This window comes from Sebastes umbrosus, chromosome 12, assembly GCF_015220745.1.
Source record: "Sebastes umbrosus isolate fSebUmb1 chromosome 12, fSebUmb1.pri, whole genome shotgun sequence".
NCBI lineage: Eukaryota > Metazoa > Chordata > Actinopteri > Perciformes > Sebastidae > Sebastes > Sebastes umbrosus.
Window position 1 is genome coordinate 30691363 of NC_051280.1, and position 135882 is coordinate 30827244.

Below are 135882 nucleotides of genomic sequence, written 5' to 3' on the forward strand. Positions count from 1 at the left end.
GGAAAAAAAAACAGTAGGTGTGGCTGTATCACAGAAACTAAAAGACAATCAAGGCTGTTTAATAAACATAATGTTAGCATTTTTCCTAATTTTTAAAAGAATCCTGACTTTTGACTATTTATACTAGTGTTATTTTTCATGTGATCTAAACATTTTAAAGTTGAATTATTGGATACTTTCCCAAAGTATGTCTGTACCACGTTTCAAGACCAATCAGAACAAATGTTGGGGTGATTTATCCTCATCCTACTAAAAATGATCTTTGGGCACGAATGGGTTAATACAGAAAATAACAACTAATTTGTCACCTTACAGATACAGAAAGCAAAATTAATTCACTGATTCATCTACTCAAAAGTCTTAAAGAACATGAAAACACAGTTTAATGACTTACACAACTTCATATTATACATATTATATTTTAAAAGAAGATTCCCCTTTAAAATGTCTTTCCTCAGCACTAAATGTGCAAAATGGTCAAACAATATATTTTGGGGTTTCTGCTGTCCATGCCAGTCCATTTCTGGCATCCCTGATGGGCTTTAGTTTTTTCATGGCCAAATGAGTCTAATATTTTCCAGCTTCCTGATCATCTGTGTCATTCACTCATCCAAATCCCAGACAGACTCTGTCTGTTCTGGACCCACTGAGGTTCAGATATCACCCATCAAACACTTTCCCAGCTTCGGATCCCAGCTTTAAGTGATGGTGGGTTATGTTTAATTTACCTGTCATGGAGTTGGGGCTGCTACTGTACATGTTGAGCTCATCTGAGCCTCTCTGGAAGACAAGAAAAAAAAGAAATTAAACTTTCATTTACATCCTAACTTCTGACAAATTCCAAAAATATTACTATTAAATGCAAGTGTGTTTAGGTAAAGATTGTAAAAATGAAGTCTGCTTGCCTTCACACCAACCGCAACATCACTGTCAATGGAGGGAATGCAGGGAGATGAAAAAAAAGAAGAAAAGCAAATAATGTTACTTCATATTCTCAAGGAAAAGCAACCTTTCAATTCAAAAGGAAAAAGGAGACCGGTGCTGTTATACTGGATGAAAATGTGGCATGCATATCGCTTTAAACCTGCAGTAGTAGAAAGTTTTTGGCATCATTGGGCAAAAATTCCATAATAACCTTTCAGCATATTGTAATTCAGGTGTTCTGAGAGAGAACTAGACTTCTGCACCTCCTCATGGCAAGAGCATACAGCCATTTAACAGTTTCAATAATTCAACAATTATTTGTCTGAAGTACTCCATTGTGCTTTAGTTCTGTAATAATCTTGCACATGTTGAATTTTGCACATCTACATTTGCACATTTACTACTTCAATTATTTTTTATTAAAGAACAAAACACTCTTTTCTAATGTATATAGTATCTTGCACACTTTACTAATGTACATAGTATGTTATTGCACACTTGCTAATGTGCTAGTGCATTGCTTGGATAACCTGCTGCTGTAACACAATAATTATTATCTATAACTAGCTATCTATCTAAATAACATCACAATTTCATCTTAGATAGTTGAAGCTATTCAGTTGCTTTTCAATTTACCTGACAAATAAATGCCTTTAGGCGTTTTTATTACTTAGTATTATATATTATTTTATATATTATTTATTATATATTATTATTATATATATATATATATATAATATATATAGTCTTATATATTATTTATTATTATATATTATATAATTTATTATATTTTATTATTATTATAATTGTATATTATATTTAGTATTATATATTATTAATTATTATATATATTATTATTGTTATATATATTATATTATATATATTATATTATTTACTATATATTATTATTATTATTATATATTATATATATAGTATTACATATTATTAGTAGTAGTTATATGTTTACGTCACCTTCTCTAATTATTGCAATAGCTAACGGAAGTCGCGTGCAGCATACATTAGCTCGAGACAAAGGACCCAAGTGACAGGTGCGATAACTGTCGCCATTTATCAAAACACCATTCAACGCTCATATTTCACCTCTTCTACCGTGAGCTACATTAATCTAAAGTTAGCTGTGACATCGCCGAAGTTGGAAGACCCAGATGATACATAAAACATGCTCTTTAATCCTATTCTACGTTAAATGTACGTTTCCCTACAAGCAAGACAACATTAAACACCCACATTTCTCTATGGGGGTTTGGTGTTTTGCTGTCTAGCTAGCTGACGTCATGTTGTTCATATTGATACAGTATCAAGGCCTATATAAGGGAGGTTGGGTCACGCGTCATCAAAACGGCATATCTTTGGGGGTATACGCATACGCAGTAAAATCTGGTCTGCACGACCGCCGCTTCAATCACACTGCGCATGCGCTATACCCCCCTACAACCAGACCCATGTCCCATCCTCCTTTTACAGGCCGTGGATACAGTATGAAGGTTCGCAGCTGAAGCTAACAGTTAGCATATGTGAAGCTAAGTACGGTTCGTTGTGTCCGTGTCGCGCGCACAGCTCTGGGTAAGTTTAACCACAAACATTAGCTGTAATATAAAAACACATTCACCCGTCCATTGCAGCTCTTTGTCCTCTTCTGTCTGTTGATATTTCTGCACTAATCGATGCCCTGACAGTGTGAGTAAGATGGTCTTCCTCTGGTCTTCCTCTCTGGTCCTCTAGTGGAGCTGGCAGTCAGAAACCAACAGTCAACGGTAACGGTCGGTGCGTCACCGCCATCTTGTGTTTAGGCGGGAAGCTGTGACTGACTTATTAATAATTAACTAATGCAGCGTGCGCCATGATTCATTTAATGCGTTTAAAGCTCAATTAAAGATAATAATAACAATAATAATAATAGTAATAATGATAATGATAATGATAATGATAATAATAATAATTATTATTATAATCGCTGATGTCCTATATATATATATATGTATATATATATATATATATATATATATATATAAATACTCATAAAAAATAATAATATATTTATATATTATTATTTTTTATGAGTATTTATATAAATGCTCATAAAAAATAATAATATATATATATTAAAAAAAATGATATATATAAATACATTTTTTACTTTTTATTTTCCCCCTTTTTTTCTAAATTTAGTCCTCGGAGGAGGAAAAGGAAAAGAATGAAAACAAAGTAAATAAAAAAAAGGAGAACAAAATTAAAAATAATATAAATATATATATACTGTGTGTATATATATATACATATATATATATATACTTTTTTAGAATTTTTTTTATTTTAAAAGAAATTAAAAAAAATATAATATAAATATACATACTATATATATATATATATATATATATATATATATACTTTTTTATACTTGTTTCTTTTATTAATTGTATATATACTGTATATATATCTATATATATATATATATACTTTTTTTATTTTTAAAAGAAATTTCAAAAAATTAAAAATAATATATATATATATATTATTTTTTTCCTTTTTCCTTTTTTTCTAAATGTAGTCCTTAGCCAATGAAGGGAAAGAAAAGTGATAATACTAATAATAATCATAATCTTAGTCAAACCATATTACTTATAAAAAACAAAAAGCAAGGGCAAATAAGCTGGCCACCTTAACGACATATAAACAAATAAACAACAACAAAAAACGTTTAAGTGTAGACACAAACACATATATGTAAACAGACAAATATCAACAATGACAGAAAACAACGAGCTGAATATAGAACAGAGACATAGAAAATAAGGCCCCTTTTTTATTGAATTCCGTGATTTGATTAAAATTCTAATATATATATATTTATTATTGTACATACAGTATGTTATTCTTATTTTGTTATTCAAACAGCACGTGTCATGTAGAGAAGGTAATGCATGGTAAGAACCATTGCTGATAAATTGGTATTTTCCAATGGAGTCTCAGTCTTGCTTTGAAGAGGCCCAGCAGACATCATGTTTAGTAACAAACGGGGCCCACAAGATGGCAGATCAGCTCCAGCTGCTGGAGAAAAGCATTTTAGCCAGAGAACCAGTGACAGACCTGAATGTGAAGCAGATGCAGGAAGTGTTGCGCCTGTAACAAGCAAACAGCATCAGCATGTAAACATGGGAAAGATGAGAGGCTTCTTTGTAAAGTATAATAAAACATAAAGCAGAAGAATTTAAATGATGTTCTATCTCTAATTAAGATCTCTTCAGTTTAGGCTTTAGAAGCTATTTCACATTTTACTTCATATAATAAAATGGTTGTCAGATGACAAACTTTACTGTGTTCTCCTTATATTGAGGATGGACACTGTAATAATTTGTTAAGACATTTATCAGTATTATCAGGATTAGTTTATTATCATCATATTTGTCTTCAGTGGTACGACGGTGTATTAGGGCCATTGTAGGTAAAAAAAAATAATAATAATTACAGAGCCATGGGATGGGGGTAATATTTTATATATAAAGACTCAGAATTTCAGAGACAATTTATGAGAAAAAAACTTGAATATTCTCTGAGATTAAAGTGGCAAATTTACAAGAAAAAACTCACAAATTTGTGAGATTATAAACTCGTAAATTTACGAGAAAATAAATTTATATTTATTTAAAGAAATATATATATATTATTCTCTGAATATTAACCGGCTTCGTACTATTTTTTTTTTTACCTACAATGGCCCTAATACGCCGTCGTACAGTGGAGAGTTGTTTTGGCTCATGATTGTTTTAGAGGCTTTTCCATCCTTTTCTCAAAAATAGATTTCTGGAAAAAATATGAATTATGGTAAATATTGAAACTATGCATTACCATTGTAATACCAAACCTATTTTCCTTGAAGCTAAGAAAAGCTGAGCCCTGCCAACGTCATCACCCTAAAATAAATTACAAATCCTTTAACTAAATCTTCAGTTTGAATAAAGTGATTCAGTCTATTAAATGAGTTAGTCTTTTTTTTATTATTATTATTCACATTGAAAGCAGTCTACAGGCTGAGAGAGGAAACCCAGAAAGTCACGGAAGGTTTAATTCTTTAGGTTACAACCTGTTCACACATTGGCAATAAAAAAATTATTAAAAATGTGTAAAAATTTACATACAGTCACTTTAAATAATTTACTATAATAGCGATAGAGCCAAAATAGATTTTTTTTGTTATTGTGGTTAAATAAAAGTAAAGTTTTCTGCTAGACCACCCCGGACTTGCATGCTTCCCTTTGTGTGCGTCAAGCGGGAGAGCAAATTTGTTTTTGATCGCAGTGAAAACGTTGTTTTTGAAAGGCTAAACACCAACAAATATGGATTAGATTAGAAAAAAAATATTTTAAAATAGTTTTATATCCAGACTTTTGTATAAATTATCCAGTAAATTAATCATTTATAAAGTTATTATTCTGGATAAACAATCAAATATCAGCTCAGAATTTCAGTAGGGTCATTACATGTTCATCTACTTGTGTATGAACTTTGTCCTGATCAGCCACTACACAGATCCTTAGGACAGTTTTGACAATACTTCATGCACATTTTGTTTGTAAGATCTCACATCATCACTAAGCATTTAGTTTGAAACATGATTGAGCAACAATTTGAAGCTACTGAGTGTGCAGGCTCTTATTTCAGAGTCAGCAGATCAGTGTGAGCATCACAGTACAGTATGTGGGCTGTTACAGTGAGCGGTATTACAGCCAGTGAGGTTGTTTCACCATGCAGCGCTGGACTGTAACTCAGCTGCTCTGTCCAACAGACGCCTGGAAAACTGGACCAACACACACTGGTAATTTGGTGCAGAGGAGGTGGAGGAGGAGCGAAAACGTGACCGCCAACAAAAAAGGGAGGGTTATGTAAAAGAGGTGGAAAAAGGGTTTAAATAAGGTAAAGTGAAAATGTGTGAAAATGAAAAGAAAAGAAAAGAAAGGAAAGAGAGACTGGGGATGTGGTCTGAGTTTTCCATGCTCTCATAAGCACTGGAATTAGGAATCAATTAAAGGGGACTTCCCACAGTCTGTGTATGTGTGTGTGGATATGTGCAGATCCTGTAATACTTACATTTATCAGCTGCGATCCTGAGAGATTGTGGTTGACCACATTAACCACAATCCCTCCTTAGCAAGAGAAGGAAAATAAATGAAAGACTGCTCGTGTCTGGAGGTCCAGTTCCACAGTGCTACAGCAGTGCTGTATGAAATGTCACATCATCTTTGACATGATCTTAAGAGGCTACAGAACTTGAATGTCCACTTCTGATGAGTAACAAATTGCAAAAGCCATATGCACGAATAACTAGAGACCGTCTTGCAATGGGATCGCACCGTGGGTGGGGGGGAGAGGGCCTCTTCCCCGGTTCCGGCAGACAGACAGAAATATTACATCTAGTTCCCAACATAGACTGCACGGACTGTATGTATGAAGTGGACGTAGTCACCGTGACGTCACCCATTGGTTTGTGGACTGCCATTTGAAGGCTCGAGTTGTGACGCTGTGCTACGTTGCGTTACGCTGCGTTACTTTACGCTGCGTTACGTTACGCTGCGTTGTGTTACGCTGCGTTGCGTTACGCTGCGTTGCGTTACGCTGCGTTGTGCGTTACCTTGAGTTACGTTACCTTGCGGTACGTTACCTTGTTACGTTATCTGAACGCAAACCATGATCGTTTTTCTGACCTTAACCAAGTAGTTTTGTTGCCTAAACCTAATCGTTTCACAACGTTGACGACATGGAATTGTGACTTTCTGCAAGCGTGATACGATGATGATATGAAACGTATTTATGAAACTTGTTTTGGTTCAGACACACGATATTCAACGTATCCCGTGGTTTGCAGAAATGTACAATACCAACATTTTTTCTGGCGACTGGGTTGTCCCACTATAGTAGGTGTCTCCAGGACCACATTATGCCATGATGACAAACACTCACAAGGTGAAAACAACACGCTGTCACGGCTGGTAATTACAGAATGTTATAAACTGTATTTGCCTCTGCATAATGTTTTGAAGCATCAGCATACATCTGCTATTGAACAGTTACAACCTTTATTAATAACCTTCAATGCCATCCTAGTGTGGAGATAATGCACTTAATAGACAGTCTATGTATTGCTGTATCTCTACAATGAAGCTAATCAAAGACCCAAGGCTGGCAACCCACACTTTGAAATACAACATGAACTCCGCCTTGGCAGATGGTTCTTTCTACACTTTGTTCAAATATCCATAAAAGCATCATCCTCCTTCCTCCTCAGATGGTTTTGTTTAACTTTATGGCCTGTAAGAGCATCCAAACGTGCAGGATTTAAACCGTCCTGCATGTTTTTTAAATGAATCTAATGAAATGATTGTGTTTGTGGTTACTGATCTGGTGAACTTGGACGTGTTGGTGGAGTCCCAGGACAGCCAGTGCTCTCACTTTAATGCTCCTGAAGGTCTGTAGTGGTGTGTCTGCTAATAAAGTTGACATTGAGTGATTGCAGTAATAAAAGTATTAAGTGCAGGGATGCAGATGCCAGATGTTGCTTGAGACAGTAACTGTTAAGATGACTTCTTTTTTTTTATATCACAATGCCTGAATTTTTCCTTTAATGGCCATACTGAGTGTTTGTCTTATAAATGTAGTGACAAGGGGTCAGATCTGTCTGTTGTTTGAATCTTTCTTCTTTCTTTGTGTTTCCTATTCTAGCCTTCAGACCTCACAATGAAACTGAAATAGATTTTCAGTTTGCAGATTGTTGAAACTATTAGTTCACATGTGTCGATGTGATTAGTTGCATTACCGTTTTAAGCATTTCAGATATCTTTTCTTGTCTGTTAAGTTTATGGGAGTCAGCAATAGTATTTACAGCCCTTTATGTTTGAATGGACAAAACTTAAATACTGTATACGTTATGTACTGTCATCAAAATAAACCTATTAAAGCTTTGGTAGGCGAGATTGGAGCAAATATGATAAAAAAGTAATTTCTTAAAACAGTCGCTATATCCTGACAGTAGTGCATGAAACAGGTAATTTGAAAATAAATCATGTGCCTCTGTGTCCTCTGGTGCTCCTAATGGCATCTGCAAGATTTCACAGACCGGAGGAAAACTACCAATCAGAGCCGAGCTGGAGTCTGCCGTCCAGCTGCCGTCTATGAGAGCCGGCTGTCAATCACTCGCGAACTCCGATCAAACAGTCAAACTAGGCAACGCTGATCAAATATGAATCAATATTATGTTACGTTAATGCCTATTTCTCTCCTCAAATGTTTTCAGAAACATCTTATAGTGTACAGTTTAGCTGTAAAATGATTTGTTAAAGCTGAACAGCCAATCGGAGTGATTTCTCTCACCGACAAGCTCCACCGCAGATTCAACATGCTGAATCGTGCAAAAAGCCGCCGTCAGGGGCAGACTAGTGCCGACGGTGCGGGACACACCGCAAAAACTAGGGCGACAGACGCTCACCGATGCCCTGAAAATCTGTGTCACAGTCACTTCTGCATAGTGTGCTTTTAAAATAGACTTGACAATGTTAACAATCATTGTCAGGTAATAAACTTCTGCATACCGAGCTAGTTATCGTTTTCCTGCACACACAGTGAGTTCAGGATGGAGAAAATGAGATCAGATTAATACAGCAGATGTGTCCGGCTGCAGTCGAGACTAGTTAGTAGCATCATAAACACGCAAGAGCTTTCATGTGGATGTCTGACACTCTAGCTTTGCTTATTGCCTTGACTCTAAGCTGCTTCCTGTAACGAGATCCAAGGAAGAGTTACAGGAACGACAGCAGGAGAGAGAGAGAGAGAGAGAAAAGGAGTGACACGATGGAGGATGTGAGTCACATTCAAAACCCCCCCGACCCTGTGACTCTGCGGTTTCTGTGTCTGGTTACTCAGGGTACAACTTCTTTAAAAGCACTCAGGACTAAGATCTTGCAGTCTCTGATTGGACCTTCCAGGAAAGGTGATTTTCATTAGTTGCGGTCATTAGTCAAAAGAATGTAAAACGTTTTTGGCAGTAAACTGTGGGAGTCTGTCGAAAGTGCAATATTTGCAGATTCATGCTTTCCAGAATGAGCTATTTCTGTCTTTCTGGCTGCAGACTGACATGGCAAACTAAAGGATTCTTGCGTGATTCAACATCTGTTAGTCTCCAACGATATCATATTTTTCGTCCAAATCTTCAGTTTTATATCTCTATAATCTACCTGAGCTGTTGGTCATTTTATCTTACATCCATCATTTTGTATGCACCACAACCATCTTTAGTCTGTCTGTCTGAGTAACAAAGCAGATGTTGAACTCTGATGTCTGGGAGTCACATTAACTGTATCTCCTGTCTCCTTCTCCTCCTCCTCCTCCTCTTCTCATCTCTGCTTCTCCATTTCCTCCGCCCTCTTTTATTATTTTCCACCACTTCCCTCCTCTCTTCACCTCTGCTTGCTCTCTTTTCGTCACTCACCTCTCCTCTGCTTTCTAATATTCCATCCACCATTTTCTTTTCTTTTCTCGCTTTCCACAAACTCCTTCGGTGGATTTTCTGTCACCTCTCATTTCGGCTACAATCTCCTAAACACAAATTATCTCTCTGGAGTGTCGATCTTCATGATAACCCCTCTCCTTTATCCTCTCTGTCTGTCTCTCTCTCTCTCTCTCTCTCTCTCTCCCCCTTTCTTTTTCTTTCTTTGTACAGATTTTTAGCTCAGTGGTAGTCAGGAATGTGTATGCAGATACCGCTGCTATCTTTAAACCAGACATTATGCCGTGTGTGATGTGTGTGTGTTGTAAGCAGACATTGTGCTCTGTGCACTTGGACAGATAGCTGGAGTGTGTGTGTGTACTTGTATGTCTATCATTATGAGGACCAATTTGTGTTTTTAACCTTCAGAGTGAGGACATTTTGGAAAGTCAGGACATTTTGGCCAGTCCTCACTTCTTCAAAGGCCTGTTTGAGGGTTCAGACTTGGTATTAAGGTCCAGGTTAGAATCAGGTTTATGTTAGGGTTACTTTAAGGGTTGGGGTTAGGCATTTAGTTGTGATGGTTAAGGTTCGGGTAAGGGGCTAGGGCAGACCTCGTGATGGTTCTGCCTGGCCCGGGAGGTCTCAGACAAACCACACAATTTTACTTACGAAGCTAAAAAAACAGTCAAGAAAATAGCTTTTATTTTTAAACGCTCGTGTATCGTGAGTGAGCTTCTTCCTGTCACGCTTGATAGTGACGCAAATTGACACATGAGCAATGTTTGAAGTAGCGTCACCTGCTGAGGCGGCACGTCTATGACAATAAGTCATGGACTGCTACGTAGTTTTTCGCGGAGGTTGACAATAAAGCTTAGTGTGCTTAGTTTACAACGAACATGTGGCTGTATTCAAAGACTACAACTTGAGCCATCACTTTGAGACAAAACATGCGGTAAAAATACAGAAACCTATCTGTAGATCAGAAGGTGAGGACAGCCGAGGGATTGCTAGCTAAGCTACGAAAGCAGCAAGGACCTTTTTTCACAAAGTTGCATGCAACGAAAGAAGGAAATTTAGGAGTTAATGTTAAGTTAAATGTTAAAGTGTTGTGAGAGATAACTAGACTTCTGCACCTCCTCATGGCTGTTTTTAGGCTTTAAAAAATCTACGGGAGACTTTGACCAATCACAGGTCATTTCATTGAGAGAGCGTTCCTATTGGCTGTGCTCCGGTGATGTGAACGGAACTTGGCGTTCTGTCACCAAATTTCACAATGGCGGTGGTGTCACAAACTTTCTCATTTCACAGCTAAACCGTGCACTACAAGATGATTCTGAAAACATTTGAGGCGAGAAATAGGCATTAGCATAACAGAATATTGATTCATATTTGATCAGCGCTGCCTAGTTTGACCGTTTGATCGGAGTTCGCAAGTGATTGACAGCCGGCTCTCATAGACGGCAGCTGGACAGCAGAACTCAGATCAGCTCTGACTGCTTGTTTTCCTCCGGTCTGTGAAATGTTGCAGATGCCGTCAAGAGCACCGGAGGACACAGGGGAACATGATTTTTTTCAGATACCTGTTTCATGTACTACTGTCACAATATAGCGACCGTTTCATAAAAATAACTTTTTTTAATCATATTTGCTCCAATCTCGCCTACTCCAGCTTTAAGTTAAATGTTAAATGTTTTGTTAATGGAATCATTACTACCCAAAACAGTCAGTCCGGTAGGGTTCAAAGTAATTTTCTTTATAATATGCTGTTTGGAGTGATTTTCAGTATAATAAATGCTGAAAAAAATAAGTGCACAGTATGTTTTCTATAACTTAATCTTGTGATAAAACAGAGGTTATGCATTACAGAATTATTTTGGCCCTCGGCAACAATCTGAGTTTCTCATGTGGCCCCCCCCAGGAAAGATAATTGCCCGCCCCTGGGCTCGGGAATGCATTATGTCAATGAGGATTCTCACAAAAAGGAAGTACAGGGACGTGTGTGTGTGTGTGTGTGTGTGCGTGCGTGTGTGCGTGCGTGCGTGCGTGCGTGCGTGTGTGTGTGTGTGTGTGTGTGTGTGTGTGTGTGTGTGTGTGTGGTCGCCATGCTCTGAGACATTCAGACCAAGTGGTTTAAAGACAGTTACACACACAAACACACACATTCAGCTTGGTGAGTCTTTTGAGTATACATGTGAATGGGCGCCTTTCTACTGCATCCTGCTAGGTGGTCACTTACCACATACACACACACACACACACACACACATGCACCACCCACAGACACCACCACATAAACATGCCGGTTATATAACTTTTGATGTCATCTCCAGAGGATCCAATCAGCTTCACTGGGACATTCCTGCTGCTGTAAGTCATTCACTAATAGTCAATATGTTGTTGATGTTAACGTTCACACATTTTGGAATTGTTTTGTTTGAAACCTTTTCTTTTCTATGGTCTTATTTATGTCTTACTTTATGTGCAGCTGCTTCAAAAACACAGTGCAGGATTGTACCATTAATTTAAGGAGCCAGGAGTATTTTTTGCAATTAATATTTCCCTTGAAAGTTAGTGTGCGTGTCGGGTTGAGTTCTCTGGAGAGTCCATTAGCAACCACATGTCAGAGGCTGCGAGGCTGGAGCAGAGGGCCCATTAACCAGTCCATGAAGCAGAGCTATTAACTCTCCTCGTGCTCGCATGCTTTAAAAATATGTTATTGTTATAAATGTGTTGATTATTTTTAGTGCATTTTCATTCTGGACTGATGTGATGTGAAGAGGAACTGGGCTGTGCTGAACAAACCCAGACTGGAATGAAAACGAAGTCTTATCAAACGCCAGTCAATGATCTTATTTATATGTGAGACTCTCTTACATGTAGAAGGTCTGGTCTGTGTCCTGAGGTTCACCAGCATCTGGCTGGGGCTTATTTTCCACCCTGGGATCCTTCCAGTGGCTCCGTTGCTTCCAGGAAAACTAAATCAACCCCAGACATAATGTCCATAGCAGGCTGGACATGCACAGCACGGACTGGGGAGAAAAGAAAAAGAAAAAGGAGAAAGCTTGTTCACCTTCATCTTTTTTTTTTTTTTTTTTTTTTTGCAATATTTTATTATAAATTACCAAAAGGCAAACTTGTAGTAAATCAGCTGAAATCAACCTTGTCTTGGGATTTTCTTCAACAAGCAAAGTTTGAGCTTTAATTGAATGGACTTCAATGGTAGATGAAGTATTTACTGTACCAGGGTTACAGCTTCCACTCCTGTTCCCACCTGTACTAAAACCTTGTGATAAGAACATCACTGGACAAATGTGAACGTAAATATGCAACTCACTAAGCAGACATTCAATAACAAAAAAACATACAATATAGACTTTGACCATACACAAAAATAGGCTGCTGCTTCATTACATACTGAAATCAAAGGCAACGTTAGATGCAACACTTACAGAAGTATCTGCATCTTGAGTCATCAGTTTCTAGACCGTTTGATCGGAGTTCACGAGTGACTGACAGCTGCTCAGGGACAACAGTGCTCAGCCGGTCAAATTCACGGCCATGACATAACATGTTGTGGTCAGCAAAAAAAAAAATCAAACATGCTTGAGACTTTCTGTCGGGATGTCCTGAGGCGTCCCAGACGTGGCGTCGGTTGTCGTGTGCTATGACACACTATACAAGATAAAATGATCGATTTTTGCACACAACGCTCATTTATCCCGATCCGAGTCGACACATTGTGAAAATCGTCTAAATATTCAGCTATGACATAAACATCTTTTCGACAACACTAAGCTACGCTTTCTGTTCTCCAACACAACAAACTCTGACAACACTTCTCTCTCCGACTTTCACTCACGTTTCAACTGTCGTCTTCCGGCAACAAGTCACATGACACAATAACAAACAGAGCGGATCAAGCGAAAGGTAAAGAACAGGTTTTATTTCTCTGTAGGGTCCTTTTCCATAATGTTGTCAGACACTTGTAATAACAATCTGAGCCTGTCAGTGGCAAAAACAAACACCGTTAGTGGACGTACATTGACGGAGAGGAGTTGCCTGATATGATTATATCGCAGCTCATTTAGTGGCAGCATTGTTATCGCTCAATACTGGACCAGTTTTAAAGATTATTACTCCCATTAGTCACTTAAACACAACATGGGGAAATAGGGTCCAGGTTGAAAAAAACTACCTAAATTTATCCTTCAAAGCCGAAGCTGAGACAAATAACCCTGATGACATCATAACCTCTCACTCTCCCGATCCAGCTGAATAGTGCTCTCTCCTAAACTCTGCAAAGTTCCCCTTTCATAAGAGTTAAAATCACATATTTTGTACAGATGACTAGGTTAATTTCTCTTTACGATTGCCAAGCACTGACCTCATGGAAGGTCATAACAGAAACCAGAGGCTGGTCAGTGTTTACAGGCAGAAAGTTTCGAAGAGCATTTTTTTTTTTATGTGAAATTAAAGTGTATATATAATGGAGAACGCTCCTCCTAAGTCCCACAGTCTCACGACAGTTCGTGAAATAGTCACGAAATTGAAACTATTTGATTCGTGTACATAGACTTTTTTTTCGTGACGAATGTCCAGCAACACGTGACGCACGTGTCAATTTCCGCTCCAGTCTTTTCAAAGTCAAACTACTTAGTTAGGTTTAGGGAAAGATCGACTTGGTTAGGCTTACGGCTTGTCCACACCAGGAACGTCAGGAGCGAGTGGCGGCTGCATTACCTGTTGTTTTTTATTTTGGCATTCATGTTAACAGGTTAACAGCGTCTCATGCGCGTCTCAGCTGCGTGCCAGCTGCGTCTCTTCTAGAGAGTCAAGGTCTCGCCTATTTTTAACGTGAGCTGCGCGCGGTTCACAACAACAACAGACAGTGAAAGTGATCTATTGACTGTATATTGACATCATATCAGCAACATTACTACAGTTTCAATGTCTAGACATCTGTCGAATATGTCACGGACATGAAAAAAGTGAAGATTTATTTTTAACTCAACATTTCCTTCTTTCATTTCAAAATAAAAGCCCTCAAGCGTTTTTTTTTTTCTGTGGGCAGAATTCCTTCATTTGTTAACATGAGGCTTTTATTCTGAAATATGTGCAGGACAGTGTTGTAGAACATGCAGTGACTTGCAGGGCTCTTTGAATGAATAAAGTACGGGGTTTTAAATGTGGATTATTACTATTATTTACAAATGAGCACACGTTTCTTAACTTTTTTCTGTCTAAAATAAATATAAATGACATTTATAATGAAATGAAATGGCCATTATGAAAGGCAAACTCTATGTAGAAAGAAAGGCTGGCAGCAGCAGCAACAGAAACGAAGCTGGTGTGAACAACCGACGTATGAATCACGCATCAGTTCAGCGAGGCAAAACACCCGATATTGTGTAACTTAAATACGGAAGTTACGTGACGAAAACTAGCTACTTAGTTAGGTTTAGGAAAAGATCGTGTTTTGGGTTAAAATAACTCCGGAAGTGCTGTTACTTAAGTACAGAAGTTCCCATCCACCCTGACCTCCTTCCTACGCGGCGTTCGTCGCTCTTGTTTATGTCTATGTACACAAATCAATATATTAAATTTCGTGATTATTTCACAAACTGTTGTGCGACTGCGATGCTCCTCCACAGTGATCACCATTTATAAAAAATAAACTTGATGTGATAAAGTGTGTGTTTGTCTACAAACTCAAATTCTGGAAGCACATGTTCTAGAAGAATGGCATTAACGGGGTAATTATTGAATATTTTTAGAACCGCTTGTCTGAAATGTGGGAGTGGACAGCTGTGCAGGTATACATTTTTAAAAAAGGGTAAAGTTTCCTTTTGGAGAAATAGAGAAATATGTGAATACATTTATTTACATTTATTCATATGACCCCTGGGGTCTTTTGTCTTTTTCCAAACGTGAATATATTTCAAGTTAAGTGCTGCTCCTGCTGCTTGATACTGACTGTGTGTGTGACAAAGCAGCAGCTGAGGTCAATATAAAAACACATCCAGTTAGACTGATCCACAGTCATCTGTTCAGTTATTATCTTATTTCTTCAGTCCTCAGCTTTGTTTGCTGGATATGCTACGTTACTAAGTCCATTCATTGTGCTAATAAGCGAAGATGACGTCATACGTCATCTGATGTCCGTTGTCCCACGCGTACAGCTTCTTGTCTAGCGGGCTGTAAGCCAGCTGGGAGGTGTGCGCGTGCATGTTCGTGAACGCCAGGCTCGGCACGGTGTGCGTGAGCGTGTGTGTGTCGTAGGCGTATGTCACGTTAGCGTAGCGGTGCTCCATGCTGTTCACTCCGTAAAGCACGCCGCAAACCAGGAAGCTGTTGCCGTAGCGACCCCGCCGGAGACCCGTGCGGAAGCTCTGCATCGGCTGCAGGTCTCGGGGGTTGAGGTGGATGAGCAGGATCACTTCCTGGTGGAAGCCCTCTGTGTCCAGAGCCGGGTAGAGCAGCCACAGGCCGGACTCATCAACAGCAAACTCCACCTGGAAAATACAACACGCTGTAACTTACAGAGTACAAATATCTAAAACACATTCATATTTAAAAGTTTTATTACCTTTAAAGCTATAATCAGTATTTTTAGATTAACAATGTGAGTACTTGTATGTGAAAGGTGCCGCTCTTATAGTGATGAACCAGCAAATAAAGTAATTATCACCCAACTCTGCAGTGCTACAGAGCCTTTCAGCCTCTTTCAGCACATTGTTTTTGGTTTCGTGGCAACCAACTTAACTGTTTTGGTTTAAAATGAATGAATAAATAAATAAATAAATGACTCAATAAATAAATAAATAAATGACTCAATAAATAAATAAATAAATAAATGTCATTAAATGCAGCAAAATAATATTAAAGATAAAAAAAGCCATTAATTAATTGATAAAATGTGATTTATGTTTTAATTTGCTTCTTTATTATTATATTGCTATATATTGTTTTTACTTTATCTGCTTTTATTGTCTGTGAAGCACTTTGTAACATCTGTTTTGAGAAGTGCTATATAAATAAATGTATTATTATTATCATCATTATTTATTTACTGTTCTGTTGAATCCCTTTTATTTATTTATGTATTTATTTGTATTCAATTATTTGTATTTTATTAATTTTTTTATCAATTAATTATTGGCTACATTTATTTTTAACACTATTTTTGCTGCATTTAATGACATATTTATTCATTTATTTTTCCAGTAATTTATTTTTTATTTTGGCACGTTCTGTCCTCCATACTGCTCAGCACCAAATGGCAGAAAGACAAAGTTAATGGTGAACATAACGGAGTATTTATCAACTAAAGAACCCTGATTTTATTCTTAGGAGATGGAGGAGGAGACCAAAACAGAGCTAAAGGAGAGTGAATATTTGGCGTACGTTCATCATCATCATTCATAGCGCTACTTTGAGAGGACAGGATGCATCTCTTTGCAAATGAAATAAAGTATTGACTGAGTTAATCTTTGCATTTAAACTATTAATTAAAAATTGACGCAGTGTTTTTGAGAATCGATCTGGTATCACAAAACAAAATATCACGATTTCTTACACCCCTAGTTGAAATTGAAATGAACAGGGAACCAAACTACAGCAAGTTGTTTCAACTCCTCGCTATTTGCCCTTTTGAACTCCGGTGATTTGTAGTGTTTTTGTTCCCCGCACTGACCTTTTATGACCCTCTTAAGTGTCCCGAGTGTACACTCCACTAGTAAATCACCATATAGAGTTTCTCCTGTACCGTTAAATCAACAGTTACGTAAAGTTTACCACGGGTCTTACTTCACTTTGTGTCCTGTGAGCTTGCTCCTCCAGTATGGCATCATGTAGCGTGGTCCAGGCAGCCACGTATCTGCGTCTCAGGTCGTATCTGATGACGTCTCTGCTGAAGGCGCGGTTGTAGTAGAGAGCTCCGTTAAACACGACGTGGCCCGTTCCAGTGAAACTGTACGGCAGCTTGTACGAATTACTCACCTGACCTGAGCAGGAAGAGCACACGGAAAAAACATACAGTCACGAGCCACAACATAACCATGACTGCATATCACCTCAAATGAAGAGCAGCGCACAGCCGCTTCTCAAGCCTAAGGGGCCTATTTTAACGATTAAGTGCTATTTTAGCATATAATTATTAAATAACATTTATAATAAAGTCATTTTCTATCAATTTTTAGGTAAATATTAATTAAAAAAATTAGGTTACTTGCTAATTATCACATAGTTACCATGAAATTTGCGGACCTGTAAAATGAATTGTTATACCCACGACTCATATACCTGATTTGAAGGCGTCCATGTCTCGGAACTCCAGGAGGTTGTTGCCATAGTGACCATTAGTGAGGTAGATGACGTTGCCATGACCGCGACCGTCTCTCATCCAGGCTCCGTCGCTGAAGCCGTACGAGTTCTGCTGAACCGGCTCAGAGATGCTGGCTACCGTGTCCTTACACACTGCTGCAAGAACACACACAAACGGAAGGTGACACCGTGAATCAAGACTCTATAGAGTATTTGTTACAATATGTGCACAGATAAACTATTAGACACTATACACTGTATCTCTACCAGGCTTTTTTGTGGTCCTCGGTTGGTCAGCGGGGCTCTCCGTCCAGCTGAGTCGACTTTTGGATGCTGGCTGAGGATCTGCCATTGGAGACGCATCAACGGTGGGTGAGGTGGTGTGCTGGTCGACGTGCCGCGTAGGCTGAATAGTCGCTGTAGTTTGTCGGGAAGTAGTTGTCAGTTCGGCTGTCGTTGGTTTGGGAGTTGTTGGCGGTATGCTAGTGGTTAATTCAGCCGTTGGTATGACGGTGGTGGGAACCGGTTTGGTTGTGGTTGTGGTTTGTTGGGTGGTAGTCGGAGGAGTAGTTGGTTGCTGGGTGGCTGCAGGCCGGCTTGGTCTCCTTGAGAGGTCCTGAAAGAAGTCTAGCTGTGTGCTAACAGTGGTTGAAGGTCCTGGACTCTTGGTGGGGAAAGTCCTGGTAGGTGGGAGCGGCTCAGAGATCAGTAAGTCCACTGAAGCATTTGAAGTTGCTGTAAAAGAAGTAAAATGAGAGATATGTTGAATTACGGTTCTATCAGCCTGCTAGAGCTGAACAAAGCTTTTTTTATTCAAATGATGAGGTGGTCACATCCTCTGTTTCAGGTGCAGATATTGCTGCGTGGTAATCAAAGCTTTGCAGTGAAGTGTATTTTTCAGAAGATCGTATCGTTGAGTGAGATCGCAAGGACATGCAGAGTTGCCAAGTCCGCTTATTTTAAGCGACTTTGGGCTTGTTTTCCTGAAAAAAGTTGCTTACAAATATTAGTGGTTGCAGGTCTTTGTGGGCTTGTTTCTAGAGTGTAGTTGCTTATTTAGGCTTCTGTCTCTCTCCGACGATTTGAAGGCAGTTTGCCGTATTTGTAAGTGTGATATACGAGGACATCACGCCGATCTGGGTCAACATGTTAGCACTGAAAAACATGAAAGAAACGCAGCACCGTTCTTTTTAATGAGGCCTACCGACATTGGAAGTTGCCATCAAGTCATAACAGTTTTTCCACATAAAGTGACATAGAAGCGTTAGCGTAACAAGGCTGTGTGATGTTAGACTTCATAAATGACGTCCTAACGTCTTTTCCTAACCACTTTTCCTCGACCTCGATGGAAAACGTCACGAGGTCAAGGAAAGATGAGAAGGAGAATTCAGAAGGACTTAGGAAAAGACAACCGTGGTGTTAAGAGAATCCGACTGCACTTTCACAATAGGCTCCGTAATTATGATATGACAGCGGCGGATGTAAGTGACCTGGTGAAACTACAATGTTCTGAAGACGGACTACAAAAGGCACTGCTCCCCTCATGCGTTCTTAAATAGCTCTTTCAGTGACAGACTGTTTCACCCGCGGTGTGAAAGAGAGATACTGCAGGTTATTCTGCTGCTGGAACACTTTATCAACAGATAATAAAGGATTAAATGACCTAACGTGGACAACTGGTGAAAAATATCACTTCATTACCAAGGTTGGAATTGAAATAAACAAAGGATCATATGATAAATATTGAGTTAATTGCTCGAGTTATGGAGAAGGGGTAGGACCATGTACTTCTTCCAACTGTTTTTTACTGAGGTATTTGTTACATAAAATGAAACTAAATGGTTGTCACTGTCCACTCATATTAAAAATGAATCCCAATTAGTGTATGAGCGTCTGATAATAATATGCAAGATAAGCATATCGTTTGTTTTCATAAACGGCAGAATGGTGCTTTAAATGCTGCGGCCGCAAGGAATTGTGGGATGTTATTCTCTCTTTTCCTTTGGTAAAGGATGGTCCAGTGTATCCTCTGTTAGAGGAGATACTAAAGGAAGCATTGAAGCTCCTTTCTTCAGCATTTGGAGAATTCGAACAGCTCTCATCACGGCTGTTACTTGATACTTCCGGGTCATTTCACTCCGTTAGGAACCTTCCTAAGAGAAAAAGGATTATTCGACCACAGACTTACTGTTCTTTCCTTTACGTTTCTCCTCATCTTTGTAGCTCCCCTCCTCTGCCTTGTAAAAGGTCACGCCCCTGATGACCTTGCTGTTCTTGTCTTTGATTGGCTGCTTCGGCTCTATCTTGTCTTTGATTGGCTGCTTCGGCTCTATCTTGTCTTTGAGTGGCTGCTTCGGCTCTATCTTGTCTTTGATTGGCTGCTTTGGCTCTATCTTGTCTTTGATTGGCTGCTTTGGCTCTATCTTGTCTTTGATTGGCTTTTGAGTTCCCGTCTTATTCCCGGCCGGCTGTTGTTGCTCCAGACCATCTTGCTGTTGGTTCTTCTTCAGCTGACCTTCTTGATTCTTCTGCAACAGAAAATTTCTGTCTCATTTATAAAGAATATGAGATTTTCAGTAGAGAGATAATAATTTTTTTTTTGAAAATGCAGATGTCTGTCTTTGTTTCTGATACGTTAGACAGATTTTCAGACAGTTAATACCTGCTTGTTGCCGTAGGCAGCTGCTCCACTTTTCTGTCCTGCACGCTCCAAATCACTCACTTTCTTCTTTTTCTGCTGGGCCTTCTTCTCTTTCTCCTTTTCTTTTGCTCTTTCCTTCGCACGTTCTTTTTCTCTCGCTCTCTCAGTAAAATTACGAGCCACAGCCTGGAGTGTACACACATGATGACAGCACATAAACAGTCCATCCAAAACAGGATTCACAGTGGCATACTCAATGGCAAATGGAAAATGTGCTCTTGATAAGACACAAGTACGAGACGCACGGCAGACATGAGAGGATACCAATCACTTTCTGTTTTAATATACATGCTGCAAACATCTGTTTCTACATGCCGCAAACAGCTGTTTCTACATGCCGCAAACAGCTGTTTCTACATGCAGCAAACATCTGTTTCTATATGTTGCAAACAGCTGTTTCTAGCACCGCAAACATCTGTTTCTACATGCCGCAAACAGCTGTTTCTAACACCGCAAACATATGTTTCTACATGCTGAAAACAGCTGTTTCTACATGCTGCAAACAGCTGATTCTAACACTGCAAACATCTGTTTCTACATGTCGCAAACAGCTGCTTCTAACACTGCAAACAGCTGTTTCTACATGCCGCAAACAGCTGTTTAACACCGCAAACATCTGTGTCTACATGCTGCAAACAGCTGCTTCTAACACTGCAAACAGCTGTTTCTACATGCTGCAAACAGCTGTTTCTTCACTGCAAACAGCTGTTAAACACCGCAAACATATGATTCTACATGCCGCAAACAGCTGTTTCTAACACTGCAAAGATCTGTTTCTACATGCTGCAAACAGCTGTTTCTAGTACTGCAAACATCTGTTTCTACATGCTGCAAACAGCTGTTTCTTCACTGCAAACAGCAGTTTCTGCATGCCGCAAACAGCTGTTTCTACATGCTGCAAACATCTGTTTCTACATGCTGCAAACAGCTGTTTCTTCACTGCAAACAGCTGTTTCTTCACTGCAAACAGCTCTTTCTACATGCTGCAAACAGCTGTTTTTACATGCTGCAAACAGCTGTTTCTACATACCATGTTTCTAGATACAGTGTATAATGGATCCTGAGTGAGTCCTGAGCAAGTGTCTGTGTGTGCTCACCTTCTCCATGTTGTCCACCCTGGTCAGCAGCTTGGTGGTGACAGAGTGGAGCTTTAACAGGTCCATCCCGTACAGAGAGCCCTCCAACAAGTCAATGATAGTCGCCAACTAACAGGCAAAACCACCGACATAAATGACACAGAGAGATGAGAGAAAAAAAACTCTGATTAGGTCTCTGGGAATCATCAAGTTCAAACTCTACACTACTTCAAGACATAATTTGTCCTCAATAGCCAATAGGAAAACATTGTGTGTGTTTCTACCTTAATGTCATCTTTGCCGGCCTCTTGTAGTTTTTTAAACCTGTACTCTCCCTCACAGGGGTTGACAGCCGAAGGCGGAGCCATGCACACACACTTCTTGCAGTCTGTTCCCTTGGTAACCGTCTCCACGGTGTAAGAATGCTGGGACTGCGATGCCGGGTCGCTGTCATGGATACGGCTGCAGTCAGAGCGTTTGATTGGTCGAACAATACAGCGACACACACAGTCGGACCCCGACGACACCGTCTTTACTTTGTCGTAATCGCCCAGCAACTGAAAGAGAAATAATACACTAACTTTAACTTTTTAACTCGACTTAATATGAATGTTTATTTCATCATTTGTATTAGTCTCTACTATATATATTAAGCAGAAATGCTTGAATGAAAACTAAAAGAAACAGAGTTGCAGCGTTGGTGATGATTTGCAGCTGCAGCAGTGGCGAGCTGCCTGAGAAGAAGATAGCTATACAGGCGTTTACTAACAGACACTTTTTGGTTTGGAGCACTTACAGTTTGAAGGATATTACATAACCAACCACCAGAAGGATGCAACCCTGTTGCCGTGGTGCAGACACACACACACACACACAGAGAGGCCTGGGTCCGATTTACACGTCATTTAAGCTGAACTGACGAACTGTGGGGTTTGGATTGCGTTCAAAGGAAAAGTAAAATACGGGCCTAGTTTTGCAAGTAAAAACTGCTGCGTGTGACATGATCACTAGATCTCGTTTTCATATTGGAAATGAGAGATTGATGGTTTACAGTTAAAAAGCACAAGTGCTTTGAATTCTCATGTGGTTTTCACTCGATGAAGTGGAAAATGGAGTCAGTGAGATGTGATCTGACACACAAGACGGTCGGCAAATGAGATCAAATGGAGTCTCGTGGAGAGAGGAAAATTAAACCGGTCTTGTGTTGAAGTTCTGGTAATTTAATACTGCACACCATTATCAGGATAATCATTGTTTAGCACACACATTTTTTTCAATTGTGTACACGACTTCCCATGTTGTAAATACGAGCTCACGAGTTTCATGTTGGCTATGCAGCAAAAGCAGTGCGTTTTTTTCTGAAAATGTCTTTCAATTGCCTTTTTTTGTTGTTTGCTAATTTCTCGCCGCAGATCAAGCGTACCGGTAAACCGTCAGCAATGGAGGTGAAAGCAAACAAATCTGTCCACGACCTATTAAAGGGACTCTATGTAAGAATCAGAAATTGCTTGTTAACAGCGACACCTGTGGCCATTAAGTCAATGAAAGTCAGTGTCGGGCTCGCGCTTGTGCTCGCTCTACATAGACATGAACGAGCATCGGTCAAAACAGTGAGGCGACACACGTCAGCTAAAACCACAATATCACTCTATATTTCAGCTGCTTGGCAGTAATGTTAGCTGACCAGACAAAGGTCTCTCCATGAATCAATGCTGATCCTAGTGTTGGCTTTTCCTGCTTCAGCCACCCGACCGCGGCCGGAGGGACCCTGCCCTATGACATTGCAAGTTTGAGACTTCCTCCTCTGGTTTCTGGCTATGAGAGAGAGAGCAACTCATGTTCACTAATGATGCTAATTGAGCTTTCCTAGACTATGGAAATAACATACTGGAATTATTAATTTAGGTGATGTTCCCCTTTAACAATTTTTTTTAAACTGGTCGGTAAATTGGATAACGCCGAATTGAAAATACTATACCATGACTTTTTTCATGAAATTTTTCAATTTGGTATATTTTAACTTTTTTCACATTTTTCGACATTATATATGACGACTTTTTTTCCAATTTTTTTTTCGAAATACTATACTATGATTTTTTTCATGAAATTTTTCAACATACTATACCATGACTTTTGTTTTTTTTTCATAAAATTGTTCACAATTTTTTGACATTTTATACTATGACTTTTTTTCGTGAAATTTTTCAAAATGGTATATTTTAACTTTTTTTCATGACATTTTTCGACATTATATATGACAAATTTTTTTTTCCCAAAAAAAATTCGAAATACTATACTATGATTTTTTTCATGAAATTATTTTTCCATAAAACTTTTCAACTTACTATACTATGAATTTTTTTCATTAAATTTTTCAATATAGTATATTTAAACTTTTTTAATGAAATTTTTCGACATTATATATGACGACTTTTTTTTCAAAAACAAATTTCGAAATGCTATACTAGCATTTTTTCCATGAAATTTTTCGACATACAATACCATGACTTTTTTCCATAAATTTTTTTTGACATACTATACTATAACTTTTGTTTTTTTACATACAATTTTTTTACATTTTATACTATGACTTTTTTTCATTACATTTTTCAATATGGTATATTTTAACATTTTTTTCATGATATTTTTCGACATTACATACGACGACCTTTTTTCAAAAAAAAATCGACTTTTTTCCATACATTTTTTTTGACATTCTATACCATAACTTTTTTTCAACTTACTATACTATGACTTTTTTTCATGAAATTCTTCGACATACTATACTATAACTTTTGTTTTTTTTCATAAAATTTTTCAAAATTTTTCACAATTTTATACTATGACTTTTTATCATCACATTTTTCGACATACTATACTGTCTTTTTTTCAACATACTATATATTACTATTTTCGACATTATATACGACGACTTTAAAAAAAACAAAAAAAAACAATTTATTTATTTACATTTTTTTTGACATACTATACTTTAACTTTTTTTCAACATACTATACCATGACTTTTTTCCATAAAATGTTTTGACATACTATACTATAACTTTTGTTTTTTTTCAAAACATTTTTCACAATTTTTCGACATTTTATACCATGACTTTTTTTCATGACTTTTTTCGATAAAACTTTTCAACTTACTATACAATGACTTTTTTTCATGAAATAAAATTTCTAAAAAAATATGTGAAATCTTTCTTATACTAGTTTTGCACGTTTGTTGTGCACAATTTTGTCATGAAACTGCGAATTTGTTTTTATGCAGTTTGTGGCTGACCCTGACCTGGCTGATGACATTCTCTTGGTTGTCCAGCTCCTCTTCCAGAGGCTCGGCGGTGGGTTGCTGCTGAACTCTGTCCTCTGCTCCTCCAGCCGGGGACAGCTGCTGAACTCTGTCCTCTGCTCTTCCAGCCGGGGACTTCTGCTGCACTCTGTCCTCTGCTCCTCCAGCCGGGGACAGCTGCTGCACTCTGTCCTCTGCTCCTCCAGCCGGGGACTTCTGCTGCACTCTGTCCTCTGCTCCTCCAGCCGGGGACAGCTGCTGCACTCTGTCCTCCGGCTGCTGCAGACTGTCCTCTGCTCCTCCAGCAGGACTCGGGGACTGCTGCTGCAGACTGTCCTCCGCTTTGTCCTCCGCTGTCGCCAGAGCATCCTGGTCCGGTTGACTCAGCTCTGTCGTCTCCAGAGCATCGAGACCGCTCACAGCACAGCAGAGAATGAGCAATGAGAATCTGCGCCACATTTCTGCACAGAAAACAGCAGACAACGTCTCCAACAGTCCACCGGTGATCCAACGCGTAAAAACGACGCTCCGGTGGGTCTTTAAACGCGTCTTAACGCTCCAAGTTCAGCCTGAAAACTCAGTTCTTCTTTTGGATGACATTAAAAGGATGAATGGAAAAAAGAAATGGGTGGCACCGACAGACAGAGAGAGAGAGAGAGAGAGAGAGACCTCTACACAGGACCAGGTCCAAACCAGGACTGAATGAGAGAGAGAGAGAGAGAGAGAGAGAGAGAGAGAGAGAGAGAGAGAGACCTCTACACAGGACCAGGTCCAAACCAGGACTGAATGAGAGAGAGAGAGAGAGAGATTTTTTTTTTTTTTTTTTTTTACATTTATCCTTTGATATTGCAATATATTGTTATTAATTGTTTTTTATTTGTTTGTTTGTTTTATTGACACAACAAACAGTTTTCTTACATTTACATGCATGTTCTTTTTAAATATCTCTATATTGTAATTTGCTTAGTGAATTGTATATATGTGTATATATATGTTTCTGTTTTTATTTTGTTCTTTTTTTATTTTTATTTATTATTGAATTGACTCTTTGGCAATATTGTTCACCTGACAGTCATGATCAATAAAGCAAATTGAATTGAATTGAATTGAGAGGGAGAGCGAGAGAGAGAGTGAAAAAGAGAGAGAGAGAGAGAGAGAGAGAAAAAGAGAGAGAGAGGAGAGGGAAAAAGAGAGAGAGAAAAAGAAAGAGAAAGAGATAAAAGACAGAAAAAAAGAGAGAGGGAGAGAGAGAGAGAGAAAGAAGGAAAAAGAGAGAGAGAAAGAGAGAGAGAGAGAGAGAAAAAAAAGAGAGAGAGAGAGAGAGAGAAAAATAGAGAGAGAGAGAGAGAGAAAACGAGAGAGAGAGAAAGAGAGCGAGAGAGAAAGAGAGAGAGAGAGAGAAAAAGAGAGAGAGAGAGTTGCAGATTTGAGGCAAAAACATGCATGTGTATAAATATTTTTCTCCTATTTTGAAAATGATGTTTGAATATTTCTGCATACTGGGGTCCCTAAACAGTCTTGGAATTACATAAATTGGGTATCACTGTAAAACTGAGACTCTTGTGGATCCAATGAGCCCAACTGTATTCATGTGTGATGATGTTAGTCCCCATAGGAGACATTTCATTGGAGTGAAAGCATTTAAAAAAAAAAAAATTTGACCTCACTATATAAAATGACCTGTGGTGACCTCTAGGATAATCACAGCCTCATGAAACTTTTCAGCCACAAACTAGAGACCTAGAGCATTCAGAGGATGGATGGATCAAACTAGAGACCTAGAGCAATCAGAGGATGGATGGCTTTCCTAGGTAGATTGACAATAAGGGGGTTTCTGAGCAGTTTACACAACAGAAGTGCTCGCCATCCAATCGCCAAAAGAAATGCAATTCTTGCAGAAATCTCCAAATGTCAAAAGTTTTTGATCCCAAATCACAGCATGGCTTTTTCTATGGTGTTCCTCAAGGTCTTGGTGTCCTAATGTCGTATATTGGAGGGATTATTATTCTTTTTTTTATCAATTCTTAAAGGTACTATATGTAACTTTCCAAAAATCCTTGTTATTAATTGCACAAGTGGCCGTTAAGTGATCTGCAGTCGACATCCTGTTGCTTGCTGAGCTGCATCTCAAATTAATCACCAGGTTCCCAGCTTCCAGATGATGTACACCACTTCTATGTGACATCTACTGTTGACCTGCTACCTAACACTAAAGACACCCGGTACCCCCCCTAAAAAAAGACAAAAACGGGTCTAATGTGGGTCATCAATAACTTTTCTATGATGTTAGATGAACACTGTTGCACTGAGCTGAAGCAATATTCACCCTGTTAACCAGCAGATGGCTCTACAAGGGAGGCTGTGACACTTGCTAGTTGATGAGATGACTACTGTGACAGATTTCACCTCATGTTTTAACAGCACCGCCCAGCTCACCACACTGACTCACAGAGAAACAGAGGAAATGAGCTGAGCAGAAAAAAAACCTCTTGACACATCAGAGAGCAGCTCATTTAGATGACAAGCGTTACTTTACAGGTCTCCTGCGTATATACTGTACACATTCAGACCAGCTGAATTAAGCTTTTCACTTGAGAAGAAGGGAAATAGAAACATTATGGGGGCTTCTTCCTCTGGCTTGTTGGATGAGGCTAAAATCAGCAACATCAAAGGTAAAAACTAAGATCGCTTATGTTTTTTTTTTTGTTTTCTACATTTCTAGTCGTAGTTGTAGTAGTAGTAGTAGTCTGCAGCTTTGGACACTTCTTGTTTAGTATTCTTCATAATATGGCCCAGGTATGTTATACTGTATGTCAGTTTTTCAATATGGTATATTTTAACTTTGTTTCATGACATTTTTCGACATTATATACGACGACTTTTTTTCAAAAACAAATTTCGAAATACTATACTATGATTTTTTTCATGAAATTTTTCGACATACTATACCATGACTTTTTCCATAAAATGTTTTTGACATACTATACTATAACTTTTATTTTTTTTTCATAAAAGTTTTCAAAATGTTTCGACATTTTATACTATGTCTTTTTATCATCACATTTTTCGACATACTATACTATGTCTTTTTTTCAACATACTATACTATACTATTTTTCGACATTATATAAGACTTTTTTTCAATTTTTTTTTATTTATATATTTAACTTTTTTTTTGACATACTATACTTTAACTTTTTTTCAACTTACTATACCATGACTTTTTCCATAAAATGTTTTTGACATACTATACTATAACTTTTGTTTTTTTTATAAGATTTTTCATTCAATTTTTTTTACATTTTATACTATGACTTTTTTCACGAAATTTTTCAATATGGTATATTTTAACTTTTTTTCATGACATTTTTCGACATTTTATACTATGACTTTTTATCATCAAATTTTTCGACATACTATACTATGACTTTTTTTCAACATACTATATACTATATACTATATACCTTGTTTAGTATTCTTCATAATATGGCCCAGGTATGTTACACTATATGTCAGCCCTATTTAGAAATATAAGGTTTCCATAGAGAGTAATAGATAAGAGGAAGAAATGTAAAGTAAAAGAGAAATAACAGAAGCAGTATGGGCGTGGGTACGAGTGATGGAGGCACTTGTAATCATAGCTGAAGCAACTCAGTAGTAGCAGTGGTAGTATTAATAGTAGTAGTAGTAGTAGTAGTGATACTTGTACTAGCAGTAGTAGTAGTGATACTTGAGGTAGTGGTGCAGTTTAGGTTGGTTTACCCTCCACTGTGTGTCTGCTTTGTCAAGCTCCAACCACACAGCTTGTGTCCTCAAATGATACATCATTAATCAACGATTAATTGATTAGCTGTCAACTATTAAATTAATCGCCAACTATTTTGATAATCAATTAATCAGTTTGAGTAATTTTTTAAGAAAAAAAGTCAAAATTCTCTAATTCCAGCTTCTTAAATGTGAATATTTTCTGGTTTCTTTACTCCTCTATGACAGTAAACTGAATATCTTTGGACAAAACAAGACATTTGAGGACGTCTTCTTGAGCTTTGGGAAACACTGATCGACATTTTTCACCATTTTATTGACCAAACAACTAATCAATTAATGGAGAAAATAATCAGCAATGAAGATAATCATTAGTTGCAGCCCTATTATATACTGTATACCAGTGGTTCCTGACCAGGGCTCCGGGGCGCCAAAGATCACAGCGGGTTCGCCAGGACTGGTCTGCTCTGAGGTTGTCCAAATCATAATAACACACTTACTGGATAATTTATACAAAAGTCTAGATATAAAACTATTTAAAGGGACTGTTTGTAAGAATCAGAAATGCTTGTTAACAGCGACACCTGTGGCCGTTAAGTCAATGAAAGTCAGCGTCCTGTTGCTCGCACTCGCGCTTGTGCTCGCTCTACATAGACACGAACAAACGACAAAGAGACTCAAAATGACTACAAAGACACAAATCAACTACAAAGAGACTCACAATGGCTATAAAAAGGGACGAAACAACTACAAAGAGACACAAATCAAATACAAAGAGACATGACGATGTATGTTGGTCTTCATTAGCTTTCAGCAAAGACGTAGACAGGAAACACGGGGGGGGGGGGGGGGGTGTTGCATGCAACAAAGGTCCCTGGAATCAAAGTGAGGGCATTGTGCATTAACCAACAGCACAGTTAGCATAACCTGAGAGTGCTACAAATAAAAATGTGTTTATTTCAAAGTCACAAATTATAAATTCAACTTAAAATTATCTTTGACTTTAAAACAAAAATAAATTAAAAGATGATGAGCCATGTGAGCTGCTTTGCTCTTTCCTATGTGTGCATTCCTATACGTGTTATCAGCCCGGTCACATCCTGCCACTAATCTCCTACAAAGTAATTACAGCCATTTCCAACTATTACATTATTACGGGTTGTCTGATCTCTCTCTGTGTGTGTTTGTGTGTGTTTGGTCAGTGTTTAAGATAAAAGTCAGGCTACTACAGAGCGACCCAAACAACGTGTGATAGAGGCCACACACTGTAAACAAATGGTAAACAATGAATTATGACCGATCCGTCCTCAAACACATCCAGAGCCTCCAGTTAAAGGAGTATATTAATCCACCTCTTGTTACACATCGACAGATATTTGACCTTTTACAAAGACCTCTGTACACAGCTTTAAAGGTGTTCTTAAAGAGGATATATTATGCTTATTTTTAGGTGCATACGTGCACCTTTGCATGCTTCCATTTAAAAAAAAAACGTTTTACTTCTCCCGTAGCGGCTGTGCTGCAGCACCCCTGTCTGAAACGCTCTGTTTGCGATCAGTCTGCTGCTAGGGGTCGCCGAGCATTCTGGGGCACGCCGTGATTTTTGGAGGGTAGCGTATAATATATATATATATATATATATATATGCCCATATAAAGAGAAGCTGACAGAGACAAAAGGGGAGATATGTTACAAAATTGAAGTTAGTTCATGATATCGATCCTTATGAATTAGGAGGATCTTGACAGTTTGCCACCGATTACGGTCACTGATGTGTTTTAGTGTTAGTGAACACCTGTTAGTAGTTCAAAATATGTCAATCTTTGGAGGCTGATGTCCAATTTACAAACAAATAGGTATCTGACATTAAGATCTACAAGTCAAATGCCAACTACGCGATCATCCGGACAAAGATAAGGTAGCTAATGTTATGTCAACTCAATACTAAGAAAACATCGCCTAATACTGCATATTTAATCTACCGGTATCTTGCTAAATGAAACCCATAACGTTAGCCTACCTTTGTGTCTAACTGTATAATACTACAATTCGGCTTTTGAATCTTATTCATTGTGCAGTGTTCTGTGTTATCTTTGCAGTAAATAGTCAGCGGATGGCACTCTTATCCTTTATACTCCGAAAATGACCATGTTGTCGGTGTCGTCACATTCCCTATTGAGGGGGAAAACGCTCTGACTTTATTGTATTTCTTTGAACGAATCACAATCATCTCAGAAAACAAAAGTGTGACGCGCGAACGAACAGAAGAACGGACGGACGGACGGACACACGGAGCGCTATATACCCCCGACCATGTTGTCGCGGGGGGTATAATAAACTAATTATTCACTTTTGAGATGGAAGAAATCTTTTTTTTTGTTGTTTTTAAAGGGGCCAGGTAAATAACGGTTAATACCTCATAACATAATTTCTTTTTTTTTAAATGTGCATTTGTTTGTGTGTATCCAGGACTGGTCGACAGCACGTTCCAGAGCTACAGTGTGTTTTACCGTCAGCAGTATTCTGCAGCCTACATCGGACATTTACACCAGGAGGTGGAGCCTAAGAAAGAGGGGCGGGGCCTATTGCTCACACGCGGGGTAAGAGCTGCACCCGTCAATCCGTCCATCAAACAACACTCAACAATCATCAATCAACTCACTCTGTGCAGTTTCTTTTAAGACGTTAAAGTTAAAGGTCCCATATCATGCTCATCTTCAGGTTCATACTTGTATTTTGGGTTTCTACTAGAACATGTTTACATGCTTTAATGTCCAAACAACACAATATCTTCCTCATACTGTCTGTCTGAATATACCTGTATTCACCCTCCGTCTGAAACGCTCCGTTTTAGCGCATTTCAACGGAATTGCGTTGCTAGGCAACAGCTTGGGTCCATGTTTACTTCCTGTCAGCTGATGATGTTATTTACATACACTGCAAACAGGAAGTTAACTGGGACACATTTAAAATGTTTACGTTTTAAAACTGTGAAATAATCTAAACATTGTAGATTTGTGACATCACAAATGTACAGAAATCCTGACGGCTTGTTTCAAACACACAATTTCTGAATACAGCTGTGTGTATTTATCTGTGGATTGAGCGTTTTGATACTTTCACAGTATTTATATATCACTTAAACCTTCTTTATAATGTAAATGACATGAAAATCTCACTTTTTTCCAATATGGGACCTTTAAATCTGTGTGTGTGTGTGTAGCCTCAGTATGCTCCGCAGGAAGCGTTGTACCAAGGGAGCGTAAAGTTCTCCTGCTGGGACGAGCAGGGAAAGAAATGCAAAGAGAAGTACACCGTCCTGAGAAGAGACTACAAAGTGGAGATACATGAAAACGCCGAGGTGAGTCTTTCGCAAACAAAATACGACATTCAGGATATAAATGATACGTAATGTATGCTACAGTGCTGGACATTGTCTGTCTGTGTTGTCCCACCTATAGACTTTCAGCCGTGGAGCTGCAGCCAAGTTGGTCCTCCAGCCAGCAGGGGGCAGTGTGTTCACCACAGAGGAGGAGTCCAGAGCTCACCTGGAGCAAACCTGCGCTGGAATACTCAACGGTAGTATTAACTTATTCATATATGTCAATATACCTGCAATATTTACTGTCTTAAAGCTGCAGTAGGCAGAATATTTTTGGCATCATTGGGTAAAAATTCCATAATAACCTTTCAGCATATTGTAATTCAAGTGTTCTGAGCGAAAACTAGACTTCTGCTCCTCCTCATGGCTCTGTTTTCAGGCTTTAGAAAATCTAGCCTGTGACGGGAGACTTTGGCCAATCACAGGCTGGTGATTCATTCAACGGAGGCAGCTGTCAATCACTCGCGAACTCCGATCAAACCAAGACAGCAAACTTTATTACTCCTTTAAACTTGACAAAAGGCAGCGCAGACCAGATCCTCACCTTACCTTTCACAATAAAAGCCCTAGACATATAATATTTACAGACGAGTATTTCACCTTGTCGTGTCGTTTATTCGGCACGTCCCCCGGTGTGTTAAGTCACTGGTTAATGAACCTCAGCTGCTTTTATTTTGTTGACCATGGTTCATGGTTCAGAGAAAATACAGTCAAGCTCACATCTGTAACACTGTTGTGTGTGTTTGTGTGTTTGTTTAGGCGTGAAGGAGGATACTTCTTCGGTGGTATCGTCTCCAGATGTGCTTGCCGTGTATCTGCACCAGCCTTATATGGGCCACACCTGCTTCCTGTTCCAACAGGAAGAGGAACGAGATCAATTCCTGTCTGCCCTCAAGACCTGCATTAGACACGGCAACCTTGGTAAAAACGCACATCTCACATCTCACATCTCACATCACTTCCTCTGATATGTGAAAACTAGAATTCATTAACAATGAAATGTACCCTCGCTTAATGAAATACACTCGGGGGTTTTACTGTTACAGTCTGTCTTGGTCTGGTATGGCCAGTAGCTTATGGTGGCTAACGTTAGATTACATCATCAAACTTGACTAACTCACTTAACTGAGTCAGTAGCCTGACTTGACTATGACTCTTCTCCTCTTGCACTACTATTATAACATGTTGTAGCGTGTGACCGACAAACGTTTTTAATGAATTTATCACAAAAGTAAAACACACGTGCGCCTCATAAGGAGACACGTTTCAAAATGAAGGTAAATTCAATGTGCCGTTATATTTTTTTATATGGATGGATTACTGAACGGGCCTACCGGGCCCTCTGTAACAACCAGGAAGAGACTCAAAACGACCATAAAGATACCAAAACCAAAGAGATGCAAAACCAAAGAGACGCAAAGAGACTCACAAAGACAATGAAAAGACACAAAGCAACTACAAAGAGACTCAAAATTACTACAAAGAGACACAAAGCAACTACAAAGATACACAAATCAACTATAAAGAGACTCACAACAGCTATGAAAAGGGACAAAACAACCACAAAGAGACTCAAAATGACTGCAAAGAGACACAAAGCAGTTACAAAGAGACACAAAATGACTGCAAAGAGACACAAAGCAGTTACAAAGAGACACAAAATGACTACAAATCGACACACAATGACCCCAAAGAGACACAACGTGACTACAAGACTACAAAGCTACTACATTCGGAAAGAAATCAAACAAGCCTATTTCACAAAATATTAAAGTAACCGCTTGAATTAAAACATTTAAATTTCATTGAAGAACAGTTAATTAGAGAAAATAAGAAAAAGCTAAGAAAACAAATAAGAATAATATAATAAGAAAAGAATATTTTTATTTTATTTTATTTAATCTTTATTTAACCAGGTAGTACTCACTGAGATTAAGAATCTCTTTTGCAAGAGAGACCTGGCCAAGACAGCAGCATTTAAACATACATTAAAGTTTCAGACGCCACAACATAAAACAAATGCAAAATAAATACACGGTATAATATCATACAAAACACATTAAAATCAAGTGTTTGAAGCCAAATATTCAGAAACACAGACAGCTCCCGAATGACTGCTTCTAGGTCTTTCAGTAATGTTTTAAATTCATCAAAAGTAATCAGATTTTCCAGTTTAGCTTGCAGTGTATTCCAGGAGAAGGGAGCGGAATAGCTCTTTTCATTATTATGCTACTGGTGACGTTATTTGAAATTGACTGATAATCCTTTTTAAAATGGTCCCAAACTGTATTTTTTAACTGCCACAATGGTATTTGAGTCCTAACCACCACCCCACTACTGAGGTGATGTGACGCTTCTGATGAGTCAAACAGACACGTCTTTAATGTCAGATGACTTTCTAAAATATTTAAAACCTGCTGTAGCAGAGCGCCGTTGCTCGTTGGCTCTTTTTCAATCCGTCACTCGTGTGGTGGCAGTTGCCCTGGCGACAGAATAAAAATATTAATGCAGTTGACTTCCTGTGTGGTTAGCTAGGATGGTTGCGCAAACATGGCGTGTGGTATCTGCACAGCCCCCGAGATATTCTCAGCAGTAACAGGAAACAACACACAGCTGGTCAGCGGTGACTATTTTACACTTACAGGAGCTACAATACAAAAAAAACAGTGTTGGTTTTATTAATCCCAAAGTAATATGTCACTCTTTTTTTTTTTTTTAAATAAAATTCTCACTTTACTCTTATTACTTTCTTGGAACTTTAATTCTTTTAAATTAAATGCATAAGTTAAATTCAGAATATTGCTCTCGTGTCAAAAAATAACTTTGCACGAAACCAGTGCTGACCAGAACTTTCTTTTTTTTATTTTACCAGATAAAATTAAAAGTAAATGAGAGTGTTTCAGCATATTTGAGTTAATGGGCCACAACCTTACTGTTCTGATTCAGTCTCAGCGCTCTCATCAGCTTAGATTACAGCGGTAGCAGGCACCTGTCTTCACGTTACACCTTCCTGCCCTGCACCAAACACCAAACTGACAAAGTATAGCGTCCATGCTGGTGAACAAAGTTGAGCATTTTGGATTCACTTTTGGGGAGCTGTCATGTCGTCCATGTTTATATACAGTCTATGGTGGAGACCAAAACAGAGCGAGAGTGAATATTTGACTAAAACTTACGCTTTGGCAACACAGGGAACGTCAGGAGCGCGTGGCGGCTGCGGAACCTGTTGTTTTTTATTTCGACGTTCATGTTAACAAGTTAGAGCAGCCACAGAGCCTGCATGAGCAGCGCAACTCGGCTGCGTGTCAGCTCCGTCTCTTCTTGAGATTCAAGGTATCACCTATTTTTACCGCGAGTTGCACGCGGTTCATAGCAACAACAGACAGTGAAAATGATCGTTTGACTGTATATTGACGTCATATCAGCAACATTACTACAGTTTCAATGTGTAGACATCTGTGGAATATGTCACGGACATGGAAAAAAAAAAAGTAAAGATTTATTGTTAAATCAACACTTCCTGCTTTCATTTCAAAATAAAAGCCAGAAGCGTTTTTTTTCTTTCTGTGGACAGAATTCCTTCAATTGTTAACACAAGGCTTTTATTCTGAAATATGTGCCGGACAGTGTTGTATAACATGCAGTTACTTGCACAGCTCCATGAATGAATAAAGTACTTGCTTTTAATTGTGGATTATCACTATTATTTACAAATTACCACACGGTTCTTAACTTTTTTCTGTCTAACATAAATATAAATGACATTTATAATGAAATGAAATGCCCATTATGAAAGACAAACTCATTGTAGAAAGAAAGGGCCGGTAGCTGTAGCAGCAGAAACGCCGCCGGTGTGGACGCCACACGCGTGAAACATGCAGCCGTTCAGCGAGGCAGCCGCCACGCACTGCTGACGTTTCCCTGTGTGGACAGAGCGTTAGCAAGGTTGCCAGACACCTGACTGTAAATGAATGCTAATGTTGCTTCATGTTTACTGGATGTCTAAATAAGCAATTGTTTTGCTAGCATATGAGCAACTTTATGTGTACACTTTAACCACATCCTAACACACGTCAGCGACCTCAGCGGGGGAAATGATTTCATGCCTCAGTTTTTAGCTGCATTAGTTTGATTCATACTGATGGTGACAAAGGGAAGTGCAATCATTAGTAGAGCTTTCTGTTCCTCAAATATGCTCCATCGATTCAGTGAAAAATAAGAATGCCCTAAACCCTTATGGGGAACAAGACCACAAAAAAGATATAATAAAAGGATACGGCAAAGAAAAAACAGAACATGAAAATGTTGAAAATTAGAGATGTGAAACCAAACACCGGTAAACACAGCAACACCAGAACTAACTGCAAAGGCTGAACAGTAGAAATCATAGCAGTGACAGCATCTATGCCTAACATGAAGAGTGCGTGACTTTTACATATAAATGAACATATGTTACATTCAAGCCCTTGCCAAATGAGTTCACACAAGAGGATGAACATGATTTCAACTTCCATAATATAACTAAGTCCTCCCCGCAGACCCCTGGTGTGATTCATCCTACGAGAGCCAGGCGTACGTCCGAGCCCTCCGACTCTACCGACAGGACAAAGGATGCTATGAATCCTGGGAAATGCTGCTGGGCACTGAGGAACAAGTCAGCAAACACACACACACACACACACACACACACACACTTCAGCTTTCTGCCTGTCCGTGGTTGTCTGTACACTTGCTTATTATTAATTTGTTTTGTTTGCGTCTGTAGGTGCTGGCCTCCCAGGTGATGGAGGACGTGTTGTCATGGTTACAGAGTCAGCTTCAGTCCAGAGTGAAGGGCAAGAAGACTGAAAGGATACGACTGTGGTTGGCAGTGAGTTAAACTAATACACCAACACAACACAGGTTGAGAGGGATGCTGCTCAACTTAGACGGTGTGTCTCCTACTGGGAAATGTATTTCCTCCGCTGCATTAGAGTCGCAGCTTTAAGTTAAGGTATAATGCACAGCGAGCCGGTCATTGTTGTGACAGAATCCCCCAACAGGGCGATGCTGCACAAGTGGCCATAAAAGGAAATGAATGATTTCAGTGCAATGCAGCTGTAACTTTTTAAGTATTTAGACATGCCTTTCCTCCAAATTGTGATTATAATCTTATAATTCTGTGACTTTTTAGAAAGTTGCATCACTTGCCAGAATTTAGATATCAATCTCTTTTCTATGCACCCTTAAAGCCCCCCCTCCTGCCAGTTTTACTTCCTGTTTTTTGGTCAACGTTCTTTCTTAAACAGAGAATGGAGTTGTGGTTAATAGTCAAACGAAATTCATTGCCACGGCAACCAGATTGCATTTTTTTTTCTACCCAGTTTAGATGAATTTACTGTTTATCAGCCCACTAATGAGACACGAATTAGCGCAACACGCCGACTCTCTCTCTCACTCGCTCTCTTCTTCACTGTCTCCTCCTGGCGAGGCGGCCGTCTGGCTGCTGCTGCACCGAGGGAGCCGCACCGCCGCACGCCGGCCACAGCTCACCGGAGGACGGATGGACATGTTGCCGCCGTTTGAAATGCAGTGTCAGGATGTTTTTGGAGCTGCAGCGTCCACCAGCACCGGCCGCTCTCGCCTCAGCTCCCAGCACCCCGGTGTAGTAACCTCCAAAACCTTTCCGTTAATTATAATCTCCAGAAGGAGACGGTAAAGAAGAGAGCGAATGAGAGAGACAGTCAGTGTGTTGTTTCGTGTAATCTACTGCATTGATTTCACACGTTCACCGCACACACACATGCCCTTGTGAAAATAAACACACTAAAGTAAGGTGGAGGAAACTAAGAAATAAAATGAAAACCCTCAGTTAGCTAATGAAACAAGTTGCACGAGTGCACCTGCAGCTTGGATGATGACCTTTGACCTGCAGCTTCTACTATAGTCATACGTCATATTCACATTTTCCCTACAACCTTTATTTTTTTCAAACAGTGTGGCTAATCAACTTAGTCAGGAAATGACTCAAATAAATATGAAATATCAAAATATACTGGAGGGTACTCAAGTGTTTTATGGTATGTTATTATTTTTAATATGATGTGTTTATGTATGTTTAGACAGTGCAGGCAACCTACACCTTGGTGCTGGAACAACTCACTGCAAGTCTGGAGGCTCTGAGGGAGGAGTGTCGTCAGACGGCGTCAGCCAATCAGGCGCTGATCAGATCCAACCTGGACCAGATTATGTCTTCTCACCGCTTCCTGGAGGAGAAAGTCAGAGGTACTGCACGTTGATGATTGACCCCTACAGTCTGAACACACCGAGGAAATTAATGCATTTGAAACGACCGTTTAAGAAGGGCAAACACGGTGCCGTTAAACCATTATCTGAGTTTCCTGTCTGATAAGAGTCCTCCAGTCACTCTTAAACAGTTTGTGTCCCGTACATGTGTGTGTTCCAGGGTGTATATGTGAAGAAGCAGAGAAAGCGTGCAGCGAGTCTGTAGCACCGTACACGTCCTCCATCCTCGAAGCGTTGACAGAAAACATCGGTGCAGGGATTCAGGGGATGCAGCTCACACTGCACACACAGATGGACTCGGCCTTCACACACACACAGCGAGAAACAGAGGAGACAAAGAAGGTGAGGATGTGTGCACGTTGGAGTCTACGATTAACGTCTTTACAGGGGGATTTCTTTTGGTAACACTTCATGTTACAGGTCCGCAAATATCATGGTAATTAGGTGATGATTAGCAAGTGATGCATTTGAAATTTCCCCTTTATTTACCTCAAAATGTATTAAAAATGACCCCAACATTATTTAATAATTGGATGGTTAACAACTCATAGCCTTACCAGACACAGTTTATTACCTGCTTTGGGAAATAATGGAATATTATTATTAAATAATGTGGGGTAGTTTTTGAGGTAAATATAGGGGTAATTTATTTTTTTTTAAATTGGAAGAACATTGCAAGGCATATAAATTTCAGAGCAAATAAATAGTCTTCTATTTTTCATCCATTTTTCCCTCCCACCCTCAACAATAAAGGAAATAACCAATATCACACTAATGGAAACAGTTACAACAAGACTTAAAGCAGCAATGACATCAAAATTAGAAACACACTACGCATAAATAAAATAAATAAAATAAATAAAATAAATAAAATAAATTAAAAAGAAATGTCTGAAAAATGTCTGAAAAACAGTTTGAAAAAAAAGTTTGAAAAATGTTGGAAAACAAAAGTCTAAACAATGTCTGAAAAAGGTAAAAGAAAAAAAAAGACTGGAAAAAATGTCTGAAAAAAAAGTTTCAAAATGTTGGAAATCAAAAGTCTAAACAATGTCTGAAAAAGGTATAAAAAAAAAAAAAAGTCAGAAAAATGTCTGAAAAAAAAGTTTGAAAAAAAAGTTTGAAAAATGTTGGAAAACAAAAGTCTAAACAATGTCTGAAAAAGGTATAAAACAAAAAAAAAGTCTGAAGAAATGTCTGAAAAAAAAGTTTGAAAACAAAAGTTTGAAAAATGTTGGAAAACAAAAGTCTAAACAATGTCTGAAAAAGGTAAAAAAAAAAAAAAAAGTCTGAAAAAATGTCCGTAAAAAAAAGTCAGAAAAATGTCTGAATAAAAAGTTTGAAAAAAAAGTTTGAAAAATGTTGGAAAATAAAAGTCTAAACAATGTCTGAAATAGGTAAAAAAAAAAAAAAAAGTCTGAAAAAATGTCCGTAAAAAAAAAGTCAGAAAAAAAAAATTTGAAAAATGTTGGAAAACAAAAGTCTAAACAATGTCTGAAATAGGAAAAAAAAAAAAAAAAAGTCTGAAAAAATGTCCGTAAAAAAAAAGTCAGAAAAATGTCTGAAAAAAATGTTTGAAAAAAAAAGTTTGAAAAATGTTGGAAAACAAAAGTCTAAACAATGTCTGAAAAAGGTAAAAAAAAAAAAGTCTGAAAAATGTCTGGAAAAAAAAGTTTGAAAAAAAAAAGTTTGAAAAATGTTGGAAAACAAAAGTCTAAACAATGTCTGAAAAAGGTAAAAAAAAAAAAAAAAAAGTCTGAAAAAATGTCCGTAAAAAAAAAGTCAGAAAAATGTCTGAAAAAAAAGTTTGAAAAAAAAAGTTTGAAAAATGTTGGAAAACAAAAGTCTAAACAATGTCTGAAAAAGGTAAAAAAAAAAAAAAAAAAAGTCAGAAAAATGTCTGAAAAAAAAGTTTGAAAACAAAAGTTTGAAAAATGTTGGAAAACAAAAGTCTAAACAATGTCTGAAAAAGGTATAAAACAAAAAAAAAGTCTGAAGAAATGTCTGAAAAAAAAGTTTGAAAAAAAAAGTTTGAAAAATGTTGGAAAACAAAAGTCTAAACAATGTCTGAAAAAGATAAGAAAAAAAAAAAGTCTGAAAAAATGTCCGTAAAAAAAAGTCAGAAAAATGTCTGAATAAAAAGTTTGAAAAAAAAGTTTGAAAAATGTTGGAAAATAAAAGTCTAAACAATGTCTGAAAAAGGTAAAATAAAAAAAAAAAAAAAGTCTGAAAAATGACTGGAAAAAAAAGTTTGAAAAAAAAAGTTTGAAAAATGTTGGAAAACAAAAGTCTAAACAATGTCTGAAAAAGGTAAAAAAAAAAAAAAAAAAGTCTGAACAATGTCTGAAAAAAAAGTTTGAAAAAAAAAGTTTGAAAAATGTTGGAAAACAAAAGTCTAAACAATGTCTGAAAAAGGTAAAAAAAAAAAGTCTGAAAAATGTCTGGAAAAAAAAGTTTGAAAAAAAAAGTTTGAAAAATGTTGGAAAACAAAAGTCTAAACAATGTCTGAAAAAGGTAAAAAAAAAAAAAAAAGTCTGAAAAAATGTCCGTAAAAAAAAAGTCAGAAAAATGTCTGAAAAAAAAGTTTGAAAAAAAAAGTTTGAAAAATGTTGGAAAACAAAAGTCTAAACAATGTCTGAAATAGGTAAAAAAAAAAAAAAAAGTCTGAAAAAATGTCCGTAAAAAAAAAGTCAGAAAAAAAAAATTTGAAAAATGTTGGAAAACAAAAGTCTAAACAATATCTGAAATAGGTAAAAAAAAAAAAAAAAAAGTCTGAAAAATGACTGGAAAAAAAAGTTTGAAAAAAAAAGTTTGAAAAATGTTGGAAAACAAAAGTCTAAACAAAGTCTGAAAAAGGTAAAAAAAAAAAGTCTGAAAAATGTCTGGAAAAAAAAGTTTGAAAAAAAAAGTTTGAAAAATGTTGGAAAACAAAAGTCTAAACAATGTCTGAAAAAGGTAAAAAAAAAAAAAAAAAGTCTGAAAAATTTCTGGAAAAAAAGTTTGAAAAAAAAAGTTTGAAAAATGTTGGAAAATAAAAGTCTAAACAATGTCTGAAAAAGGTAAAATAAAAAAAAAAGACTGGAAAAAATGTCTGAAAAAAAAGTTTGAAAAAAAAAGTTTGAAAAATGTTGGAAAACAAAAGTCTAAACAATGTCTGAAAAAGGTAAAAAAAAAAAAAAAAGTCTGTAAAATGTCTGGAAAAAAAAGTTTGAAAAATGTTGGAAAACAAAAGTCTAAACAATGTCTGAAAAAGGTAAAAAAAAAAAAAAAAAAAGTCTGAAAAATGTCTGGAAAAAAAAGTTTGAAAAAAAAAGTTTGAAAAATGTTGGAAAACAAAAGTCTAAACAATGTCTGAAAAAGGTAAAAAAAAAAAAAAAAAACTGAAAAATGTCTGGAAAAAAAGTTTGAAAAAAAAAGTTTGAAAAATGTTGGAAAACAAAAGTCTAAACAATGTCTGAAATAGGTAAAAAAAAAAAAAAAAAAGTCTGAAAAAATGTCCGTAAAAAAAAAGTCTGAAAAATGTCTGAAAAAAAAGTTTGAAAAAAAAGTTTGAAAAATGTTGGAAAACAAAAGTCTAAACAATGTCTGAAAAAGGTAAAAAAAAAAAAATGTCTGAAAAAATGTCCGTAAAAAAAGTCAGAAAAAAGTTTGAAAAAAAAATTTGAAAAATGTTGGAAAACAAAAGTCTAAACAGTGTCTGAAAAAGGTAAAAAAAAAAAAAAAAAAATTCTGAAAAATGTCTGAAAAAAAAGTTTGTAAAATACATAAAATATACACACAAAATAAACTAAATAAAATAAATAAAACAACAACGCCAATCCAACAAAAAAATAAAATAAGGAGGCTCAGTCGTCACAATCAGGCAAGGAGGTCAGAGATTCAATATGGTTTTGGAGAGGTATTCAAAATCTTTTCAAAAGAATTGAGGGAACCCTTAAAGGAAAAATCTAAGCTTTTCCAAACCAACGAACATTAACGTATCTTTCACCAACCTATTGGGAGTCGGAGGTAGAACATGCTTCCATTTAAACAGAATAAGTGGCCTTGCCAACAAGGTGGTAAAGGCGAGAACATGTTGCATGACGTAGAAATATTGGGCTGAAGGGTCACTCCGAACAGAGCCAAGAGAGGGCCGGGATAATAGCAGTGTTATATGCTACGTTAAGTGTGTTGTAGGATGTAATATACAGGTAATTTCAAAGACATTTCAAATCGATTACTTGCTAATCATCACCTACTTACCATGAAATTTGCGGACCTGTAAAGTGTTCCCAATTTAGCTTAAATTTCCTGAAGTGTTGAGTCTAAGTTTAGTTTACATTTTTATTATTAATATATTTTGGTTTAAGCTCACGATTGTGGTTTTGTGTGTGTTCTGCAGGCCTTGTCCCCTCTGCGCTCCATCAGTCTGGATCCGAGCTACAGGCAGGTGGAGAACCTGACGGAGAAACTGGAAGCCTTAAAGCAGCGGTTTGGACTGAGCAGCACTCAGAGACTGGTTCACTCTGCACAGCTGGAGATGGAGAAGGTATGGAGCAGCGTTCAGCTGGGTTTGGAACAACAACTTTCAAAGCCAAACAGAAAAAGTTGAAAGCCTTCAGTTGGTGTGACAGAGAAACACAGTGTTTGTCATTTGTTGTCTTCCAGCTGTTGGACAGTGCTGTGTACACCTTAGAGCTATTCCTCCAGTCATCAGCCAGACTGCAGCCGTCTCAAATCCCCGTCAAGATGGAGAGAGCTAAAGAACGAGTCCTGAAGGTAAAGAAACGATCACAGAGAACATCAATCGTGTCCCGCTTGGCACACGGGAGAGGCTTCAGTTGGGTGCATCACCTCACTGCTAGATACCGCCAGATCCTACACACTGCACCTTTAAACAAATACATGATATTAGCACGCAGTAAGTGAAAAGCATGTGTGTGTGTGTGTGTGTGTGTGTGTGTGTGAGCAGCAGCTGGACTATGACAGCAGAGTGGTCCAGAGGAGACTCTACCAGGAAGCTCTACTGGAGATCACTCTGCCGGCTCTCACCAGCAAGATGGACAACAAGTTGAAAAGTGTAGGTCTAATACACGACTGTCTCTTACACATTACAGTACAGAGTACACATTCATACTCACTCTCATTGCAGTGCTTTGATTCTACAGAAGTATTTACATACATGTGTTTTCTGTCCAGGAGCTGCAGCAGTTCGAGCAGTACATCTTCTCAGACTACAGCAGTTTTATCCTGGTTCAGAACGTCTATGATGATGTGCTGAGAAACATCCTCCGTAAGGAGATAGAGACAGGTAAACACACACACAGTACACATTTACCGTATTATCTTCATTATAGTGTATTTTACGTATTCTTTGTTTCTGCATTGATTCAGTTTCTCCAGGGAGATCATTTCATTACAGGTCAAGCAGTTTAAAATAAATGCTCTTGCTACAAGAGACGGACACATTTTTAAGAACTCCAACGATGGTCTAAAAACACTGTTTCCCCAAATTCATGAAATATAATTCCAGCAGAGAAATTACCTTTATTTAAGTTAATATTTGTTTTGCCTCACTCACATTTAAGAACTGTGACACAATCAGGCTGAGGGGGTTTTCACATGTAGTCCTTTTTAAACGAACCAAACTCAGTCCTCCGAACTCAGACCAAAAAGTGGACCAACAGAAAAGGGACTCGGTTCTTTTTGCGTTCACATTGTCAGTTCATTTGAGAGAGGACTCGGCTCTGTTTCTGGTCCACTTCAGCTCTGATGAGGCCTCAGTCCTGCTTCTGTTCACACTATAGTCCTACCTTCATCACTCTGCTGGTCAATGCTTTCCCCTTCAATGACATCTTTAGTGTTGGCACAGGCGCTTCGACACAGACTACTGTCCAGTTCGTCGTAAAACGGGACCACTGTGTGTCTTGTGTCAGAGGATTCTCTGCTTTTCCTCACTTATCAGTATCTATTTTAAATATTGCTGTGACAACATCTCAAGTTTATTGCCAAAAACTGCATTTTACAAGATGACACTTCTACACAATTTTTTTCTCTTCCTGTTGATTTCAACACGGATTTGTTGTTCACAACGTAACTTTAATGCCGATCTCCCCATTGCATATTTGTACTGAATATTGGCCGATAACGATGGGTTGCTGATCAAACAGACCATCCTTAAGGGCTAAAATACGATGGCAAAGGGCAGAGCGAACCTGGAGCACGTCGTGTTCACAATGCACAGGTTAAGCAAACCAGGACCCGGACTTAAAGACCACCTCCCCAGGAGGTCTGAGTTTGGTTTGTTTCAGAGGGGTCGGAGTTATTTTGGAGTGTTCACATATACGCACAAAAAATGCTGACTAATGGCTCTAAGTTCGGTCCAAGTGTGAAAACACCCTTAAAAACCTTGACACACGTGATTTGTGTGTAATTGTAGAAGCCACAGTTTCCCTGAAAGTGTGTGACCTTTGAGTCTTTAATGGTAGCTGCAGCCCTGTAGGTCCATTCATTTGAAGTTCCATCTGCTGAATAATAAATGTTGAATGGGAACAAACCTGTCTTCACCTCTCCTCAGTGGTCCAGGATGCAGCCAGTAAGAAGAGCAACAGTCTCTTATTGGACACGTCAGATCTGGCCATCAGTCAGTACAGTCTGCTGGGGCCGACGCCACCTCGCTCTGCACCGGACAGCCCAGCCGCCGCCGCTCGGGACGCCTCCTCAGCAGCACCTGCTGACGGTGAAGAACCTGCTCCTGTGGTGGTGGTGGAGGAGGAGGGAGGTCAGACGGTCACAGCCGAGGTTAGCCCTCAGAGTGAGCCAGATCTTATCGCTGATGCCAAGTCTGACCCCGGTATCACTGGAAGCTGTGACCAGAGCGCAGTGCTTCTGTCTCCTGTGATCATTGTGACACAACAGTTTGATGAATCTGCGACCGAGGAGGCTTCCTGCTTCGAGGAGACCCGAGAAGACGCCAAGATCGAACCTGACGCGCCTTCGACGACGGAGTCAGCTACAGCTGAGCCTTCCGACTCAGCCACGCCGGACTCTGATGCAGCTGGTACACTTGAAGTTGGTACACCGGATGCAGACCCAGATTCCTCTCATCCCATCCCAGACTCTCCTGACCTTTCAACGTCCACTCTATCCTCGCCGCTGTCCACAGATGTCGTAGCTGAAAGCGATCAATCTGCGACGCCTGACCTCTTAACCTCCGATGAAGTACCAGAAGACACAACCTCCGTCCAGCATCCCTGCCCCTCGTCGTCACACCCGCCTGGCACAGATAGTCCGGTGAAGATCAGCCTCGGGTCGCTAAGCGAGGCGATTGGTTGCAACTCCGCAGCACCTTCTGTAACGCAGACGACGCCGCAGCACGCCACCGACAAAGCGGTCTACTTGACGGGAGAAATAAAGGACAACTGGGAGGTGGAGAAGGTAAAAGAGGAGAAACCGATAGAGGCAGCAGAGGAGAAAGAGGAGCATGAGAGAGTCAAAGACGTGAAAGAAGAGGAGATAGAGGAGGAGAGAGGTGAAGCCCAATCGGGAGGTGTCGACGACGGCTGCCGATCCTCTGAGTCACCGGCAGAGAGCGCCGCTGAGCAGAGAGAGAGCGAAGACGAGGCAGATGGCGAAGAAAAAGGCGGGGAGCTTGAAAGAAAGGAAGATGAGGAAGCAGAGGAGAAGGAAGATCGTGCAGAAAAAGAAGGAAAGAAAGAAGAAGAGGAGGTCCTCCAAAGCCCTGAGCCAATGGAGTCGCAGCCAGAGAGCGCCGCTGAGCTGCCATTGGACAGCGTGGCTGCCATCAGAGACCTTGTGTTTGAAGTCACTGAAGTGGAGATGGTAGTTGGCCCGGGTCCCGACAGCAGCCATACACCCTGACAGACACGTTACCATGGCAGCCAGATCTCCTTTACCAATAGAGAGCCGAAGTCCCGGACCAGTGGTCCACCGGAAGGGGCGGGACTTCGCCTCTCTATACCTACTTCACAGTTTCTTATTAATAAACGGTATAGAGAATAGAGGAGAAGGAAGAGGGGAAGGTTAACTCATTATATTATTACTGCATCACATTTATACGACTACATTTCGAAATAGACAAAATGTTGTTTTTACATACTTAATTATTTTCTTGATTAAAAGCTACTTCTTTTGACTTCTGCTGTTTACATTTGCTGTTTTTTTCCCCGCTAACTAACACTGACTGAAATGGATAAAATGACCCAATAAAGATGTAAAATGACGTTTGCATCTTGACCTATATGTCATATAATCATTGTCTTTAATTGTGTCATTTTTATGGGGGGGGGCTGTCTATGATACTTCTCAGAGACTACTACTACTTACCTCGTCTGCTTCCTGGAAAAAAAAAAATGTGTTTGTATGACTCAATTTTCTTACAACGACTCATATGTTGTTTTTAAATTTCTTAATGTCAGACATTGAATGCCTGCGTCAGTCTTGATAAAGGTTAGTCGACTGAACAGTGTTGCCAGATTGAGCTGGTTTCCACCCAAATGGGCGACTTTTGATTAAGTTGGGCTTGTAGATGAAATTTGGGCTGCTTTTGTCAGCATTTAATAACAATAATAAATTGGTCTTATATAGCGCCCTTCAAGAAACCCAAGGACGCTTTACAAAGAGGGAACACAAAATCATACTGATAAATAACACAGAGGAAAAAACTGTAGCCAGGTAATTAAAACGAGTGATGTGTAGGAAGAGTTAGAGTCATAGGCCTCGATGAACAGGTGGAGCTTGAGGTGTTTTTTTTAAAGTGTCCAGGGATGAAGCATGTCTGATTTCAAGAGGGAGAGAGTTCCAGAGGACGGGGCCGCGGCGCTGAAGGCTCTGTCGCCGAAGGCTCTGTCGCCGAAAGTTTGCAGACTGGCGTGGGGGGTTGGAGGGCAGACCGGTGTCGGAGGATCGTAGTTTCCGGGATGGTGTAGTCTAGTGCGGGTGAGAACCCTGGCAGCTGAGTTCTGGACATACTGGAGCCGGTCCAGGGCTTTGCTGGGTACCCCGGACAGGACTCCTTTACAGTAGTCCAGACGGAAGGGTCTCTGCCACGGAGTCGGAGAGTGATGGCCGGAGTCCAGAAATATTTTTGAGGTGGTAGAAGGAGGATTTTGTGACGGATTTGATGTGTAACTGAAATGAAAGGGTGGAGTCCAGGATGACGCCTAGGGTTGGCGGGGGTTTTGAAAATATTGTGAAAACAATAACACCAAAAAAAGCTGTCATCAAACAGATAGAGAGAATGAAAATATTTCATCGCCGTTGGGGATAACGGTGGACCTTACTGTGACATGGGAATTTGTGTATTTGGTGCACTCTGTGGGCTGCCATAACCTATTTATGTAACATTTTATCTTTGGTTATTTGATGCAGATATGAAGCTTTGAATGCTCATGATGTGTTTTCTATTATGTATGTCATGGTTTTACCGTCTCACACGGGTTTCTGGCAAATTTGGGCTGGTTTTTATTGAATTTGGTTGGTTTTAAGTTGTGATTGGGCTGGAAACTGGCAATCCGGGACAAAAGCTGATATGTTGTATTTCATAAATATACCACAATATCGTCAACAAACCAAACCAAACCAAACCAAAAGGGAATCTATCTAAACGCATCCGACAGGCCTAGAAGGTACATACAATGAAACACACAACAGCGTTTGTACTAGAAAACTGTCCATGACGTGAACACACAGGAGGAGTTTATGGATTTATTTTTTATTAAAGAACCTGAGGATGACAGATAGTGAGAGAGATGGAGAGTATCTATAGTCCAGTACGTGATTATGTTTACAGTGTCTTGTTAAAGTAGCAATAATATCAATTATTATAAAAAAAACACAATAATATACATATATTAACAATAACTTACGATAAAAAACAGAACCATGCGTCAAAATGTAACTATATGTGCAAATATGCCTATAAGTAACACAGCATGTTGCTAATCGTCAGTGTCCTGCAAACACAATACAGTATGTGTGACCCCCCTTTTCATATGTAGTGTAGTCAATGGCACAATATACTTAAAGTGGATCTGCTGTATAGCGCTCTGATTCACATTTCTACATTCAGACATGCTCTGTAGTCTAGCAGGAAGTGCCATGCTCAAGGGAACCTTACTTGTTACCATAACCGTGTTGACTCAAGTTGACAAACATTCAAGAATTTAGATGCTTTTCAACCAGATGTTCCTCTCCTACGATTTAAGACTTAGAGCCGGTTAATGTTCTTTAAGGAAGGAAGGTTTCCTCCGATACAAACTAAGAATAACACTGAGTAGATATACAGTCAGTGACCAGAAACATAGAGACCCCAGTACTGTGTCGGACCGTCTCCGGCCTCACTGCCAGCTGCTACATGTTGCTAGCAGTGACTTCCTGTAGTTAAAGCTCACCTGGCGAGTGGATGCCCCCCTTTTAATGGATTCAGGTTCACCTGAAGAAATAACTCTGGATTCAGCTTTTAGTGCAATTTACAACTTTTAGGACCTATTGATTTAAATAAGGACTATTCAAGTGTTCAGACTGGGAAGTTGATTTACATAAAAAAAAATGATCCGCTGAGTTATGGTACGTGTCCACAGGGGCGTTTTTTATCGCGAGGGGACGCGACGCTTCCCAGCATTGGACGCTTGGTGGGCTGTCCCTAGAAACAAGGCACTCGGCTCCTGATTGGACGAACGCTTTCCCGCTGTTGCTCCCAGCTTTCAAACCGGAACCAGTATGGAGGCTCGTTTGAAAACTTTCTTCTCTTATTTCACTGAAATGTGTTTCTGAAAACATTTCAGTCGAGAAATAATCCGATCAGTTGATGAATCTGTCTTTAATTTGGATCGACAACGTTTATTTTAAAAGATCCTCGGGAGTTTCGAGAGGCGGCGAGTTGCGTCGGACTACATAAAGTAGACGAGCCTTCAACTTTATGCAAATGAGGAGCGGGCGTCTTCACGCCTAGTCTCTCGAATCGCGACGCCACGCTACCAGAATGGCTTGCGCGGCTGCTTACATAGACAATGAGTGGACACGTACCATTACAGACATCTCTTTCCTAATGTAAGTTTATGGGAAAAAGGTCTTTTTGGGCCCAATGGCATCACGTGACGGACACGGAAGTTGTAGTACCGCCGTTTGGTTGCTACGAAAGTTGTCTTCAAAGCCCGGCGCTCATCCTGGAGCACTTGGTGTTTGGTGGCCGGACAATAACACAATTTATCGGGCTGTCAACGTTAATGCGATAATAATGTATTAACGCAAATTCGTTTCAACGCAACAAATTTCTTTAATGCATTAGCGCAATCTGGTTGTAGCGGGCTCAGTTTTAGAATTAGAGCGAATATACTGGTATCATATGAAACTAGAAAACCAAAAGAGTCCATCGGTACCAACCATGTCATGATAGCTTGTCGGGAAAGATGCTAAATAACGCTCCAAACTCACGCTAAATTTTGGCGAGGAAAAACTGGCATGAAGATATGTGAATGAAAATGGGTTCGATGGGTACCAATAATAAATATATACATACATTTGCATAAAGCAAGCATATCTGTCCACTCCCAAGTTTATAAAAGTATTAAATACTTGACAAATTTCCCTTTAAGGTACATTTTGAACAGAAAAAAAAATGTGTTATTAATTAGCGATTAAATATTTGACAGCCCTAATAATCATTTTATGACGTAGTGAAATGCTGTGTATCCAGTTGGAAAGAGAGGGGCCCACTTCTTCTGCAGCGACGGGGTTTCTACTTTTCTCGCCGCTGAATAAATGTAATACTGTTCTGGTTTGACATCAGTAACACACAAAGCACACCGAGTTGTGCCCACAAAAATGACCAGAGCCACATGCTGGCACAAGAAGGCAGCATTTTAAGCTTCAACTTAGAGCCAACATTTCTCACGCCGCCACTTTCACACCGGGGTTTGCTTTTTTGAATTTTCGACTTAAGTGTAAAAGCACCCGAAGTTAAAACAATGTGCCCATTTTACAGCGACACGGACAAAAGACAGCTATGTACATCGTAGTGCATGTTAATGAAATGATTGTAACTTGTACTCTCGTGTGATGGATGAGTCATATTCATTATTATCTACACCGATCAGCCATAACATTATGACCACCTAACTAATATTGAGTAAATCCCCCTTTTTGCCGCTAAAAACAGTCCTGACCCGTCGAGGCATGGACTCCACTAGACCTCTGAAGGTCTGCTGTGGTATCTGGCGCCAAGCCGTCAGTAGCAGAACCTTTAAGTCCTGTATAAATTGCGAGGTGGGGCCTCCGTGGATCGGACTTGTTTGTCCAGCACATCCCACAGATGCTCGATCGGATTGAGATCTGGAGAATTTTGGAGGCCGAGTCGACACCTGGAACTCGTTGCCATCCACATGATGTAAAAGAAAACGTGATTCATCAGCTGAGGTCACCTTCTTCCATTGCTCCGTGGTCCAGTTCTGATGCTCACGACGTGCCCCATTGTAGGCACTTTTGGCGGTGGACACAGGTCAGCACGGGGCACCCTGACACCTTTCTATCGGAACCAGCATTAACTTTTTCAGCAATTAGAGCTCCAGTAGCTCTTCTATTGGATTGGACAACACGGGCCAGCCTTCTCTCCCCATGTGCATCAATGAGCCTCGGGTCTGACCTTGTCGTCCTGACCTCTGCAGACCGGGAACATCCCACAAGAGCTGCAGTTCTGGAGATGCTCTGACCCAGTCATCCAGCCAGCACTATTTGGCCCTTGTTGTCAAAGTCGCTCACATCCTTACGCTGGCCCATTTTTCTCTGCTTCCAACACAAAGTTCAAAATGTTCCCTTGCTGTCTAATACATCCCCCCCCACTGCCAGGTGCCATGGTAACCAGATAATCAATGTTATTCACTTCACCTGTCAGTGGTCTTAATGTTGTGGCTGATCGGTATAGGAAAACAATAACTCATCAACATATATTAGAAATGTCTGTTTACATTCTTTCAATGATTTGCTGACCCACTAGGAAGTCACTATAAGAAGCCAGTGGGTAAGGAAGACTTCTACCTATCTGGTTAACACGATGGTGAATGAATGAAATGATTAAAAATACTAGTTAAAAATCTGCAGGCTCATCATGATTATGTATTTCAGCCTTTACGATCAATGTCTAGTAGCTATACCGATGTGATGCCTTCAGTCATGAGGGATTCTAGCAGTGAAAATTAAATCTAAAGATGTAACAGTGGTCATGCAGGAGGTGGATGAGTATGTGTGTGTCTATCTAAGAGTACTGGTAGAAGGGTTGCTCATCAGGTCTGAAGCCGTAGGCAGTAGCTGGTCGTCCGGGTGACGAGCTGGTCTGGTCGAAGACATCGTTACCATCTCTGGAAAAAAACAAAGCCAGTCAGATTAACGCAGACTGTGACTGTTATCCTGCTGTTTGTACTTAATGGTTGGTGCAGTTTAAGCTGGTTAAAGCTGGACTTCATTCTGTTAAAGACCAGCTCATGTTCCTGGAGTCGTTGAACTCACCCCGTGTGGTGCAGGTCTCCATTCTGCGACTGCAGGTCATTGAAGAAATCTGGGCTGACTGAACCGTCTGCTGGAGTTATCCCATCTAAAGACACACGAGGATCAAATGCACACACATAAAACAGAGTTTCTTCACAAGCATATCAATTAACTTTGTATTCTTTTCCTGGAAATGTATTAGATAAATTACCAGCTATTGGGGAAATAGCAGAATATAATTATTAAATAATGTTTATAATAAAGTAATTTTTTATAGATTTGGAGGTAAATACTGTATTTGGGGTAATTTGGCAGTAATTCTAAAGAAATTTCAAATAGGTTACTTGCTAATTATCACCTAATTACCATGACATTTGAGGACCTGTAAAAGGACCGAATGTTTTATGGCTGTACTAAAAATTAGTGCAATGTTGTTTTACATCAAATTCAATTCGATTTTGAATATTTTCTGATGAATTGTTGACATTTTATTCATCCACCACATGATTAGACACTTTTTTCCTGATGAAAAAATGTGCTTAAATCCTAAAACAAAGAATTCAGAAACAATTTAAAAACAGAAAACACTGAATTTTAGAAAATAATAAAATGTATTTAATAGATTTGTGTGTGTGTGTGTGTGTGTGTACCTGCGCTATAGAACAGATCAGTCCTGTCGTTGTCGTTGTCATAGAGATATGGTTCAGACTCATCGGCTTGGCGACTCTCGACCATCTCCAACCACTGGTTGTTATGGAAACGGAACTTCTCCGACTGAATTTTCCTCCCCCACTCCTCATCGTACTCCTGGAAGATGAAGAAAAGGGTCAAAACATTAGAGAACAACCTCCAGACAAAGACAGGGAGGTGTGTTCCTATTCCATATTAAAGAAATGACTCTCTGATGGGTGACTTTTGTTACTTCAAAAGGGAAAGTTCAGGTGTTGTGAAGAGGGGTTGTATGAGGTACTTCTCCATAGTCGGTGTATTATCTACAGTAGATGACGGTCAGCATGACTCCAGTTTGGAGAAACAGACAGGAGTACCAGCACTGGAGCAAAGCGATGTACTGCTGTGGATTTTAGACACCTAAAAAAATCTATATCAGTTTAAGTGTACGCTATATTTAGAATATTTTTACCTTGCTGTCAGACAGCCCTTTCTAACGGGGAACTGAATCCGTTATCTATGCTCTTCAAAGCCACCAGACTCCATTGACAAAAACAGTAATTTGGTGTACCACGGCCTCGATCGGTTAGTTTGTTTGTGTTATTGTGCGACTTTGGTGAATCCAAACTAACCCTTTAAAACAGTGTTTCTCAAACCTTTTTTTTCTGTGGACCCGGGACCCACTTTTTCAAAATAACAAACCATTGCGACCCCGAAAGGCCTCTTATATAAATCATGGTAAAACTAGATTTGTGCATAAATGAACATGACTATTTTTTATTGCCACTTCCACATCACCTTGACCAGGTAAACCAGACATTTCAAAAAGTGTTCGATAAATCACTACTTTGTTTTATGCATGCGTTACTGAAAACATATACCAATGTTAAATACTTTATAAATGAGACCAAATAAATACATTCAGGTGGAGTTAACTGCCTCTCGTTCCGCTAGTCTTTCATATTAGATTCAATGCTGTAACAAGGCTTCAGTTATCAGAACAATATGAACATTCAGGCTCCCTCATGTGGCTCAAAGGTGCACTGCAGATATAAATGTTAAATAAAGATTATGGATTTGGTGACCCTTAAAAAAATCTGCTGCAACCCACCTGTTGGTTCCGACCCAGACTTTGGGAATGACTGCTTTTAAATACACAATAACACAAACTATACGTTTTGTTTAGGTGAATAAAATCTATTTTTCTGCTGCTCCCGTCCACAGCAGGACATCGCTTTGCTCCCGTGCTGGTATTCCTGTCTGTTTCTCCAAACTCTACTGTAGGTAATACACTGACCTCACTTCAAAACATCCAAACTATCCCTTTAAAGTTGCCACCCTGTGTGTGTGTGCATCAGCAATGTGTGTGTTTCACTTACAGCAATAATATCGAGGGTGTTGTCACACACTTTCCTGATCTCAGCATTCTTGTCATGCATCAGGTCTATCAGGTAGGCCGGAGCCTCTGCAGAGGAGGTTAAAGAAAGAAGATTGTGTGACAGCGTGTGAAACCTCAACTCAAGGAGCTGTGATCCCGACTACAAGATTCTCATTCAGTCTTTAACTGTAGTGTAGACAGAGTGCACCATGGGAAGGATACGGGTGTCTTTGATGATGACGTCTCGTGTAGCTTGGTGAAACACCATCTGATAGAAGACGTAGACAATCTGACACACAAACTCATCGTCCTCCTGTTGGGCTGCATTCAACAAAAAGAAGAACATTCGGAAAGCAGGTTATAAAACTTTCATATTTCATATTGCCTGTGAGCACTATTTGGTTTATTTGTTTTTTAAAATATAGTTATAAATGAGTAGCCTCTTCTAATCTTCTCTTTTATACTTTACTGTAAATTGTATTATTATTTGTATTTGTATTTTATTATTTATTTTATTTTATTATTTATTTTATTTTTCTTTATTTACTTATTTTATTATTTATTTATTTCATTTTTCTTTATTTACTTATTTTATTGTATTATCTACTTTATTTTTCTTTATGTACTTATTTTATTATATTTTTCTTTACTTACTTATTTAATTTTATTGTTTATTTTATTTTTCTTTATTTACTTATTTAAATTTTTTTTTTACTTGTTTTTTAATTGATTCATTTTTACTTAGATTTTTAATATCACAATGAATATCTCTCTTTTATTTATTTTATGATCTCTTTATTTTTATATTATTTATTTGTTATTATTATTATTGTATTTTTTAACTAAGTCTTTTTTACTTAATATTTATCATCACTATTACTATCTCTCTATCTCTCCATGTATAGAGATATTTATCTATGTACATTTACCCCTCCGGTAAGGCGCACTGACACTTAAAAAACAGAACTGCTGATCCATGTATGCCCTGAAAACTTCATTAAACAAAACTATGAAATCATAAATAAATAAATAAATAAATAAATATACAGCTTTTTATTTGACCATAAGGTCATTGGGTTATTTCATTTAAACAATAATAAAGGGTGTGTAAACATGTATCACTCACTGTGCTCCTGAGTCTAAAACACAACATCTTGAACAAAGCCACAGGTGTATGAGTGTAGGTGTATGTATGTATGTGTGTGTGTGTGTGTGTGTGTGTGTGTGTGTGCGTTACCATTCAGTAGCTCGATAAGGGCGGGAATAATGCCAGATTTAGCCAACATGGCGGCACAGGCGTCATCCATGGAAACGGTTCCGATCATTATCACCACCTCCAGGATGAGGTCGTCCTCTGCTGAGCCTGAAACACACGGTGCCTTCACATGAAGCTCGTGTTTACGACGCGGGAAGTCGTGTACACGATATGCTCGGCGTTCAAGTGGTTAAGTCGTGAGAACACCGCTGCTAGGCAACAGCAACATGGACCGCTTGAAAGCCCGTCTGAGGACGACCCAATGACATCAATTCCGATAGTTGTATTATCACTCTTTTACATCCACTACTGTTGGTTTTGTGTTATTAGTCCTACTTGTATTAGTTATTACAGCTGCTGGGCTATTATATTATATTATATATATATATATATATGGCTTAGACCCCCAGAGGGTTAAGGGATGTTCTGAAGCTTATATCTGTGCCTCTGAATGTAATCAGTACCTGGTTTAAGCCTGTCTTTGAGGTAAGGTACCAGGTTGTACTCCTTCAGCACCAACTCCCAGTCCAGGTCCGGGATGGTGAGGTTGGCCAGCGTCCCCAGACACTCCAGAACCCACTCCTCCTCTTCCTCTGCTCGGATCTCTGCTGCCAGGTCACCGACATAGTCCTGACGGGGACGGACAGAAGACGTCATTCACGACACTAAATCCCTCCAGTGAGATAAAAGACCACTTCTACTGCTTGCACTACCGATAACAGTAATACTGATACTTGTGCTGATACTAATATAACCATTTAGGGAGTAGCATTTTGACTGTGTGTTTATAACTCACTATGAACACTGGTTTGGTCGGTCCGTCATGTTGCGAGATGTTTCTGATCATCTTCATCAGAAGGCCGTCTTTCATCTTCAGAGCTCTCTTCATGAGCATCTTCAGCCCGTTTCCTACAGACAGAGAGACATAAACAGAGACTCCGTACAGTAAAACAGAAGGAGTGTCCGTCTTCCTGAGCCAGAAACCGAATCAAGACTCAACTCAATAGTACGACGCCACCACTGGCAGACAATGGAAGACCTACTTGTGGGGGAAAGTGTCTACTCCTGGAGGAATTTACAGAGATAGTGAGACATTATCTGGTCGTGAAATGCAGCTCGGATAATAAAGAATACCTTCACACATGAGCTGTGCGTTCCTCTTGTTTGCAGCCAGGTTGATGCAGATGGAGATGAGCTCCGCTTCGGTATCCTCCTCACCGTGCTCATACAGCATTTGCATTAGCTAGACACAGACACAAAGACAATTTCACCTGAGACTTTAGAGCTGTCAAAGCCAGTATAGATGTTGAAGTTAAAGAGACAGTTCACTCCAAAGTCCTCTTATCTGTAGCGCTATTTATCAATCTAGATTGTTTTGCTGTGAGTTGCTGAGTGTTGGAGATACTGGCCGTGGAGATGTCTGCCTTTTCTCCAGTATAATGGAACTAGATGACACTCGGCTTGTGGAGCTCACAGCGCCAAAAGTACATTATTCTACCAAACTACACCCGCCGACTGTGTCACCGTGCAGAAGGAAGCGTGCACCGACTCATGGACGAGAGGCTCGTGACAGCGCGAGATGTAAACATTTATGGCGTGTAACGTTAGCTAGCTCAGTGGTGCTAGCAGTCATGAGCACAAACCTCTCATCAAGCTGGCGGGTGTAGTTGGGTAGAAAGAAAATAGTTCCTACATGAAACTGCTCACAACAAGGTCTGAGGATCAGCTTGATTTCGGGGAAGACACATTGCTGTTGAGTTTTTAATATGTTATTATTTATTTCATTTTTCTTTATTTACTTATTTTATTTTATTGTTTATTTTTTTTTCTTTCTTTATTTTATTTTATTGTTTATTTTCTTTTTCTTTCTTTCTTTATTTTATTATTTATTTCATTTTTCTTTATTTACTTATTTTTTTATTATCTATTTTATTTTTCTTTACGTACTTATTTAACAGTTTTTCAAACGTTTTGATTTTGGTGCTTTGAGCGGTATCGAAACAACTCTAATAAATAGCACAACAGGTGAGAAGACAAGAATATGGATTTTTTGTTATTTTGGGGCTGAACTTTCCCTTTAACAATTCTTATTCCTTAAGATGTTTAAAGTGGTTTTCAGTGGGTTTCATCGTACCTGAGGTATGCAGTCAGTGTAAACAAACATGCCCTTAAACCGGTCATCGATGCTGATGTGATACAGGATACGCATGACCACTTGACGGTTGCTCTCATCACCTGCATGACAACAAACATACACACGACATCAGTCAAGATATTCTCATACTCTGGTTAATAACAACTGGTTAATGGAAAAAATAACCACCTTACAATATCATGTAAATCAACACTTCGTTAGCATGCAGATGTTAAGTAAGGGATAATGTTTACATCATGTTCACCATCTTATAGGGCAGAGTATTAGACATATGTGGCTGGCAAATTTTGTTTGGATGATGGTACTAAATGAAAATTCAACGGACGATGTCGGGACTTGAATGTCTGTACCAGATTTACTGGCAGCTGTTACTGTAAAATCACACATGTCAACCTCATGGTGGCGCTACAGGAAAGGTCAGAGGATCACCAGAGTCAGTAGGATTAATCCTTTGGGATCATGAATGTCTGTACGAAATTTCACAGCCATCCATTTAATAGGTAAGATATTTCAGACTGGACCAAAGTGGTGGACCGACATTTCCATCCATCGAGCCGCTAGCATGGCTAAAAACGTAACATTATGGGCTCCGTCGTTATTCATCACATGGCTACTGTACTGTGAATAAAGCATAAATGTAAATGCATAGACAGTAGGCGTTTTCAAGGTTCTAAGAACCCCACTTTTTTTTTTTTGTGTCCGCACCATAAGAACTAGGAATGATCGTAGTTCTTAGAACGCCGTTTTGAGGGACTGTTATTAGCTCCTATTTCAGACTAGAACAAGAGGAACCGTGAGTGATGTAAGTGTACGGTGATTGGTCAAACACGTGAGCCAATGCAGCAGAGTTCCTCTCAAGGAGTCCCCAGAACTGTCTAGTATACAGTATGTATGCTATTATGTTAGTGTGCACTCTTACCCAACAAGGCAGTCAATTTCGGTAACAGTCCAACTTCCACCATCTTGCCTCTGAGTCCAGAGTCAAAGGAGAGGTTGAGCAGCAGACGCAGAGTCAGGTTTAACAGGTCTTCATGGTCACAGGGAACCAGGCGAGCCAATCGTTCTACAGTATCCACCTCGGCCTGAACATCACAAACACATACAGTAGTATATGACGAGAGAACATTCTGCATCACGACCACAATTCCTGTTGAGACATTCAGACTTCAAATCCTGACTACAATGACTCAACATCACTTGGTCTCAGTGTAAATAAATACGTTAAATGATATTTTAGGTTCCTCCTCCGTCCCTCGTCGCTCCGTTAATCTCTGCCGACGGGATGAATCTCTTCCACTCACCATGTCGTTCTTGTTCTCCAGGAAGATGGACAGCTTCTTGAGGAATGAAACCACCAGGACCAGCAGCTCCTCGTCGTCCCGTTCAAGAACTTTGACGAGCAGACCGACGATGTTTTTGTTCCTCATCTTCAACTCCGTCCTCGTGTCCTCGGCCAGATTCAACAGGAGGTAAAGAGACACTGGGAGACGGCGAGAGGGACATAAAGAGAGGAAGAAATGAGAAACAGAAGGAGAGAGAGAAAATTAGAGATAATATAAGAAACTTAAGCCAAAAAATACTGATTTCATTCAAAAACTTGTGTTTTAGGTTTAATAAAGCTACTAGCTATGAATAGGAGTGAAACAATACTGTGAACTAATGCTGCTTTCACACAGATGGAAATAATGTGGTAATGATTCAGCACTACTCTACAGAGTAAATGGTAAATATGGGTGAGAAAGTCTTAATGCATTACTTATAAAATACAAGTTGCTGGGATGTGACAAGGAATGCACTTTAAAGCTGGGGTAGGCAGTTTTTGTTTTGGCATCATCGGACGAAATGTCCATAATAACCTTTCAGCATATTGTAATTCAAGTGTTCTGAGAGATACCTAGACTTCTGCACCTCCTCATGGCTCTGTTTTCAGGGTTTAGAAAATGACTTTGGCCAATCACAGGTCATTTCAGAGAGAGGACGTTCCTATTGGCTGTTCTACAAATACAGATACATGTACACGTCCCTTCAGATGGTGAAAGCCTGATTCAACGGCGGAATATCCTGCAGGAAAAGTTGCTATTCCAGTATTGGTAACAGCTGCCTTCACTGCAAAACAACCCCCAAAAAATGAAGACGAACTTATCAAAGAGAGTCCGACAATATCGGCGAAGCGTTTCAGAGATGGAGAGAACATGTTGCAAATAGTTTATCCTTCTGCTAACCGTAGCCATGAGGTCACACCTGCGGCTAACTAACACCGTGTCCTAACTGGATGTGACGCGAGCGAGCGTCAGTGATAAAATCAGCTTGATTACACCGTGTTCTATTGGAGTGTTCTAACTGGCCGCGAGCGACACAACGTTTTGAGCTGAACTTTTGTCGGACGCCCCGTTTCAATTTTTTTTTCTGTCGCTCGCGTTGAGAGCGCCTCAACATGGACGAGGAATGGCTAAATAGTTTCGAAAAAATGAGCCGTCAGGGCCGCTGACAGCGAGAGGAAACCGGGTCAGTTGTCCTGGATGTAGATGAGGACATTAACTTGATTATTGTCACTTTGAGCACAAGCATTGACGCTCGCAGTTAGAGAAAATGTTGCCTAATAGTACAGTAATAGTAGTATAAATAGTTTAGCCTTCTGCTCACGGCTACGGTTAACGTTTGTAGAAACTTTTAGCAACATTCAAAGAGTTTAGCCTTCTGCTAACCATAGCCAAAGACTTCAGCTCATTCACACCAGATCAGGGTTGTGCGGCGGTGTGGGAGAGTCACATTAATGGCTCCCTGACTGCGCAACAATTAACGTCTTTTGTTCCCTCATCGCTGGGTTGTACAGCTCTGGATCACCGATTATCTGATTGGCCATCGCAGCGTGACGTCGGGTTACGTTTCTCCAAAAGTTTTTTTTGCCTTTTACAGAAAACTCCCTGGAACTTTTGCTCAAATATCGGCCCAAAAAACTGCCTACCTCAGCTTTAATTTGGATTTAACAATCTTACATCAACACTGCATTCACATCACAGCAAAGAAGAACACACTGGTGTTATTGCCACAGTATGACAAAAAAACAAACATGTTATGTGATACTGAAACTCCAGTCCACCTCTGAGCAGCTGTTCCTGTTTAGACAGAAGGCCATGGTATTTTCTCACAGCTTTGTCCTGATCTCTCCTCAGAGAGCCGTTCTCTGGTGATGACTCGCGTACACAAATGAGAGTTAAGGAACACGCATTGTACACACACACACACACACACAAAATTGTGGATATCTCTAATGTTAATTCTTTACAGTCAAGCTTAGCTATTAAATGTTAAAACGGCTTGCCGTACCTCTCTATACAGGAGGAGGGTAGACAGCAGAATGAGCGGATGACAGCAGACAAAAGGATATAAGCCTTGTTTTTCTTGCGGAGCTCCTCGCGCCACACATCGTGTCTCTTCAGCTCGTGTTCCACCACGCTCATACACAGCGCTCCGATCTTATAATGACTCACCACTCCGTGAAACTGGGAGAAACTGGAGGAGAGAAGAGGAGACGAACCATGTAAAAGGGATGAAGCAGAACAGTACGACATACTAACACAATGTGTGCCATTGTGTGTGTGTGTGTGTGTGTGTGTGTTACCTGGAGAAGCAGAAGAAGATGTAAATGATGATGGTAGCAAGCTCTACGCTCTGTTTCCAGTCCTCCCTCAACACTCTGGCCAGAGCACCAAGGGCTGCCTCTACACACACACACACACACACACACACACACACACACACACACACACACACACACACACACACACACACACATTCAGTTATTAATGTGAGGTGATAGGACTCATACAGGTACAGCAGACTGTGGCACTGTTGCTGGCACCATTTGGTTGCCTGCTACAGAAACATCCTTGTTAGGAGGTTAGAGCAAAAACCACCTACAGAAAAACAATCTTTACCGACAAAAAATACAAGAGAGAAGACTTCACAAACGCACCCTTTGATTGGCTGAATGAAGGACAAATGCACCACATCTTAAGCTGCTAAGTAAAATAAGTATGCATGTAAATGTAGGTATGGGTTACCGTTGTGTAGCAGCTCCTCCAGGTTATCAGGGTTGCGGGCGAGCTGCAGGATGAGAGCAGAGCCTCGGATCTTCTCTGGGATGCCTTCGTAGAGCATTTCAATGTACTCATCCACTCTGGTTATACTGGCTTCCTCATTTAACTACACAGACAAACAGAAAACACAGACACAGACTGTGACTGACTAGTGACAGCCAGGGCATGACACTATTCCAGTGAACAATAAACATGAGATTTGAAGTTTTTAGGTTTCAGTTTTCCACCAGGAATGAGTCCTAAAGGTGTGAAAGGGGCTAGTGTTTTACGTTGTTGTACCTCCATTCCTTCAAACGGTGTCAGCTCTCTGGGTTTCACGGTTCTTTTCTCTTTCTTCTCCACTGGGGACACAAAAACACAAACAACCACAATAAAAACTACCGTATTTCCTTCAAAACTTGACAGTTTGATAATTATTTTTTTGGTTTATCATTTTATTAGATACTGTACATCTACGCATGAATCTTCTCATCATGTATTCAACAAAATATATATATATGTAAACAAGATTGATATGTAACAGGATCTACATGTTGAGACTCTACAGCAAGGGTGTAAAAACGGTGACCCGACTGACTTTTGCCCTCTACGGGGGATGACTTCCTGTTCTGCAGGTAGTAGAGGAGCTGCTCCACCTGGGGCAACCGGGAAGGAGGGATGAGTTTACACTCCTCCACCACTTTCTTGGCCAAGGCTCCCACATCTGTACTAGGAGAGAGACTCTTCACTCGGATACTGGAGGGAGAACAAAGAGAAGGGTGACAGATAAAGGTGGTTGGCTGGTGGACTTCATCCATTTTCACATCTTCCAGCAGCTTTATAGGAACGCAGTGAAGTGAAATTTAATACTAAGTAACTTACATTCCTGCAACAGAATTAAAGACCATTGCAAAACCTAAAAGACGGCCGCTATTCGATCTTTCGGAGGCTGTAGCAGGCTCATTTTTAAAGCAAGAGTGAAGATACTGGCATCATATGAAACTAGAAAACCTACAAATCCATTGGTACCAACCACGTCATGCTAGCTTTTTGCAAAGGAGGTTAAATAACACTCCAAATTTACGCTAAATTTTGGGGAGGAAAAACTGTCATGGTAATTTTAAAAAGGTGTCCCTTGACCTCTGACCTCCAGATCAGTGATGTAAATGGGTTCTATGGGTACCCACGAGTCTCCCCTTTACAGACATGCCCACTTTATGATAGTCACATGCAGTTTGGGGCAAGTCATAGTCAAGTCAGCACACTGACACACTGACAGCTGTTGTTGCCTGTTGGGCTGCAGTTTGCCATGTTATGATTTGAGCATATTGTTTTATGTACCTGTGAGGGTTTCTGGACAATATCTGTCATTGTTTTGTGTCCTTAATTGATTTACAATAATAAATATATACATACATTTGCATAAAGCAAGCATATTTGCCCACTTAATAAATCACAATATATCGTCTTGCTTACAGTATCGCAATATATTCAGTCGTTATCCCTGTATCATGATACGTATCTGACGCCAGATCCTAATGTTTAGGATACCAAACTATTGAAAATACATCAAACTAGTATCGTTCCATTTCAATTCAAGTAGAGAAAGAAGAACAAATGAAAAGAATAAGAGTTTTGTGTAGAAAATCCAGAGTTCACTCACATTTTTTGTCCCTCCTTTCGTTCGCCCAGCATATGTCCTCCACCCTCTCCCAGTATAGACGCTTCCACCTCATAGTGGACCACCAGGGCCTTCTCTGTGGGGTGGACATCCAGACTGCCCGCAGTCACTTTGCTTTGAGTGAGAACAGATAACAGAAAGTTAAATAAACAATAACTCAAACATCTTTGTTCCATAACTTTGTAGAACTCTTTTTAAATACATAATAAATAACCTTTGCATTGGGGTCAAGTTTATACATGTCTATGTATATATATATCTATGTATATATGTCTCTGTATATATGTTTATGTATATATGTTTATGTATATATATGTATGTATGTATGTATGTATGTATGTATATATATATATATATATATATATATATATATATATATATATATATATATATATATATATATATATATGTATATATATATATGTATATATATATATATATATATATGTATATATATATATGTATATATGTATATATGTATATATATATATATATATGTATATATATATATATATATATATATATATATGTATATATATATATATATATATATATATATATATGTCTCTGTATATATGTATATATGTTTATGTATATGTGTCTATGGTTAAAACACTGTGAACATTTAACCATCCACCATAACAATAAGGTAATATATGAAGACGCCCAGACACAGATATCCCACTCCCCTTCATCCAGGGTAGCACCAAACCCCGTTTATCAATCCGTCGGTTTATCAATCGGTCGGTTGAATGTGTTTACCGGTGAAAATATAGGTCGATTAGGAAATAAAATACATTTTTTATGGTCTTGTGGTGGATTCGGCACTGTCGAAATTCACCAGGCAGCACAGGTTATTTCCTTATACTGATTTACACGGATAAACTCCCTCTTATTCCACGAAGGGTCGGTTTAGGAGAAACATGATTGTGGAAGCCAGCAGGCCGGTTGTTAAAAGCAAGATTATTATCAAATATGTGTTTTATCTGTGGATTACATGTATGCCGAATTGATTGTTGGGTTGTATTGGTTTACAAAAACTCTTAAAATATCTTATACTTGGTACTGGCTTTGCCCAGTGAGCAAGAAAACATTAAATCCCCTTAAATTTGACTAGTGTTATGCTTGAGCTTCTCTCCATGTACGCCGGTTGTAAAATGCAAGATTTTGTATCAAGTATGTGTTTCATCTGTTGATTACATGTATGCCGAATTGATTGTTGGGTCGTACTGATTTAGAAAAACTCTTAAAATATCTCATACTTGGTACTGGTTTTGCCCGGCTAGCATGAAAACATTAAATCCCCTTAAATGTGACTGGTGTTTGGCGTTCGCTTCTCTCTGTGCACCGGAAGCAAGCACTCCGGTTGTTAAATGCAAGATTATTACCAAGTATGTGTATCATCCGTGGATTTCATATATGCCGAATTGATTGTTGGGTCGTATTGGTTTACAAAAACTCTTAAAATATCGTAGAGTTACTACTGGTTTTGCCCGGCGAGCTAGAAAACATTAAATCCCCTTAAATTTGACCAGTAATTGGCGTGAGCTTCTCTCCATGCATCGAAAACAGGCACGCCAGTTGTTAAATGCAAGATTATTATCAAATATGTGTTTTATCTGTGGATTACATGTATGCCGAATTGATTGGTGGGTCGTACTGGTTTACAAAAACTCTTAAAATATCTTATACTTAGTACTGGTTTTGCCCGGCGAGCATGAAAACATTAAATCCCCTTAAATTTGTCTGGAGTTTGGCTCGAGCTTCTCTCCACGCATCAGAACCGCACGCATCAAGACTAACTACAGATGATGGGGGATTTATATAACAAACAATCCTTTAGTCTCATCTAACCTAGGTGCTTGTTAAACGTTTAAATGCTGCCGTATTTTAATTAGCTATATTAACGCCCAATAAGCATTGTAGTAAGGTTAGCTGTTGTTACCTTTCCACCAAAAATACACTGAAATAATGTGAAGTTAATGTCTCACCGTTTGAGGTAGCGCGCGTCATCCTGCATCTTCTTCCAATGTAGTGATTCAGATTTATAATTAACTTAATAGCTCGATTGCATTTAATGTATTCCCCCAAAATCACGGTCATATAGATCTGAGGTCTGACTGCTAGCACTGTCAGATACTGATGGGTCGGTCACGAACGAGTCGGCTTTTTGAGCCGGCTCTTTTAAAGGGACTATTTGTAACTTTCAGAAATGCTTGTTAACAGCGACACCTGTGGCCGTTAAGTCAACGAAAGTCAGCGTCTTGTTGCTCGTGCTTGCTTGCTCTAAATAGACACGAACGAGCATCGCTCAACACAGTGAGGCGACACACGTCAGCTAAAACCACAATATCACTATATTTCAGCTGCTTGGCAGTAATGTTAGCGGACCAGACGAAGGTCTCTCCATGAATCACTGCTGATCCTAGTGTTGGCTTTTCCTGCTTCAGACAGCTCCGCAGTGAGTAACGTTATCGTCTCCAACCGCGCCCGGAGGGGAGACACCGGCTCCACAAGACACGGAAAACCTCTGTTGGTCTGGAGGAGCTGCAGCATTTATTTCTGCACAAACGTCCACTGTACATTCACTAGATATTCTCAGAGCTACTAACTCTTCTGCAGTGTGTAGTGAGCACGCATGAACGTCTAGAGGTGGAGCGAGAACGCGCGCGTTGTGTGAGTGAAGACAAGCAGGCAGAGGAGCAGAGGAGCGGTCTGAACAGCGTAGCCACACGCGAGCGCACATGGGACACCGACCCGGTAGATTTATAGGTGTAAAAAGTTACAAACAGTCCCTTTAATTAATTCAAGGCAGAATGATAGGACAATTTTCTCCGCGCCACTTGCACTCCATGCACTGATGGTACGTGTCCACAGCCTCCGCGCTTTCCACGCTCCCCGTTCATCGTCTATGTAAGCAGCCGCGAAGCAATGTATTCTGGTAGCGTGGTGTTGCGATTCAAGAAACAGAGCGTCACGACGCCCGCTCCTCATTTGCATAAAGTTGAGGGCTCGTCTACTTTATGCAAATCACGGGGCGTCCGACGCGACTCGCCGCCTCTCGAAACTCCCGCGAATCTTTTAAAATAAACGTTGTCGATCCAAAATAAAGACAGATTCAGCAACTGCACGGCTTATTTCTCGCCTCGATTGTTTTCAGAAATACATTTCGGTGAACTATTTTCGTGAAATAAGAGAAGAAAGTTTCCAAACGAGCCCCCATACTGGTTCTGGTTTGAAAGCTTGGAGCAGCAGCCCACGGAGGGAAAGCGTTCGTCCAGTCAGGTGGGGACAGCCTGTGTCTAGTGACACGCCCACCAAGCGTCCAATGTTGAAAAGCGTCACGTCCTGCGCGCTGGCGGTTTACAGGTACAGAGGAGGAGGGAGAGGAGGAGAGAAAGAGAGAGGAGTGCGGTGCGCGAATAGCAGACAAGATGAGCGACAGTCGGAAACAAAGCAGCATGTAAAGTTAAGGTATTCTGGAAATTATAAGGTTTAGTATAATTATATTGAATAATTTAAGTGATATATGCGCAAACATATTAATCAAAAATCAAAACAGCGCTAAATTTGGCTGAATTATAAAAAGGCAGAAGTGGTAAAACGAAGAACCGTTTGGGAGCCGAAAGAGCCGGCTCTTCTTGGTGAGCTGAGCCAAATGATCTGGCTCACTAAAAAGAGCCGTAATTCCCATCACTACTGTCAAAACAGCAGGAAAGAACTACAAATATGGAGGTCTTTTTAGGGAATTTTTTTCACCCCAAAGTAAGGACTCTCGGGCAGCATTTATTTTCGCACTGCGTACAAATACTGTCTCTGCTAAAAAAAAAAGTTAGATAGTAACCATAACTTCAACCATAGTTTACCATAAGACAATCATATTAATCATCTGCAAATCAAAACCGTTCGTAAAGCAGGTTGAGAGCATAGAGTTGCGAGGCAGCAGCTGCCTGACAGGCTAAACTCGGGGAACATTTGCTCTGGAGTCCCTGGGTTGGGTTGAGGCCATGGTTTTCCTTGATGTTTTCTGTCATCTTGGTTCTATCTTCACTTAGTTAACTCATTACACATGAACATGTGCCTGGTTTTATTGCCCTAAGATAGAATTTAGGACGCTTTTATTATTGCCAGGACTTGTATTTGGAAATTGGCAACTGCTATTGCAACTATCAGTGTTATCTAAGATAAGATATTCCTTTATTAGTCCCACAGTGGGGACATGTGCAATGTACAGCAGCAAAGGAGAAAAAAAAACCCAAGATGCATCAGCTAACACAGTAAAAAAGAGCTAAACAAAGTGTAACAAAATATGAATCCTTTAAATAGAAGGAAGTATAAAAATAGGAGCAGTATATACAGTATTGACAATAAACAGACTATTATCAAAATTGCACAAGTGGAAAATGATTTTGCACAGTGAGAATGAATAGGCCTGTCCCTTACAATTAATAAAATCAATGTCTTGGTTTTACTTAAGAAAAATAATGGCACAACTGATGACCATGTTGACTACATGAAATGTAGTGATTTGATTGTGATTGAGTATCATTTACACACTGAATGAATATACCGTTGAGATTAAAAATAGTTTGCATTTACCAAATAATAATAAATTGAGGGTTTAGTTACCTTGATTTATTCATTGGTTTGAGTTTGCTTCAGGAACTTTTAGGTTATTTTGTGAGAAAGAAGCTCAGCAGCTAGAACTACTGTAAATATGGCAATTACTCCTGCTTCTTCGTATTTTGTTTTGTTTTGTTTGAACTTTACCCTGTATATCTTTTATATTTGAAATGTTTTGAACACTAATATCTAAAATGTACTGGTGATTTTTGTCATGGTAATATGTTTACCTATTGTATGTCCTTTGGGTGTGTTTTTTTTATAAGCCATTATAGGTTTCTACCCCCAATAGGCGCCTTTAGATGAAAAAAATAAAATAAAATATTTGTAAACAATTAAAAAAATGTTTTTAATATGGTGTAAAGTAATATGTATATGAAACAATTCCATTTGAAATAATGTCATATTGTAATTGAATTAGCTCATTTTATGTTTCTTAAAATTGAGATCACAGTTGTGGGACATGAAGAAAAGTGGTGTTTGGTCCCATAAAAGGCTTCATATATTTTATTAAATCACATTATTTAGTAATTATTTTTATGTGAAGATGGGTAATACCACTGTTTATATATTTATCAAGGATTGCTCTGCAAAAAAAGACTTAAAAATGCTCGTAGTTGCAGAAACACCCACATATATTGCCACACTGAAATACAGTCAGAGTTGACCTGCTGAAGGACTACATTGAAATGGTGACCATGACCATAAGATCAGATATGTACCATTAGATGTGTTGTAGTCCAATGTTACAGACAGACGGACGGACAGACAGACAGACACAGACAGAGAGGTGTTTGGTAAAGTCGTCTTTTATTGGAGAGCTATGATAAGACTGCAAAGCAGTATTTCAGCACAGACGTTCTCACACCGTGTGGTTTACACCTAACTGCCTCTAAATGTAATCAGCATTCAGTGTGTACTGATGGATGTTTACTATTGTGTGTTTATCTGCACATGTAATGTAAATGCTTTCTTAACTCTTGTGTGTGTGTCATGACTGCAACAGTTTCTCTCCACTTATTTCCTCAGCATTTCTTTCCTTTGTCCCTTACTGTTATACCCCATCTTCCTGTTTACTCTGGCCCAATTCCAATCCGCCCCCTACACCCTCTCCCTACCCACTTCCACTCTGTTTGCGCGAAGGCTCCGCAATATTAAGTGCATTGATGCCGACTTAACCAGCTGCCCTTCCTGACGACGTGCAACGCCGTTGTGTGTTCATCATGGAACACGCTCCGACGTCAGTTCCGTGCGACAACCGGTACAAACATTTATTCTTAGATAAGATAGACATTTCATTTATTCTACTTTATTGTCATACACACATTATCAACTTAAAGTAAATAGATTGTATTTAGGATCAAATATACCCTCGTCCAGTATAGAAAATGGTAGACATGTTCATTAGATTGTAAAGTGTTGTATATTTTTACATATATATGGGGATCAATAAATTATTTCTGATTCTTATATTTATTTATTTCCTTGCCGAAGAGAGGGTAGTTCGTCCCGAAGTGGCCGCTGTATTTATACCCTCCACCTTAAAGAAGATGCTTCATTGAGCTGTGAGTGTGACTACAAACAGAGTTTGGGAGGGTTGTAGGGACCGGATTAGAATTGGGCCTCTTTCTCTGCCTTTATCCACTCTCCGCCACTACAATTCATCCTTCTCTCCTCCTCTCTTTCTCCTACTATTCCACGTCCCCTCCCTCGTCCTCATCATCAGCACATGCTGTGAACTCCTTCTCAGGTAACAGGCCATATTCGTTGAGAAACCCCTCCACATCCGTGGCGAAGAAGTCTTCATTGAAGTGTTTGGTAATTGCCAGGAAATTACCCAGTAACTCGCCAGCTTTGTACACCAGCAGGGCAGGAAGAACCTGGAAGGAAATGAATAGGAAGTTTACCTGTAGGCTGTCTCTGAGGTTGATCATTTAATAGTGACAGTTACACTGGTTTTAATATAGGCAGTACTCAGCATCTCAATAACAAGGTGTTTAATGCAAAGTCAATGCTACTCCAATTTCACTACTGACAATTTTTCTTTTATCTGACACTTGAAATCTCTGCACTAAATGAAGGAATAACATTTTAGATCTGATGTCATTCAATGTTCGATATATTCTACATAAAAAAAACATTATATACGTGGTAAATTACAGTGTTTGAATTACACCGTGGCTTCTGGAGGAGCCCTATTTTGGGGGGGAGGGAGGGTACTGTATACAGTACTGTACTGTACTGTACTTTGTTATTGTCATTTATCAGAAATGTACAAAAGGGACGGAGTTTAGGTTCTGAGTTTAGTTCCTTCGGTTTCATATTTTCAACTTTTTGGTCAAAAATGTCGATACATGATACCATGAAAAGGCAAAAAACTCTTTAGATGCCAAGTATTGCTCTTTCTAGCGCAGTCTAGCAGTGTGACTACAAACTATTACTGTCACTAGTAGAAATGATAGAATGATGAAAAATGTCCATTTTCAAAGGGGTCCCTTGACCTCTGACCTCAAGATATGTGAATGTAAATGGGTTCTATGGGTACCCACAAGTCTCCCCTTTACAAACATGCCCACTTTATGATAATCACATGCAGTTTGGGACAAGTCATAGTCAAGTCAGCACACTGACACACTGACATCTGTTGTTGCCTGTTGGGCTGCAGTTTGCCATGTTATGATTTGAGCATATTGTGTTATACTAAATGCAGTACCTGTGAGGGTTTTTGGACAATATTTATCATTGTTTTGTGTTGTTAATTGATTTCCAGTAATAAATATATACATACATTTGCATAAAGCAGCATATTTGTCCACTCCCATGTTGATAAGAGTATTAAATACTTGACAAATTTCCCTTTAAGGTTCATATTGAACAGATAAAAATGTAAGATTAATCATTTTAATCGATCGACAGCCTTAATTATCATCATCATTTTCTTTGTTGTTTTTGTTCTTAACAGTTTACTAACCTCAGGAGAGAAGCGCTCGGCAGCACCTGACGCCACAGCATCAATGCGACAAAATTTAACGCTGGAGTACTCCGAAGCCAGACAGTCCAGACATGAGTTCATCTGTTCACAGCCTGACAAAGGACAAATAATACATGCATAACTATTAGCTAACAGCATCCTAGTGAAACATCCCATAGGAATACATAAGACATTTCCGGAGTATATGTTGTAGCAATGAGACTGTAGTTGGAACATGAGTCAATGAGCTAAGACTTAAACACATAATAATGATAAAAAGAGACCTTTGACACCGTGCTGGTAGACGTGGACTACCACTAGGGTCAACCGATGTTCCTTCTCAATGACTTCCAGGAAGGCTTCTCCAGTCTCAAGCTCGTAGACTTCTTCAAAGTTAGGGCCGAAGCTCAGGCGCTCGTGCATTTCCTGCATGCACTGTTTTCTGTAGCGTTTCAGGCAACGTTCATCCTCTTCTTGGATCATTTCGTACTCTTGAACACTCATCTAGAGGTGAGGAAATGGATGTTACTGCTTTACTTTTTTGTTACATTTAAGACTTTTTTTTGTCCAAAGCGACATACAAATGAGGTACAATCCAAGCCACAGTAGATTGTTGTTGTGTGTACCGTATGTTTTTGTTTAATTGTGTCTGTCTTTTTGTTTTTGTTGGCACTTATCTGTGCAATGGGGTCAATGGTATGTTTTAGTGTGTGAGGTTTGGGGAGTGTTTCCATCCACCTTTCTGTTGAGTCTTTCCTTGTCATCCTCTCGTGGACTGGACATTTGTCTGAGCAGCTCTCTCTTGCTTTGGGGGACAGTCTGATCCACGCTGTCCAACTTAAACCTTCGCCAGTCATTGATTACACCTTTTGGACCTACAGATAGGAAGAAATGCCAAAAAAAACATTACTTTGTGAAGACATACCTTGGGAAGACGTACTTAAATATAACGAACAGTTGAAACTGCATTGACCATCAAGTGCACATCGATTGATTCGTCAATAAAGCTGTTTATAGAGACACAACATTCATCAGTTTTGAGTCAGAATAGTACATCTGTTGTGATGATTTACAAAAGCTACACCATACTGAGTGAGGCTAGACCGCCATTTTAGCAATTCATGTCCACTGCATCGTTCTGAGTTATGCCTCTGACCTGTGTGATTGGCAGGCAAGTCCTCTTCTTCCAGGGTAGATCCAGACATCCTGCAATACAGAGAACGCACAAACTGGATGACCTGACCTGGCCCATACGAAGAGCAGGTGAGGAGAAATGAAAGTCATGCTACAAGTCCATCTAAACTCTAAACCAGAATTAGCCTTGAATACCTAACGATGGTTTATGACAAAAGTGTTGCTTCTTTAATAAACTGTGTGCTCAGAGTGTGTGGGAGTTCACCACTTTTTCACTTGATCTCATTCTCCTATGCGCCTCTCCTACAGGTGTGCGTTTTATTTTATAATGTTTTCTAGCTCAACTGCATGATATATAGATAATTTATGTTTCCACTGGTGTAACTGTGCAAAATAAAGTTGAGCTGAACTAAGAACAAATCCTGTTGTTTACTCAGGACGTTGATAATGTTCTCCTTCACTTCATTGTGAGTTTGGTACAGAGCTATTCTTATTTCATGATTTTATCTGACATTGTCTACATATTGCCAAAGAAAAAAATAAACACAACAAAATACAGCCAGGAATGGACCTGGGTAAGTGTTGTTTTTGGGGTGAAAAAAAAAGCTGTCTAAAAAGGTACAGTGTGTAACATCTGGCAGCATCTAGCAGTGAGGTTAAGTGTTAGCTCTGTCAGCGCTCGTTGCCGTTGTTGTTGCGCTGTAAGCACCGTTAGCTAATAGCCGCCGGCTCCGACATCTCCGTGTTCAGAGTCGTGTGAAGGCAAGCAATTACGGCTCTATGGGATGTAGCTGCTGCGATAGTGGGCCAATCATACATCATTCATAAATTGAAGAACACTTGTGGCGATTGGCTGCGAGCAAAACAAGACATCTTTTTCTAGATCTGGGCACAAAAAGGATCGATTGCAGGTATCGTTTAACTGGAGAAGTTTAAAATATACGAACTTGGTATGCAAAGACCTTTAGTCTGGACGAAAGGCCACTATAGTGAGGAAATGTTTATTTCTAATTAAGCCATTTTAGTGTGAACATAGCCCTAACAGCAATACACTTTTTAACACTTTGACAAATGTCCAACCGCATGGATCCACGCAGTTGGACACATTGTTATCTCAACCACTTACTGCCAGCTGGCTGAAGATTACTAATCAGATTATGCTGAGATTACCAGGAGAATGACGTATACATATGCCTAGGACATCTTATTATGTATGTGCGCGTGTGTGATATGACATAATCTGCTAGCTAAGCCTGTCATTCTGTTTACCTTTTTATAAGTTTTATGCTACTATTGTGATCCTGAAAATGTAAGATTAACCTCTGGTGACAGACTCAATTTTAGGAGGAAAAAAAGGAGAGAATATTACTTTATAATCTATTTAAAGGGAAAGTTAGGTTGTTTTGAAGTGGGGTTGTATGAGGTAACTATCCATAGAGTATTACCTACAGTAGATGGCGGTCAGCACGCCCCCAGTTTGGAGAAACAGACAGGAGTACCAGCACGGGAGCAAAGCTATGCAGCAGCAAAACGTATTTTAGCCACCTAAAAGAAAGGCCCACCTAAAAAAAATCAATATCCATTCAAGTGTACGCTATATTTAGAATATTTTCACTGTTTTATCTTGCCGTCAGACAACCCTTTCCGACGGGGAACTGAACAAAAAGTGAAACTTACGTATGCTCTCTTCAAAGCCACCAGACTCCATTTATAAAAAAAGTATAGATAAGTTTCACTTTTAGTTCAGTCCAGAAAATATTTTAAATATTAAACTCATATTTCTTTTTTTAGGTGGCTAAAATACATTTTGCTGCTGCTCCCGTCAACAGCAGCCACCTGGGGGCGGGCCGACTACCGTCTACTGTAGGTAATACACTGACTATGGATAAGTACCTCATACAACCCCATTTCAAATAATCAGAATTATCCCTTTAGTAAGTGATTATGCTGGAATTTAATGAATTGTAAAATGATATAGTTCTTGAATGTAATTAGATTTGGCTTCGAACGCACAACATCTCTTTTTCTTTTGTCAAAGTAACCAAAATGTGGCATGAATTTTTCCATTAAATTATAAATAAACCAACAGCAATCAAGGAATACATTCATGAGGAATCCACTTCCCCCCCGGATACATCGGTGAAGACCACATCGAAAGCTACTGTGCTGAAACAGCTGAGCTGTCATTGACAATGGGGTGCTAATCAACACTACGTCAGTCATAAAACTCATAATGCCCTATTGTCTGAGGCAGCTAATTCCTGCATGTTATCAAAGCAATACCTTTCTTGCATGGTTGGTTTTAATTAACTCAAATGCAGTTCAGCAAGTGAACCCTCAATGGTTTTAAACATGGCATAACATGATTTGAAAAGATAAAAATAAACACTTTATAATATATGCATGAACAAATGACTTGACTAAAGCAATGGTTATGTAAGCATATAAAAATGGATGTAAGTGTATATATATATATATATATATATATATATATATCACCATGTGCTGCTAAGGAAAAAATACACATTTCGATCGGACAATGATGTAATACTGCAACAATAAATATACACAGAAAATATCTGAAAGGGACTTTGGTGCAAGGTGACCACGGCAGCTAAACAGTGACGTGTATAAAATAAAATTCTAACACAAGCATTTTTGCGTGGAGAAACTATAGGCTACCCGTAGCTTCAGAATTCAGGGGAAGATGATAAGCGTACTAGACATGTAGTACAAATGACTGCCTAACTAAAACAGCTAGAAATTCTTACCTTTGAGTCTTTAGTGAGAAATATCAGTTTCTTACAGCTAATTTGTTTTTTCAATCTTTGTCTGTCGTATCAATTTATCTTCTGTCAATCTAGGCATTCACTGAGTAGTGTGTCCACATATAGAGGACTGACAGGAGAGAGGGGAACACAAGTTTAGAAAAGGGAGGGGAGGGAGAGATGAGGGGAATAAGCTTTATCTTCACTGTCATCTTCATTATCACTGTCACTGTAATATGATTAGGTGTGATACCAGGCTCAGTGTTGTGGACTAATGACGGCAAAGTAGAACCAAGTAAGAGACTCTCCACCCCAAATTTGCAATTATAAATATTGATGAAATAATTATTCAGTTGCCAGGTTTACATTTTGGGATCTTATCTGCCACCTTCCTCAAATTTGTATGCATTATGAATATGTCGATAATTACACATTTAAAATTTAGCAGTGGCAGTTGGTGTCAGTTCCACTGTGACCTCACGTCGCCCTTCTCTCGTGAATGCGATGTCTCAGGAACGCCTGGAGGGAATTTCCTCAAATTGGCGCGTCCACCTGGACTCAAGGATGAACAGATTCGATTTTGGTGGTCAAAGATCAAGGTCACTATGACCTCACGTCCGTCCCATTCTCGTTAACGTAATATCTCAGGAATGCATGGAGGGAATTTCATCAAATTTGGCACAAACGTCCACTTGGACTCAGGGATGAACTGATAAGAATCTGGTGGTCAAAGGTCACTGTGACCTCACGTCCGTCCCATTCACGTTAACGTAATATCTCACGAAAGCCTTGAACGAATTTCTTCAAATTTTACAACAAGGCTGTATTTACCGGCTTATGTTTATTTTGATCTTACTTCACTTGGCTCACAGCAGGCAGTCTGTCAGTCAAGTTGCAGTGGTATATGCAAGCGGTCAAAGGTCAGGACAAGCATTCCATTTTCTCCACATGTGAAATCTATTGTTACAGCCCTGTGTGTAGAACATCTAACTTACAAAATTATATGATTGCCCAATGTTTTACACATTCTGAACCGCAATACAAATATGATAACACTATAATTGTAATAATATTGAATATTATAGACTCATTTACTGCTTAAAAATTTTCTTTTTTAAAAAAAAAGAAAAGATACCACCGTCCCTGGGTGGACTCGAACCACCAACCTTTCGGTTAACAGCCGAACGCGCTAACCGATTGCGCCACAGAGACAGACGCACAAATATCTTCATAAGGAGACTATGTATGTAATTCAGCTCAATAGCATAACAGAGTAATTTGATAATTTTTGTTTTTTTTTAAAGTAAGATTAGATTTATTCCAATGCATATGCAGATAACTGCTTTCACCCTCTCTCAAAAGAGACCTCGTCCCTGGGTGGGCTTGAACCACCAACCTTTCGGTTAACAGCCGAACGCGCTAACCAATTGCGCCACAGAGACTGCTGCACAGTTCTTACAACAGTCACAACCAGTATTGTACTACTGTGTATATTTTCACTGGCAGACACAAGCACTACAAGGATGCACAGAGTTGTTTATGCTCAGCGCGTTATTCGTTGCAATATGCTCCGAAACAAAACAAAATAGTCTGTGGATAAGCAAGAAGGTCTCTAAGTGAACTGTTGTAGAGATGTCTGTACAGGCCAACCTGCTCGGCCAGTCTTCCCTCGAAGGCGTCCATGCTGAAACGAAAAGCGCAGCTGGCGTAGTTGGCGCGTAGTTACAAAAATTCAGAGGTGCACAATAGAGCAACGCGACATCTTGTGGAGCCTTCGCATGCCACGTGAAAGCCGTGATGACCTAATTTTCTGGTGCGCGCACTTCAGACCAAGCTTAAGCCAACTCTCAAGGCTCAGGGTGCCTTCTCCCAACTCCGTGCCATCTGGAGGTCCAAGCACTACAGCCTTAAAACAAAGATGCTTTTATACAACAGCAATGTCAAGTCCGTTCTGCTATATGGCTCAGAGAGTTGGCGAGTGATTAAAACCGATATGAGGAGAGTGGAAGTTTTTCACAATGGATGCCTCAGACGAATATGCCAGATCTTTTGACCAAACAAAATCTCCAACCACCAACTGTACAAAAAAAACGGTAGCCGGAGCATCACCAAGGAAATTACACATAGACGTCTGAGATGGCTAGGCCACGTGCTGAGAATGGAGCAGGACCGGATACCGAGAGTTGCCACCAGGCAAAAAAAAACCCGGAAAAAACGCCCAAATCCATCTGGCACAGAACTGTGATACAGGAGCTGGACAAGATGAACCTGTCATAGGGAGAGACCCAACATGCTGCCAAGGACTGGATGCAATGGAGAGAGCTCTTTGAAGCCTTATGTCCCATAGGGGATGAAGATGAGTGAGTGAGTGAGTGAGTTAAGCCAACTCTCATAACAGCACATGACATTAAAACAGGGACATTGTCAGGACAAGAACAAATAATGGAGATTTTCCTTGGGAAACACAGCCCGGCTAGCTCAGTCGGTAGAGCATGAGACTCTTAATCTCAGGGTCGTGGGTTCGAGCCCCACGTTGGGCGTCAACCTTTTATTTTTTAACTGTGGAAGAATATATTTAAGACGGATACCTCAAAGTCGAAAGCAAAATTCCTATCTATGGTTTTCTATCAATATTCTAAGGTTAAGGGGTATGCAATACATGAGATTAAAGTCTTAACTGGTAACAGGTTGTGATTTAGAGGCATGGTCATCCACGTGCTCACAACAAAAGCAGAAAACTATCCCCCACACTGGGGAGAACCATCAACTGGCCAACGACATGAATGTGTTTTATTGCAGGCTAGAAAAGCCCACGTTCACGCCCCTCACCCACTCCGACTCAGACATCTCACAATACCCTCCCCACTGACCCCCCCACCTGCATTCAGGATCTGTGAAGAGAATGTGTCTCAGCTATTTCAGGGACAGAGGATCGAGGTCGGGGAGTTAAACCACTGGCCCTCTGGTGCGATCTTTACAGCCTGGAGCACACAACTCCCTTGTATGTGTACACATTCTTGGCCAATAAAGCTGATTCTGATGTGTGTGGCTGTCAGAGGCAGCCGTCACACTTGCACAAAAAAATATAATGAATGTTTCCGCCCGGTTTCGAACCGGGGACCTTTCGCGTGTTAGGCGAACGTGATAACCACTACACTACGGAAACTCCAACACCCAGATCTTCCATAGGAGTTTATATAAAGCAACCATGGTCTGATCTCCAGTGATAAACACAGAGATTTGCCAGCAGCACAGCACCTTCAACAGAAAAGCTAAGCAGCAGCAGCAGCAAACAGCAGCAAACAGCAGCAAACAGAAACGTCTCCAGCCTTGAATTTAAAAGAAGTGAGAGTTGCCGCAGACCTGCAGTTTTCGGGGGTTTGTTCCAGATATGTGGTGCATACAAACTGAACGCTGCTTCTCTATGTTTAGTTTTGACTCAGGAGACAGTAAGCAGACGACCTGAGAGGTCTGGATGGTTCATAATGTAACAGAAGATCAGACAAATATTTTGGCCCTAAACCATTCAGTGTTTAAAAAGCAATAGTATCGGCACCCCCTGCGTCCACAGACCAAACGCACTACCCCCATTCAAAATGAATGGGAAGAAACTGTCTGATCTAGTATGAATGCAGCCTGAATGTTACTACTACTTCTGCTGCAGTTGTTAGCATTACTACTGCTGCTATTGTAGCAGGAGTAACACTAATGCTGTTAGTGCTACTGCTACCTTGGCTAATGTCAATAATCCGTAGTATTTATCTGTCACCACTAAGTGCAATTTAACCCCACAAACAAAATGTGCAATTCTGTAGGATTGAGTGAACAGAAAGTGTTAAAAAGGATGCGTTGGCCGGGAATCGAACCCGGGTCAACTGCTTGGAAGGCAGCTATGCTAACCACTATACCACCAACGCTTGTTTCACAACACTTGCGTAACCCTTTTAAAAATTCAGGGTGCGGTGTATGAAACAGGGTGCTGCAGTGTTTCAGTACACCACATCAAAGCTAAGTAACATTTCTGTTGAAGGTGCTGATTTCATTATTTCAATATCAATACTGAAATCATGATTATTTATATTTATTGATGTTAGGGAGATAAGATGTTTACATTTAAATAAACAGTGGGCTGCTTTCACTTCCATGTTGTGCTTCATTCCTGCTAATGTACAAATCTTTGCATCAAAATAAGACTTAAAATAAGGTTTTTCATCTGAATTCAGTGCATTTTCTGTTGTACTGTATTTAAATGTCCTTTCATAATGTGTTTGCACTTTGTCTAAATGCTTTTGATGTTTTATGTAAAGCACTTTGAATTACCTTAACTTACCTTGTCTTAGCACAATTTCCAACTATTCTGGTACACATTTAAGAATTGACGTAAGCTCAACAAGGATTTACAACAATTATATGTTGGCTGTTTTACAAATATACTTTTGTCAAAGAAGAACATTCTTATGCAATCATTTAATCAACAAATAAAAGCCTATAACAGACAGCACTGGACCAGCAGAACAACAAACACGCCCTCCCTATGACACTATCCTAACACCAACTCATCAGGAAAGCTAAACCTCCGAGACAACATTGTGAAATGTCAGAGAAACGAACATATAAAACTTGACCTCAGAGGGATTACTCACACTTTAGATGCTTGCTTTAGGATGGAGTACTCTTGGAACTTGGCACAACTTGACAGCAGTTATCATCATGAAATAACTGCAGTTCCTCTCTTTGGCTCCAGTGAGCAGCGAAACGCGTTTTTAAATTCCAGTTGGAGTTATTTTTTATTTCATTGGTTTTTTTTTCTTCTATTTTCTATTTTTATTTTTTTATTTGTATTTTTATCTATTTTTTTAAAATTTATTTTTCATATTTATTTTTTATTTTAACATTTTTAATAATTTTTAAGTTTTAAGTTTAATGTTGTGTTGTTGGCACAACTGACAGCCGTAACCATCATGAAATAACTGCAGTTCCTCTCTTTTGTGCCAGAGAGCAGCAAAATGCGTTTTTAAATTCCAGTTGAAGTTATTTGTTATTTCATTTTTTTTTTTTTTTCATATTTTTTTTTTATAGGCTACTTGTAGGATATAATAGCCAAAAGATAAACAACAAATACCAAAGCTACGGTCTCCCCCGCGTCCTCCGACCGCGGCCAACACTGTTTAACAGACGAGCTTCAGTAGATAGAACTTTGCGGTTTTGGTGCTTCCGTATAGTTTGTGCTGGAGTCTGAGTCTGAACAGCGTAGACACACGCGAGCAAGCATGGAAAAGGTTACAAACAGTCCCTTTAAGGACCAAATAAAGTTGTGTTACGTTACCCAAATGATTTAGCTAAGTTACAGCTTATCTTTAGAAAAATACCAAATCATGTTTAATCCGTTTTATCTTAACTAATTAACATCATGTCGTCTTCAATGCAGCAGGGGGGACAGCGGCCACACTGGTTAAAAATAATATATATATATATATATATATATATATATATATATATATATAATTGGGAAGAATCCTCTTGGGATGACTTTACGTGGTGAGTTTGCCAAATTTAGATGAGTCCACTTAATGTATTAATTAGTCAAGCTTCCTAACATTATGGCAAACATATTAAAACACTTACTTATATATTTTTATTGTTTTTTTTATTTTATGTTGGTTTTGTTTAATTTCTGTTGTCCTTTTATGTTTGTCACAGCTCTTTGTTTATGTTTTCGCTATGCTTCTTTTCTATGTAAATGTTTTTAATTGTTTTCTGCTGTTACTATGTATAGTGTAATTTTGAAATAAAAATAAATAAATAAATATATAAAATATTAAAACACGTCTTCTGTTAGCCAGCATGACGCATTGACGTTACCTGGAGGTTGCTAGGCTACAGCATTTACGTTAGCTAGCGAATAGCAAGGTAGCTAACAGCTAATGCTAATTTACCTGCGTTCTCTTCATTCACAGATTCATCATTCGGCGTCTCAGACTCTAAGAAACTGACTAAAAGGGTTCTCAACATAGCCCACTACGAAATAATACCAAACTGCACCGTCTAGAGTATAATACATCATAGTTTAACGGGAGTTTAACGGAGTAAAGCGTCGGTTGGTTTCCTCTCCACACCTGTCTGCTCTCCCGCTCCCAGCATGCCCCGCGGCTCCAACTGACATCGAAACGTGACCTGAGGTGCGTTCAGGTACCGGCGGTGTCATATTATCCTCCTGAGACCTGAGACCCAGCCCATTGACATGTGTCCTCTGTAGTGGACATATTGTCCACGACGGAGTATTAGGGCCACATTGAGGAGAAAAAAATAAATCTGAGATTATGAGAATAAAGTCATAATATTACGAGAATAAAGCCATAGGTTTACGAGAAAAAAGACGTAATATTATGAGAATAAAGTCATAATATTATGAGAATAAATTCATAGGTTTACGAGAAAAAAGCCGTAATATTATGAGATTAAAGTCATAATATTATGAGAGTAAATTCATAGGTTTACGAGAAAAAAGCCGTAATATTATGAGAATAAAGTCATAATATTATGAGAATAAATTCATAGGTTTACGAGAAAAAAGCCGTAATATTATGAGAATAAATTCATAGGTTTACAAGAAAAAAGCCGTAATATTATGAGAATAAAGTCATAATATTATGAGAATAAATTCATAGGTTTACGAGAAAAAAGCCGTAATATTATGAGAATAAATTCATAGGTTTACGAGAAAAAAGCCGTAATATTATGAGAATAAAGTCATAATATTATGAGAATAAATTCATAGGTTTACGAGAAAAAAGCCGTAATATTATGAGAATAAAGTCATAATATTATGAGAATAAATTCATAGGTTTACGAGAAAAAAGCCGTAATATTATGAGAATAAATTCATAGGTTTACAAGAAAAAAGCCGTAATATTATGAGAATAAAGTCATAATATTATGAGAATAAATTCATAGGTTTACGAGAAAAAAGCCGTAATATTATGAGAATAAATTCATAGGTTTACGAGAAAAAAGCCGTAATATTATGAGAATAAAGTCATAATATTATGAGAATAAATTCATAGGTTTACGAGAAAAAAGCCGTAATATTATGAGAATAAAGTCATAATATTATGAGAATAAATTCATAGGTTTACGAGAAAAAAGCCGTAATATTATGAGAATAAATTCATAGGTTTACAAGAAAAAAGCCGTAATATTATGAGAATAAAGTCATAATATTATGAGAATAAATTCATAGGTTTACGAGAAAAAAGCCGTAATATTATGAGAATAAATTCATAGGTTTACGAGAAAAAAGCCGTAATATTATGAGAATAAAGTCATAATATTATGAGAATAAATTCATAGGTTTACGAGAAAAAAGCCGTAATATTATGAGAATAAAGTCATAATATTATGAGAATAAATTCATAGGTTTACGAGAAAAAAGCCGTAATATTATGAGAATAAATTCATAGGTTTACAAGAAAAAAGCCGTAATATTATGAGAATAAAGTCATAATATTATGAGAATAAATTCATAGGTTTACGAGAAAAAAAACGTAATACTATGAGAATAAAGTCATAATATTATGAGAATAAATTCATAGGTTTACGAGAAAAAAGCCGTAATATTATGAGAATAAAGTCATAATATTATGAGAATAAATTCATAGGTTTACGAGAAAAAAGCCGTAATATTATGAGAATAAAGTCATAATATTATGAGAATAAATTCATAGGTTTACGAGAAAAAAAAGTCGTTATATTATGATAATAAAGCCATAGGTTTAAGAGAAAAAAGTCGTAATATTATAAAGTAGTAATTTTACGTGTTATTTTCTTTTTTTCTTGTACAGTTATGACTTTATTCTCATAATATTACAACTTTTTTTCTCGTAAAGTTATGACTTTATTCTTGTAACATTACGACTTTTGCTAAAAACAGTGCTTTACTGTTAATACAAAAGAAGACCTGTTAAATTAGGCTCATAGGCCGTTTTTTAACTGAACTATAATGCATTCTTAAAAAACAGCCCTTTACTGCTGATCAACTGTCTAAAGTATCATCAGTAACAGTTTCATGCAGCATTTTTTTAATTCTGGGACCTGATCTGCACATTTGAGGCTTGTACATTGTACATGATTGTAAATCAGTGAATTAGCTCTGGTTTTCACTCACATGTTGTTATGGTTTGCATGCTGTGCTTGTAGCCAGCTATAGACACACATTTTGGGAAAAGTGTCAACAAGTCTATTATAGCTTTTTCCTAACAAGTGCCTTTAATTGTATTTAGTGTGACTATTCCTATGTCTGTAACCTGCTAAGTCTATTCATCTAGGCAAAAAATAATGTTTATTAAAATGTATGTAAAAAATACAACCTAAATAGTGCATTAAAACAAATCAGTAAGATAATCTAAAAGAAAGGTGAAAAACAGCTATATAATGTATTTTTAAACAGTAAATTATATGTAAAATACTGTGAAATAAAAATAAAAAAATACCAGTTCAAACTGTATTTTTCATTAACAGTACAAAGCTGTACATTTCAGCGACAGTATAATAATGTTAATTTTACAGTAACATAAAGGCAACCCTGCTGCCAGTTCTTTACTGTTATTTTACTGGGAAATTCTTAACAGTGCATATTTTGTGCATTACATGTTATCATGTAATTATTACATAGTAGTGACTTCTGATGTTATAGACATTTTACAGTGAAAATAAACTGTTATTTGTTGTATAGGTTGTTTTTAAGGCCCCTTGTAAATGGGACCCCACTTTTAACCAGGTGCAATAAAAAAAAAAACTATTATCACGTGACACTACAGCATGGTTGTCATGGAAACGAGCATCCTCATCCGAACAACATCCGGGCTCTCAACTGCGAACAGGCAAAAGCGACACGGTGAAAGAAATCGAGCAGATATCAACCTTAACTTCATCTGTGGTGAGTACGAGTCATTCACAGTCTCCGTGATATGAACCACAGTGTCACAGAGCGCCATTTACAGGTTAAATGTGTGAAATAACAGGTAAAAGGAGGAGTTGGATGTGGTATCTACCTCTGTTGCTGCCAGGGTAAACTAACAAAATGTGATTTCCGTTCAGGACCTTCAAAGTAAAACCGCTTATCCTTGCTTGTAAGCTAATGCTCATGTTTTTGCGGCATTGGGAGGAAATAAAAACAAAGAAAATCAACACAAAACATAACATAAGTGGCAGTAAAGAATACATGTATAGAGTGAGAGTATACCTTCATAATTTTGATTCCACATTTGTCAGTGTGCTTTTATTTGGAAGACAAAGTCACCTTACTTCCGGCTGTTTTACTGTATAACTTCACAATGCAGCATCAGATGCACTAGCATCTTTTAAAACTAGACAGCCTGAATATTAATGTTTTTAATGTTCCAACCAGGTCTGCAGGACAGATAATAATGCACACAGTGCACTTTAGACTAAGCTATTGGAGTTACCCTGCACTATACTCTGTTTTAACAGTCCCTTCTGCACTATACTCAATTTTAACAGTCTCTTCTGCACTATACTCTGTTTTAACAGTCTCTTCTGCACTATAGTCACTTTTTTAATAGTCCTGTATCACAGCTGTTACCCTGCACTATATTCATTTCTAACAGTTTTCTTCATCTCCTTGTATTTTTATATCTGGTACATTTTTTTGTACTTTATACTTTGCACTACTAACCTTTTTACTGCCTTTTTACTAACATGTTTTTACACTATGGAACTGTGATGCTGGAAACTTGAATATCCCTCGGGATCAATAAAGTTACTATCTATCTATCTATCTATCTATCTATCTATCTATCTATCTATCTATTTATCTATCTATCTATCTAACATACACAATGAAATGGTTATATATACGGATGTTGTCACTAATGAACACTAGCAAACCATCTTTGTTTGTCTTTGTCTTGAATTAGAGACCTGATGCTCTACTCTATAGGCTGTATTTGGGTCAGAGAACAAATGACCTTTGTAAAAAAAAAAAAATGCGTACACACATTGAAGGAGTGCTTGGCATTAGACTGAATTCCTGTTCCACATTCCCCTCACAGCTGGTTGTCATGCAGGGAAACAGGAATGGGATGATCCCGTTCCCACCACCCATCAGCAGAGACAGGGTCATCAGGGAATTCCCAAAGGTAGACCTATACGTCCTCTTTTTTCCCCAATATGGTCTGCTTCAGTTTAATTTAGGTACAAGAAAAAAACAGTCTTTTACTGTGAGATGGTTAAAATGGTAGGAGCGGCAGACTAGAAGATGTTAATTTTATTGGAAACGCGTGACTTCTAACTGACTTTACTCAGATAGTGAAGTCAGTGTCACATCACAGACAGCACTCAGGGTAATTATGGGCTGTTGCAGTCAGCCAATCACAGACCCAGTCAACATATCCTTCTGCCCTCGAAATCTTCTCCAAACAATACATTAAGGCTTTTTTATTCGGACAGGAATCTATGATGTTTAACTTCTTCTAATGGGGTCAGCTCACTTGTTTGCCTGGGAACCCTGCAAGTGGTTCTATCCAATATTATACATTATATGCCAGTACCAGACCTAAATATCTTAAATTGCATTGTTAAGTTTCAATGGTTTTGTATACAGTTAAATATATAATCATAACTTCTGTTGTAGAAGTCTTTTAAAATGTTGTGGCTTCTCTTGTTCTTGCTGTTCTTTTCTAGTCCTGTTCTGGTACGTTAGGATTACTGTCTTTTTCTATTTTGTAATGATGAACTTGAACTTATCTTCATCTTACAGTAACTGGCATTAATAGTCTTAAAGGGACAGTGTGTAGGATTTGGCAATATCTAGTGGTGTGGTTGCAGATTGCAACCATCTGAGTACCCTTCAACTCACTCCTATCTTTTTAAAGACTGCGGTAACGTGAGCCGCCGAGTGCAAAACCGTGGTAACGCCGTTGAGGTGATTATACACTAATGAAAACATAGTTATTAATATTATACTCCATTTCTGCCATTACATCCCCCGAAGTGTTACACACTGTTCCTTTAAAGTGGCAGTAGGCAGTATATTTTTGGCATCATTGGGCAAAAATTCCATAATAACCTTTCAGCATATTTTAATTCAAGTGTTCTGAGAGACTTCTGCACCTCCTCATGGCTCTGTTTTCAGGCTTTAGAAAATCTAGCCTGTGACGGGAGACTTTGACCAATCACAGGTCATTTCATTGAGAAAGCGTTCCTATTGGCTGTGCTCCGGTCATGTGACCGGTACTTGGCGTCCCTTCACCAGATTTAACAATGGCGGCAGCGTCACAATCTTTCTAATTTTACAGCTAAACAGTACATTACAAGATGATTCTGAGAACATTTGATGTGAAAAATAGGCATTACAGTAACATAATATTGATTCATATTTGATCAGCGCTGCCTAGTTTGACCGTTTGGTTGGAGTTTGCGAGTGATTGACAGCCGGCTCTCATAGACTGCAGATGGACAGCAGACCTCAGATCAGCTGTTACTGCTTGTTTTCCTGCGGTCTGTGAAATCTTGCAGAAGCCGTTAGGAGCACCGGAGGACACTGGAGGACACAGAGGAACATGATATACCTGTGTCATGTACTACTGTCATGATATAGCGACCGTTTCATAAAAAATACTTTTTTTAATCATATTTGCTCCAATCTCGCCTCCTTCAGCTTTAAAGGTGCCAAATTTGAAATTCAGAGCATAGCTCCAGTACAGTTGCCTCCACATGGCTCTCAACATGGCAGTAACGTACGGTCCCGTTCGTTTCAGTGGTACTCGCCTAATGCCGCTCTGCAGCTGAAGAACGACTGGGACGTTCAGGCTAAAGCAGCCTGTAAGGACGGAGCCGCCAGGCACCAGCCGTGAGTCCACGCGTCCTTCTTAGCTTTGCTTGAACATCACATGAAAACCACTTACATCTCACTGATGTTAAAGAGCCGTTGTCTCCTTTAAAGGTGGGACCGCCAGAAAATGTCAAAAGTGGTGGTTGTTGGAGACCTTAATGTGGGGAAGACCTGCCTCATTAACAGGTACGTTATCAACAATTAGCCAATTATGACATAACCTAAAAAGAAAACAACAACTTGCTTTGTTTATGCTGTTTTCAGGTTTTGTAAAGACGTATTTGAAAGAGACTACAAGGCCACCATTGGTGTGGACTTTGAGATTGAGAGGTTTGAGGTATCTGGAGTACCTTTCTCTCTCCAGATGTGAGTAGTTTAATTTTGAATAAGTAATTCTTCATACATGTACCTTTAGAGAATTAATTTTTACTGTGTGTTTTTTTTTATAGCTGGGATACTGCTGGGCAGGAAAAATTCAAGTGCATCTCTTCTGCGTACTACAGAGGTGCTCAGGGTAGGAAGTTAGTGTGATAACAAGTTTGATGCTAGGTGAGACCAGTTGACATTGTAGCTGGTGTAAATTAATAATGCTTCTTGTTTATCTTTTCCAGTCATTATCACAGTCTTTGACATGGCAGACATTAAGTCCCTAGATCATACACGGTAGGTCTGTCGTTGGGGGAAGTCTGCAATAGAAACGTGAATGCACTGTGATTGGGAATGGAATATTTTATTATTCCAGCAGTGTAAGATCACCAAGTTTAGTCCAATATATTACACTACCAGACTACAGACTGCAGATCACTCTTATTTATGACCCACATCTGGGCTGTGACATCACATGTGTTTTAGGGGCTGATGTGGGGCAATTTCACTGGACAGAAGGCGAATGTAACCGTACCTTAAAGCTAGGGTTGGTAATCTTAAGAAACCAGCAAGAGTACACTAGATAAAAAAAAATATTCAACCTAAAAACCCAGCCCAGTGTGGCCAACTCTTTTCCAATTAGAGCAGCTAGAAGAACTAGCTCCAAAAGTCACTAAATCTAGAGAGAAAGTCACCAAGTCGGGAACACTGACAGTCCGTCTCCCTCCAAAGCCACTCCCCCAAAATTATCATTATGAAGGTAAACAACAAACATGGCTATTGTTAGTACTCACAGCTTTCAAACTAGCAGCTGGTGGTAGACTGCGATCAGGCAGGTAGATAGTCCGTCCAATCATTACATTCGGGCAGAGTGAAATGATTGGACGGGCTAATTACAGTCCTGCGACCGCCACAAATACCAGATTTCTTTCTTTTTGTTTTGTCACTATGATCCTCGCAAAAAAAAATCAGGGAGTGACCATCAATTATGAAATATTATGACCCTTGCCTTTATAAGTAATTTTAAAGTGCTTTGAAATGAGTTATGATTGTTGTTATAAAGCATTATAAATATGTATGAGTGTCACATCATTGTTTTGTGTTGTTAATTGATTTCCAGTAATAAATATATATATACATACATTTGCATAAAGCAGCATATTTGTTCACTCCCATGTTGATAAGAGTATTAAATACTTGATAAATCTCCCTTTAAGGTACATTTTGAACAGATTAAAAAATGTGTGATTCATTTTAACTATGGACAATCATGTGATTAAATATAATAATCGATTGACAGCCCTAATTATAACACATTATAAGTATGTTTATAAGTATGCATTATAGACATAGAAAGTTTACTAAACTTTGTTTTGTTTTCATAGCCAATGGTTGGACGAGGCCATGAGAGAAAATGAGCCCGACTCCTGTTACATCTTCTTGGTTGGCACTAAGAGTGACCTGCTGGTGAATATATTTGATATCGTATGGATATTTTGCAGATTTTCATAAACAGAATGTCTTCTAGTTCTAACCAACTGTCTCGTTCTTAAGCCCTCAGAGGAAAGACAGAGGACAGAAAAGGATGCCATCAGGATAGCAACAGAAATGCGTGCAGAGTTATGGGCTGTTTCTGCTAAAACGGGTAAAAGAAAAAACAGGAGCGCACACACGTCGGTGCTGTATTGTACATTAAGACAACATGAATACAAGGAAACCATTCATTGTTCTTATTTTCAGGGGAGAACGTGCAGGGGTTTTTCTTCAGGGTGGCGGCTTTGGCCTTTGAGAAATGCGTACTGAAGGAGACGGAGAATGGGCTCCCTGCTACCATCGGACGTGGAGATACTATCAGTAAGTAATGACTCCTAACAAGCAGAGATGTTGATGATGGAAGCCTCGAGGATACGCAAATCTACCCTCAATCTTTGTCTTGACAGAATCAGATCGCGCCAACCTGGAGGAGGCCGCGCCCCAAGACACGAGGAGAAGCTGCTGCTGATGAAAAAGAGGAGCTCTCAAAGTGAGCAGAGCCAGACGGAGGCTCTACTCTGAGCTTCAGCTGCAGAAATAAAAGAGACTGAAATGTGCCTTAGGAAATATTCCATTAGGTTCCTGAGGTCATCAAAACTGCCATGTATTCTGACAAAAGGTTCCACCAGTATGCGCTCCTGAAAGCCAGTTATTATTATTAGATTGAAGCTGACACTGATGGACTTTTTGCTGATACCAAATCTTATGAATTTTACCATTTTTATGGGATAGTTGTCAGTACACTGTAAATTACTACCAGGATTTCACAAGATGCAACTGTAATAATTAACAATAAATTACATTATAGTTACATCACAGGCCTTAACTGTGATATTCACAATATAATACAGTATTCTTAATGTTATTGTGAAATGAATGGCTATTACAGCCGTGATTACTGCAAGCTATACTGTGACTTCATCAGGAGAGGTTTCTCTACCTGCTAAATAAATGTGTAAAATGTATCATATTTTTGTGTTTATTTGAATTTAACCTATTTTCAATGTTTTAAGATATTGATGAGTTAACATATAAAACTGTTTTTCAGTATTTTACAGTGTTTTTTAAGTGTAAATTTACAGCACAGTGCTGGCTACTGAGTCGCATTAATGCAACTAGTAGCCAGTAATTTATTGTCAGTCAAATATTTTACAGTTTACACTGTAATTCTACAACAGCATACTGCTAAATCACAGTAATCTAAACATGTACTGTGAAGTTACAGTTAAATAGAGTAATTCTACAGCAGCAAACTGCTAAATCACAGTAATATACTGGCATAACTGTGAGGTCACACAGTTCTACACTGTGGAATAATAATATGAATATGTTCATAGGCTGGAATTTGGGAGCAAAGAAACCAAATGTTTACTTTCAAGTTCTAAAAGTGTAAATTAATCTACTACTAACATACTCATATCACGGTTACGACATTATAAAGTAATATCTTGATTCATTGGAGTAATAGCTGACGATAGCAGCTGTGCATTTATGAAACCAGTATTGTTGTCAAAGCCTATTATTATTATTTAATAAAGTGGTTTATCAGCTGTCTGAACTGTTCTGTCATGATAATATTCAAGATTATTAGTTATGACATAAAAAACTTTCCAAGAATGATTATGGAATTGATTGCCAGGTCATGTACGGGATCTTTCACAATCATACCAAATATAACATTTTCCTTTGTTAGATAAGAAAAATGTACAAATTTAGTGGACAACCAATTCATAAAATAAATGTTCTGTAGTTTCAATGACTATTAATGTTCTTAAGAGACACAGGATTGGTGGGTAGAATTTAAGAGTAGCAGTAATGTGTCAAATGACATGATGTTACTCACACTTGTACAGTAGGAGGCGGTATGCACCTTAAAGTTGGTTGCGATCAGCCAGAAACCGAGAGAAATAGGACATACAGGATTAAACAAAACACTCCATAGAATAGAGCAAGCACCCAACTGAACTATGCACGCACTGTAATAAACCGGAAACTGTCAAACATGTTCTTATAGAGTGCAACACATATGACGAAGAAAGAAGGGAATTGATATCAGGAGTAAATGATGGAAATATTACAATCTGCTAGGAAAGATATCTAAGAAAGTACACAATCTTCTAATTAATTACTTAAAGGGACTGTTTGTAACTTTTTAAGCGTATAAATGTAACGGGTCGGGACACATGCGCGCTCACGTGTGGCTGAAGTCCCCGCTCCGCTGCCTGCTTGCCTTCACTAACACACCACGCGCGTTCTCGCGTACTCGCTCCACCTCTAGACGTGAACGCGCGCACACTACACACTGCAGAGTTAGTTTAGCTCTGAGAATATCTAGTGAATGTACAGTGGACGTTTGTGCAGAAATAACTGCTGCAGCTCCTCCAGACCAACAGAGGTTTCCCGTGTCTTGTGAAGTGACGGGGCTCCACAGAGAGAAACGTTATCGTCTCCGACCAAAACTCCGCCGTCTCCCGTTTCCTCCGGGCGCAGTCGGGAGGTGATAACGTTTCTCTTCCTGCTTCAGCTGAGGCAGGAAAAGCCAACACTAGGATCAGCATTGATTCATGGAGAGACCTTCGTCTGGTCAGCTAACATTACTGCCAAGCAGCTGAAATATAGAGTGATATTGTGGTTTTAGCTGACGTGTGTCGCCTCTCTGTTTTGAGTGATGCTCGTTCATGTCTATTTAGAGCGAGCAAGCGCGAGCCCGACTCTGACTTTCGTTGACTTAACGGCCACAGGTGTCGCTGTTAACAAGCAATTCTGAAAGTTACAAATAGTCCCTTTAAGGGCAAAAGGAATTATGGAGAGCATTTAATTATTATTATTATTAATAATTAATTATATTTTATTATTATTATTATTATTATTATTTTTATTATTTTTATTTTCCTGCCAATCTACTGCTCCACCCTTCAGTCCAAAAGTTGGCGGTAATGCACCTATAAGCTGGTTGCGATCCGCCAGAAACCGAGAGAAGAAGTAGAGAAGATGAAAATAAGCGGAGTGAGTCCTCTTGCTTCTATGAGCTACTCTCTGATCCGCCGTCAGCCAATCACATCACGTCTCCATGTTTGGGCGGAAGTGCGACCAGTGTGAGCTAGGAGCTAGCTTAGCTTAGCTTATAGTTAGCTTGCAAACATCTCTCTATTTCCACTTTCTAAACCTGTGGCTGCAACTTATTTCAACTACATAGATGTATTTACATTGCGGGTAGTTGTGGTAACGGTAACTGGTGGTAGTTAATGTAGTTCAGTAGCTGTAAGATGTCTCAGATTAGCTCTCCAACATGCTAGATGCTAAGCTAACATGATGTCAACATCACAGTCAGCTTCAGTTTGATCCTCCAGAGAGACGTTCAGGTACCGCTGGGTTCATTCTGTCTGTTCACTGTTCACCCTTAAAGGTCCCATAGTATCCTCATGTTCAGGTTCCTACTTGTATTCTGTGTTTCTACTAGAACATGTTTACATGCTGTAATGTTCAAAAAACACTTTATTTACCTCATACTGTCTGTCTGAATACACCTGTATGCACCCTCTGTCTAAAACGCTCCGTTTTAGCGCATTTTGACAGAATTGCAACAGAATTGCGTTGCTAGGCAACAGCTTGTGTCCATGTGTACTTCCTGTCAGCTGATGACATTCACATTCACTGCAACAGGAAATAAACTGGGACACATGTAGAATGTTTACGTTTAAGATTGTGTCAAGGGTCTAAATATTGTATATTTGTGACATCACAAATGGGCAGAAATCCTGACAGCTTGTTTCAAATGCACAGTTTCTGAATACGGGCTGTGTGTGTATTTCCCCGTGGATTGAGTGTTTAGATACTTTCACAGTATTTATATAGAAATTAAGCCTGCTTTATAATAAACAAACATGAAAATCTCACTTTTTTATAATATGGGACCTTTAATGTTTTACTGAATACTTCAATACTACAATAAGTTATCTTAATTAATATATACCTCTTGAAAGGAGTAACGTTAGCAACGTCCAAAAAGCCTGGATGGCATCAGGGGTCAACATTAGCCTATATCAGTTTCAACGACTATATTTGAGTAAAAACGCAACTTTTGGATTAGTTTGCTCAGCTCACCACTTTCTACATTGACTTCTAACATTACACCAATGTTTAGAAGACTAACTCAAATGAATAGATAGATGGATAGATAGATAGATAGATAGATAGATAGATAGATAGATGTACTTTATTGAGCCCAAATTGGGAAATTATTGTGTTACAGCAGCAGGTTATCAAAGCACTGCACAGGAACAGTACATACAATGTACCTGTCAACACTAAATAAATATATCCATAGAATACAAAATATAAAGAACATTGGGATACACTATAAATATACCTGACTACTGCAACTAGCATAAAAAAATCTAAATGATAAACATGGAATAACCCACTACATACATAAGCAAAGTGTGCAAGATACAATGTTTTGTTCTTTAATAAAACATAATTGAGGTAGTAAATGTGCAAATGTAGCTGTGCAAAATTCAACATGTGCAAGATTATTACAGGACTAGAACAGAAATGAGACAGAAACTATAGCGCTGAGAGTTCTCTGTTAGACAGAGATGAGGTGTTATTAGGGAAAGAGCTCCGCTGTCTGTGCAGTAGGTGGTGGAGAGGCTGGTCACGATTATCAATGATGGATAACAGTTTGTTCAGCGTCCTCTTTCTCCACCAAAACATCAAAGGTGTAAACTAATAGACTATTATTAAATGAATTAAGTGTATCGCAGCGTTACAGTGATACAATATCGTAACGTTAATTGAGTTTAGGAATGGCAAGACAATAAAAGAGGATAAATACGCACCAAAGCTAATGTGTTATTCTGCTTGCAACTTTGAGGAGTCACAAATGAACGACTGTTTTTGATCCCCAGCTGGTTCATTATGAAGACCAATAAGTCCTACAAGCTTGTGCTGCACAAGAAAGGTTTTGGTGGAAGTGGTAAGCAAGAACTTGAAATACAGGCAAATTAATGTTTATTTTATGAAAGATTTTATTTTTATAAGATTGTTTTTTTTTTTCTTTGAGCAGACGACGAGCTGGTTGTCAACCCTAAAGTTTTCCCTCAAGTCACTTTAAGGGATATAATCGAGATCGCACACCCGACAGATGAATACAGGTGAGCTTGCATAATGAGAGGGTCGCTGTTGTATGGTCACGTACATGTTGTTACACTACTCGGCCTATAATCTGGTCGTGTCTCTTTTAAAACCCCCAGTCCTCTCCTGCTGCAAGTGAAGAACCTGAAAGAGGATCTTCAGAAAGGTAAATTAACTATGATGTGTGTGTGCATGTTTGCTATATTTGAAGAATTCAATTAGGCTAGATCAAATTCGTTTAATATTATTAAAGGGACAGTGTGTAGGATTTGGCGGTATCTAGTGGTGTGGTTGCAGATTGCAATCAACTGAGTACCCCTTAGCTCACTCCTGCCTGTCCAAGACAGCGGTAACGTGAGCCGTCGAGTGCAAAACCGTGGTAACGCCGTTCACCTCGCTCAAAGATCATGAGCTGAATCTGTTTTGGGTTTTTAAGACCTCACCTCGAGCTTTAGGAAACTGTAATGGTCATTTTTTTTTTTTTTTTAAAGTTATTTTTTGGGGTGATTTTTAAGTATTTTATTGATATGACAGTGGATAGAGTGTTGGAAAGGGGGAGAGAGAGAAATGACATGCGGAAAGGACCACAGGCCGGATTCGAACCCAGGTCCACCGCTGCTAGGTCTGAGCCTTGGCGATACATGGGCGCTCGCTCTACCGACTGAGCTAACCAGCCGCCTGTAATGGTCATTTTTCATTATCTTATGTCATTTTATCGACCAAAAATGAATTGATGAATTGAGAAAATAATTTCCAGGTTAGTCAATAATGAAAACGATCATTAATGGACAAATATACATTGAGTGTTATATTCAGTCCTGTTCATTACCCATGATGGATATTTTGTTCGTATCTAGAGACAATCAGTGTGGACCAGACTGTAGCACAAGCCTTCAAGCTGCGTGCTTACCAGGATGTCATCGTTAACATTGTCGACCCAAAGGTATGTTCACCACGACCCTTCTGCGTCCCCACCGTCTGTCAGCTGAACAGAATCTCTCATAGTTTGTTTTTTTTCTCTTGCAGGATGTAACACTGGACCTGGTGGAGCTGACGTTCAAGGACCAGTACATCGGTCGAGGAGACATGTGGAGACTAAAGAAGAGTCTGGTGGGACATGTGGAAGTTTACGTGTCTGGGGTTAATGTGTAATAGCGCAATTATTATGTGAGGATTTAACTGTTCCAATGTTTATTCCAGGTGAGCACATGCGCTTATGTGACGCAGAAAGTGGAGTTTGCAGGAATCAGGTACTGAGCATACATTTCATTCTCTACAGGCCATTTGCAGAAACTCATTTTTAGAGTGATTTGAATGTGGAATGAATCAACATGTGCGTGCATGCTTCTATGATTGAGGAGAGAAGAAAGTGGACATTCACAGAGATGGAGGCTGAATGAGATCGTTGTTTTTATCTCAGCTGTCCCTTATCTTGTTTTCTTTGTATACGATGGTGATGATGATGACTGAAATGATGGTTGTTGACTGTTTCTGTGACTACATGCATGCTCGTTATGCTCGTCATTGTCCAGAGCCCAGGCCAGTGAACTGTGGGTGAAGGGAGAGAAGGTGACCTGTGGGTACATCAGTGAAGACACCAGGGTAAGAGCAGTGGTGAAAGCTGATGCATCTGAAATATCAAATATCGGGGATATTATGTTTTGTGATATTGCATCGATTCTCAAAAACACTAGCGATTTTAATTAATAGTTTACTCACAAAGATGAACTCAGTCAAAACTTTTTTTTATTTGCAAAAGAGAAAATGAATGAAAAAATGTAAACTGGCATACTGTACAACCACGAAGCGGTAAATCTAGTTTACGGCTATAGTGTCCATATAGTGTAGTGCAACACAGCTTATGGTGCGATAGTAAAGGATCATATATGAACTGTTACAACTACAGATGCACCGATCTGACTTTTTCAGTCCCGATTGATCGAGATACCCGGGCTTTGGGTATCATCCGATACCAAGTACCGATCCGATACCAGTGTTTAATTAATCAGCTGTATGCCTCGCTGTGTGGAAGGGACTTCTTTTATGCATAAGGCAACATCAGGCTTGACTAAAACATCCCTTCTTTAACTTTGTAAAACAAAATGTAATGAATAATAACAGGAATTAAGATTTAGGTGTAAACTTTTTTAATGCAGCAACAAATTGGTCAAAACTTAAAGGTCCCACTTTGTAACAGGTGAGATTTTCAGGTTTTTTATATTATAAAGCAGGTTTAAGTGCTATATAAATACTGTTAAACTATCAAAACGCTCAATATACGGAGAAATACACACAGACCGTATTCAGAAAATTGTGCGTTTGAAACAAGCCGTTAGGATTTCTGTCAATTTGTGATGTCACAAATATACAATATTTGGACAATTACATGGTTTTAAACATAAACATTCTTAATGTGCCCCAGTCTATTTCTGTTGCAGTGTATGTGAATAACATCAGCTGACAGAACGTAAATATGGACCAAAACTGTTGCCTAGCAACGCAATTCCGTTGCAATTCCATTGAAATGCACTAAAACGGAGTGTTTCAGACAGAGGGGTGAATACAGGTATATTAAGGCAGACAGTATGAGGAAAAGAAAGTGTTTTTTGAACATTACAGCATGTAAACATGTTCTAGTAGAAACACTAAATACAAGTATGAACCTGAAAATGAGCACGATATGGGACCTTTAAAGGGGATTAGAATTCCAGTACATAATGTATATAGTATATAAACGTAGCACTGAATTTAATAGCGGCCTTATTGTCCCCGATATCCGATCCAGTATCAGTATCGGTGTATCCGTAGTTACAACAAGCTTGTGGACCCGACTCCCTTTAGCTTTTAAAGTCTGCTGTTAAATAGTCACTATAGTATTTATTCATGTCCTTCATCATTCATTTCTCTTAAATGTCTCGTGACCTTGCGACACAGGTGGTGTTCAGATCCACGTCTGCGATGGTGTACATCTTTATCCAGATGAGCTGTGAGATGTGGGACTTTGACATCTACGGTTAGTTGGAGCTCTCTGATTTGTTCTTCACACTCTGCGAGCAGGTTTTGTTTGTGTTTCAGTGACATACAGTCACGGCTCTCTGTCGGAGGACAATGTCTTCATTTGGATGTTTTTTTGCTCTCAGGTGATCTCTACTTTGAGAAGGCTGTGAATGGTTTCCTGTCTGATCTTTTCGCCAAGTGGAAGGTTTGTGATTTCTTTTTTGTCGTAATATTTTCTTTCAAATAAAAAAACAAACAAAAAATAAACTGTTTTTAATGTTAAAACAGGAGAAGAACTGCAGTCATGAGGTGACGGTTGTACTTTTCTCACGTACCTTCTACAATGCCAAAACTATCGGTGAGTTTCTTATGTTGTCACAGTGAGTTACGATGCATATTTAGATAGTTATCATTAATACAAATATTATTTTCATCAGAGGAATTTCCTGAGATTCTGAGAGCGTCCATCAGGCAAGATCACGAGGGACGTTTCTATGAAGACTTTTACAGGTAACCATAGTTACTGTACATGACTTTTAATTATATACCTTAATTGAAGTTAATCTGAAATACCGACTGGATGAGGTCTATTGACGGTGCTTAAAGGGACAGTTTGGAGAAACAGACAGAAGTACGGGAGTAAAGCAATGCACTGCTGTGGACGGGGGCAGCAACAAAACGGATTTTAGACATTTTAAAAGGACCAATATGTAATATATTTACTGTAATAAATCATAAAATGTCCAGGATATGTCATCAGAGATTAAGGAAACTTCCTTTGAAATTTCCATTCCGGTGCGGAAGGTGTGTTTTTGTTTTGGCCGGTGTGATCTCGTCCACGGCCCATTTCGACACCCCGTTGTCACATATGAAACAAACTGGCACTCAAACACAGCCTTCTGCAGCCACGGAAGCAAGCTGACCAACTGGATCAACAGATAATATAACTTTAGATTCTACACGGACCACATCGCTCTGTGGTCCGTGTGCAGCTGGGTTATCAAGGCAGCGAGTATTTGAGACACACAGCCGCTGAAGTGATTCTGTCTACTGCTGCTGGTGGCCAGAGGCTAACGCGGTCGTGTCGAGAAGGTAACCCTCAAATTGCACTCCAGTCACACCGGAAGAGCAGACGGGCGACGGCTCCAATGTTTTCAATTTGAACTGCTGTTACATATTTTAAACGCTAGCTGTCAGTACTACATATTGTTCCTTTAAGTGTACGCTATATTTAGAATATTTTCACCGCTTTACCTCGCCATCAGACAGCCCTTTTCTGACGTGGAACTGAAGCCGTTATCGATGTTCTCTTCAAAGCCACCAGACTCCTTTTACAAAAACAGTAAATTTACCTCTCAGAACACAAGAGTTGCTGGTCTACCGCTGCCTCGATCGGTTTGTTTCTTTGTGTGTGTAATTGTGTGACTTTGGTGAATTCGAACTAATCCTTTAAAACACCAAAGTCACACAATAACACAAACTATCCGATCGAGGCAGCGGAAGCCCAGCAACTTCCATATTCTGCGAGGTAAAATTACTGTTTTTGTCAATGGAGTCTGGTGGCTTTGAAGAGAGCACAGATAACGGCTTCAGTTCCCCGTCAGAAAGGACTGTCTGACAGCGAGGTAAAGCGGTGAAAATAGTCTACACAAACTGATATAGATTTTTTAGGTGTGTAAAATCCGTTTTGCTGCTGCAGTACATTGCTTTGCTCCCGTGCTGGTACTCCTGTCTGTTTCTCTGAACTCTATCTACTGTGGGTGATACACCGACAACGGAGAAGTACCTCATACAACCCCACTTAAAAAAAATCTGATCTGATCCTTTAAGTGTTTTGTGATCAGGGTCGTGGCTCAGAATGAGAGACGGGATGAGTGGACATCGTTACTGGTCACCATCAAGAAGCTCTTCATTCAGTATCCTGTCCTGGTGCGGCTGAAAGAAGCAGGTAGGGAACGAGTCCAGCGTTTTGCCAGACTAATGGATCTTTGGATCAGGTGCCCTTTTGTGACCAAAAACCTTGCGTTGTGTGTGTCTTGTGTTTATTTACCTTCATTCCAGATGGTTTTCCTGTTGGATACAACTCAACTGCTGCTCAAGGAAACTACCTGGAGGCCATTAACCTTTCCTTCAATGGTGAGGAACCAGAATAGAGCTGCACTGGGGGCAGCTTATCAAAAGTAGGATTTGTTGTATTCATTGTGCAACTATACTGAGCTTACTACATTTTAAAGCTTGGTAAGCTTGGTAACTATTTCTTAAAGCCCCCCTCCAGTGTATTTTGGCATTCTCATAATATCTCATATTTATTTGAGTCATTTCTTGACTAAGTTTGCACATAAATTTACTCATTGTCTTAATATTATCCAGGCAAAGTCAAATAATACTTGAACAAACAAACAGTAATTGGTTATAAAGTGAACAGAGACATGAAGAACGCACTTTAGAAGAAGCACTTGCTGAAGGGAAGTGTCTTTCACACTTCTACTAACTAGAAAAAGACAAGAGGAAAAGCTGATGATCACCAATGTCTCCCATAGTGTTCGACAAGCACTACATCAACCGTAACTTTGACCGCACCGGCCAGATGTCAGTGGTCATCACACCCGGGGTGGGAGTGTTTGAAGTCGACCGTCTGCTCATGATCCTCACCAAACAGCGTATGATTGACAACGGTGAGCGTGACCATACAAACACAATTCAAACACATGGAACTTCAAACTGAACAATAGATGTTAACAGACAATAAAAGGTTCATTGCATGAAGTTAAAGAAATAGTTGGGATGTTTTTGAAGTGGGGTTGTATGAGGTACTTCTCTATAGTCAGTGTATTACCAGGAGTACCAGCACGGGAGCAAAGCAATGTACTGCTGTGGACGGGGCTGCAGCAGCAAAACGGATTTTACACACCTAAAAAAAATCTTCATCTGTTTAAGTGCACGCTATATTCAGAATGTTTTCACTGCTTTATCTTGCTGTCATACTTCCCTTTCCAACGGGTAACTGAAGCTGTTCCATCCGTCTATGCTCACTTCAAAGCCACTAGACTCCTTTGTGTTATTGTGTGACTTTAGTGCTTTAAAGGGTTAGTTCGGATTCACCAAAGTCGCACAATAACACTACAAACTAACCGATGGAGGCAGCGGTAGACCGGCAACTCCCGTGTTCTCAGAGGTAAAATTACTGTTTTTGTCAATGTAGTCTGGTGGCTTTGAAGAGAGCATAGATAACGGCTTCAGTTCCCCCGTCAGAAAGGGCTGTCTGACAGCGAGGTAAAGCGGTGAAAATATTCTAAATTCAGTGAACACATAAACTGATATTTTACGCGTGGTGCCCGTGCTGGTCCTCTTGTCTGTTTCTCCAAACTTGGGGCGCTGACTATGGAGAAGTACCTCATACAACCCCACTTCAAAACATCCAAACTATCCCTTTAATGATGTTGAATGGTGACACGTACTTTTCTCTCTTTAGGTATCGGCGTAGACTTGGTGTGTATGGGGGAGCAGCCATTGCACGCGGTACCATTATTCAAGGTAACTCATTCAGAGCGTCTTTCGGTGCATTAGGCTGTATATATATATACCTGACTGGTTTCTGATGGTTCGTTACTCTCTGTAGCTGCACAACAGGACCACACCTGGAGACTCTCGTGTGGGAGACGACTATAACCTTCCTCACTGGATCAACCACAGGTAAAAACCACACGACTGATAAATGCATTTAAATTCAAGGTGGAATTGATTGATTGATTTTATCTTGCTTGCGTCTTTTCTCTTCAGCTTCTACACCTCCAAAAGTCAGAACTCTTGCAGCTCCTTCACCCCTCGAATCAAACTGGCCGGTCGCAAGGTGCGTTCACATTTTTGTTGCAGCACTGTCGTTTGACTTTAAAACAATTCAAAAAGGATTCTCTTTGTATGTTTTTAACATCTCATTAAAATGACCTTCCTTCTAGCTTCATGCTGAGAAATTCAAGAGCAGCAAGGACCACAGTAAGTTCTGACTCTTTATCTCTCTGAGCTCTTTTCCACCAAATTAGCTCTGGTTCTTGAACCGGATCCGTTCAGGATTCTTGGAACCTTGGTGCGATCTAGCGAACCAGCCCGCGTTTCCACCAGTTTTGAGCGGAACTATTGTAATCAAGGATGTATGTAATGATGATGTATCAATCCCAAAATAGCCCACGAAATAAGGAAAAATCCCACAACATTATTCTTTATTCATATTCTCAGACTTATATCGCTGTTTGTTGTGTGTAGAGTTGCGTGTGTGTTCAGTGCAAGCCCCCCAGGAAGAGCGCCGGTCGTTGATGCCAATTTTCGTAGCAGCCAAACGGCGGTACTACAACTTCCGTGTCCATCACGTGATGCCATTGGGCCCAAAAATACTTTTTCTCCATAGACTTACATTGGGAAAGAGACATCTGTAACTCAGTAGATAATTTTTTTGGAGGTGAATCAACTTTCCAGTACGAACACTTGAACAGTCCTTATTTAAATCATTAGCTCCTAAAAGTTGTAAAACGCACTAATAGCTGAATCCAGAGTTATTTTCCTTCCTCCGTACATGTGAATGGCTGGAGCGAGGGCTGGGAGGCGGAGTTAGTAAGCCGTGACGACAGCGTGACGGCTTTGACCCCGTGACCCGAGCCGTGTCACCGAGCGGACGCTACTGCGCCTGCTCCATGGGCCCAATGGATGCGGAAGATCGCCGGGCACTTTTCCCGTCAGAAGTCGAGCCATTTAGGCTTCATGCGCCACTGAGCAACTTTCATAGGAGTGAACGGGGCCCCGCCTCCAACGCTGGATCCAGTGCTCTTAACACACCCATGGTACAGTGTTGCGGCAGGCACTGGCACTGAAATGGGGGAGATGGAGACAGATAGACAGAAGAACATGTCAGCCTGCCGCGCCGTGCTGCTCCGTGAAGCTTCGAATGGCTTTGAATATTTCTCACCGAAGCTTCAAAGCCTAAAGAAATGGTATCGGGACAGCTCTAATATGACATGCCTGATGCTATTTTTTGGTTCCAGCTTGGAACCAACTTTTCGGGTTATGAACCAATTTATTTTTGGTTGAAACGCTTTGAATGTCTGAAAATTAGATGCACGAGTCGGAACGGAACCCGTTCCATGTTAGTGGAAAAGGAAAAAGAATTAGATAATGGTGCTAGGGATGATTTATTACAGTAAACATGTTACATATTAGTCCTTTAACACTTTGGTCCAGATTGAAATATCTCAGCAACTACTGGACTGAGTTAAATTTTGGTCACCATAGTATGAACTCCATTGAAGTTGGTGACTTTCCTCTAGCGCCACCATGAAGTTAACATTTTTGGATTTTAGTGGAATGGCTTTACAACTCTTGTGGAAGGATTGCCATGAATTATGGTACCGATATTCATGGGGCCCAGAGGATGAATCCTAATGATCCTAATCCTCTTCCAGCTCTCTGTGCTCCAAAGGACTCTGAAAACAGCCTGCCTATTCAGGTGGACTACGACGCCTTTGACGCTCAGGTGTTCAGACTGCCTGGTCCTTCACGGATTCAGAGGAGCACCAACTTCAGGTATCTTACTGCTTTCTAGGTATTCTTCTAGGTATCTTAATCATCTCTAGTGAACCTTGTGGACCTTCAGCCTCGTTGAACAGTAGTGACTATGTGTCTTTCAGGATGGGTCGAGACAAAGAGTCGAGCGGGAGGAAGAGCTGGGGCTCGGTGGATGTCAGCGCAGGCATCGGCGCGTCCCCTCCTGTTCGCTCTGGAGGTCCGGAGGAACAGCGCAGCCTGGCCTCTGATGATAGTCTGGGCCCTGTGTCCAACATGCTGCTTATACCCCGCATGCCTCCCGCCCAGTATGAGGTCAGCAGCTCCCTGGGATACACCAGCACCAGAGGTAACTCCTCCACATCTTAAAGGAACAGTTCAGATTTGTGGGGTTGTATGAGGTACTTTTCCATAGCAGAAGATGGCAGTGTGGACGGGGGCCACAGCAAAATGGATTTTAGACACCTAAAAAAATCTCAATCCGTTTAAGTGTACTCTATATTTAAAATATTTTCACCGCTTTACCTCGCCGTCAGATAGACAGGGGAACTGAAGCCGTTATGCTCTCTTCAAAGCCACCAGACTCCATTGACGAAAACAGTAATTTTACCTCATGTATCCAAACTAACTTTCAGTGTGTCCCGCACCGTTGGCTCTAGTCTGCCCGTGTCCGAGTTTTTTCGGCCGATTCATCATGTTGAATCGGTGGCGGCGCCCGTCGCAGAGAGAAATCACTCTGATTGGCTGTTCAGCTTAAACTAATCCGTGCACAAGAAGAGAAACGGACGTGAGGAAAGCAGGCCAACGAGTAAAGTCAAGAGGACACACACAGAAGGCTCTTCTCATTTTTCATCTTCATCACATCTGATCATTCCAGATATTTTCACAGCGACATGAACATCTGGAATGAAGCAGTGGACTGAGTGAGACTGGTGTGAAAATGGTCGGCTTTGTTTCATGTACGTATCATAACAACAGCTTGTATATCCGCCGTCCTCGGTCTTCCGGTTATCCTTTTTGAATGACAAATACAGACTACCGCCGCCTGCTGGTGTGGAGAGTTATTTCCTCTCACGCGGGCGCAGAACGTGCGTGCTAACTGGCTGTCCGCTGTAGTCTTTTTTAGGTGTGTAAAATCCGTTTTGCTGCTGCCCCCCGTCCACAGCAGTACATTGCTTTGCTCCTGTGCTGGTATTCCTCTCTGTTTATGCCATCTACTGTAGGTAATACACTGACTATGGATAAGTAAGTATCTCATACAACCCCACTTCAAAAACATCCAAACTGTCCCTTTAAGGGAAAACACTCACAAGGGATGTGACAAAGAGTGCTCCCTCCATCTCGTTCCTTTCTCCATCCCATTCTTGTTGTCTTCTTCTGTTGTCCAGAGTTGTTGGAGAAGATGATGGACTCTCAGCGGGACTCCAGTGCCCCGGGCAGGTTCACAGTGGGAAGTGCTGAGTCCACTCTGCACATCCGTCCAGGAGGTTACACTCCTCAGAGAGCCCTCATCAACCCCTTCACCCCGTCCAGGATGCCCATGAAACTCACCTCCAACCGGCGGCGGTGGATGCACACCTTCCCTGTCGGTGAGGGAACACACGGCTTTGTGAAAACACTTGCATGCAGGCGGCAGTTTAACAGACCTGGCTAAGGTCCTGTATGTATGATCATCTTGGATGATGTAGTTTGTGGTGTATAACACAGTATATTTCAGCAGCATCACAAACTGCAGTCTCCAAAACGATCATGCAGTTTAAGGAACACCTCCGTAAAAACAGCATGTACTGTATGTGCGCTGTTGTTCCTCAGGTCCTTCTGGAGAGGCCATCCAGATCCACCACCAGACCAGGCAGAATATGGCTGAACTGCAGGGCAGCCAGCAGAGAGATCCCGCCCACACCTCCGCTGAGCTGCTGGAGCTGGCCTACCACGAGGCCACTGGAAGGTCAGACACAAGTCAAAGAAAATGCAACTCGAGAAGCACAGACAGTGAGATGAATGTTTGGTATTTATCTTTTTCATTTAAGGCGAACAACGTCGAGGCACGCTGGAGAGAACGGTCTTTACGTCGGTGGAGGGATGGAGGAGTTGACTGGAAGTCCAGGGAGCCACAACAACGGTGATATGCCGACTCTAAAACCAGTGTTCTCCTGAAACATACTGAGTATTTTAACCCTGCTTTATAGGTTGGCGATGTTCTATAGTCCCCAACAGATTTATGTCTTCAGTAGGAACCAATGTATGGAGGACCACAAGAGTAAATAAAGTATTTCATTGATTAATAATTAATTAAACAATAAAAATAGGCATTAATAAATGAATAATAATCTATGAATAAATGGACTACATTACAATGTAATTCATTATTTGACATTTTAATGGGCAATAAAGAGAAGAATCATAAAACGAATTTACAAATGAAATATTAATTCATCAATAAATAGTTCAAATTTAAAAGGGATTAAAAAAAAACACACCAAAAAACAGTCAATAAGTGAGTTATTTAAAAATACATGAATGGATTCATTAATAAATAATGGAATTAAAAAATTCTATTTGAAAATGCAGTTTAAAAAGAGAAATAAATAACTGGATTCACAATTAAATTAAAGCTGCAGTAGGTAAGATTGGAGCAAATGCGATTAAAAAAGGTTATTTTTATAGAAACCTTTTGTCATTATATCCTGACAGTAGTGCATGAGACAGGTAATCTGAAAAAAGTCATGTGTCTCTGTGTCCTCCGGTGCTCCTAACGGCATCTGCAAGATTTCACAGACTGGAGGAAAACAACCAATCAGAGCCGAGCTGGAGCCTTGCCGTCTCTGAGCAGCTGTCAATCACTTTGCGAACTCCGACCAAACGGTCAAACTAGGCAGCGCTGATCAAATATGAATCAATATTCTGTTACTGTAATGCCTATTTCTCTCCTCAAATGTTTTCAGAAACATCTTGTAGTGTACTGTTTAGCTGTAAAATGAGAACGTTTGTGACCCGGCAGCTATGTTGAGATCAGTTGAGGAAATACCAAGCACCGCCCAGCAGCCAGAGCACAGCCAATAGGAACGCTCTCTCTCTCTGAATTGACCTGTGATTGGTCAAAGTCTCCCATCACAGGCTAGATTTCTTAAAGCCTGAAAACAGAGCCATGAGGAGGAGCAGAAGTCTAGTTTTCTCTCAGAACATTTGAATTACAATATGCTGAAAGGTTATTATGGAATTTTTTCCCAATGATGCCAAAAAACTGCAGGTTTAATTGAGAAAATAATCATCAGATCAATCGACAAACTGACTGCGTTTACTTGCACACTAATATTCCACTATTATTCTGAGTTTCAATCGGGGTTCAGTTTGTGACACACGGCCTCTCGCCTGTTTTACGGTCAGCTCTGTGCGTTGCCGACAGGTTGCAGAGATGCATTCCCAAAAGAAAAAAAGGAGAAACACACCTACTGCTAAACATGATGAAAGACTTGGATGTGAACAGGTTTTGGGATATGCGCAAATATGTCAACACCGACGTTTTCCAGAAGGGGGTTGAAGGAATGAAAGAGGGAACGGAAGTCGGTCACAGGTTACGTTAATCGGAGTATAACGGCTGCTTGTAAACAGGAATATTAGTGGAATATTCACTTGCATTAGCCATGTAAACAGCTTAGTAAAAATATTGACTTTTTTCGGGATAAGGGCAAAAAACAAAAAAACGGAATATAAATAATAATAAATATATAATAATGTGTAAATAATCGTTAGTTGCTCCCCCTGTGAAGCTGCTCTTTCTGTGTTTTAATTGTGATCTCCTTACAGGAACTCTGACCAACCGCGGATCCACGTTTCAAGACTTCTCCCTCAGCGGCGCCGATCCAAGTGAGTCCACCTTGCCTCCCACGGACAAAAACAAAAAACATGTAAATTGATAAGTCGCAAAAAAAACAAACAAACATTTGTCAGGATCGGGCTCTGATGTTCTTAATCACCAAACTTGATGATGATGATGCCGATAAACCGTCAGAGGTGTCTTTAACCTGCGAGGGTTTATTCAGCTTTGGCAGGCAGGCTTTCTCTGGGCGTCTGTCTCCAGGGGGTCGCAGGTTAGAAACCACTCCTTACAGGTCATGTGGCTCGGGGTTACCCCTCCTCCTCCTCCCTACTGTATCCTCACTTTCTCCCTTCCTTCTCTGGGCCTTCTCCCTGTTCATCTTAATTCTCATGATGAAATATCACCAGGTCTTAAAATCCTCTGATTCATTAATTAGCCCTCACGTCATTTTCTTCACCATGACCTGTTTTGCATTCAACAAGCCTTGTGTGTGTATATATCTCATTCCTGCATGGCAGTATGCGTAGTATATGTCTCTCTCAACCTCTTAAATTTACTGTAAACAAAATCTCTCTTGCGCACAATATTGAATGTTTGCTCACCATCCGTATGTTCTGCATGATGTGATTTCTCTGCTTAAATTCGACTCAGTCACTTTTTGCAGTTCGCACCTTTTGCTGAGCTCAGGACACATTTTCCACTTCTTGCTTGTGACTGGTGGCGATCACAGACTGTCACAGGGCCACGATCTGCATGTCTGATCACTGCACCTCAACTACAGGCCCCCCCCTCTCAGGAATCACCAGCAGGGGGGGGGGCGACGAAAGGCCAGTAAAAGTAACACGTTCTGTTTTTTCTCTTCCCCTCTCTTCTACTTTTGTTTGTATCTTCACTCTTTCTTTTCCATCTTCACATCTTCATCCTCTCCCCCAACCTTTCTTTACTCATCACCCCACTGTGCCTCCCCTTTCCTCTCTATATCCACTCTCGCCCCCCCACACACATGTACCTCTCCACCCTGGGTACATGCATTTGTCTTTGCTGTGGGGATTTTTTTTTGTTTGTGTACGTGTGTGTGTATGTGTGTATGTATGGTGTGGGTGCTCCTGAAGCCCTGCTGCTGTCTGCACCCCCGACAGTGCCCAGCTTCTGCTGCACAGTGGGGGTGGACTGGAAGTCTCTGACCACTCCGGCCTGCCTGCCCCTCACCACCGACTACTTCCCCGACCGCCAGGCGCTACAGAACGACTACACCGAAGGCTGCTACGACCTGCTGCCGCACAGCGACCTGGAGAGGTAGAACGTCCTGTCTTTTAGAGTATGACTGTCTGTAGCCGGTCACTTCAACTCAACAGCTGTTCATACATTCACATGCCCAACGGCACAATGTCCTCTAGGGATCTGGGAGACATGTCCCCCCCTCACTTTTATAGTTTACGGTTGATTTTCTTACTAAAATGACTCTGAACAAAGTATAATAATCTGGATTAGAGAAGAAAGACTGCAGGCACAATTTAGGTCTGAAATAAACACCTTCACGTTTCGGGGAAAAGAAATCATTGAGTCATATTTTTATTAACAGTTAAAGGGACTGTTTACACTTACACTCTTATAAATCATTGCGGTTCGGTGTCCTGTGCGCGCTCGCGTGTGGCTACGCTGTTCCAACACAAACTACACGGAAGCACCAAAACCGCAAAGTTAAATCTAGTGAAGCCCGTCTTGCAAAACAGTGTCAACTCTTCCTGCTCCAGCAACCCGACCGCGGTCAGAAGACACAGACGAGACCGTAGCTTTGGTCTCCAGGACCGGAGTCTCTGCTGTACTCTGCTCCTCTGCCTGCCTGCCTGACTTCACTCACACACTGCGCTCGTTCTCACTCGCTATCTCGCTCCACCTCTCAGGTGCATGCACGCACACTACACACTGCAGAAGAGTTAGTTTAGCTCTGAGAATATCTAGTGAATGTACAGTGGACATTTGTGCAGAAATAACTGCTGCAGCTCCTCCAGACCAACAGAGGTTTCCCGTGTCTTGTTTCCTGGTGCTGAGTGAAGTGATGGGGCTGACGTGTGTCGCCTCACTGTGTTGAGTGATGCTCGTTCATGTCTATATAGAGCGAGCACAAGCGCGAGCAACAGGACGCTGACTTTCGTTGACTTAACGGAAACAGGAGTCGCTGTTAACAAGCAATTTCTGGTTCTTACATAGAGTCCCTTTTAAAGGGAATTTGAAAAAGCACTCCCTTGGTTCCCCAGCGACACACCCGGCAAGTGTGATGCAGATCGAATGAGCGGTTCTCTCTCTAGATATGCGAAGGACACACGGACAGAGGATGACCGGCATTAAGCAAATCAGAGAATCAGACTGTGTTCGTTTGTTTCTCAGGCGGGAAGACGAAGCTCCAGTGATGAGTGCGTCTCAAGTGTTTGAGGAGTTTATCTGTCAGCGGTTGATGCAGGGATACCAGATCATCGTCCAGCCCAACAACAGGAAACCTCAGCCCGCTGTGGCCACACCGCTCGGCAGCAGTCCTCTTTACTCCAGAGGTTAATTCATGTTTCATATCATTTGTTTTGTGTGTATATTTATTTAAAATCATTGACATTTTCAGATTGTCTACTGTATTCTCACATCAAATCGTAACCGTATATTATTTCTCGGAGTTAGTTTGTGATTATTAAGTATGAAGTTCTTAATACATGTATGTGGGATGAAGTAAAGTTAGCTTGATATTCACTGTAAAATAGCTTTTCCACCTTTACTAACAAACTAAATTACAACTTGAATATGTATTTGTGATAACTCAGTCTACCTCTGCTTTCACTATGTGAGAAAGGTGACTGTATATGTCCTCTTTCTTCTCCAGGGTTGGTCTCTCTGCGTCGAGCAGAGGAGGAGGAGACCGTTTACTGGCTCAGTATGGGCCGGACGTTCCACAAAGTATGCCTCAAGGACAAGATCATCACAGTCACTCGCTACCTGCCCAAGTGAGTACACCCCCGGCAGCCCCCCAACACACCCACAACTTATTCTGCATCTTTTTGCCGTGTGAATAATGATGTGTGTTTTCTTTAGGTATCCGTATGAGTCGGCACAGATCCAGTACAGTTACAGCCTGTGCCCTCCACACTCTGATGCTCAGTTTGTGTCCTGCTGGGTGGAGTTCGGCCACGAGAGGCTGGAGGAATATAAGTGGAACTACCTGGACCAGTACATCTGCTCTGCTGGCTCGGAGGACTTCAGGTGCACACAAATACACAAACACATACTGACTTCAGGGCTATTAATGTTTAGTTTATGGTCAAAGCCAAATATGCAATCTACTATTGAGTAGGGCTGGGAACAAAAATCGATTCACCTATGTATCGCGATTTGGAAATATTTTTTTTTAATGCCAGAATTGATATATTTGCTTCATTTGAGTCTCTGCGGAGGTAGAAGGAAGTTACCGCTTTTATTGTTGTAGTCTGAGTAACGTGATGTCATATCCGTTCCGTATCCGTCAACCAAAACAAACCGCAGCGAGCCGAAATGAAAAAGCAGAAAACGGCGGAGGGTCTGCGTGGATACGACCTGCACCCTCACATGTTAACTCCAGCGTGGTAAACACTACACATCCAGTAAAGTATGGAAACACTTTGGGTTTCACACATTGACAGGAAAAAGCAGAGCTAGACATCACGGCTAAAGCTGCATGCTAACTCTGTCATGGACAGGAAACGAGCCGGCCGTCGCTCTCATCTCCATGGTCAAATAGGCCGATGCTACGACTGTAGAGCACCTATATACTGACATTTATGTTCTCTGCATTCAAACGGCCCCGATGGAGCTGACCATGGATGAATAAAGAGAACGGAGCTGACAGGAGAGCTAGAGACCACCTTGGAGAAGTTAGAGGAAGTATACACGTGTGACTATGTCCGGTTTTCAAAATAAGGTGTTAACAAAGGGAACTGTAAATACAAAATACATCTATGGAAATAAGATTGATTGGATTATATTCACCAGAAGTTTAAAACATTACATGTTCCTTATAAATTAAAACGAAAATACCACTAATCTGTGAGGGAGATGTCTTTATTCTTTGATTTTTGAGTTGCTGGAAAAAACTTAATAAATAGTTCCTGACAATGATCCTGATATATTTGACTTCAGGACATCTCTGACTACATACAGACACAAAGTCAAGCATTTTTATTGTATAAATTTAGATATTTTCCAAAGTAAAAGTCCCTAGAAGTGTATGATTCAACTTTTTCCCCATGGTCTAGTGTTAAAACAGTTAACAAAAATCGCGATAAATCGCAATATCGAATCGCAACACATATCGAATCGGCACCGAAGTATCATGATAGTATTGAATCGGGGAAATAGGTGAATCGTCCCAACCCTACTGTTGAGATGTGAGAGTTTTATATCCACTCTGTTACAGGAGTATCATTATCAGATAGCATGCTCTGCCTTCCTTCTGCCTCCACAGTTTGATCGACTCTCTGAAGTTTTGGAGGACTCGCTTCCTCCTGCTGCCAGCCGGAGGAGCTCGGCGGGTGGCGGACGGGGAGGGCCACTGGGATGTTTACGGGGAGGGAGCAGGCGCTTGGATGGGTGGCAACGGGGACTGGGTGCTGCTGGATGGCTTCATCCGCTTCCTGGAGGGACTCAACCGCATTCGGCGTCGCCATCGCTCCGACAGGATCATCAGAGTGAGGCTCTTCTAGTTTACATCACGTTTGTTTTTTTATTATTATTAGTCTTTATTAAACAAGGACCATGCACAACAAACATTTATCTCAAAATGAAAAGATGATTTATGCCAGATTTAGCTATGAGCTAATTTCCATCTGCGGTCCCTGGGCAGGTACACACAAAACAATCACCAGACAACACATATAACTTTGTTTTATTTTGTGCTTCCGTTGAGTTTGTGTTGGAGTCTGAGTTGTGGTGGAGGCAGGTCGTTTGTTGACGTTAGCCGACTCTATTTCTAACCGAACGTTAGCTACGGCTAAAGCACTCACGAGCGTGCATGAGGTGACATCCGTTGGACCTTCCCAGGCCCGGGTTCTTCACATTAAAAGCAGTCTACAGGCTGAGAGAGGAAACCCAGAAAGTCACGGAAGGTTTCATTTTTACTTCCACCAAGACCGAAGACTTAGGAAGGAGGTTATGTTTTCACCGGCGTTGATTTGTCTGTGAGCAGGATTACTCCAAAAGTCTGTGATGGATTTGAAATAATTTTTTTTGAGGGGTGGAGTGAAGCACAATGAACAATCCATTCATTTTGGTGGCGATCTGGATCATGATCCGGATTTAGGAATATTTTTACGGATTCCGATCAGCCTGAGCATTAAGACCACAGAGTATAACACATGCGAAGTGTAACTGATGAGGCGTTGATGACACGTGACCCCGCCTCCTTCTTCGAGCAGAGAGAGACGTGTGTGGATGTGTGTGCGGGAGCTGCTGGCCGTCCGCGCTGAGAAAGAACAAAGTGGTAGATGACGGGATGACAGACAACGTAGTGTAACGTTATACAGACATAACACGGCTGCTGAATGAGAGAGGCATCCGCCGATACGTTACACGGAAACACACCGTGTTAATAACAAGCCGACCACCTCACGGTACCGCCAGCTGTGATCTGTTTTTAAAGTCACGCATTGGCGGAGGTCTGCGCTCTCCGAGTGCAATTCTAGTTTTCGTTAGATTACAACCCGTTCACACATTGTCAATAAAAAAAGATTTATAAGAGTAAAAACTTACGTACAGTCCCTTTAATATCCACTGTATCTGTAGGTGCTGAAATGTTTGTTTCACTTCTCTTCACATAGCAGAAGGGCACACCAATGAAAGGACTGCAGGTCACCAGTCCTCTCCCTCCGTACTCTACCGAGCCGGTGGCGCCCCCACAAGGCAAGAAAGGCACATCGGCTCTGTCAGCCTTACTGGAGATGGAGCAGAACCAGAAGTGAGTGTATTCCTGGGACCGCAGGCCAATTTGTGTTGCAGCCATGAATCTCAGTTTTAACTGCAATCTCTCTGCTTCCCGTCAGGACTCTGGAGGAGCAGCAGCAGCAGCAACAGCAGCAGCAGCAACAGCAGCAGCAGCAGCAGCAGCAGCAGCAGCAGGCAAAGCCCTCAACAGCTGTCAGTGAGCCCTCGAGTGTTGCCACAGCTCCCACATACGTAGACAGCCCCCGCAAGGTGAGCGTCTATACTGTGTGTGTGTATGGATCAGAGTACATTGTTTTGCTTCAAGTGTTTTTTAGCTTTTGCCGACTCATCTGAATGTTTTTTTAATCAGCTACAAATACTTGGATAAAATGGTTCTTCTTCACCGGTGCTTCGGTGTGGGGCTTTTGCTCTTGTTTCTCTCCTTCCATCTGCATTTGTCCCCCCCCCCCATGCTCTCTGTTCCTGTTCCTGTTGCTTTGGGTGTTTGATCCGGGGTCATGTTCTTCCTGTGTGCTCACAGGACGCTGCCTTTATTTTGGATTTTATACGTAGCCCTCGCTCCTCCTACATCTATCACTCTCAGGTCAGTAACGAGGTCCCTGGGCATCACTGCAGCTGTGTGTGTGTGTGTGTGTGTGTGTGTTTTGGTGTGTGTGTGTGTGTGTCCACATGTGCTGTAGCTCCTCTAACTCTCTCTGCATTGCTGCATGAGCATGGTGTGCAGAAACACTCTGATGTTTTTGTCTTGCAGTGCCCCGTCAGACTCTAGTTTTGTAGTGTGTTTGTATTTTGTGCCTGCTGGTAGGTAGATAGTGACTCCGTCAACTCTCACACCGGGATCACATTTAATCCATAGCGCAGTAAACATTTCGACATAACACTTATTCAGTGAGATTAGTTGTTATACCACATAAATTAGTTCGGTCAGTTTGTGAATTTGTGGCTAAATTGTTACACAAATAGTCAGATCTCATCTCTACAATGTTAAATCCAGCAGTACATGTCCAGCAGGTCCGGCGAAGACACTATAGGGGACGCGCTGCTCCACTTTACTGGCCCTTCAGGTGGTGACGTACCCTCTCGTTGAATGCACCTGATTGTTCCCTGGTTTTCTGCTCGCCGTTTCAAACAGGAAAAAAAACGAGCTGACATTTGGCGAAGGCGGGGTTCACCCTGGACAGGTCCCCAGACTATCACAGGACTGACACATAGAGACAGACAAACATTCACACTCACATTCACACCTACGGGACATTTAGAGTCAACAATGAACCTGCATGTCTCTGGACTGTGGGAGGAAACCTGAGACCCCGGAGAAAACCCACTTAAATATTATATATGAAGCCTTTTGTAAAAAAACAAAAAAATGATATCATGACAATTTAAATGAATGAATCTGAAAACCTTTCACGGACCCCTGGGAGTCCCCGGCATCGTACGGAGGAAGAAAATGCCCATTAAATGTCTCGCCTAGGGCACCAAAATGCCTCCATATGCGACGTAGGTACAGTCTAAATAGCAAAACATCGTCTGTTCAGTGACTGTGAGCGGACTAAATCCTAAAATCAGTGCGCTCCAGTTCCAGAGAGTAAAACATGTAGTGTGATCCTGGTGTAACTAACATGTAATAGATCAACTTTTGAGGCCCACTCCTGTTTCCATGCATGACATCAGGACTGGGCTGGTCTGTTCCCCAAAAACAGACATGTTTTCTTCTCTTCCCTCCACTGTTATCTATCCATTCAGATCCTTTTCATTCATCCAGGTTTAGAGATCTCTGTGTCTCTGAGCGTCTGCCTCCGCTATACAGTTCAACAGCAGCAGTGTCTCCCGTACTCTGGATAAACCACAGGATGCACATTGGGACAGTTCCTCTGTGGATCATCCAGAGCAGCAGCAACACTGCTTCTATGAAAAAACAGGAATCCAGACTAACTTTTCCGTTGGTTGCACTGGTGTGCCTAACTTTTTTCATTTCAGGTGCACCAGCACATCATTTAGGTGCACCAAAAAAAATTGTCACCGTGTGTTTTGGAGCTGCAATAATACATTTCAAGTGTATTGTCAGTTCCTATATAGGCCAGGGGTCAGCAACCTGCGGCTCCGGAGACACATGCGTCTCTATTTAGCCTCTCTTCAGTGACTCCCTGTTGATTTTTTAAAAAAATTAATGGAAATGAATAACGTTTATTTTTTTTTAACATTTTCATTTATCATTCTTGTAGGTGATTCTTACATTCTCCAGTTGTACAAATCTGTAGCCTATACGCCGAATGTTTTTTATTTTGTTTTATAATTTCAGTCAACCAAAATGTGCGTCATAAGTCGTAATATTACGGGAATAAAGGCATAGATTTACGAGAAAAAAAAGTCATAATATTAGGAGAATAATGTCATAAGTTTACGAGAAAAAAAGTCGTAATATTACGAGAATAATGTCATAAGTTTACCAAAAAAAGTCGTAATATTATGAGAATAACGTCATAAGTTTACCAAAAAAAGTCGTAATATTACGAGAATACCGTCATAAGTTTACGAGAAAAAAAGTCGTAATATTACGAGAATAACGTCATAAGTTTACCAAAAAAAAGTCGTAATATTACGAGAATACCGTCATAACATTATAAAGTAGTAATTTTCCGTGTTATTTTAGAGGGAAATAGAGCAGCGTGTGTGAAAATGAGGAACGTGGAGCATCTTGTGAAGTTATACTTTAGTTTAGGTTTCACAAATAACAAAATATTTCATCTTCTGGCTCATCAGCAGCACGTTATCATCAGTATCAGGACCTTGAAAAGATTGTGCAAGAAACTGAGTTTATTCCGAAGAAAGAACCACACGGACCTGATGAGGAAACTGCCTCTTTTGTTTACGAGGAAATTACTTTTTTTTCTCGTAAAGTTATGACTTTATTCCCGAAATCTCCGATTCCCCCCCCCCCATCAATGTGGCCCTAATACTCCGTCGTAGGAAACCTTCACAACTTACTAAAATGAATTGAGTGAAGTGCTTTTAACTGTGCAGTTGCCTGCTGAGGCCAGCGAGGCTGCAGATAAAGGAGTCCAGCCAGCAGTGACAGCCGGAGCGGCAGCACAGCCTGCAGGAGAGACCGCAGCCGGCAGCAGCAGCACCTCAGACACCAGGTAACCTTTCACTTCCCGTACTGCAGGGATACTCTTGACAGCTGTCTAGCACATCAAAGATGATAAAAAGGATTATAGTTAAGGCTGTCAGAGTTACTGTAAAGCTGAGACTCTTGTGGATCCAATGATTCAAACTATTCATGTGTGATGATGTTAGTCCCCATAGGAGACATTTCATTGGAGTGAGACCATTTTTTTAAACTTGACCTCACTGTATAAAATGACCTTGTGGTGACCTCTAGGATAATCACAGCCTCATGAAACTTTAAAGCCACAAACTACAGACCTAGAGCATTCAGAGGATGGATGGTTTTCCTAGCTAGATTGACAATAAGGGGGTTTCTGAGCAGTTTACACAACAAGTGCTCGCCATCCAATCAACGAAAAATACAATTCTTGCAGAAATCTCCAAATGTCAAAAAGATTTTGATCCCAAATCACAGCATGGCTTTTTCTATGGTGTTCCTCAAGGTCTTGGTGTCTTAATGTGGTATTATAGAGGGATTATTGATCATTTTTATCAATTTTCCAGTGGTAAAAAAAAAAGTTACTTAAGCACTAAATCTGTGCAACAAATGGTATCAACCAAAAAATTGCTGCATTTGCTTTGACATAAACTGCTGAACTTCCACATCTCCCCCTAAAGAACCCCTGTAGCCCCCTAGATAAGACAAACGTCAGCACACACGGATAATCTGCCTAAACAGTAACCTGTGGTGGTTTAGCACTGATCTGTGATCTCATCCCCAGTGGGCAGTCTGCAGCGGGAGCCCTTTCTCTGTCCTCTTCCTCAACACTCCTGGAGATCCTGGAGGCCATCAAACATCCCACGTAAGAGTTGTTGTTGTTGTTGTTGTTGTTTTTGCTGTTGCTGTTGCTGTTGCTGTTGCTGTTGTGTGTTTTTGATTTGAAGCCTGTAAAAGGAAACCAGTTACCCCATCAGAATTGTTTATGTGGCTGCTGTAACCAGTTTGTATGTAGTTATGTAATATTTTAACTACTTTAGTAAAAGTAATAATTATAATTAATATATTTGATATATACTTTTGATGTGTATACATTTTTTTATTTTATTTATCATTATACTATATATGTTTATGTTTTTCTTAATTTTCTTTTTAAACTATTATTAATATAATTTTTATGTTTAGTTGTTTATCTGCTAGGGCTGTTGTTGCGATTTTTAGGTTGTAGCGGGCTCAGTTTTAAAGCTAGAGTGAAAATACCGGAAAATGTTTTTTTATTGAACCTTTAATAAACAGACCTTGAGACAGGCTCTCTCGTTCGGTTTTACAAGGTCATATCTTCTGTATTTCTGTATTTAGTTGTTTGTGTCTGTGCTCTCTCTGGTATTACAGGACAGGTGTACAGCTGCTGCCGGAGCAGAAAGGCCTACCACTCAACTGCTTTATTAGCGCAGAGGTTGTTCACTGGCTGGTCAACAATGTGGAGGGCGTGGCCACACAGGGGATGGCTGTGGATATCATGCAGGTAAGAGTTGCATGTCCCAACTTTCCTTTAAAATTGATGAAATAATGTCGTGGGGGGTCAAGGAAACAAGTGAGGACGAGTTAAGAAGCAGTTAAAGCTAGGGTTGGTAATGTTGAGAAACTAGCAAGAGTATGCGAGATTTAAAACGTTATCCTATATATATATATATATATATATATGTTTGTCTACAAGGAAAACTCCGCTCAGCTGTGCCGTGTTTGTCTGTTTGCTTTGTGTAGAAAATGCTGGATGAAGGCGTGGTGGCCCACGCTTCTGGAGATGCTATGCGCACTTTCGTCTACGGATTCTACTTCTACAGGATAGCAGGAGAGAAGGATGGTACACATGCTCATACTTTCATATATCTATAACTAATGTCAGGTGATTAGAAGGAATATGTGATCCAGCGGGTGTCCTGTCCTCTGCAGCCCCGACCTCCCAGCTTCCCTCCACGGCGGCCGGAGGCTGGTCCGCCGCGGCGCTGGAGGACTTTACTCTGTTCCAGAGGAAGTGGTTCGAGGTGGCGTTTGTGCTGGAGGAGCGGCGACCATGCGACCTCCCGGCCTTCCTCCTGCCCTGGCTGCCCAGCCGGCCGGCTTCCTACGCAAGTAGGCACAGCTCCTTCAGCCGCAGCTTTGGAGGACGCAGCCAGGCCGCCGCACTGCTAGGTACACCCAGCCCGATCCTCCCCCGGCCCACTGCCCACACCGCAGAGGAGCCACAATCTCCTCCCTTCATCCGGCACGAATCAGATCATACAGAAGTCCACTTCAGAGAGTTGCCCTAAATGGGTTAGATGAAGTAAAGGTAAAATGGTAAATACAATTAGGATTTTAGCAGATGATTAAAGCTTCTGTATTTGATGTCCAGAGCGTTGATATAGCAGCAAACAACTGTTGTCTATGTAAAGATGTTCAGACCTGGCATTAACATGCGTCCTGAGTGATCCGATCACAAGTGGACAGCTTTAAGCACGTCTGTTCTTGACTCAGCTCTCCTGACAGTGGACTGTAGATCTGCATTGTTCTCCAGTGTGTAGTGCATGACGATAGCCGTAGTTTGATCCGTCCACATCACTCAAATTTTTTTGATCCCCACCTCCACCCCAGTAAAATCAGTGCATGCTGCGTGGTGAGTGTGTAGCTGATCCAGGAGCAGTAATAGGGTTGGTGTGGTGTTTCAGTGCATGCTGTGGTGCTAGTGGCTGTGGTTCAGTAGTGCTGTGGTGTGCAACGTCCTCGCCTGTCGCATCTCATCCTGGCTTCTCAACATAAAGCACGCTATCGCAACGCGGCTCGTGAGCAGTGCTTCTGCTCCGGCTCAATTCTTCATGCTTCATTTGTCCCCTTTGACCTCAGGATATTCGAAAGCGCTTGCATCATTAAAGCAACAACTTTGCAAGATTAATGCTTTCCCAGTTCTCTTTGGACTGGTTTCCTGGAATAGTCTTAAAAGGAGAGTTTGGATTGTTTTGAAGTGGGGTTGTATTCTCCATAGTCGGTGTGTTACCTACAGTAGATGGTGGTCGGCAGTTCTCCAAACTGGGGGCATGCCGTGTTTAGGTAGACTATGGAGAAGTACTTTCCCTTTAATGTAATGCCAAAATCATTCAGTAGACACTGAGTGCATTCATAGCTTATTTGTTGTTCGAACCGCTCTCCATTAAACCAGGAAACCTCTCTTTGAACTGGGATAATGTCAGACTTTAACTTGATGTAATCCATGCTCACCACCTGCTCTCACTCCTCCTCCTCCTCCTCCTCCTCCTCCTCCTGCCTGCCCATCATGCCATCCATCTCTTTGCTTCCCTTTGCCTCCTGTCTTCCCGTGTCTCTCTCCACCACCTCCCTCCGTCTATCTATCCCCCCCCCAGCTGCTACGGTCCCGGAGCAGAAGACGGTCACGCTGGACGTGGACGTCAACAACCGCAGTGACCGGACCGAATGGTGCAGCTGTTATTACCACGGGAACTTCTCCCTCAACGCTGCCTTCGAGATCAAGCTGCACTGGATGGCTGTCACTGCTGCAGTGCTCTTTGAGATGGTAACTAGATGGCTTCTTCTTCATCCTTTACATGTTAAGAGACACACAAAAAATTTTAAAAAATAGATTGCAGAATCTACACTCAAATTAAAAAAATCATCTTGAGTTCCTGAATAGTGCAGCAGATTAAGGAAGACAAAACTAGTATGACTTTGGGTCTGAAGAGACCCGCGATCCCGACAGACTTTACTGTCTTTCAGAGGCTGTAGCAGGTTCAGTTTTAGAGCGAGAGGTACAGATATGAAAACCTAATGAATCCATCGGTAACAACCATGTCATACTAGCTTGTCGGAAAGGAGGTTACATAACGCTCCAAAGTTACGCTAAATTTTGGCAAGGAAAAACTGGTATGGTCATTTTCAAAGGGGTCCTTTGACCTCTGACCTCAAGATATATGAATGAAAATGGGTTCTATGGGTACCCACGAGTCTCCCCTTTACTTGCATGCAGTATAAATGTGTTACTGGGGTCCCTAAACAGTCTTGGAATTACATTAACTGGGTATCACTGTAAAGCTGAGACTCTTGTGGATCCAATGAGCCCAACTGTATTCATGTGTGATGATGTTAGTCCCCATTGGAGACATTTCATTGTAGTGAGACAATTTTTTTTTTAAAAACTTGACCTCATTGTATAAAATGACCTGTGATGACCTCTAGGATAATCACAGCCTCATGAAACTTTACAGCCACAAACTAGAGACCTAGAGCATTCAGAGGATGGATGGCTTTCCTAGCTAGATTGGCAATAAGGGGGTTTCTGGGCAGTGTGTGTGCTCGCCATCCAATCGCCGAAAAATGCAATTCTTCAGAAATCTCCAAATGTCAAAAGTTTTTGATCCCAAATCACAGCATGGCTTTTTATATGGTAATCCTCAAGGTCTTGGTGTCTTAATGTGGTATTTTGGAGGATTATTGATCATTTTCATCAATTCTCGAGTGGTAAAAAATGGTTAAAATTAGCACCAAATCTGTGTAACAAATGGTATCAACCCACAAATTGCTGTAACAACTTATGAGACATATTAGAGCATAGGGATGGACATCATGTACTTCTATCATAATGTTCTAAACCCTTATACACTTTCACAATTTATTTTAATTCATAATTCATGTTTATTTCTGATTTATGTCTAGAACAACTTGACACACAGTGCTGAGCTGCATCTCAAATGAATTAAGCAATGTTTTTAAAGGGTTAATTTGGAGGAACCTGAGATGAAGGCAGGTTTCTTGTGAGCTGACTGCTGATCATTTCAGTGATTTGATGATAACTCTACCATGCTCTTAACTGTGTTTAACAGTTAACAGCAGAGGTATTCAGTGACGATAACGACTCGGACACTGACGGCGATTACCTGAGCTGGTCCAGGCAACAAAGTAGAAGTATATATTTGGGCAGCAGAAAAGAAGTTTGCAAACTCTTTTGAGTGAGAGAGCGAAAGAAGATAGTAAAAGGTGGCGGGTCACATGTTAACTTCTCCGTCTGGATCTTGAAGCCACTGAGAAGTACAACTTGTCTCCTAGAGTGTGAACATGTAACGGAGGATTTTTATATATTCTAACCAGCTATCATCCGTCAGGTTCAAGGGTGGCACAGGAAGGCAGCGTCCTGCGGCTTCCTGTTGGTCCCCGTGCTGGAGGTTCCTTTCGCTCTGACGTCCTACCTGTACGGAGATCCGCTGAGAGCCCAGCTCTTCATCCCTCTGAACATCCACTGTCTGCTGAAGAACGCCAGCGACAACCTGTTCGAAGGTATAGAAGCGGCCCGACCGACTGCTGCGGTCACGTGTGTTTTTTCATGTGTGCTGCAGCTCACTCACGACATGTGTCTCTGTTTGAATTCATCAAACAGGTTTTGAACCCGAGACGTACTGGGACAGGATGCAGCTCTTTCAGGAGGCCATACTCTACAGGTTGTTGTTGTTTTATGTTATATTGTTATTATATTTTTTGAGCCTGAAATACAAGGACGCGATGGGACATTTTGAGCACAGGATTTCTTTTCTGCAAGCACATACATTAAATTTTGTAGAGAAATTATCACTCAGAATTATTTAATTTGAGAACTTGAATTACAATATGCTGAAAGATTATTATGGAATTATTTTGCCCAATTATACCGACTACCTACTGCAGGTTTAACAGACTATTTAATACAGTTTTGAGTGATAAAGTATTCTCTATAAGATATAATTAATGTCCATGCAAAAAAAATATTTCCTCTTCTCAAAATCGCGAAAAATAAAACATCATGGCACTCGTTACATTTAGGATTACAGTGAATTACAAAGTTCTGGATCCTGGACCCTTCATTTTGTCTGAATTTCTGAGTTTCATTATGCAAAACTGTAAATGTTGTGCTCCTTTTACCAGATTCGGCTTCGTGCACGACAAGTTTTCTGCTTCTGCTTTTAATTTCCCCTCCGAGAACAAGCCCCAGTACATCCACGTGACAGGTCTGTCACATCATAACGTTAAAAAAGAAACACACACACACACAAACGTCTGCTTCCTGGAAGCCGACGAGCTTCAATCTGCTTCTCTTCCTGTCAGGCACCGTGTTCCTGCAGCTGCCGTACTCCAAGAGGAAGTACTCGAGCGGGCAGCAGCGCAGACGCAGGAACTCCACCACCTCCAACAGCCAGGGGCCGTACGGCGGCGAGGAGCGTGTCGGTTACTACTGGGCCTACAATACCATGCTGACCAAGGCCTGGAGGACGGGCGTGCTGGGCGACGAGAGGCTCGCCGACCGCCTGCTCAGAGACTTCACGGACTTCTGCGCCAACAAGGACAACAGACTGCTTGGCTTTTGGGACAGCTGCCAGGAGAAAATGAACGCCAGCGCGCCCTGACAGGAGGAGAGACGAAATGTAGATCACGAAAACTTTTTATTTATCCGGCAAAATGTTGGACTCCTGCTGCTCCGACTGATCAACCGCGGATCTCTTTGGGTGTTGACAGTATTAAATGCTTGATTCTCTCAACATCTGAAATATCAAATTCATGCCTTAAGAGCAGAGATTCTGCTCCAATATTGTGTTCTGATGTTGATTCTTTGTTTATTTACACAATAATATAAATAATAATAAGACAGTACTCATTTGGACGTTGTTTTTTTAAACCAGTGGAACAAGGAACTGCCTGCTGAGCTCCAGACTGTTTTAGACTTCCGCTGGTTTTCATGTCACATCCACCTGATTCCCACTTGACTCCCACCAACTGTTGACGCTTTGTGTTGCATAAACAATCACTTCCTGTTATGTTCAGCCAGTCAGAGTCACAAGCAGTGTTATAATTGGACTGCAGCTGACTCATTTGGTTGGACAAAGCAGATCTGAGTAGATGGTTTTCCACAGCCCTGTTCAGACCTGGTATTAACATGTGTCCTCAGTGATCGGATCACAAGTGGAAAGCTTTAGAATACGACTCTGCATGCCTCTCCAGTGACCACTTGTGATCCGATCTCACTTCAAATAACTTGCAAATAAACAGGCAGTAAACACGCGGCTAATACAGCAGACGTTGTGACGGAATATTACATGAATGTCAGTGAGTAATATCCTACATATTTGTGAATACAGGTATATTTTATTTGTATCCGTGGTCCTCTGGGACCTCCGCGCCGCCGGCACCGCTGCCTTTGCCAGACGACAGCAGGTACAGAGCTTCAGAGAGCCGGGGAGGAGAGAGCGGGCGGCTGTCAGCTCCGTGCAAAGCAGCGGAACAAAAACACCGACACATCTCCGACAGTATGATAATAATAATGCACTTCCTGTGCCTAGTCTGATAGTCTGTAGATATGTAGCCTATAGATGAGATATATTTTAATAAAATACAGTCGTACCGACGGGATACAGTAGAGCACAGAGGACGTTTCCAGACATTTCCACTCTGCAGGGAAGTTACCGTTTGGAAACGCAGAATCTCACCACAAGATTACTTTAGTGTCTGCTCCGGGGCTTTCAATCACATCTTCCTCAACAGAACCAGTCTGCCCAGCTGTCATGGATATGCAAATTTTCTTTTTGAACATTTTGAAGCGTAACTTAAGGTATTTTCCACCCTGGAGCGTTTCGACCACAGAAACTTTCCCCCGGAACTAAGAACCTTTTCGTTTTAGGGGAGGTTGTACTTTTAGCAAGATTTTGCAAGATTTTGAGAGATTTCCGTTTTTTTAGTTGGGATTCATGAATGAATCTTTTAGTGTGGTGTGTGCTGTTTTGGCCATATCGTTGCTCTCCACACACTATAGGAACAAAACTGTTAAATTTAACACAACAGGTCCTTATGTGTGGGCGCTCTCATATTTTACACATCTGTTAAGATTTGAAAAATCTTTTAGTGTGGGCCGGCCTTAACATTTACGCTGCTGTCGACGTTAACTCTCAATACTGGACCACATGAAAAATAAGGTCCAGGTTAAAAAATACCAAAGTTACCCTTTAAGCACCTCTCATCCGATTTGCTTGAAATCATTTTTTACATATATTTTTCTTAATTATGCCTCCACGCTGGCGACAGCCATGACATTATTTATTATTTATTATTTCTATGAGAATTCAACACAATATCTCAGGAATTTCTGGAGGGAACTTCTTCACATTTGGCACAGATGACCACTTGAACTCAAAGATGAACTCATTACAATTTGGTGGTCAAAGATCAAATTTAAAGGTCGTTGTGACCTCACAACATTTTTTTTTTAACTCCATAATTCATACGCCAATTATGACAATTTCACACAAATGTCCAATAGGATCAAATGATGAGGTGAGGACATTTGGCACAGACATGGAGGTAAACTGCATTTTGACTGGTTGGCGGAGGCACACAACAACCGCGAGGTGGTAATTCTAGTTTCAGTGAATTGTTCTTCTCGTGACGCGACCATGTGATTGATGACTAAACGATTCAGAATTAAAGTCACACTGACACATTTCTGTAGTTGCACTTCATGAAACCCGTTTAATGAGCTCTTTCTAAAACAACTCCAACATACACACCCACAGAATCTGAGAAGTCACCGGGGCAACATGAAGACATAAAAAAAGGGAAATAAAAACATAAAGTCATAATTAGTTTGAGAGATTATCACGCAGGTCACAGAGAGTTTTGGCACAGCATTGGTTCAACATGACAAAAGAACACCAGTTTCTGTTCTGATAGTTTACCAGTATAATTCCCTTATATTCACACATTATATGAATAATAATATAGCGTTGATCCCTTTAAAGTAATTTTATATGAAATACTGCTATTTATAAGTTTCTTTTGATTATAAAAAAATAGTCTTTATATCCATATTCCATTTGGTCTGTGATTCTGAAGAGGTAAAACAATTTGCAAAGAAAAAATATTAAAATAGAAATAATATAATATCATAAGTTGTTCCACAAGTGAAAAAACAAAACAAAACAAATAGGAGTGCTTTATCTAAACAATCCACAACAATGAGGCACAAATACAAGTTTTCCCAGTTTGCCTGCTGTATCCCAGTACCGCTTTTAAAAGAACCCCAGTAGCAGATTAAAACACTGACGCTCATCTGAACGAGACTTCACTGCTCTCACCCAGTACAGTGAATGCATCCCGATCAGCTGATTCCAAGCTAGTTTGTGCTGCTGCAGCAACTGATTTGACTGTTATCAGGCCATTAAATAGGCGTTATCAGTCGCTATAAGCACCATAGATGTGGGTCATTAGGAGCCTACTACGCCTACTACGTTACAAAAGTGAAACTTAAAAGCAACACGTTCCAACATGTTGTAAAACTGAATGACTACTTTAGGTTTAGGCAATAAAAGTACAACTACTTTAGGTTTAGGCAATAAAACTACTACTTTAGGTTTAGGCAACAAAACTACTAATTTAGATTTAGGCAATACAACTACTACTTTAGGTTTAGGCAACAAAACTACTTCTTTAGGTTTAGGCAACAAAACTATAACTACTTTAGGTTTAGGCAACAAAACTACACCTTTAGGTTTAGGCAATAAAACTACAACTTCTTTAGGTTTAGGCAACAAAACTACTACTTTAGGTTTAGGCAACAAAACTACTACTTTAGGTTTAGGCAATAAAACTACTACTTTAGTTTTAGGTAATAAAACTACAAATACTTTAGGTTTAGGCAACAATACTACAAATACTTTAGGTTTAGGCAATAAAACTACAACTTCTTTAGGTTTAGGCAACAAAACTACAACTTCTTTAGGTTTAGGTAGAACCCACTTAGTCAAGTTTAGGGGAAAACATTGTGTTTTAGGTTAAAATATCTACGAACACAAAGACAAATACACGTCATTGGTTTCACGCGGGATGCGAACTCCGGTCTCCTGGGGGAGAACCCTGTGTTTTGTGCTCGTCAGAGGTCGCTATCGTGTTATGTTATACCTTCTTTCAGTGATCTACCAGGTGAATAGATGATAAAACCTGCTAGTGGGTGTAGTAGGCCCCTACTGACCCACATCTATGGAGCTTATAGCGACTGATAATGTCTATTTAATATCCTGATAACAGTCTAATCGGCTGGCTGTAGCAACATTCAAGTGAAAATCTTACAACTTCCTGTTTAAGTGGCGTTTTCGCGTTGCAGCGAGGGCTCGATTCTCCTCGCCACGACGGTGTGGAGTCAGTTTTCACGTGTCCATCGACAGTCTGTGTAAATGTAGTGCTTTATGTCATTCTGTCGAGGAAAAATATAGTGCAATGACCCTTTAATGAAGCATTCCACTTCGAAAATCAGGACTGACTTCAGGAATGTAGTCGTCTGTCACATCAGCGTAACTAGCTGGTTAACATTGAACTTGACGGGACGTCAGCTTGATTTAAAATGGTCCCTGCGTCGTCTTTGGTGTTTCTGAGCTTGACCACTTTAATGCACCACATACTGTTCCTGGTTCCCTTCATCATCATCATCATCATCAATCCTTTTTTTTTTAGTAGTTCCCTTTTGAAGTGATCCACTTCAGCCGAAGCCTACAGTCAGGTGAACGTGTTCCCAGTCTTTCCTCTCGTGCTCTGTATCGTCTGATACAGCAGACGATTGTGACCTGGACCCTGTTTTCTCATCATTTTCCAACGTTCTGTATGATCGTATCCAGGCTGTAGCTGATTAACCGAATCCTAACCCGGGAAAATCAATCAGAATCATGTTTCATATTCATGCTCACAGCTCTGTGCTGTAGCAGTTGATAAGGAATCTAATTAGGGCTGTCAAAGTTATAACAACGCAAACTACTTGCTGACATACTTGCCAACCATCCCGATTTTCCCGGGAGACTCCCGTTTTTCATCGCCCTCGCCCGATTTAAGGCAATTTGTCACACTTTTTTTAAGTTAATAGTTTTAACTTGAACTAGTATAGTTCTAGAATAGTATTAACTTGAACCTGGGTCCTGTGTTGTGTCTTGTTATGTTTTGTTGTTGTCGGTTTTGTTGTTGTGGTCATTGTTGGTAAAGATTGTAATGTGATTATGTACTGAATTGTAGCCTTAAGAGTTCACAGTGCTTTGAGTGGACTCCAAGAAGAATATATGGGCTTCAGCCACAGCTGATGGAGATACGAATAAAATAAATAAAATACTCAAGTAGGGGCGAAAAATGAATAAAAACTGGATGAATATTAGTTTACGCCAGAGGTTCACACGCCAAGTTCAGACCAGAGGGGCGAATTATTCAGTTTTCTTTCCCGGGAGATAAAGGTAAAATCAAATGTTTAACATTAAAATGCCGTTGCAGTGTATTTTGTTATTTTCCCTCTTTTAAAGTCACCAGAATGAAGGAAACAAAGTCTCTGAAACTCTATTTTTCTGGGGAAGAACCTCAAGGTTGGCAAGTATGCTTGCTGGTTAGTTACGCCCAATCATATTCATCGCTTCACTTCCAGGAAATTAACCCATATCAACAGGATTTTTTATAACTTTCAGGCTGCGATTTTGGAAAATGATGGGAAAACGAGATCTGGGTTGAAAATGAGCTAGAGCTGTCAGTTTGAGCATGAAGTTTAAAAACTCCCTTCTCCGTTCCTCTGGTTTCCCTGCTCACTCCTGTAACTTTAACCAGAAGTGCTAAAATGTGCCGCAGTAAGTGCACCAGTCGAGCAGCCGGGCGGGAATCCCCCCCCACCCCGCTGCTTTTCCCCTGAAAAACTAAAAACGAATCTTAAAAGAGAAAGAAAAGTGAAAGCTCCTCCTGTCCAACTGAGACCAGCCCAGAGTTCGTGTTTTGCCTGTTGAGCTGCTGGGGTGAGTGGGGGAGGGAAGGGCTGTTAGTTGATTCTGGTTGCATCCTCAGAGCTGTCTGGCAGACCACCTACAAGCGCACACGCGCACACACACACACACACACACACACACACACACACACACACACACACACACACACACACACACACACACACACACACACACACACACACACACACACACACACACACACACACACACACACACACACACACACACACACACACACACACACACACAGGAAGGGAACTGTGAATGATTGACACAAAAAGCAATGCAGATACTAGGGCTGAGACGATTCACCTATCTCCTGATTCGATACTATTACGATACTTGGGTGCCAATTTGTTCAGTATTGCGATTCTACTAGTATTGTGCTTTGATATTACGATTTTTGTTCACTTTTTTAACACTAGACCACGGGGAAAAGTTGAATCATACCCTTCTAGGGACTTTTACTTTAGAAAATATCTAAATTAATACAATAAAAATGTTTGATTATCAGCATGTATGTAGTCAGAGATGTCCTGAAGTCAAATATATCAGGATCATTGTCAGGAGTTATTTATTAAATTTTTTTCCAGCAGCCCAAAAATCAAAGAATAAAGACATTTCCCTCACAGATTAGTGCTATTTTCTTTTTAATTTATAAGGGACATGTAATGTTTTATACTTCTGGTGAATATAATCCAATCAGTCTTATTTCTATATATGTATTTTGTATATACAGTTCCATTTGTTAACACCTTATTTTGAAAACCAGACGTAGTCTACTTCCTCTAACTTCTCCAAGGTGGTCTCTAGCTCTCCCGTCAGCTCCGTTCTCTTTATCCATCCATGGTCAGCTCCATCGGGGCCGTTTGAATGCATTTATATAAATGTCAGTGTATGGGTGCTCTACAGTCGTAGCATCGGCCCATTTGACCACGGAGATGAGAGCGACGGCCGGCTCGACCGCCACGTTACCGCGATACGATAACGTTTCCTGTCCGTGACAGAGTTAGCATGCAGCTTTAGCCGTGATGTCTAGCTCTGCCTTTTCCTGTAACGTGTGAAACCCAAAGTGTTTCCATACTTTACTGGATGTGTAGTGTTTACCACGATGGATTTAACCCTCCAACGTTTTCTACTTCCTCGTTTCGGCTCGCTGTGGTTTGTTGAGGTTGAACGGATATGACATCACGTTACTCAGACTACAACAATAAAAGCGGTACCTTCCTTCTACCTCCTCATAGACTCAAATGAAGTAAATAAATCGATTCTGGCGTTAAAAAAATCTATTTCAAAATCGATACATAGGTGAATCCATTTTTCCCCCACCCCTAGCAGATATGCTACATGATATATATTAGTATAGTTGTCCGACTCACGTGGTCTGATCCTGATTGGCCAGATGAGGATGGAGCAGAGCGCCAAAGCTGCGACGACTGCCACGCCTCCCGTTACTATGACCATGATGTAATGATAGAACCACACGCAGGCCGGACAGCACACCCCGGTACTGAGAGAGACGACAACATCTGTTAGCGTACGTCACAGTCTCAGATAGAACCAGCAGAACTCCTTCAAAATATCACTCCTCTTTTTTTTCCTTGTGGAACAATTTGTGGAGTACTCACTGGCAAGGATGCAGAGCCTGAATGACCATCACAGCCACTCCATTAGCCACCTTATCGGTGAAACTCATGGCTCCGTACACAAACGCTCCACTTTGCTGCACAGAGAGAGAGATGAAGATAATGGATGATGTAAAAGGACACATATCACCTCCCTCTCCCTCTCTCTCCGTCTCTCTCTCACACATCTTACCGTCTGATCGGCGATGAGCTCGGCCGTCATGGACAGCGATATGACCAGGATGGTGGCTGACCCCGCCCCCAGCAGCACGGCGGCCCCGTACACCCGCTGACCCATCCTGCCATCCACCAGCACCCAGTAGGAGAAGGCCATGATCAGCAGCAGGCCCACGGAGTAGGTGATCTGGACCAATCAGAAGAGAGACGCAGGTTCAAATCCAGCCCTGGCTTAAGCACTTCCTCTTCTCATCAGTGCAGATACTAGAGATGTTCCGATAACATTTTTTTCCTTCCCGATAGCGATTACGATACCTGAACTTGTGGTATCGGCTGAAACCGAGTACCGGTCCAATACCAACGTGATAAAAAAAATATATATAGTTATTTTTATTACTATTTATTACACAACGTTGTTGAATACTGCTATGTACAGCAGAACCGTTGCTATGTATAGCAGACCGTTGCTATGTATAGCAGAACCGTTGCTATGTATATCAGAACCATTGCTATGTATAGCAGACCGTTGCTATGTATAGCAGACCGTTGCTATGTATAGCAAACCGTTGCTATGTATAGCAGAACCGTTGCTATGTATAACAGAACGTTGCTATGTATAACAGACCGTTGCTATGTATAGCAGACCGTTGCTATGTATAGCAAACCGTTGCTATGTATAGCAGAACCGTTGCTATGTATAACAGACCGTTGCTATGTATGGCAAACCGTTGCTATGTATAGCAGACCGTTGCTATGTATAACAGATCGTTTCTATGTATAGCAGAACCATTGCTATGTATAACAGATCGTTGCTATGTATAGCAGAACCGTTGCTTTGTATAGCAGAACCGTTGCTATGTATAACAGATCGTTTCTATGTATAGCAGTACCGTTGCTATGTATAGCAGAACCATTGCTATGTATAACAGATCGTTGCTATGTATAACAGATCGTTGCTATGTATAGCAGAACCGTTGCTTTGTATAGCAGAACCGTTGATATGTATAGCAGACCGTTGCTATGTATAACAGATCGTTTCTATGTATAGCAGTACCGTTGCTATGTATAGCAGAACCATTGCTATGTATAACAGATCGTTGCTATGTATAACAGATCGTTGCTATGTATAGCAGAACCGTTGCTTTGTATAGCAGAACCGTTGATATGTATAGCAGACCGTTGCTATGTATAGCAGATCGTTGCTATGTATAGCAGTACCGTTGCTATGTATAGCATAACCGTTGCTATGTATAGCAGACCGTTGCTATGTATAACAGACCGTTGCTATGTATAACAAACCGTTGCTATGTATATCAGACCGTTGCTATGTATAGCAGACCGTTGCTATGTATAGCAGACCGTTGCTATGTATAACAGACCGTTGCTATGTATAGCAGAACTGTTGCTATGTATAACAGACCGTTGCTATGTATAGCAGATCGTTGCTATGTATAGCAGAACCGTTGCTATGTATAACAGATCGTTGCTATGTATAGCATAACCATTGCTATGTATAGTAGACCGTTGCTATGTATAGCACATCGTTGCTATGTATAGCATAACCGTTGCTATGTATAGCAGACCGTTGCTATGTATAGCAGATCATTGCTATGTATAGCAGACCGTTGCTATGTATAGCAGACCGTTGCTATGGGTGCAGTTCTAATGTCAGACTCAACATGGCTTGCTTGCGAGCGGTTGAAAAAACAGTTTCTTCTCGGCGTCTTCTCGCCACACACCTGGCTCTCTCGATCTAAATGATTACGGGCGTGCGGTGATTGCGTCACTTTAAGCTCGACCTGCGGCGCCTTGTAGTTCTTTAGCAAAAACAAAAACAAAAAAAAGCTCCTACACCTTTAATGTGTCAAACTTACAGATTTTCCAATGAGTTTAGTGACGGGCTTCATGATGAAGGAGGACAGGAAGCCGCTCACGTACATCACTAATGGGATCGTCGCGATGAACTTCTGTTGGAGGGAGAAAGAGAAAGAACGAACGCTGAGGAAAGACTGCTACTCTGACACAGATGTGGTCACCATGAACTAATAACATACGAAGAAGAACGATTGTGGTGATATGGTGTTACCTTGGGCAGGCTCAGAGTGTTGATGAGATACATTGAGATGTATGTCTGAGACAGATTGACTATTAACCTGGTAGACATGTAGAGTAAGGCCACCTGCAGAGATACACAGTAACACACAGGTCTGTCAGCCAGTTAAACACATTATGACACAAGACAACACGTGTTGTTGAAATAATTACAAAAAAAAGCTTTTAGTAACACTTCATTTTACAAGTCAGCAAATTTCCTGGTAATTAGGTGATAATTAGTAAGACATTTCTTTGGAATTACTGCCAAATTACCCCAATATTTACCTCCAAATTGATAAAAAAATTACTTTATTATATTATTATTGTTGAAAACATTTCGGAAAACCCAAGTACACACATACTTGCTAAACCCCCCCGATTTTCCCACTCCCGGTTTCCTCCCGGGGGTCATATCTCTCCCGTATTTCTCCCGATTTATGTTCGTCATCTCAGCGTGCTTCTGGAACTGAACAGTGTGTATAATCCCTACTGTTTCCACCCGGACGACAATAGAGCTACACCGACTGTCGTTTCCCGGCGGAAGAGAGCAGTCTGTGCTCGCGACACACAAGCCCCCCCAGGAAGAGCGCCGGTCGTCGATCCCAACATTTGTAGTGGCCAAACGGCGGTACTGCAACTACCGTGTCCGTCACGTGATGCCATTGGACCCAAAAATACTTTTCCCCATAGACTGACATTGGGAAAGAGATGTCTGTAACTCAACGGATAATTTTTTTTTAGGTGAATCAACTTCAGTACGAACACTCTATAATAGCCCTTATTTAAAAAAAATTTTTTTCTAAAGTTGTAAAACGCACTAATAGCCGAATCCAGAGTTATTTCCCTTGCTCCGTTCATGTGAATGAGACCCGGGCCGAGGGCTGGAGCGCAAGCCGTGACGACGGCGTGACGTTGGGACCCCGTGATCGAGTCATGTGACCGAGCGGACGCTACTGCGCATGTTCCATGTGCCCAAGATCTGGGTACTTTCAAGCCATTTTGGCTTCATGATGCCACTGAGCAACTTTCATAGGAATGAATGGGGCCCCGCCTCCAACGCTGTATCCAGTTCTCTTAACACATCCATGGCGACACAGCGGCAGTTTGAGCTCATGTTTAAGCTGCGTTCGTCACAGCGTGCAGCGCCCAAAGTTGGGCTTTGTTCGATGCAGCGAAAAGCCGTCGTGGTGCAGCGCAAGCTGTTGCAAATAATGTGTTTCAGAGCTCAGTGGTAGCGTTGTCACGTTGTGTGTGAAAGGACCTTCAGTGAGTGAGAGACGGAGAGAGAAATGGAGAAAACTAAGAGAAAGAAATACTCAAGTAGGAGCAAAAATAAATAAAATCGGATGAATATTAGTTTATTAGTTTTATCACCTAATTACCATGAAATTTGCTGACCTGCAAAATGAAGTGTTACCGAGCTTTCAAGTCAGTCCAAACACAGAACAACAACTAGCTGAGTAGCTTCAGGTGGAGCTCAGCTCAGGCAGGTTTGCTCTTCTCACCTGGTAAAAAGAAGGCTGCTGCAGCCAACATTTCCACTGCAGAAGAGACGAGGAGGTCTTATGGCGGGGAAGCAGGGGCCTCAGCTCCCCCTCCTCCTCCTCCTCCTCCATCCTCTTCCTCCCCTCCTCTCCTCCAGCCTCCCCTTCTGCTCCAGACCTCCTCTCTTTGATTCCCAGGTGGAAGAAGAGGGAGAAGAGAGCGCCGATGCCCAGCACGATCAGCGCCAGGTTCTGTAATCAAACACACAACGCAGCACAAGTCAAGGCGCATCATGAACCGGTATATGGCAAGCTGTTCTTTCACTTTCACTTCCTCCCAAACTGTGTGAATGTAGACGGTTTACAACTCTTGTACGGTCAAAATAAAAAAAGCAAAAAATAAACTGTTCTAGCGGTTTCTTTCTCGACTGCAGTCGGCTGACAGATCGCTGCATTTTCATCGTCAACAGGAGTCCTTCCACATCCCGCTCCACATTACCTCCATCCAGATGTTCAACTGTTACTCTCTACCCCTATACATTCCTATACGACTCATGGCGTGACAACCTTAGGCGCCTGAGCAATGGAGCAAGTGGGGCAAATGCATCTCCATTATTCAACTAGGGGGAGCAAAGTTATAGTTTATCAGACTTTCACCTTTAAAAAGGTATAATATGTAACTTTTCCTCATTAAAACGACTAGACCTGTGTTATATATTTTATTGAGTTGTGTACTACTCCAGAGAAGTCTGGGTTGTTTCTGGATGTTTAATTTGGTCTCCTGTCAGTATCATCACATCCTCTTTGTGTCAGCATTGTGGCTGTCTGCCAGAAGCTGGAAGAGTTGACTGACTGGTTCTCTCTGTTGTTTCAGTTCAACATTTCCTCATCAGATTCTGCAGTGTCACTGATTGCTAGGTAAACAATACTCGAGTGTGTTGAGTAGCACAACCTCACTCTGTATCCACTACAGTTGTTCCGATACCGATACCAGTATCGGAAATGCGTCAGATACTGCCCAAAATTCGGTATCGGCGAGTACGCCAGTCTATGTACCGATCTAATACCATAAGTATTAAGTAAATATAAGTATATAAGTATAAGCTGAGTTACAGACGTCTCTTTCCCAATCTAAGTCTATGGGAAAAAGTATTTTTGGGCCCAATGGCATAACGTGACGGACACGGAAGTTGTAGTACCGCCGTTTGGCCACTACGAAAATTGGCATTGATCTACACTGATGAGAAGAGGAAGTGTTTAAGCCAGGGCTGGATTTCAACCTGCGTCTCTCTTCTGATTGGTCCAGATCACCTACTTCGTGGGTTTGCTGCTGATTACAACCTTCTCCTACTGGGTGCTGGTGGATGACAGGATGGGTCAGCGGGTGTTCGGCGGCTGCATTATACACGCATCAATAAAGTGTTGAAACTGAGATTGCGTTTGTGCTACTGCTGACTTTGGGTCCCTCGTGTTCTGTTCAAAGGGCCCGGGTATGTTCAGTTCACCCACTGTAAAGTTGTCATTAGATTAGAACTCCTCCTCACCCTGAAGACAGGGATATCTGCCGGTCCTAGCACGTCATCGTCCTCTCCGGCCTGGACGTGGAACAGCAGGAAAGCCACCGCATACACCGTGATGTTGGCTATCACTGTGAACGCATACCTGCACACACACACACACACACACACACACACACACACACACGTAGGGAGAAACTGCGTATTCAGGATCTGTAGACTACCTCGCCGCGTGCACAGTCGATGTGTTTAAAACGTTACCTGTATGCAGTGAGTTCTACTTTAGCGTGCTCACAGGTGACCAGCTCTGGAATGAGAGACAGGTGGGAGATCTGGGTGGCGGCCCAGCCGAACTGAAAAACGACAATGAACGGGATGAAGTAGATCAAACTGGCCCACTGGGGGGTGAGGGAGTCACAGTGCAGACACTGGTTGAAGATGAAGGCGAAGGACAGCATCACGCTCAGTGTACCTGACACACACAGAGAGGCAAACAGAGGGCACAAACAATGACTTTTAGCATACCGTTTGTATCAGATCACCTCAATTACATCCACACACATGAACATGACTAGTTGAAACTTAAAGCTGGGGTAGGCAGTTAAGTTTTGGCGTCATTGGGCAAAAAAAAATACATAATCTTTATTACAGCTGGCGGCAGCAGCAGGGGCGGAGACAAAAAGATGCGGTCAGGTCGGACAGTTTGCAGCAGCCTTCAAAGAATTTACAGGAAGTCACAGGAAAAGTGACTTCCTGTTAGATCCGATCTGTAGGCTACTTGTAGTTTTCAGACCACGTTGGGATTTGTTTATATGTGTTTGTAAGTATATGTGGAAATGTGCGTGTATCTGGCGTTGGATTCTATCCTTTATTATTTTTATGTCCGCCTTATAATGCACTTTGTAATGAGCACTCGTTTTGATAAGTGCTATATAAATAACCTTCGTTATTATTATTATTATTATTATTAGGGATGCGCCGATACCAGTATCGGGTCCGATACTGTGCTCATGTACTCGCAAAACAGCTCCGATACAACGGCACCGATACAACTTTACGGCAGCGTGACGTTCACCTCTCGTCATCATCTTTCGGGTCCTATCGCACACGCTCGCGCTCCACCTCCTCGACGGTGTGGGCGAGACGGGCCGGTGGTGTGTCCGACCCCGCGGGACCGGGATCCCACGTGTGCATGACGTCAGAGCCAGTCGGACACAAATCTACCCGGCATGCGTTGCTCATTAGTGGTCTGATAAACAGTAAATTCATCTAAACTGGGTTGAAAAACGATGCAATCTGGTTGCCATGGTAATGAGTTACGTCTCACTATTAACCACACCTCCGTTCTCTGTTTGAGAAAGAACGTTAACTAAAAAAACATGAAGTAAAACTGGCTGGGGGAGGAGGGGGGGGCTTTAACTTTTTAAAACAAACAAACTCCAGTATATAATTTATATAGTTTATTCATTGTCACTGATACCCGATCCGGCTATTTGAGTCGACATCCGATCCGGTAACGGCATCGGTGCATCCCTAAGCTTCGCTGTGCAGAATGATCTATGTGCACATTCGTCTCCTGGAGGGGAAGAACGTTTCTCTGTGCTCAACTTATGACTCATATATCACAGCTAGTTTTGAGCCAATCATGGTGCAGTATGCACTTTACACAAGTGTGATCTTGTGACCAGCAGCTCAACTTACACAATATGACCTTGTAGGCAGTTTTTTATGAAGAAGCTTTCTTCTGTACGTGTGTGTGTGTGTGTGTGTGTGTGTGTGTGTGTGTGTCATTAGGATACACATGCACACTAGTCAAGTCATTCCACCGTGAAGGACGGAGAAGTCTTCTTGTAAAACATGATCTGGATCAATAAGTGTTCAGAATGAGAGCAGAGTCCAAACAGGAGTTCCATTACAAGTTACATGAGTAGTGTTTATGGGAGCATGTACATAACACGCTGACTGACAGAAACAAGGAGCAGGTTCAGGACTGGACGAGGGCTGCTGGACACTAGCACTATGTAGGACATTCACTGAGTACTACTACTTTTACTGTTATAGAAATATGAGAATTACCTATCAATATCATCACGTATCAATCAATAGTTTGAACAAAAACAAAACCTCATTGTCAGAAAAATATGACAGCAGAGAGTACACAGAATAAAACACATGTTGTCTCCCTCAGTGTTCTAATTCTCTGAATTTACACTTTACTGTTGAAGGGTAAATCATATCTGAATCTTGTGGTGCAGTAAAGTGAAGCCACCGTGTCCGTCTGTCCGTCTGTCCATCAATCTGTCTGTCTGTCTGTCCGTCTGTCCGTCTGTCCGTCTTGCCGTCCGTCTGTCTGTCTGTCTGTCTGTCTGTCTGTCTGTCCGTCTGTCCGTCTTGCCGTCCGTCTGTCTGTCTAGCTGTCA

The 135882-nt window shown here is 40.4% G+C and overlaps 8 protein-coding genes and 5 non-coding genes across 30 annotated transcripts in view; 4 read left to right on the forward strand and 9 right to left on the reverse strand.

The window, feature by feature from the left end:
* Nucleotides 1-2750, reverse strand: part of LOC119499442 (polypyrimidine tract-binding protein 2-like) — a 17080-nt gene extending 14330 nt beyond the window's left edge. Inside the window, exons 1-3 of the mRNA XM_037788762.1 lie at nt 2555-2750; nt 906-927; nt 729-780 (exon numbers count right to left, since the gene is read on the reverse strand). Of these exons, the coding sequence (XP_037644690.1) occupies nt 729-780; nt 906-927; nt 2555-2562 (82 nt within the window). The 5' untranslated portion in view covers nt 2563-2750. The remainder of the gene's footprint in view (nt 1-728; nt 781-905; nt 928-2554) is intronic.
* Nucleotides 2751-15292: 12542 nt separating this feature from the next.
* olfml2bb (olfactomedin-like 2Bb) lies at nt 15293-25549 on the reverse strand. Its single transcript, XM_037788760.1, has 9 exons — nt 24818-25549; nt 21805-22077; nt 21542-21649; nt 20406-20570; nt 19932-20271; nt 18011-18478; nt 17723-17899; nt 17228-17424; nt 15293-15933 (listed from the first exon to the last, which is right to left on the reverse strand). Exons 1-9 carry the CDS (start codon nt 25274-25276, stop codon nt 15544-15546), a joined length of 2577 nt encoding a protein of 858 aa, XP_037644688.1. The 5' UTR covers nt 25277-25549; the 3' UTR covers nt 15293-15543.
* Nucleotides 25550-27309: 1760 nt separating this feature from the next.
* Nucleotides 27310-58174, forward strand: LOC119499438 (protein Niban 1-like). 4 transcript variants are annotated; one of them, XR_005209397.1, is made up of 15 exons: nt 27311-27489; nt 31052-31182; nt 31806-31943; nt 32044-32161; nt 32724-32885; nt 36503-36618; nt 36730-36834; nt 38066-38228; nt 38410-38591; nt 42628-42774; nt 42894-43004; nt 43198-43305; nt 43425-43536; nt 44803-46170; nt 58162-58174. XR_005209397.1 is itself a non-coding variant. In XM_037788758.1 (14 exons), exons 1-14 carry the CDS (start codon nt 27435-27437, stop codon nt 46104-46106), a joined length of 2946 nt encoding a protein of 981 aa, XP_037644686.1. In that variant the 5' UTR covers nt 27310-27434; the 3' UTR covers nt 46107-46497. The 4 variants fall into 4 exon arrangements, 3 of the variants coding, with proteins under 3 accessions (XP_037644686.1, XP_037644685.1, XP_037644687.1); XM_037788758.1 differs by lacking the exon at nt 58162-58174 and having other exon boundaries at nt 27310-27489; nt 31812-31943; nt 44803-46497; XM_037788757.1 differs by lacking the exon at nt 58162-58174 and having other exon boundaries at nt 44803-46497.
* On the reverse strand, nt 51353-65104 carry LOC119499441 (kinesin-associated protein 3-like). Its single transcript, XM_037788761.1, has 20 exons — nt 64934-65104; nt 62925-63056; nt 61860-62017; nt 61562-61623; nt 61247-61388; nt 60805-60904; nt 60571-60695; nt 60283-60381; nt 58484-58662; nt 58102-58264; nt 57162-57262; nt 56162-56270; nt 55824-55936; nt 55492-55657; nt 55010-55135; nt 53995-54093; nt 53774-53859; nt 52376-52532; nt 51747-51831; nt 51353-51598 (listed from the first exon to the last, which is right to left on the reverse strand). The coding sequence occupies exons 1-20, from the start codon at nt 64960-64962 to the stop codon at nt 51496-51498; spliced, it is 2334 nt and encodes a 777-aa protein (XP_037644689.1). The 5' UTR covers nt 64963-65104; the 3' UTR covers nt 51353-51495.
* A 3925-nt stretch (nt 65105-69029) lies between these two features.
* pdca (phosducin a) lies at nt 69030-80574 on the reverse strand. Of its 3 annotated transcripts, none has more exons than XM_037788740.1 (6): nt 80375-80574; nt 71693-71742; nt 71275-71411; nt 70821-71040; nt 70537-70649; nt 69030-69445 (listed from the first exon to the last, which is right to left on the reverse strand). In XM_037788740.1, the coding sequence occupies exons 2-6, from the start codon at nt 71739-71741 to the stop codon at nt 69257-69259; spliced, it is 708 nt and encodes a 235-aa protein (XP_037644668.1). In that variant the 5' UTR covers nt 71742; nt 80375-80574; the 3' UTR covers nt 69030-69256. The 3 variants fall into 3 exon arrangements, with proteins under 3 accessions (XP_037644668.1, XP_037644669.1, XP_037644667.1); XM_037788741.1 differs by lacking the exon at nt 80375-80574 and adding an exon at nt 79082-79607; XM_037788739.1 differs by lacking the exon at nt 80375-80574 and adding an exon at nt 74442-74791.
* Nucleotides 75577-75650, reverse strand: trnan-guu. Its single transcript has one exon. It is a non-coding gene; the product is annotated as a tRNA-Asn (tRNA).
* Nucleotides 75807-75880, reverse strand: trnan-guu. The gene has a single exon. It is a non-coding gene; the product is annotated as a tRNA-Asn (tRNA).
* Nucleotides 76906-76978, forward strand: trnak-cuu. Its single transcript has one exon. It is a non-coding gene; the product is annotated as a tRNA-Lys (tRNA).
* On the reverse strand, nt 77532-77604 carry trnav-aac. The gene has a single exon. It is a non-coding gene; the product is annotated as a tRNA-Val (tRNA).
* On the reverse strand, nt 78284-78355 carry trnag-ucc. The gene has a single exon. It is a non-coding gene; the product is annotated as a tRNA-Gly (tRNA).
* A 2661-nt stretch (nt 80575-83235) lies between the features above and the next one.
* rab36 (RAB36, member RAS oncogene family) lies at nt 83236-89153 on the forward strand (the record flags this gene model as incomplete). Its single annotated transcript, XM_037786314.1, has 11 exons — nt 83236-83373; nt 84509-84595; nt 86216-86307; nt 86401-86475; nt 86554-86655; nt 86739-86803; nt 86901-86952; nt 88041-88122; nt 88210-88300; nt 88396-88509; nt 88596-89153. Coding segments are annotated over 11 exons (960 nt in total), but the record flags the coding sequence as incomplete, so codon positions are not given.
* Nucleotides 89154-91217: 2064 nt separating this feature from the next.
* depdc5 (DEP domain containing 5, GATOR1 subcomplex subunit) lies at nt 91218-121424 on the forward strand. Of its 10 annotated transcripts, XM_037787523.1 has the most exons (44): nt 91234-91283; nt 93099-93166; nt 93257-93344; nt 93444-93490; nt 94182-94267; nt 94351-94434; nt 94525-94574; nt 94857-94926; nt 96259-96337; nt 96465-96526; nt 96610-96679; nt 96759-96831; nt 98166-98269; nt 98383-98457; nt 98862-98996; nt 99794-99855; nt 99941-100014; nt 100102-100171; nt 100278-100314; nt 101772-101892; nt 101997-102220; nt 103260-103460; nt 103684-103819; nt 103902-103993; nt 105679-105738; nt 106804-106987; nt 108080-108240; nt 108561-108681; nt 108770-108937; nt 110175-110397; nt 111526-111662; nt 111748-111760; nt 111791-111898; nt 112170-112232; nt 114674-114792; nt 115543-115623; nt 116151-116283; nt 116523-116622; nt 116712-116951; nt 118157-118326; nt 119909-120080; nt 120181-120241; nt 120702-120784; nt 120882-121424. In XM_037787523.1, the coding sequence occupies exons 2-44, from the start codon at nt 93109-93111 to the stop codon at nt 121178-121180; spliced, it is 4794 nt and encodes a 1597-aa protein (XP_037643451.1). In that variant the 5' UTR covers nt 91234-91283; nt 93099-93108; the 3' UTR covers nt 121181-121424. The 10 variants fall into 10 exon arrangements, with proteins under 10 accessions (XP_037643455.1, XP_037643458.1, XP_037643457.1 ...); XM_037787527.1 differs by having other exon boundaries at nt 91218-91550; nt 111748-111898; XM_037787521.1 differs by having other exon boundaries at nt 91232-91283; nt 111529-111662; nt 111748-111898.
* Nucleotides 121425-124914: 3490 nt separating this feature from the next.
* The window catches only part of LOC119498858 (major facilitator superfamily domain-containing protein 12-like), a 15178-nt gene continuing 4210 nt past the window's right edge, over nt 124915-135882 (reverse strand). For all 4 annotated transcript variants that reach the window (XM_037787952.1, XM_037787950.1, XM_037787953.1 and 1 more), the window contains 9 exons: nt 133724-133934; nt 133490-133607; nt 131967-132197; nt 130454-130546; nt 130242-130334; nt 128384-128554; nt 128194-128288; nt 127945-128075; nt 124915-126641 (listed from right to left, as the gene is read on the reverse strand). In XM_037787952.1, coding sequence (XP_037643880.1) covers nt 126598-126641; nt 127945-128075; nt 128194-128288; nt 128384-128554; nt 130242-130334; nt 130454-130546; nt 131967-132197; nt 133490-133607; nt 133724-133934 — 1187 coding nt within the window. In that variant the 3' untranslated portion in view covers nt 124915-126597. The remainder of the gene's footprint in view (nt 126642-127944; nt 128076-128193; nt 128289-128383; nt 128555-130241; nt 130335-130453; nt 130547-131966; nt 132198-133489; nt 133608-133723; nt 133935-135882) is intronic.

Coding starts and splice junctions, on each gene's coding strand:
- olfml2bb (XM_037788760.1), bottom strand. CDS start 25,276: ATGTGGCGCAGATTCTCATTGCTCATTCTCTGCTGTGCTGTGAGCGGT. Junction 20,571..21,541: donor GGGTGGACAACATGGAGAAG/GTGAGCACACAC, acceptor TGTACACTCCAG/GCTGTGGCTCGTAATTTTAC. Junction 17,900..18,010: donor GAGGACCACAAAAAAGCCTG/GTAGAGATACAG, acceptor GTGTTCTTGCAG/CAGTGTGTAAGGACACGGTA.
- LOC119499438 (XM_037788757.1), top strand. CDS start 27,435: ATGGGGGCTTCTTCCTCTGGCTTGTTGGATGAGGCTAAAATCAGCAAC. Junction 31,944..32,043: donor AGATACATGAAAACGCCGAG/GTGAGTCTTTCG, acceptor TCCCACCTATAG/ACTTTCAGCCGTGGAGCTGC. Junction 36,835..38,065: donor GGATACGACTGTGGTTGGCA/GTGAGTTAAACT, acceptor ATGTATGTTTAG/ACAGTGCAGGCAACCTACAC.
- LOC119499441 (XM_037788761.1), bottom strand. CDS start 64,962: ATGCAGGATGACGCGCGCTACCTCAAACG. Junction 58,663..60,282: donor ACAGGAACAGCTGCTCAGAG/GTGGACTGGAGT, acceptor GCCGTCTCCCAG/TGTCTCTTTACCTCCTGTTG. Junction 54,094..55,009: donor CCTTATCGAGCTACTGAATG/GTAACGCACACA, acceptor TGTTGAATGCAG/CCCAACAGGAGGACGATGAG.
- pdca (XM_037788740.1), bottom strand. CDS start 71,741: ATGTCTGGATCTACCCTGGAAGAAGAGGACTTGCCTGCCAATCACACA. Junction 70,650..70,820: donor CTACCAGCACGGTGTCAAAG/GTCTCTTTTTAT, acceptor GTCCTTTGTCAG/GCTGTGAACAGATGAACTCA. Junction 69,446..70,536: donor CCGAGCGCTTCTCTCCTGAG/GTTAGTAAACTG, acceptor ATTTCCTTCCAG/GTTCTTCCTGCCCTGCTGGT.
- depdc5 (XM_037787527.1), top strand. CDS start 93,109: ATGAAGACCAATAAGTCCTACAAGCTTGTGCTGCACAAGAAAGGTTTT. Junction 93,167..93,256: donor GAAAGGTTTTGGTGGAAGTG/GTAAGCAAGAAC, acceptor TTCTTTGAGCAG/ACGACGAGCTGGTTGTCAAC. Junction 106,988..108,079: donor CCGCACAGCGACCTGGAGAG/GTAGAACGTCCT, acceptor TTTGTTTCTCAG/GCGGGAAGACGAAGCTCCAG.